This window comes from Solanum lycopersicum, chromosome 10, assembly GCF_036512215.1.
Source record: "Solanum lycopersicum chromosome 10, SLM_r2.1".
In the NCBI taxonomy this organism is placed as follows: domain Eukaryota; kingdom Viridiplantae; phylum Streptophyta; class Magnoliopsida; order Solanales; family Solanaceae; genus Solanum; species Solanum lycopersicum.
Window position 1 is genome coordinate 8,899,263 of NC_090809.1, and position 118,295 is coordinate 9,017,557.

A 118,295-nucleotide genomic window follows, 5' to 3' on the forward strand; every position below is an offset into this window, starting at 1 on the left:
CCACGGCTGCTAACTCAAGGTCACGAGTGGGATAGTTTCGCTCATGTAACTTAAGTTTCCTAGAAACATAGGCTATCACTTTCCCGTGTTGCATAAGAACACACCCCAAACCTACTCGGGATGCGTCATAATACACACAAAACCCTCAATAGCGGAAGTGACTATCTTTCAATAATTGAAAACTTTTCTCACATGCCTCCAACCACTCAAATTTCTTACTCTTTTGGGTCAAAGTAGTCAAGGGAGACGCAATGGACGCAAAACCATCCACGAATATCCGATAATAACCTGCTAGACCAAAGAAACTCCTAATATATGTCGGATTCAATGGTCTAGGCCAATTTTTTGCCGCCTCCGTTTTACTTGGGTCTACCTCAACTCCTTCACTTGAGATGATATGCCCAAGAAATGTCACCGACCTCAACCAAAACTCACACTTGCTATATTTGGTAAATGAAGACAATGACAAATGAGTCTAGGTAGTTTCTAAACACCCAATTCATTAGGTCCATAAACTCCGAAGCATTTGTGAGATCGAAAGACATTACCAAGAACTCATAGTGCCCATACCTAGATCGAAAGGCCGTCTTTGGTATGTCCTCACCTCTCACCCTAAGTTGGTGATTCCCCGATCTCAAGTCAATTTTTGGAAAGTATCTCTCCCCTTGGAGTTGATCAACAAGTCGTCAATCCGAGGGAGAGGGTACTTATTCTTAATAGTTACCTTGTTGAGTTGGCGGTAATCAATACACATTCTGAAGGAACCATCCTTCTTCTTCACAAAAAATATCAGAGCACCCCACGGAGAAATACTAGGCCTTATGAAACCCTTATCTAGTGAATCCTTGAATTGAGCCTTCAACTCCTTCAACTCGACCGGAGCCATCCGATAAAGAGAAATTGAAATGAGTTTGTATCCGGTAGCAAATCAATGCCACAATCAATTTCCCATTTGGGATGAATTTTGGGAAGGTCATTAGGAAAAGCCTCCGGAAATTCACTCACTACGGGGACTGACTCAATGGGAGAAATTTCGGAGTCTAAAACTTGGACTCTTAGTATGTGATATAGAAAACTCTTTGAGATCATTTTGCATTCTTTTGGACAAGAGATAATACGACCTCCAAGAATAGAATTTCCCCCCATCCACTCTACAACAGGTTCATTTGAATAGTTAAACTTCACCACCCTTGTTGTACAATCAATAGAGGCAAAACAGGCATGCAACCAATCCATACCAAATATAATATAAAAATCAAGCATATCTAGTTCTACTAGATCAACATAAGAAACTCTATTGGGCAACATTATTGGACAATTTCTATACACCCTTTTTGCAACAACCGACTCACCCACTGGAGTAGACACTATAAAAAGTTCATGCAAAATATCAGGTAAAATATCAAACTTTTTTGCTACTAGAGGAGTAAGAAATGATAAAGTAGCATCGGGATCAAGTAAGGCATATACATCGATAGAGAGGACTTTTAACATACCGGTCACGACATAGAGAGAAGTCTCTTGCTCACCCATAGAGCGGAGATCATAGAAGCGGTTCTTCTTTGGTGCCTCATTAGAACCACTTTCTTGAGCTTGACCACTACCCTTGTCTTTAATCTTCAAGTTTGGACAATCTCTCACCTTTATGACCAGTCTTGCCACAACTAAAGCAATTATTCGTCCCCTTAAGACAATCACCATAGTGCTTCTTGCCACACTTTCCACAACTTGGCTTTTCGGTTGGTGAATTAGTACCTTTTCCCTTATTGAATTTAGGGTTAGACACCCTATCACCACTATCTTTTGGGAACTTGGAAGGTACTTGAATTGAAACCCGCTTCTTAAATCTAAGCTTGTCTTGTATTTCAAGCCTATTCTTTGAAGAACGTCCATCAAATGATCTTGCTCTCTTATCATCTCTACTGTTTATCTTAGCCCTTACCTCCTAAACTCTTATTGAATGCATCATAAGATGGGAAATGTTCATGTTTTTATGTAGCATGGCCGATTGACACTCCTCTTGTAAGTCCTCTGACACCCTATCAGAAAATGACTCATTTGGTCTTTAGGATCGAAAACCAAGGAAGGAGCTTATTTGGACAATTTAATGAATTCCAAGGAGTATTCATGAACACTCCTTCCTCCTTGGTGAAGGTTGATGAACTCCACCACATTTTCCTCCCACATCTCCTTAGGAAAGAACCGATCTATAAAAGCCATCTTAAAGATATCCCAAGTCAACGGACCACCCCTTAATAGCCTATTATCCCTCCATTGCACATATCATGCTTATGCCATCAATGAATTCTTGAGGGTTTTTACATTTACTGCACATACATATACATAAGATAGAAAGATAGTCTCAAAGATTGTCTCATCTCATACCATCTAAACGATTATCACAATATGGGCATAGCCCTACATCAAAAGTAAAGAAACCACATATATGCTTATTCAAGTCGTACACAATGAAAGTGGAATGAACATAAACTTTTTGAAAGCAAAAGAACTTCGTAGGCAAGATATTGGCATCGCCCTAGGAAAGTGAGGACCTACCCACTTGGATGATAGAGAATATCCAAGCCTTCTTGAAGTCGTCCCGAATAAGCCTTCAATGATCGGATAATAAAATGTTCGGGAAAAAAGGATGAAAATGGGGTTAGTACTCCACAGTGTACTAAGTATGATATCATATGCATATATAATAACAAAACATGCTAAAAGGGAAATTTAGTCAAAACATGTCATTTTTACCCATTTAAAAGCCCAATGCAAAGTCAAGCAAGTAATATCAACCAACCAAACATTCTTACTAACTCAAACACGTAATATGCATTCCAACATATTTGAAACCATGATTTACTATAACCCTATCATTAAGGAATAACATCACAAGAATGAATAAGAGTCAATCCTATCATAATAAGCAAGACAACTACTCATAAATCCTAATCAAGTCAACAAATGCAATGACCAAGCAAAGCCTCATAACCTTACTCAATCTAGTAACCTCAATAAGAAATCATAACCAATGTACAACTTCACATAATATAACATTTAGACATATATTTCATCTTATGTTAACAATATAACCCAATGCATGCTCATAAGGGAACTAACCAACACATAGTATCAACAGTGCGCAAGTTCATCAAGTACATATCATATATCATCATAACATAAACTTATATAAGAACATTCTCCTAAGACTCCCTTCAAGTCTAACTAGTGCAATGCTTAGGTAAAATACCATATCCCTACCTAGACTAAGCTATACCTCTTAGGTTATTCAAGTTAGAGTTCAAATCCTTTAATTCATTTTAGCTTTTTGGGAGCATCTTTCCCTAACCGACATAGAACACATGAGCTAGTGTGGAATCCGGTGTCATAAAATCCTACACTGAAAGAAGGCGGACTAGTTGCCAAGGTAGTACCAAAACATGAAACATAGCAACTACGTGGATCCACTAGCTAGTATTCCTATGGGGCAACATAGTTCAAGAACTAAGAGATATAGTTTGGACCGTCTTTATTCTCCTGCATTATAGTCTCCAATCTCAAGAGTAATTTAGTGTTCCTACCTTCCCTATGTGGGAAGGGGCACTCCTCAATCTAGTTCACTTAATGTTAAGCTAGAGTCCCATTTTGAAATGTCTTTAAGCCTTTATTTATCAAACATAGCTTAGATTAGGTCATAGGGTCTACCCCTTGTATAATAATCATCATCAATAGGTCAATAAGAATTGCATGAGTATAGTCCTTTCATCACATTTCATATAAGTGAGGTTAACACATTACATAACATTTCATAATAAGGCACATTGCTATACGTTACCACAATTATAACTTTTACATCTTAACAACCTAACAAACATAATAAATACATTTTAATTCAACATCATACCACCATTTCAATCCTAATACAAGGCATACTCAAATATAACATCATGACTTAACCAGAATTAATCATAATTGGAAATAACGATAGAGATTCTAAGACTTACCAAGTATTCCTCATAGTTCATCATTTAGGTCTTACCCTAATACCTCAATTCAATCCAATTTAGATGTTCAACATCATAATTCAATAATCAACATGATAACAATACTAGAATAAACACTATAGCACAATTCGATACTAGATCATAACTTAAAATAAGATGCCTAGGTCAACTCACCTTCTAACCTTAATCATCTTCTCAAGGCTAGCATGAAAGACTAAAATTCACTCCAATTTGTTAATGATCATTTTAAATACATCATTTAATATTAATATAACCCATAATCAATGACAATTGAATCAATCACAACCCAATTTACATCAAGGTCAAACTTAGGGTTAAGGGTTAAAGATCACATTCTTCAATTTGAATCAAAACATTACAATTAATCATAATCAAGTTCATTACATGTTAATCCATTCATTATATCCTAAATAAACCATAAACAACTCAATTCACAACATCAATTTCGTAATTGGATGAAACCGACATGAAAACTCAATTTTTAAAATCCATTTTAAAGGAACTCTTTGAGGGAAGAGTATCCAAGGTGAATTATATCCCATACCTTAACGTTTGATGAAGATTTAATGGTGAATTTGTCCCTTTCCAGCCCCCGAAATCTCCCCCTAGCTTGTCTTCAATGGTGGTTTCCAACAGAAAGAGAAATGAGAGAGTAGGAAGAGAGTTTGTATTTGAGAGTTATAATTAGATTAATTGGGGTTGATGCCTTTATATAGGAGTTAAATTAGTTAATTAGTCTCCCCTTAATCCATAACTAACCACTAAACCACTTAATTTATTAAATAAACTTAATTATAAACGTGCAACAAACTCAAGACCCTCATAGACGAAACCCTACCAACGGGCCATCTGTGAGTCAACGGATTCCCCCCCCCCCTCCGTCCTACACTGCGTAGGTGAGTTCAGAGATTGTGCAGGTGAGGAAGACTCAAATTGTCTAAGTGTGGGACAACAGTGGCATCAACGCCCTGTCGATCCACACAAGGGTCGTCCCTTGTCCCGTCGATGCGCATTGCCTAGGCAGTGTTGCTTCAACCTGTAGGGATCCTCCTCAAGTGCCCTTGTTTGATCCTTGGGGAGTTGTACCCGGAAGTTTCGACCATGAAATGCCATAAACACCTACTAGCTACCCTTTCACCATTCTCATAAGATTTTTACTCCTAAAATCTAGTCAAATAGGCTAAGGCACGCTAGTACCCCTTTGGACCAACTTCCGAACGTCATGGTCGTTCCTGGACTTTTTGGTTCTTAAAATTCCTAAATTACATACATTCATCAAAATGGACAAACCTATGGGTGAAAGCATGCACTTTGTTCATCTTTGTAAGTGTGAGCGCTGAAATTGATTACAAACATTTAAAATTGTTAACCATTGTGTGTGAATATGGAATAATCATTTATGTGAGGGCATTTAAATACTTTTGTTGATATTGGACTTGCATTTGAAGCAAGTATAGTGATCTTGAAATTCTTTGATAATGGTTAGCCACAATTTGAATCTTTGAGTGCACAATTGATCCTTGCATGAGTAAGTGAGTATTATTGTGTGCATTCATGATTGAGTCATGTGTAGAACTATTTGAGACATTCTTTTTGAACTATTGCACTTGAGTTTTACTTGACTACAAGCAAATGTCTAAGTTTGAAGTGTTGATGAATCCACAATTTGGACTCATTTAAAGCTTTATTTTCATAGTTTAGTGTCCTAAAATGCATATTTTGAGCCAATCACTGTTATAAATCCTAGATTTTCATGGATTTGAATTAAGCAACAAAGCATGGACACTGATGAACAAAAAGGAACAAGGAAACTAAATGAATGGAGAAAAGAAGGCTTGAGGATCACCTAAACCATTAGGCGATCCGCCGAACAACCGTGGTCTCATCTTATGTTCCAGCGTATCAAGCCCTGAAGGATAAAACCAAGTTGGCGATCAAAAAAGCAATCTACGAGTCACCAAACGGTTCCGTGATGCAGTGTCATATCGCCCAAAATTACAGAACCTCAAGGATGCTGAAGGCAAAAGCAAAACAGCGATAGAAATGAGAAAGGGCAGATCGCTGAGTGGATCAACAATCCCGACTTATTACACCGACCTGTCCAACGCAACAAAATCATTGAAAACTATAAATATATTTTTAAATTTTAGTTTACCATCTATCTACTAAAGAATCATTCTAGCATTGAGTTAAACATTCTATTTAGCAGTGCGTCTAGTTTTCCATTGTTTTGGGAGCTTTGAAGATTTCCAACTTCAAGAAATTGGACTTAGGTATTGAAGATTCTTCATCCTAGAGATTTGTGAAGACATTATTGATCGTACCCAATTGATGGAGACACATTTCGGCATCAATTTTTTTTCTATGTCTAGATAAAACCCCAATTCTTGGGGTGTGATCATAGGTTGATTAACTGCGGGGTGTTGCTAACTGATAGATAATGTTTTTTAAAAGTGACTTCATTATGTAATTGTGGTTGAATTTAATGGGTTTTAGTTTCAAATGCAATCTTAACTTTGTATTTTTTTGCTTGATCGAGAGAGAGGGTTTTTAAAACAAAAATTGTTGAATTGATAGTTTGTGGATATTAGGTTGCCTTGGGTTCAGATCAAGAGAGTGAATCTTAACCCTTTTCCACACATTTAGCTCGATAGAGTGAATGGACTAAAGCAAAAGTTATTCTTAATTATTGCTTATTAGTGTTCGAGAGAAACCAATTTGGTTTGTGATAAAATGGTTCAGCGAGAGCTTATCCCCACTGTAGTCTAGCTTAATCACTAATTTACAACAGTTTACTATCAATTGCATCACATCCAAGAATTGTGTCTACATATTTTTATATGCTTATTGTTTACTGTTTTTAGTTGATAATTGTTTACAAACAGCCATTGATATTTGACACTTGTGTCACCCTTTAATTTAAAATGTTTTACTCGTAAATGTCTTTTAACAATAACTAACTTGAACTGATTTGTACTTGGATTCTTATTCTCGAAACAACTCCCTTAGGACTCAACCCCAACCCTTGGTTGGGTTATATTACTACTCGCTATCGTTGTCACTTTAACTGGAATAGTGTTTTAATAATCATGAAACATCACTTATCTATATTATTGATGGTGTTGTTAGCACAAAACAACAAACATGGTTATTGGGTGCAATGATAGTGGCATTTGCATAAAAAAGTTAAAATGCAATGAAGGAGATCTTGCATGTTACTACATATCAAACAAATGTTGTTGCAAACTTCCACATGAAACTAAACCTTTTAGGTGTAGAATGACTACAAATTCTACATAAAATTGAAATGTTTGAATGGAATACATGCATGTTTTGCAAGTATAGAAATTTATTATTGTAAACTTCCAAATAGTAAACCAAATTATAATGAAACTGTGAGTAAAAACAATTCTAATTACGTTGTTCTATTGAAATGTTTGAATCATACTGAAAATACCACATATTACTTGAGAACACATAAGTATTATTGCAAATCTCCTTCATGTCCACTAGTTGGAGCTCCACTTGTTACACCAACAAACAACTTGATGATTTGTAAGGGGTGATTTCTTAGATGGTCGCTTCATTTTTTATGTATAGTATTGAAAATTCAATGAATTGTTTTTTTGTTAAATAATGTACGTAATTTTGATGAAGTATCAATGAAAGGATCTAAGCTAATTTTTTGTTACAAGCTAAGTTTCATGATACAAGTTCATTCAATTTTGTTCAAGTGTATCATATAAGATGTCTCTTTTATTTCCCGATCCTTATGACTTTTTGTGATACACTGAAACTTACTATTTTAGAAAAATATAAGTTTTTATCACAAAATTTTTTTGGCAAATTTAACATTGAGTGACCATCTATGAAACTGACCCAGAGTTTGTGATGTGAATTGAATTCTGATTTCTCCCCATCATTAAGAATGATTAATAAAAAAAATTAATTATGTCATGTAGGACCCGTGTCTCTAGATATTATGTGGCAATTTGTGTTTTGCATGATGTTCTGTGAGTATTATGTCATGTAAGATGCATTTATCTACTTGTTCAATTTTATACAAGTTTAAGTTCTACTTTTGCATATTTGAAGTTAGAGGACATAAATGTCAGTCGAGGTCAAGTTAAAGGACATGTTTATGTATCCTAGGTAGGGGATGGGAGTTGCAGTATGGAGTCGGATCCCGGGTAGGGGTCGGATTAAATTTTGGATCGTAACTTGGGTCAACGTCAAAAGTTGGGTCCTAAGTCAAGATCAAGGTCAGGATTTAGTTATCCAGTCAGGGTCGAGTCAAAGTGAAGATCAAGGTCAAGAGATACATTCAAGATCGTGTTCAAATTCAATGTCGAGGTTCTAGATCAGGGTTGGGATTTTTCAAGGTGGGGTCAAGATTTTATGTTTCAAATCAAGGTCGGGGTTGGTACCTGGTTTAAGTTTTGGAGTAGGGTCTAGGGTTAAGGTGGGGGTCAGGAGTTAGGTCCTATGTTAGAAGTCAGGTCTGCGTCAAGAGTTGGGAAGTTAGGTCATTGGTCAGGTGTAGATTAAATTTGGGTCGTGGGTCGACAGTAACGATAAGGTCCGAGTCAGGATTGAGAGTCTAGTCTAAGTCGGGGTCAAGTGTTGGCTCCTATGTCGGGGTTGGGAGTCCGGTGATTCTGTCATATTAGAATTTTGTCTTTTTTGTTATTTGAACATTAAATGAAAATTTGGTGCATGTTTATTGTTTTCCATATATATATATATATATTGCTAAAATCAACATTTAAGTTAAAAAGGTATATTTAATTAGAGATATTTAGATTGCTTCTCAAATACCAAAGTAAAATTAACCCACTTTCCAAAACAATTCAATTTTTCTTTTTTTTTAAAAATGAAATCATTATTTGACCATAATAATGATTTTAGATTACTTTTATTGTGTAACCTTAGTATTTTATATATATATATATATATATATATATATATATTGCTAAAATCAACATTTAAGTTAGAAAGGTATATTTAATTAAAGATATTTAGATTGCTTCTCAAATACCAAAGTAAAATTAACCCACTTTCCAAAACAATTCAATTTTTCTTTTTTTTTAAAAATGAAATCATTATTTGACCATAATAATGATTTTAGATTACTTTTATTGTGTAACATTAGTATTTTATATATATATATATATATATATATATATATATATATTGCTAAAATCAACATTTAAGTTAGAAAGGTATATTTAATTAAAGATATTTAGATTGCTTCTCAAATACCAAAGTAAAATTAACCCACTTTCCAAAACAATTCAATTTTTCTTTTTTTAAAAAAATGAAATCATTATTTGACCATAATAATGATTTTAGATTACTTTTATTGTGTAACCTTAGTATTTTATTTGACTTCTTCAATTTATGGGAAGTACATTAAATTTCTTTATCTCAATTATTATTTCTCCATCAACTAAATGTCTTTGTTTGCCTATAAATATATTGTTAAGAATGACAATTAAAATCACTAATTACAATCACATAAATAGTTAATTACTCTTGTGTTACCACAAAACTTGGAAAAAGAAAATGGAGAAGGCAACATTCGTTAAGGTTTTCTTGATTCCCTTTTTGCTTATGTTGTTTGGTAAGCAGTTTTCTAATCAATTTATGTGTATAAGATTTAAGTTAAATATATCAATCAGTAAAGTAATAATTTGTTTACCATTACAAATGTTGATTATCTATTATAAAAAAATTGTGTATGTCACTAACTTATTTGACGATGTGAATATTGGTAGGAGAAGAAAGCCACGCGGAAATACGATGTACTAAGGATGCTGATTGTGCTAATCTGAGATGTGCAGAAACACAACCCAAATGTGACTTGGCAAAACATCGATGCATCTGTCCAACCCCACCAATTATGGAACAAAAAGGGCTCATAAGACTGACCAAAGATGATTTACAATGTTTGTTATTCATATGAAAAATTGAACTACACCTTATATATTTCCTTTTAATCATCATCATCATATATATGTATGTATGTATGGTTCAATAAATAAAGATCTCTTTTTTCATATTGATTAGGTTGGAAAACGGTCCGATTTGCTCCTTTTGACTTCTTATTATTGTTCAATGTATCTTATCTTTAATGTATTATGTTTAAGGGTATTAGGGAATATCAAATTTTGATGAATCCCTAAATGATCATAAGAAAAAGATTATCTATACGTGTTAAAATCAAAAGAGAGTGAACAGATCAAAATGATTATAGTTTTTTAAATAGTCAATCTCAACTAGCTTGCCAACAAGTTAAAGTTTTGTTGGAAAAATTGATGACTGTATTTTCGTATAACTTACAACAAGTTTAACTATATATTAATGCAAAAAATGATTACTTAAAAACTCAGTTTTTTATATAATTTCATGAATCGATATTAATCAATTTTGATGAAAACAAGAAGAAAAAAAAAACAAAAATAGTACAACAACTAAGAGGGAGGCCGAAAGTGCATCCTTTTTTTAAAAATTAAGAGATTTGATAACTTGTTAGAGGTCCACAGTTTGAATTTGTATGAAGCATCTTGTAGCTGCATTATTTTGTACTTGATCACATTGAGCTCAATTAGTCCTACACATCGAGCCGAGCCTAACCTATCTCAATAGTGGTTTTCTAAATTTTAACTGAGCCCCGGATGGGCCAGTTATTTTATATTAAATCAAAAATATAATTTAAGAAAGTTGATAATCATGATTATGATTAAACAAGCACCGTGAAAATGTTATTCATTATTTACATTATTAAGTTAAGAACATATAGATAATTTTAGTTGTCACCTGAGAATGAATATGTTATAATAACACTCATGTTAAATTGATTTTTCTATTTAAAAATGATTTAAGAAATTAAATGACTAATAGCCAAGCCCTCAAATACAATGAGGATTCACTAATCTTCATTTTCTTGATCTACAATGGTCCTAGCTACGAGGATGGAATCCAATATTTCCAAAGCCTAAACTTATATAAAATGTAGAAATATGGGTTTAGAACAAGATGTACTAAGTATGGAAGCCATGCACAAAACACTTAAAACATGCTTAAAACGGACATTAAGTTGAAACAATGTTTTATGAAACTTTTGAACATCTTCTTAAAAGAGTTGGAGCACACAAGTCATAAGCAACTCACGTGTAGTTCATTAAATCACAAGTATAGACACATCGTCATAAACATAAGCTGCAAGCATAGCCATAATGCACAAATCCATTACATAAGACGTAATACACATACCGTAGTCAATACGAAAAATCAAATGGCATTCATGTTTACGTCACGTATAAGTAAGGTTAATCGTAGCAACAAACCATAGCATGCATACATAAGTTCATGTTATAAGGAAACCACCCCACAACCATTGTGATAAGCCTACTTGTAATGCACATGTGAAGTCCCATACCCCCACATGTACCAAGTAAAACTTAGTAAAGAGTCATGGATATAGTTCATTTTCATATTCATAGTCATGGTATATAGTCATAATTTATATTCATGGTACACATTCACGTAAAGCATTCATTTAACTCATAAAGAATCATGTCATCATGTACATACCACAATCACTCTCAAGGCTTACTTGCGTAGGTGAAGTATCATACCCTCACCTATACTAGGTCCATACCTTAAGTGATCATAATGCATAACTCATGTCTTTAATCATGTTCATAAGATTGTTCTTGTTACTTATTCATGCCATGGCTCATGTTCATGTTACTTGTCATGTAGGAAAATAGAGCCTTAACCGAAATTGACCATGTGAGCTACATGGAATCCGGTGTTATGTAACCCCACACTGAAAGAAGGCGTCCTACTTGTCTAAAGTATAACTAACATTTTTAGCTTATAGGTGTATCCAATAGCTACGAACCTATGTGGGCACATAGTTAAGGGATAGGGAGATTGCTTCAAGAAACTCGTCCTATTGAATTATCGGGAGAGCTTTCATCTCATAAGTTTACTTAAGATGAACCATCATATTGCATTAACGAGAGTATCTTTAAACCATTTTTCATATCCACTCGATGCTAAGCCTAATTCCCTTGTAGTCTTTTTAAGCCTTTTACTTATATTCATGATCATGGAAGAGTGCATTGCACTCACACCATCATGGTGTCATGGTAGATCATGGATTTATTTGATATGAATAGTTTTCCAACCTTAGAATCATTATAATTTAGGTAACCGTTCATAACATGTTCGTGGTTTGTTCATGCGAATATCTTTTCAACGACATCACAAGTTTACCATAGCCGTATGTTCATAACCCATGCATAATCAGGTGAGTATGGTATATAGGAGAGGAACTTGAGTTATAATGAGTTGATGACTTAGTTTAGAGTCTTATTAGCTTATATAGGTCATTAATTAACTAATTAACCGACCTCCCTTACCCTTGTTTAAATAACTAACTAAACCTTAAACTAAGTAAAAAGTTGTCAAAAATAATGCCAACCCACGCCCACCATCTACGGACTGTGGACTGATCCACTGGTCGTGAATGGCTTCCGTGGTTAGGGACTGCAGCTCCTTTTTGGAGCTTTTCCAGGACATGACCTCCGCCCATGACCTACGGGGCACGATGTGGTCTACTGTTCATTGTTTTCCATCTGTAGGTCACCACTAGGTGACCAAATTATGGGTTCTAGGTAGAGGCGGAGCCAGGATTTTCAATAAGGGGGTTAAAAATCTGTAGAAATAGACACATGAAGTAGACGAATGGGGTTCGACATCTACTATATATACATATAAAATTATTTTGACTATGTATAAATAATATAATTTTCTGCTGAAGGGTATTCAGATGAAACCTCTTTGTTCAATGTGGCTCTGCCCCTGGTTCTAGGCGACCTTGGGGGTTAAGGCTTTAGGGTCTCCCTCAAGGACCCTTAGTTGGTATTTGAGAATTTGTACCCGTACTTTAACCCCTAAACATAATATTATAAGTATGGAAGTAACTTCTATGAGTTTCAACCCTAATAAAACACTTCAAACATCAACAAGGCTTTAGAACTCACTAAATCATTTTACTAGTTTCTAGGCGTCATAGTCGTTTCTTGACGTTTGACCTCTAAACTCCTGAACCTAAACTTGGATTACCATTTTTATAATTTATATAAAGTTTCAAACTCCAACCTCACATGTGAGGTTCTAGTTTTTCCTATTTAGATTTTGTTAGACTCTAGCTAGGTCTTACTATATTTTAGGGTCGTTACAACACCTCATCTAATTCTAGGTGTAGGTAATTGTTAACTATTATAAAACCCTATAAGAGTTGATGTTGAACCCATATGAAGTTGTATAAGTTTGATTTTCAATATGGTTATAGGAATAGAAATTATCGAAATCACTTAAATAAATTAGGAAGGTGACATCAATGTTAGGAGGGGGAATTTGAATTCAATCAACAATCACAACATGACGAATAAAAGGAGATATCAAACTATTTAAAGGTGCTTGGAGGAGTGATAAATTAACTTCCAATTACGTTAAATAGATGCTACTTAATTACTTAAGGTTACTAAATCTTCGTCGGTAGGCTGGACCAAAGATAAGATAGCTTTTTCTCAAACAACTACCTCGCTTCAAATGATTTCTCTCGAACCTCAACAGGCTAAAAAGGAAAACAAGCCCAGAGCCTCATTTCCTCTACTCTCTAGAGCTAGATAGGTAGAAAGGAGGTTAGTATTCTCTCTCTCGAGTTGAATCCACAACAGCCAAATCACTGCACATGCTTATTTAAAGCCTTAGTTTTACACCTCTCTCTCAAGCAAGCATAGAACACTAAGCAACACTGAAATAGACATTTAAATATATCAATTTAATAAAAACAATAAATCAGACCAACTTCAAATTAGTACTACAATTAATAATCTCTAACTCATCAGTTAATTAAGCGATTAATCACATGGTCAAACCCTCAAGAATGGGGTTTTAGCTAGTCATCATAAAATTTGAAAATCAATACCTATTACATGCTCCATAGTTGGGTATTGATTTCCAAATCCTTAAAATGAATCAACTTAGCTTCAATTCAAAAACCAATTTCGAAATCAACTTGAAAATAGTCACAAAACCAACAATAACAGTGTTTTCGTTCAAAGTTTTTGTTTCAACAATGTTGAAAATTGCCTTTTCTCTTTTCAAAGAATCAATTTATACTCTTTAAAAATTTGGCTTTTGAGGTGAATCGGCGAGTTGAATCGTGCCTCACCGAACGGTCGGGGGGTCGTCAATGGCTCCTATCCATCGCCTTCTTACTCGAGCTTTCATCCTTTTCACGTTGTAATTTTAGGTGGTCTATGTCAGAGTCGTCGATCAATTCCGGGATACACAATTTGCTTCTTTTAATCGTTATTTTACATGTGTAATAATTGATGGTCATGTAAACTTCTTACATGCTAGATTTAGTTGGGGCTTGTCCCAAAACTTCTACTCAAATTAGATTCCATTTTCAGACGTAGTTAAATTCAACTTAGTATTTGAGTTTGATATTTCTTTTGTATTAAACTCTCAGATTTCATATAGCCAATTTTAGTATATGGATATTCCCCATTATATTTACTTCATAGTATTAATCTTCTGCATCAGCTTATTTTTCTTAGTATGCTTATGTTATGCCAGCAGGATTAGGTTGGGGTCACTCGTGATCCTAAGTCCCGTGTTCGTGTATCAGGGGTAGCTCGGGGCATGACATTTGTGCTCGAGCCAATTGGTAAATGAAAAAAAATTGTCGAACACTACCTAGTAAGGTTACATACCAATTGGTGCTTTGAATGCAACTCGATACGCCCACAGAGCATCATCAGATTTGCGAGAGCAATCTGTCCGATTTGCATTCACCGTTTTTGCCAAAAATGTTTTAGTTTCCCGGTTTGAATCTCCACTTGACCTATTGTTTGTGGATGGTATGTTGTTGCTACTTTATGTTTTATCCCACATTTTCTTAACAACAAGTCAAACATCCCATTTCAAGAATGAGATCCCCCATCACTAATGATAGCTCGAGGAGTGCCAAATCGTACAAAAATGTATCTCTTTAAGAATTGCACCACACTCTTGCCCTCGTTGTTGGGCAAAGCTACAGATTTGACCCATTTGGATACGTAATCCACTTCTACCAAAATATTTTTAGGCCAAAGATCTCACAAATGGTCCCATGAAATCTATGCTCCACATATCAAACAACTCCACTTCTAAGATTGGATTTAAAGGTAGTTCATACTTTCTTTATACCCCACCTTGCTTTTGACACGGGATGCATTTTTTCACAAATTCATGCGCATCTCGATATAGATACATACAATAGTAACAACTTTGAATCACTTTTGTTGATGTTCGCACCCCACCATGATGTCCACCGACAAGTGATATGTGGAATACATTAAGGATTGCATTGACTTCTTCTTCCGCTACGCATCTACAAATGATTTGGTATGCACATTCTTGAAGCAAATATGGTTTAGCGCTAATAGGACTTCAGACCCTTCAACATGATTCCACATACCACATAGGTAACAAGATCAGCATACCAAAGATAGCTAATTTGGGTCAGCTTCATCACTGTTTCATATAGGAATTCAGACACAAGATCTCTTTCCTTTGTGTCAGACACACTAGTATCTAACGCTATAAATGGTCAGCCACCTGATTTTCACACCTCTTTGGATCTCTTACTTTAAAGTCAAATTCTTGCAACAACAAAACCCACCTAATCAATCTCCATTTTGCATCTTTGTTTTCCATTAAGTATTGTAATGTTGCATGATAGATATGGAATAACACCTTTGTTCCCAAGAAGTATGCCCTAAACTTCTCAAATGCATAAACTACATCCAAAAGCTCTTGTTTAGTACAGTGTAATTCAGTTGTGCTCCATTCAGCGTCTTACTGTGTAATAAATTGGATGAAAAGGCTTGTTGTGCGTTTGTCCTAATACTTCTCCTAGAGCAGTACCACTTGCATATCATATCGCCTCAAATGGCTTAGACCAATCGGGCTAATGATCATTAGGGTAGATTCTAGATTTTCCTTTAAACACTCAAAAACCTTTGAGGAAGCCTCATCATATAGAAACATTGCCTCTCTCTCCAAGAGCTTACACAAAGGTGTGCAATTATTGAAAAATCTTTAATAAATCTCCTATAGAACCCCGCATGCCCCAAGAAATTCCGAACAACTTTAACGGATATATTTGGTGGCAACTTCTCCTCAACTATTTCTTTGTAAACCTCTAGTCCTTTGTGTGACACTTTGTGACCTAGGACTATGACTTCTTTGACCATGAAATGACATTTTTTTCAACTGAAACCATTAGGTTGCCTAGAAGTTCATCGTACGTCATTTTCTACCGATCTCCATCTTCAAGAATGGCAGCTTTAGTTTCCCAAGCTTTGGGAAGACTTCTAACAAGTTTTCTAACTTGAAGTCCATTAGAGTACACCATTCCAAATGATTGGAGTATGCAGAAAATTTTACTGAATCTTGAAAACATGGCTTCTATGTTTTCATTTTGAAAAATTCATATTGATTTACTAGTGAACAAATTTGGGCTTCATTTACCTTGGTGGTTCCTTCATAAGTTACCTATCACATCTGCGAGCACCCCCTACAAGTAACATGATGTACTTAACCTCTCGAAGGTCTTACACTAGCCCATAGTTATCATTCATCGCATTGACATAGTAAATTTAGCAGAAAATTTAAAACTTTTCATAGCACATCATATGCTAGAAACTTTACTTCATATATATATATAATATAATGCATATTTAGACCTTGTGTCTCTTTGCCATCTTAGACTCAACAACATAGAGTACATTAGAGACACGTCCCTTAAAACATAAACATATGTACAACCTTATATACCTTACAGTAAAGACATAAGTAGGAGATCCTTGAACATAAGGATTCCTTTCATTGAGTTTGGGAGTCATCTATCAATATCTTCACCATTCAAGACATCCTTTAAGCATCCATAACCTACACTTTGTGTAAAAAGTAGAGAAGAATAGGATTAATACAAGAATGCACTAAGTATGACAACCATGCAAAAACATGCATTTAAAAGGGAACTTTTCTTGAAATCATATTCATGCCTTTTTGAGTAAATCTTCACAAAACCTTTAGAAAATAGCATTTATATCATTCACATACCTCATATAATCATATTCAAAGGCCAAACATCACATAAGATCACATATATAATTTATTACATTTTTAAGTCACATTACAGTAAACTAGTTTTCCCTTAACAGTAAGTATCTTCCCTTTTATTCATTAACCTCCCAAGTAACCCTTTAGTGATACTTGGTGCAATGCATAACCCTAAAGCCACGAGGAAACATACATATCATCTACACGAGACAACACATACCATCATAGGAGTATAATACAACTTAGACATATTTAAGCCAATACCATAGGACAATTGCAGTAAGATACATCTAACTTGCACACACAGTTTTTCTTCTTTCATATTCCTCATTATAAGACCATGTTCATGACCCGAATCTTTGTCTACTAGTGCAATTAACATATAGAGACCCATAAAACCATATGTTCTTAGTAAACCCTTCGTGAGACCACAAACCTAAATATTCAATTCATACCTCAATAAGTAAGTGAAAGCAACTTCATTCATGTCAATACAAGACCTTCATCATATAGTCACTTAGACCAACATAGTGCATGTAAGGATAAGAACACATCATATACATTCATACCATGCACATCTTCATAAGAAGTAGACCAAAATTACAAACTCATGCATATGGACATAAACATCATCATACATATTAGGTCACCTTCCTAGGACTTCCTAAGAAGTTACTTGTGCAATGTCTAGATGGGTTCATTACTTACACCTATCCTAAGCAACTTACCTTAAGTCCTCCTAGTTAGGATCCTATTCATTTATTTCCATTGTCCATTTTACTTTAGGAAAACTATACCCTTAACCGACACTAAGACCATGGGTGCTAAACATGGAATTTGGTGTTTTAGAGCCTTACACCAATGGAAGGTGTTCCTACGTAGACAAGGTAGAACATTAACACATGCTAGCATACTAAGTGATATCACATTGGTAGATCTTATATGGCAAGCATAGTTATGGAAAATAGAGGTACATGTGAAAACCCTCTTTATGCCAAGATGGGGCATTATGGTTATTCACTTATGGCAACCCTATTAATGCCTATTGAAGCATTGTGTTTATACACCTCATGAGATTTATGGTGACCTACCTTCCCACATTGGGAAGGGACACACACTCATATTCAAGTTCACTCGGTGCTAAGCTAAGTTCTCTTTATTGAAAAGCCTTCATTAACATTACTTTATAAAATATAGGCTTAGGTGATTCATCCCCTCATGTGCTTAGATCATAGATGAAAGTTCATCAACCTAAATCATGTGAGAAGATCCTTTCACATGGACATAGCATATATATATTAGCACTATCTAGTTAAGGATACACTTGAGCACACCTTTCAAGGCTCCTCTATTGACTAGATCATCATTCATGTGTGTATATACATATATGTGAGCAAACCTTTCACATAACACATTAAGTAACACATGTTCATACATTCATATTCATACATATAGAAACCAAAACTCGAACTATCCTATCAAGGTAATATATGCAATACATAGGCAAAGTCCCATACCATTGACCACATTAGCACACATATCAAGTCATCCTTGCTAAGGAAGCAGTTATCATAATTTTATAAAAATCATCTATTATGCATAGTAGTAGACACTAGTAAGTATGATTTACCTTTCATTTAGACACCATGACATATACTACTTGTAATATGCATGTCAAGTGAGTGCGTGTGTACATTTGTCAACATGACACATAATGGGTATCAACAACACATTAAGGAAGACACCCTCTTAAACCATAAAACTCTATCAAGCATAAACCACACAACACACAGTAGCATAGGAGACATGTCAACTTCATATTACACTTAAGACTCCTAACTTGTGTTATTCATGATTTCTCATAGGGGTACATAGGTAAGGGATTATTAATCATTTTAATTCACCAATGAAAGCACCTATACTTTACCCTAACATGGATATACACATGCTTATACAATAATCATACAACCTAAATCACAACTAGAATAGGAAAGTACACATAAGCTTCACATAATGTAATTATAATAACCACACACTCATATACTTATTAATTTGACTTCAAGGCCATGGTCAACACATATATATAATGACAATAAATTAAGCACCGCCACCAAAAGTGGATCATACCACACAATGATATACAAGGCTTCTTCAACATTACTATAAAGAAGTAGAGAAGTAGAAGAGTAGGGCAATTCTTACCAATCCTTTACACTTTGCTCATTATTGACCTCTTTCATCAATAATTCAAGTATATTACAGTAGCTAAAACATAATAATGATAGACGAAGTTATGCATAAGCTACTACAAGGCCATGCTACAAACTAGTACAACATATCATTAATATGCTAGAATGTAGAAGGACATAGACCATCATCCAATTTCACTTACATAGAATATAGATAATATTCTATCAATAATATCAATCGAAGGCAGTACCTAATCATACAGTTAGTCATAACGAAATCATACTTAAAGCACTTTAAGATCGGCATTAGGCTTATTAATTCACTAGAATATAGATGAATTAGCCAATACTATTGATTCTCTAAGGCCTTGATCATCAATCAAATTTTAACAATAGTGTACATGTTAGGAAGTATCTCAATAGATATTTACTAAGAAGAAATTATGCTTCATCTAACAACAATTCGAGATCACATCACCTAAGTAGTATTATCAATCGATAAATTAGAAGAACTAGATCAATCATGCCAATCATTCTTTACTTTAATCATATGAGATTCTTATCCATAATTCACTCATTATGTAACCTAAAATGGTGGCTACAAGTAACCTAACATAATCCAAGGTCTTACAACAATCTACATAAAGCCAACCTTATAATAAATACATAGATCATATACTAGTCATGTTGTATTCTTCATACGTTGATTCTCATGGATCCTTCATCATCAATTCGAAATCAATTAACGTAAATTGTTGTTGATGTAGACAATTCAACGTAAGAAGATCACAATTCAACCATTAACAAGTCATGATCACAAAGCCTATGCAGGGACTAAATCAATTTAAGGAAGGAACATGGGTTCATCATGCAACTAGACTAAAATTACGTTCAAACCAATATATTTAACATTAATTCATCATTATTTAACCATTTAAAACATTTTTAGAAAGAACCCATGGATAGATTGAAGAAGAAGAGGTTTGATAATGAAACTTTCTTTGAAAATATTGAGATTAACTCTCCAAGTGAAAAGATTACTTAGAATGAAGGATCTCCATAATTTTGTCTAGTTGGAAACCTCTAAAACATGATGATTCTTCCATGTAAATTCAAGCTCCAAGCTGTTCTTGAGGTTCACCAACAATGCTGATTTCTAGGAAAAATATTTTTGGAGGGAAAAGTTTAATTCGTGAGAAGGGATTGGGAATGGGATGTTCACGTGTTAGATGACTTATATACACCCAAAAGTATATAAATAAACCTACTAGAGTCAGGTTAGGACGTGGGGTGAATTTTCCATTCATCTCTTAAATAAAACAGTCACGATGCAGTAGCTATAGGCCACCAGCGACGGACCTATCGACTGGCCGTCCTTTGGCTTCCGTCGGTTGGTCCTTAGAAAAATTTTGGGTTTATACATTCCCAATATAAGTATCAATTGACTAGACTTCACCAAATGTCCGTTGGTAAACCAACTAGCTATCGTTTGGTCCGTCGATTGACACTGCCAAGGCAGTGTCTCGACCAGCCTTAGGTCCTTCTTGTGGGGCCTTTTGCAGGGATCTTTAGAAGTCGTACTGGACGTTTCCAACGTAAATATAACCCTTAACAAGTTTTATACCTCACACATGAATTTAATCCAAAACAAATACACATAACTCATCCAAACAGGTTAGGCCCCATCAAGACACACATTGACCGTCTGAAAGGCTATCTTTCGAACGCCTTGGACGTTCTTCGTCGTTTGAATTCCAAACTTCTCAAAACTCCATATACCACCTTTAAAAATAATTATAACTCATTTTAAGACTTAATAATATCATTAAATACAATATATAAACACGCATGGACACATGAGACACATAGGTGACCAGTCGTCGAACGTCTTGGTCGTCCCTTGATAATTAACTTCCAATTCACCTCAAACTTTACACACTGCCTCCAAACCATATTATAATTCATTTTATTACCTTATAACCTTATCACAAACATGTTAGTATCCAGACACCCTAACTCATTTTGGGGTCTTACAATATCCCCCACTTGGGAACATTCGTCCTCGAATCACACTTAGGGCTCTTTAATCATAACAAGGACTTCAATGCATCATAGAGCAGTTCATAAAATTTATAACATCTCAAATCATTTTAGAACTCAATTCACAAAAGCAAGCAAGACCATTACTCACTCACTCTCTAATGCATCATACACAGGCTCTTATCATGTTCATAGGAGGAACATCCTTCTCGTAATCATAACATGGTCATTACACTTCAATTCATAAATATCTCATGTTACAACTATTCTTTAAGTCACACTTAGGAAAATTTCAACAACACTCAAGAAGCAATTTATTCAATGCACATAGACTTGAGTTAATTGAATCAACAAAGATCTTCATTAGCTAGATCTAGTGCCATGAAGGTCATACTCAACCATACCATGCTTAGTGGCGCCCATGGAGGAATTCCCTTCTCCTTAGCACACATTCATGTATCATGAGTTCATACCTTATCAAAGTACAAGGTCAATTCCTTTTAAAAAGAGAAATTCTCAATTTTCAAACAAAGGCATGAGCATGTTTTCTTCCTAGTGAAGTATAAATGGTAAGTCACACCAAGTACATCACAACAATTTGGAAGTAATTTTAAAAAAGTTCAATTTCTAACATGGTACTCACCTTCACAGTAAGCATCATTTGAGAAGAATCACACAAATCATAGGCACACACGTGAGCACTTAGCTAAACATGCTTTCAATTTTCAAGAATGAGCCTACAATTATGCATTCCTAATCATAAGTCACATATTCAAGAGACTCAACATATTTTATTTTAAAGAGACTCAACATTTCATTATAAGTCTAAACATTTCACCTCACAAGTGACTATTACCATGTTTCTTATATTATCTCATGAAGTCAAATGAACAACTAGCATATCAAGATGCAATTAACATGAGAAAACATGGATTTTATCAAAAAATTTATTTCATGCACTTTGGAATCTTTACAATATCTTTAAGGTAATGTCAATCATTGCATACCAAACATATAAGGTCATGCAATTCATACTTTATGAAAAACTCTTATTCATGAACAAGCTTACTAAAAATTCAATAGATTTAAGTTCAAGTAAGAATAGAAGGACAAGCTAGACAAATTATACAACCTTACTACTCAATCACCATCCCCCACTTAGGGTAAACCCTATTTTAAGAGAAACTTAACCCAAGCTTAAGACGATCTTAACTAAACAACCTTCATTTTATCACTTAAAAGTGATTACAACTTTAAAAGGAATTTAGAGTAACTTAACATAGGCACACTAAGGTATTCTAAACCTATTATTTTTGGCGAATTATCCTCCAATTATCAAGTTAGGTCATACCATTTAACCACATGAGGTTTTTATACAATACAATGGATACCAAGGTCATACCTCATTAGGGTGAACAATATACGAGACTTAGCCTTAAGGAATCTTTCTTTTCTTTAAACATTAATGTAAGGTAACTTCGAGATCAAACAAACCCACATTGTCACCCTAAAAAGATAAGAGTACTACCCTCAATTCTAGGGAAACATCAATCCACAACATCAAGGGACTCACAACACAATAAGAAGTCAGAAAGAATTCTACAACTCATCATTCTATAAGACTCTCATTCTTCATTCCAAATAGCAATTCTGCTTTTTACATTCATTATTATGTTCATACGCACCAATTCTATACACATTTTGACAACTTCAAATTTAGTTGATTTCCCAAAAATATTACAGTAAGTGGACTAGCATTACAGTGAAAATGCTTCAACATTCCAAAAATGCAACTTTTAGGCAATTGATAGGAAAAGCATGACAATATGATATACAAAACTTTACCAAGACAAGTATACTATCATCACACCTAGGATCAGGTCTACATAACGGAATCCAATCTATACTAGGCAACTTATCAAGGACCACACGTATACAAAGGGAAACATTGAATACTTTTAAGCACATATTCTTAGGGTAGCATGCTTCCATAGGTAGTCACTAAGCATTTCAAGTTCAAATCATAGCATAAGGCTACCATCATGTAAAACCATATAGTAACACATTATTTCCAAAAGAAACTCATGTCAACCATAATAACTTCTAGCATGCTTTAACTATATCATGACATACATTTCTCAATATAACATGCTATTTCACATAAATTTTATATATAGCCACAAATGGCATTACATCATCAAAACATTGCAAAAATTCACCTTTACACATACTCATTCAAACCATAAAACCAAGATAAGCACTTAAACTCACCTTTACTCCCTCAATCATAGAGAACAATCTCATCCAATCAATCACATCTAAAAAGACCACTGGACAAGAAAACATAAGAGAGAGAGAGATCTTATAGAGTTAAGTTCTATGGCACGATATGAAAATTATGAAGAAGAAAAACTCTATCATCCTATAGCCTCTCGTACCATTTGATGTGTCGCGACTCACCACCAATGATACAAGACTCTACTAGATGGGGCAATATGAGACTTTTGGGACCCTAAACAACTTTAAAAAACCTAGCTCTGATACCACGTTTGTCACATCCGTGGTGCACCTCCTAGAAGTAACATGGCGTACTTAACCTCTCAGAGGTCTTATACAAGCCCATAGTTATCATTCATCGCATTGACATAGTAAATTTAGCAAAAAATTTAAAACTTTTCATAGCACATCATATGCTAGAAACTTTACTTCATATATATAAAATATAATAAACATTTATACCTTAAGTATCTTTGCCATCTTACACTCAATAACATAGAGTACATTAGGGACACGGCTCTTAAAACATAAATATAAATACAACCTTATATACTTTACAGTAAAGACATAAGTAGGAGATCCTTGAACTTAAGTATTCCTTTCATTGAGTTTGGGAGTCATCTATCAAGCTCTTCACCATTAAAGACATCCTTTAAGAATCAATAACCTACACTCTGTGTAAAAAGTAGAGAAGAATGGGATTAGTACAAGAATGCACTAAGTATTGCAGCCATGCAAAAACATGCTTTTAAAAAGGACATTTTCTTGAAATCATATTCATGCCTTTTTGAGTAAATCTTCCTAAAACCTTTAGAAAATAGCATTTATATAATTCACATACCTCATATAAACATATTCAAAGGCCAAACATCACATAAGATCATATATATAATTTATTACATTTTTAAGTCACATTACAGTAAACTAGTTTTCCCTTAACAGTGAGCCATCTTTCCTTTTATTCATTAACCTCCCAAGTAACCCTTTAGTGATATTTGGTGCAATGCATCACCTTAAAGCCACAAGGAAACATACATATCATCTACACGAAACAACACATACCATCATAGGAGTATAATATAACTTAGACATATTTAAGCCAATAACATAGGACAATTACAGTAAGATACATCTAACTTGCAAACACACTTTTTCTTCTTTCATATTCCTCATTATAAGACCTTGTTTGTGACCCCAATCTTTGTCTACTAGTGCAATGAACATAACTCGTAATAGGAAAAATATTCCATCCTACTAGACATTTCTCTATCTTCATATTCAAATCTGAAACCTCTTTTAACCTATTACATTTCTTTATACCATATTTTAGTGATGCATATTATATTAACCAAATTTATAAAATGCATAATTATTATGAAAAAAACATTAATTATCCAAAATATTTTTTATTTTCGAAATTCGAACCCAAACTCGAAACGATTACTCAAGAGAAAAGGACTTGATGGTCTAGCTAGATGTTTCTACACCAAGATTGAAATATTTTTTATTTCTTATATACCAAGTTTATTCCCTTTTATGATTCTTTTTAGATCCCTTTATTCTTTTAAATTTCCCATCCCGGATCTCTCTATGTTTATAACAAAACAAATCAACTCTCATTTAAATCCTCCTTCTTGGTCCCCTCATTTCTCTCATTATAGCCTTTGCATAATAATATTTAATTTAATTAACAATTATTTTTCTTCCATTCATGCCTCAACAAGTAAGTGAAAGCAACTTCATTCATGTCAATACAAGACCCTCATCATATAGTCACTTAGACCAACATGGTGCATATAAGGATAAGACCACATCATATACATTCATACCATGCACATCTTCATAAGAAGTAGACAAAAATTACAAACTCATGCATATGGACATAAACATCATCATACATATTAGGTCACCTTCCTAGGACTTCCTAAGGAGTTACTTGTGCAATGCCTAGATCGGTTCATTACTTACACCTATCCTAAGCAACTTACCTTAAGTCCTTCTAGTTAGGATCCTATTCATTTATTTCCATTGTCCATTTAACTTTAGGAAAACTATACCCTTAACTGACACTAAGACCATGGGTGCTAAACATGGAATTTGGTGTTTTAGAGCCTTACACCAATGGAAGGTGTTCCTACGTAGACAAGGTAGAACATTAACACATGCTAGCATACTCAGTGATATCACATTGCTAGATCTTATATGGCAAGCATAGTTATGGAAAATAGAGGTACATGTGAAAACCCTCTTTATGCCAAGATGGGGCATTATGGTTATTCACTTATGGAAACCCTATTAATGCCTATTGAAGCATTGTGTTTATACACCTCACGAGATTTATGGTGACCTACCTTCCCACATTGGGAAGGGACACACACTCATATTCAAGATCACTCGGTGCTAAGTTAAGTTCTCTTTATTGAAAAGCCTTCATTAACATTACTTTATAAAATATAGGCTTAGGTGATTCATCCCCTCATATGATTAGATCATAGATGAAAGTTCATCAACCTAAATCATGTGAGAAGATCCTTTCACATGGACATAGCATATATATATTAGCACTATCTAGGTTAGGATACACTTGAGCACACATTTCAAGTCTCCTCTATTGACTAGATCATCATTCATGTGTGTATATACATATATGTGAGCAAACCTTTCACATAACACATTAAGTAATACATGTTCATACATGCATATTCATTCACATAGAACCAAAACTAGAACTATCCTATCAAGGTAACATGTACAATGCATAGGTAAAGTATCATACCCTTGCCCACACTAGTACACCTATCAAGTCATCCTAGCTAAGGAAGCACATATCATACTTTCATAAACAACATCTATCATGCATAGTAGTAGACACTAGTGAATGTGAGAACTACCTTTCATTTAGACACCATGACCTATATTACTTGTGATATGCATGTAAAGTGAGTGTGTGTGTACATTGGTAAACATGATCACATAATGGCCATCAACAACACATAGAGGCAGACACCCTCTTAGACAATAATACCCAATCAAGCATAAACAACCCAACACACAATAGCATAGGAGACAACTCAACTTCATATTACACTTGTGACTCCTAACTTGTGCTATTCATGCATTCTCATAGGGGTACATAGGTAAGGGATAATTAACCATTTTAACTCTTCAATGTAAGAACCTGTAGTTTACCCTAACATGGATATACATATGCTTATACAATAGCCATACAACCTAAATCACAACTAGAATAGGAAAGTACGCATAATTTTCACATAGTGTAATCATCATAACCACACACTCATATACTTATCAATTTATATTCAAAGCCATGGTCAAAACATATTTATAACGACAATAAAGTAAACAACGCCGCCATAAGTTGACCATACCATACAATGCCATACATGGCTTCATCAACATTACTATAAAGAAGTAAAAAAGTAGAACAGTAGGGAAATTCTTACCAATCCTTTAGCCTTAGGTCGTTGTTGACCTCTTTCATCAATAATTAAAGTATAAGACAATAGCTAAAACATAATAATGATATACGAAGTCATGTATAAGCTACTACAAGGCCATGCTACAAACTAGTACAACATATCATTAACATGCTAGAATGTAGAAGGACATAGACCATCAACCAATTTCACTTAGATGGAATATTGATCATATTTCATCAATAATATCAATCGAAGGCAGTAGCTAATCATACACTTAGTCATAATGTAATCATACTTAAAGCACTTCAAGATCAAGCTTCTAACATAGGCATGAGGCTTATTAATTCACTAGAATATAGAGGAATTAGCCAATACCATTGATACTCTAAGGCCTTGATCATCAATAAAATTTTAACAATAATGTACATGTTAGGCAGTATCTCAATAGGTTTTTACTAAGAAGAAATCATACTTCATCTAACCACAATTCGAGATCACATCACCTACATAGTATTATTAATCGATAGATTAGAAGAACTAGATTAATTCATGCCAATCATTCTTTACTTTGATGATACGATATTCCTGTCCATAATTCACTCATTATGTGACCTAACAACGGCTACAAGTAACCTAACGTAATCCAAGGTCTTACAACAATTGACGTAAAGCCAACTTTTATACTGAATACATAGATCATATACTAGTCATGTTATATTCTTCATACTTTGATCCTAATGGATCCTTCATCATCAATTCACCATTAATTAACGTATATTAAAGTATATTTATACAATTCAACGTAAGAAGATCACAATTTAACCATTAACAAGCCTTGATCACAAAGACCATGAAGGGACTAAATCGATTTAAGGAAGGAGCATCGGTTCATCATGCAACTGGAGTAAAATCACGTTAAAACCAATATATGAACATCAATTCATCATGATTTAACTATTTAAAATGGTTTTAGAAATAACCCATAGATAGATTGAAGAAGAAGAGGTTTGATCATGAAACTTTCTTTGAAAACATTGAGATTAACTCTCCAAGTGAAAGGTTACTTGGATATTAAGGATCACCATACCTTTGTATAGTTTAAAAACTCTAAAAATTGATGATTCATCCATGGAAATACAAGTTCCAATCTGTTCTTGAGCTTCACCAACAATGCTGGTTTCTAGGGAGAATATTTTTAGAGGAAAAAGTTAAATTCGTGAGAAGGGATTGGGAATGGGATATTCACGTGTTAGATGAATTATATACACCCAAAAGTAGATTAATAAACCTATTATAGTCAGTTTATGATGTGGGGTGAATTTCCCATTCACCCCTTAAACAAAACAATCACAATGCAGTAGCTACAGGCCACTATTGATAGACCCATCGATTGGCCATTGGTCAATCGACTGGCCGTCCTTTGTCTTCCATAGATTGGTCCTTAGCCGAATTTTGGGTTGATACATGCCCAAGATAATTATAAATCGATGATACTTCACCAACGGGCCATTGGTCAACCAACTGGCCGTCGTTTGGTCCGTCGATTGACACTGCCAAGGCAATGTCTCGACCAGCCTTGGGGCCTTTCGCGGGGATTTTTAGAAGTCGTACCGTATGTTTCCAATGTAAATATAACCCTTAAAAAGTTTTAGACCTCCCAAATAAGTATCACACAAAACAAATACACGTAAATCATCCAAACAGGCTAGGCCCCATCAAGACACACATTGAGCGTCTTAAGGGCTATCTTTCGAACGCCTTGGACGTTCTTGGTCGTTTGGCCTCCAAAATTCTCGAAACACCATATACCATCTTTAAACATAATTATAGATCATTTTAATACTTCATAATCTCATTAAATACAATATATAAACACGCATGGACACATGAGACACATAGGTGACTAGTCGTCAAACGTCTTGGTCGTCCCTTGACGTTTAACTTCTAAATCACCTCAAACTTTACACACTGCTTCTAAAACATATTATAAATCATTTTAGGATCTTATAACATTAATACAAACATGTTAGGCTCTAGACACCCTAACTCATTTTGGGGTCTTACATTTCCTTTAGTTTGTCCCACATCTCTTTTGCCGTTTCACATGTAGAATCTTATCATATTTAGCTTCACTCGTTACACAATACAACAAACTTATAGTTGTAGCATTAATTTTAATTACCTCTTGTTGTTATTTTTTGATATCGAATGATTATGGATTTAATGGATTTCAGTGCCATCTTTTTTTGTCGGTTCAGGAATAGGCTTTGGGCCCTTCTTGATTACTATCTATTCTTCATGATCATTTGATGACAAAAATTATGAATTTGTATTTCCAGTGAGAGTAGTGTAGTCCATTGAAGTATGATGTTCGATTTGAGGAATGACCATCTTGAAGTAGAGCACCATGAATCTGATCATGTTTCATTGTATCTTTGTTCATATGTGGTTAAACACTTAAAGATGAGACCTGCTCTGATACCAATTGAAACTCAAGAAGGGTGAAATTAAATTTCTTCAGTCAATTTCCTGGGAGGAGTAGTCGACTCACTTGCAAGTTAGTTCCACGGTGTAAAATTATATAAGATGTTGAAAGTAAATTGACACAAGATGGTTTATACTGGTTCGGAACATCGATGTGGTGTGTAGTCCAGTCCCCTTGGGTTTCAAAGGTTTCCTTTAGATCTTCAGAATAAACCTTGTTAGTGTAGAGTCTGTAAATTTATCATGTCTGATATGCAAATCAGATGTTCTACCTTGAAACTTCCTCTACTTGTAAACCTAGACTCAAAATCTTTCTTTCTCTTTTCTTTTCAATTCTTTTCACTCAAGTGATTCAAAGCTTTACGAAAGATAAAATAGATTGAACTAAAATCTCAAGTGGAGTTGCGTGCTTCACACCTAAGACTAAAAGGTTTATATAGATGTCGATGGTGATGCTCTATTTCAGAAACCCAAGGGATTATTAAATCAAGGATCCTTATATTGATTCATTGATTTATTTTAATTAGTTTGTTGAATCATGTCCATACCAGATATGTGCATGATTAAATCAATTCCTTCCTTTGTTAGAGAATCTACTCGAATATTGGTTGATCTTCAATTCTTTTCTTGAATCATGGCTGATCTTTGACCTCTTCTATGAGTCTCGGCGGATTGACTTACAAATATCTTTTTTCCTTCTTTAATAGTTTGTCCAGGGTGAGTTTGAGATCTTTTCCCTTTCCTTCTTTGCATCACAACTTTGGCCTAGGATTCTAGTTGTATTGTTCTTCTCATTTGTGTTGTTTTCCATAGTTTTTTTATGAATTCCAGGCAACTCACATTATTTCTTGTTAATTCCTGCGAGTTGTAATTATTCAAGATATAAGAAGTTAACACTAGTCAGCTACTCCTTTGTTCACTGGGTCTAAATTCTCATAGAAGTATTGAAGTATCACATCACCTGGAATCTCATGAGTAGGACATGGTAAGAGAAGCTTTTGATATCTTATCCAAGTTTGATGAATTGGTTCTCCTTTTATCCGCTTGAAATTTTGGATGTTGTCACCTAATTTCACCATTTTAGAGGGTGGAAAGAACCTTGCATAGAATCTGTTAGTAAGCTCTTCCCATGATAAAATAGAGTACCTTTGTAGCCTTGCTAGCCCACTTGGTTGCACCTCCCATTAAGAGAATGTAAGCAACATGAGCCAAAATGATTCATGTGCCCTTGAGTGAGAACAGGTTGCACACTTCCACGAATTTACGAATATGCTCATGGTCGTTTTCATGATAAAGTCACCAAAATATACCCTTATCTTGTAGGATGTTCAGCATTGTGTTTGTCATATGAAATTCAGTATGATCCACCACCAGCGATAGGTGAATAACACCTAAGCCCTCCCCCCCCCCCCCCCCAATAGAGCTTCATTGTTGTGAAAGGACTTACAACCATCATCATGTTGACCACGTTGGTTCACGGTGCTTTAATTCGCACTCATCTTTTCACTTGATCACAAATAGCTTACTACAAACGGTAAGTTGATTTAACTACAGCACAAAGAAATTATAATTAAAATTCAATAATAGAATTCTAAAAAACACCACTCTTCAGATATGGCGTTATTTTTATTACCATCTCAAATACACCTCATCCGATTATAGGTGTAGACGATCATTAACTAGTATAACACCGAATGAGAAGTTGGGTTCGAACCCACTTAGAGCGTATAAGTTTGAGTTTAACTATATAGTAGTAAATGTGATTCAATTTATTGTAGGAATATAAATTTTCGGAATCACTTAAACAAATCAAGAAGATCACATCAATGTAAGGAAGGGGAATTTGAGTTCAATCAACAATCACAACAATGACGAATAACAGGAGATATCAAATGATTTAGAGTTACTTGGAGGAGTGACCGATTAACTGTCAATTACGCCAAATGGGTGCTAGTTAATTGCTTAGGGTTACTAAATCTTTGTGGGTAGGCTGGACCAAAGATGCGATAATTTTCTCTCAAACAACTAACTTGCTTCAAGTGAGTTCTCTCGAACCTCAACAAGATAAACAAGAAAACCATCCCACAACTTCATTCATCTACTCTCTCTCGCTAGATAGGTAGAAAGGATCTTAGAATTCACTCTCTCGAGTAGAATCCACAACAACCCAATCACTAAGAATGCTAATTTAAAGTCTTATTTTTACACCTTTATCTCAAGTAAGCATAAAACACACCACTGAAATATACATTTCAACACAACAATTTAACAGCAACAATAAATCAAACCCACTTAAAATTAGAAATACGATCAATAATCTCTAACACCCATACCCTAAATTAAGCAATTAATCACATAGTCAAACCCCAAGAATGGGGTTTTAGCTAGTCATCATAAAAAGTGAAAATTCAATACCTATTACATGCTCCATTGTTGGGTTTTGATTTCCAAATCCTTAAAATAAATCAATTTAGCTTCATTTACAAAACACATATCCAAATCTACATGAAAATAGTCTCGAAAACCAACAATACAGTGTTTTCGTTCAAAGTTACTTTTTCCACAATGTTGAAAATTTCCCTCTCTCTTTTTAAAGAATCAATTTATACAAAATTTGGCTTTTGAAGGTGAATCAGCGAGTAAAGTCGTGCCTCGTCAAAAGCTCGGCGAGTCGTCAATAGCTCTCACCCATCACCTTCTTACTCGAGCTTTCATACTTTTCAGGCTGTAACTTTAGATGGTGTATGTCTAGGTTGCTGATCAGTTTAACGATGTGCCTTCTTCTCTTTTTATCGTTATTGTACTTGCGTCCTAACTGATGGTCCTGTAAACTTTGGCAACTATCCCCTCATTGTCGATCCAACCAGCGAATAGCTTTTAGGGAATGTTGTTCGCCCAATTTCACTTTCTTAGAAATGGTGAGCTGTAACTTTAGGCAGGGTGAAGAGCCACTCGGCGATTAGCCGAGTGGTCTTGGCTATCTCGAGGATCTATTTTCTTTAATTCTTCAGCTTGTTTGTTCTTTTCTGTCTAGTAGTGTCATTGTCTTGCTCCTTAGACTTTAATGCTGCAAATCAACACCTTAATAACAGTTCAAAATATAAATTAGACATTTAAGGACATTTATACTATAAAAATAAATCCCTAAATGATTTAAAATCTCTTACTAATCAATCACTTCTTATGTTTTCATGCATTTACCCTTAGTTAGAACATTTCATGTACCAATGCATATTTGTGTCTACATTGTTTAATATTTAGGGTGCGACACTTCTCTTCCTCTTGTACGTGTCTAGTTGATTACTTGATCGTGAAGACTTGGTGAATCCTCATACTTCGAGACCATGTTACCTTTACTATATTTTCTTATGTCTTTACTTTTTAGATATTGTACTCGATGTATGAGTTACATCCCAACCACTTTTTGATGTATTAGATTGGTTTGTCAAGACTATGATTAGTCTTGTGCATTTATGTCAAACTCTTAATAATATGAGATTTATTACTTTAATTCTTGTATTTTCTATTGTATTGTGTTGTATATATGTCAAGAGATTTGTGTAGGTCCTCTCGGGGTCTTACACTCCATGTCATGTTTAGGATATACTTTGGATCGTGAAAGGCCAAGATCAAACTCCATGTGCTCACATGATGGTTTATGTCATTACACTATTAGATTCTCATAATGAGCCAAAATATGATAAAAAGAAAATATTCATACTGCAGTATATGAACGGCTTTATATCTTAACCTTTATATCCTACAATTATGACTATGTTAACTGCTTCTTTTGATTTGATATATATGTATTATTCCATATGTACTTACGTTCCTCTTGTCGGGGGCGCTGCATTTTTTTATTGATGCAAACTCAGGCACACAGTCATGTGATCAGGCTGCTCCCGAGGTTTCATATCTTCTCCTATTGGTGAGGTGTTTTATGTTTTTCGGGCTCAGTGTACATATATCTAGTACTTCATGTTTATGAATACAATGTATATTTGGGGGCATTGTATCGATAGACACTTCTCAATTATGCCAAAAGGCTTCATAGACATATAAATAGTCATGTTATGTTTGGACTTTTGCATCCTTTGACAATGATTTTAAATTTCTATGACTTGCGTTACTTAATTTGTGTTCTTACAAAAAGTCTCTCTTCAAATGCTTTCAAATGTACTCTTTCGCTTATGTTTGAACGTATGTTCATGTTCAATGCAATGTTATGGGTATGCTTAGATCAGCGCGATGGCATTGAGTGTCACTCACGTTCAATGTGTAGGCTTCGGGCGTGACACAACAATACAATTGTATTTATTAATTCATATCGTTATATTTGTGATACAATTATCGATGAGATATACAAATTAGTTGTACCTTTATCGCCTCTCTCCTCCTTCTAGTAGCTACTTTTATGCAAATGAATTGCATCAATTATTAGCCAAGATATAATTATCGCTTAGATATATAAATCAAGTGTATCTATCTCCTCTCTCTCCCAGAGCTCGCTCCCTCTCTCCTCCTTATTCCCAATATCACTCGCCCTCTCCTCTCGATCTTAATCTTGCTCGCCTCTCTCCTCCTATAACATGTAGCTATGAATTGTGATTAAATAAATTATAGTTATAGACATCAAATTAAACCCAAAATGTAGTCATTTTTAAAATTCTTCTATTTATTTCCTAATGATGACTTTTTTTTAGTGGGAAACATTTGTCCTACTTCAATTCAAAAAATATTAAGAAATACATATATATTTTATTTTATCAGAAAAGTTATCGTTATCGACCTATATTATTAGTTAAAAGGGTATACATAGCTACTATATAATAATTGATAAAATAAGATTATGAAGAAAAAAAGGAAATGGTTTGAAAATATCCGAAGTTTGACCGAAATTGTTGTAACAATCTCAAACTTTGGGCGGAACCTATTAACCTTCTGCACTATTTAATAGTGTATTTTAAAGATATATATGTTTGTCCACGTGGATATCATAAATATTGCATCATTATTACTAGTAACTTGTCCAGCTGGACACTTATATATCTTTAAAATACACTATTAAATAGTATAGGTGGGTAATAGGTCATGTCCAAAGTTTGGAATTGTTACAGTAATGGCGATCAAAATTTGGATATATTCCCAACTTTTTTCCCAAAAAAGAAAAATTATTTTCTATATATTTATTAGTTAGAATGATTTTAGGGGTTGGGGGATATAACATTAGGAATCTTTACTAACAATAAAATATAATTTTAAAAATATATATATTTATCAACAAAACAATTTTTAATATATTAAGTAATAATAGGGGCATTTTTGGATCATATTATTAACGATAGAGAACATTTTTAGATCAAATTATTAATTATTTTTATTCAATTTCGCATTGTTTATTTGCATTTTATTATAGTAATATTAAATCGACAAAATAAAAAGAGAAGGGAAAAAAGGTGGGAAAAATTAATATAAACGGAATGAAAGGAGGTGAAAAAATGCGGTGAACGTGGATCGAACACGTGACCTTCAGATCTTCAGTCTGACGCTCTCCCAACTGAGCTATCCCCGCTATTTGGTTTGTTCATAACTTGAAATATAATTTAATCAAATCACGAGTTATTTGAATGCTTGATTATTAAGGAAATCACTAACGCGAGGACTATCTTAACTAAAGGTTTAACATCGTAGTACTTGTTTTAATTATCACTTAATATAATTATATAAATCCTTTTTAAGACCTAAATTTTCATATACAGTACTATTATTAGTATTATTCAAGAAAATATTCTCTAAACAACATTTCTTGTATGACAAACATTAATTTAACCTTTATTCTACTGAATGGAAGTTCGAGGGAAAAGTCCTTATGTTTGGACCAAATTAAGTAATTTCACAATTTAAACGAGAAATTACATTAATTAATTAATTAATTAATTAATTAATTAATCAGGAACTAATGAAATATAATTTATTTTGAAACACCTCATGCATGTTCTAAAAGTCCTTAAAAATTGACTATATAGTAGGTATATTGTATATAAGCTAAAAAAATGTTACTTTAATGCACGCGTTTCGGCTTAAAATGCGAAATAAATTGTCAACTTGAATCTTTTCTGATTTTTAATTTTAATCCAGGACGCAAAGAACATTTTAAGTGGCTCTCAATTTATATATAACTTGTTAAAAATAATATAAACAAAAAAATTCTAGTTTTGATCTAATAATTAAATTTAAAAAAAGGTCACTATGATAGTCTAGAAAATAAAGATGTTTCTTCATAAATTTATGACCATTGTCATCCTGCAAAACATTTAAAAATTAGAACACATTTTATAGTCGCATTAAATCAATTTCGATAGCGTAGAGTGTATGTTGACCTCTTACCCTACACCTTTGGTGTGGCAGGTATAGAGGTTTCTGTTAGAAGCTACCAAATTGTCAATTGGAATAATCTTTCAAGAGTCTACGAGTGGCATTTGAGAGTAGACACTAAACGAGAGCCATACCGATGGCATTAGTCGCCTTTAACAAACTAGCCAATTTCTTTGCCTTCCATCGCTCAAACATACCGACTTTGCCTTGCACGTTATAAATCCCGGAAATCTCACGGATATAGTTGCATTATTGATAAAATATATCCAATTCACAACTGAATGTCAAAAGAGTATGATAAAATATATCCAATTCACAACTGAATGTCAAAAAAGAGTATGATACCCCCTCCCTTTTAGGATTGGTTAGCAAAGATCTCTTCAAAGAAATGGAGCAGATCACCTTTTTGAGCATCTAAAGCTAGCAACTTCTCCACTGCATCCTGCATCCAATTTGCAAATGGAGTAAAATTTATAGAACTAGTTATTGTTAAAATGATATTGTACCTTGTACTGCTGATCCTGAGCTACTATATCCTCACTGACAAGTCTCTCAACTTGGTTGTCATTCTTGAGAGTATCCAATATTAATGCTGCTCGGGTTAGAACTTCCTCAGGTAATCCTGCAGGAAAAAATGCACTTTGAATTATGATTAAGATAAGCAAATTATACAAGTAGGCGACACCAATGATGCAGGAAAAAATGCACTTTGTATTATGATTAAGATAAGCAAATTATACAAGTAGGCAACACCATTAAAAACGTTACAAATATATGCTGCTCTTATTCTTAGGCCAAAGAGTCATATTTACTGCCCTATCAACATGTGGAACTTTTCAAGCAATGTTTTAACTTACCAGCAAGCTGGGCACAATGCAACCCTGTAGAATAAAAGAGTCCTTTAGAAGTTTATAATTTGCATGTCCCTTCAAGGTACAAAAGTTGCACTTACCATAGCTAAGGAGTGCACGTCCAGGGACCAACCTGCCATGGCATAAAAGAGTAGGTGATAATATCTTTCTCGGAGAAGAAATAACTACAACAAAAAGTTAAAATCTAACAATCTAACATGTGTACATGATAAAAGTTGAAAGAAGATCATCAAACAATGTGTGTAGCCCTTAATTTACTAAAACGAATATTAGAACAGTCATTTGTAAATTAGGCAATGTCAGGAACCTAGAATCAGAAGTGTCACTAAGGTTGAATGTAAAATACCATAACAACAATAACATACCTTTGATCCTACACGTGGGGTCTCGGGAGGGTGGTGTGTGCGCAACCTTACCCCTACCCTATGAAGGTAGAGAGGTTGTTTTCAATAGAATGTAAATACTAACAGCGAAATTTTGGCCAATGACATCTAAGTTTATCCATCAGAAAGGTCACTTCTCCTCAAGTGGGTAAATACAAGTTGCATAAACCAAACTTGCTACATATGTAAGCTAGTTGGAGGACTGGTAATGAACTTGGTGAATATATTTGCAAACTAATCATTATTAAACTTGAAATGATGCTCCTGGGAGCATCATTTTCTAATTTTCACCAAGTGTTTAGTCTATTTCTGTGTTCTTATCTTCAAATGAATACAATATGAAGTGTATCTTGATTATTACACAAGTTTAATCCAACCAATCTCTAAACTCTGATTCTTTGAGTAGCTATTTGATTTATATGAGTTCATTATTAGGCACCACCACTACGGTAATTCAACTGCTGCACCAAATTTTACAATCACATTTTTCCTCTCTTCTAAGACATCAATATTATCTCTGAGTAGAACACTATCCAAAAATACATCATCCATCAGAAAGTAACTCTGCCGAATTTATGTTGTACAACTGAATAATCTATTCGTACATAATCCTTGTACCTTAAGCCTTTCAGTAGAGAGATTCCACATGAAGAATCCAAAAACTAACTTACAGTACTCAACTGGAAGGCAAATAGTTCAGAAGTACCAGTAAGATGCTTCAACTTGTCAACCAACCTCTTTGTTCTTTTGTAATTACTAAGAGCATCCCAAACCTAGTAAGAGCTTAATGAATGGATCCAGGAGAACATCATTACATGTACAATCTATCATCCCGTATCCTCAAGGAAGTCGAGAATATACGCATGTCGTGTACTGACAAAGGCAGATTAACATTGACCCAGCTCAATGGCTAGGAGACATCACAACTCATTAAGGTCCTTCATCTGAAAATATTTAAGTGTGTAAGGCCTGGTTCATTTTCATGGGACAAGCATGTGAAAATCTATTATATAATGGGTGACCGCGAGACTCGAACCCGAGACCTGTGCCTACTCTGATACCACTGAATTAAGACTCTAGCTGTTTTCCCCTTTTTGGTTTTCCAGTCTAGGAGACTAGAACCCTCTTTGGGGAGCAACTAATTCAGATTCGCGCCAAGAGTTCCCCACTTTGAGGGGTTAAACGCTTCCTAAAGAATTGCAGCAGAGAGAAATATGAAAGTTTTTGTGTCTTATTCATGATGTGCAAAGTATTCTGTTCTTATTAGTTTAATATTTGATATGTCGGCCATTGGTCCACATGATATTAACTCAATTTGAAACAAGAGATGGACCAACAACAACTCTGCATCAAGGTCATGTGATTAACACCCTGCATGATTCATTTGTCCATTGCCGTGGTCATCTATGACAATCAAGTCAGGAAAAAACACTATTGAATAGTTAGTTTGCACAACAAACAGACTAACTAGATACTTTTTCATCCTGTGATAGGTGGAGCCAGTAAAAGGGAAAGGATTGGCATTTGGCTTCTCCTTTTTGCACAATAAATAGTACAATGCTAGTCTTCCTATATGATCATGTTATACAGTACCCGAGGGGAGAACAGGTGCAAGACCTGATGAAATAGATCAACATAAATCTCGACTGTTGCAAAGTAAGCATACTTTAATTTTTTTTCTAAAGTAAATAATAAGAAGAAACAAGAAATGAGAGATAGTAATTATACTTCATTGGACCCAAATTAATGAATTAATTTTGAGCTTACACGGGTTAACTTGATCTTATCAATCTACTATCGGTCGGTAACTTTTAAAATTAGAGATATGTATGAATAGATTATATAAAAGTGTCACTGATAAGTAATTGTGGAATTGAAAAAGAAATAAAACAAACTTAAAGAAAACATAGTCAAAAAACAATTTGTTTCAAGTCTGTAGGATCAAATAAAAGGGAAACAAGGAAAAATGCGCATTGTCCCGCAGTAGTTGATTTTAACTTGGAATCAGGTAAAAGTGCAACATGAGCATACCTATAGAGAAATACAATGTCTTCAACATTGGCACAACCTTTATCTGGGCTTAGCACACTCATAGTGTAACACTTGATTCTGTCTGACTGAAATATATCAAAATACGGATCTTCTTGGTTCCAACAACTCAATAAACTTTAAAATGAATTCAAATAAGAAACATCAGGCAAAATCATTAACACATACCTCCAGTAAACAACCACTATCAAATATCTCCGTCAAATGAGTACAAACCAGGACCTGCAAAAGAAATCATTATGACCACAGATTTCCATTAATATAATAGTACACACATTCCAGACATGTAGTGAGGCACAACTTTTTCCAAGAAATTAGGTCATGTTTCCGAGAACCTTTTACGTGGCTACTAAAAATTGAGCTTGAAGCTCTCGAGAGTTGGTGGCTGTTGGTCATCACTACAATAAAAAATCTCATCATGTTGGTTTCTTTCTTCAGAGTTGTGATGTAAGCACTTTGGTTGAGTATCATTTGTAGTGGACATATCGGTTGGTGTTGAGGATGAACTTGTGGAGGTGCTGCTGGAAATTTACTGGGCGATGGCTTAAGCTAGAAATAGCAGTTTTGGAGTGCAAGACGAAGGAAAAAAAGGCATGCTTCATTTCAAGAGCAAGTGAAATTTGACATCTAGAATAGGACAGTGACAGTGTCAAAAGCAGTGTTTTAAAAGACTCTGTTGGGACTCGCCTCGAGGCTCATCCCCAGAGGGGCTCTAGCAAAACGTCCTGAGACTCAAGAGTGGGGCTTAGTTCTTTAAGGCCTACGCCTGACTATACGCCCTAAGCACGTCCAACGCCTAAAGCTCAAGGCTCGCCTAACAGATCTTACATGTGCTAAATTATTTAGTTAACATTGTTGACCCTCATAATTCTTGAATAAATAAATGATACTTAATAGTTTTTTAATTGAGAGTAACGCAAATAGCAAGTTGTAGTGTCACAGCATTACTATTCATAACACTGTGAGGGTGATGACATATTACATTACAGTTCTTTAAAAATAAATATTGCGAAATTTTACTTTTTCACTTTTCATTGGTCTTCATGTTTTTGTCATATGTCTCAAAATTATCATGTTTTATTTAGCTAAGTAATTTTATCTTTATTCATGATGGAGTGATACTTTTAGTATGATACAAGTAAGTTTTCTTTTAGGGGTAAATTATATAGTATGATAATAATAATATATTTTTAGAAATAATGATTCTTTTGTTATTAGAATGTTTAGATATTAAATTATCTAAACTTGTATAATCATGGTAGAAGTTTTATTTTCTATGAGTTTCCTTAATTATATTTGTATTTATTTCAAACTATTGATGTGTTTTTATAATTTTTATAATTTTATATTATTTTGTATATTAAAAATTTAAAGATTCATAGGACTTACACCCCACGTCTCGAGGCTTAGGCCTCGCCCTATAATAAGTAAAACACCCCGCCTCTCGCTCCCACCTTTAAAACACTAGTCAACAGGTTTGGGGTCGGGCAAATTATATTTTGTTGCTTTTCGGGAATTGAGCATTTGGTCCTAAGCATCCATAAAACAATCAGCCTCAAGAAAACCTCAAACAACGCTGACTGGTTTTCCCAGATGAAAAGAAGAAGTTTTGTCGTTAAAGGAAGCAGAAACACTGCTTCTCTTTAAAATCAGTCTGAAATCGTACTATTTGAAGACCAAAAGGGCCTGCCAACAGAGGGCTTAAACTTATTAGAAAAGGGATGCATAAGTGCGTTAACAATTTAATGATGACACAAGCAAACCATACAGTTTGCAAAAAGTAATAAACAACAAGGATGAGGTCCCTTCAGATCTCCAATACAATATCCATGCAGATGACGACTTCTCATATTATTTTGTTGAACCTAAATATGCTAACAATGTTCAACCATTACCATCACAATTCTTACGAGCATTTAGGAAAATCACTTACACTCATCCCTCCTATCTAAACAAAGGGAAGTAGCACCAGACCTTTGGAGGGTCATAGCATGATACAAAGTGATTTATGGTTCCACCAAGGAGACCGATACCATCTGAAAGGAATAAAAAAAATGACTGAGACAACCAACATAAATGGAAATACCTTTGTGCTAAAACGAACTCTACTACTTGATTTGGTTATTCAATCATTTTACAAGAAACAAAAACCTCAAGTCGGCATGCACTAGCACATGAAAAAGACAACTTAGATCACTATGTAATTGGTATTTAAATTTCTATAAAGATCAGTTTGAAACAGCTGGAGTTCAGCATGAACCAGCATATCAATTCAATCGCCGAACTTCGGGGCACAACTTACTTTAGCACTTAAACTACACGAGCGTTTAAATTACTCCCTTAACATCTTTGAAGTAAATTTTTTTCCAACCCTAATACTACAATACCAGTCTCACAGTGGCCAATGTATTACACACGCGCCATTTCATTGCCACATCAGCGCCACATTGAAAATTATTTAAATTTTGAGTTTTTTAATTCTTTTTTGTTTGTTTCTTTCTTATTTATACCATTTTAGAAAGGAAAGGTAAAAAATATAAAAAAATGAGAATTAATTTTAGATTATAAAAATAAAATCTCCAAAAAAGCTAATCAAACTCTACAGATCCTAGACTAGAAAACATTCAATTTTTAGAAGACAATATCAAAATAAATAAATAATAACAATTGAAAAAAGTTTTTTATTTAAGAAAAAATTTTAAAGTTCATCACAACCAACAAACCCTTCCATAGGTAAGATCTTGATGCAACAATAAGATGTTGGCTTTTTCATTTTTTTTCTTGTTCATCACTTGTAAGAAAAAGGAAGAATAATTTGAAATGAAGGACAGTGTGGGGGTGTTTCGAAGAAGAAGAAAGAAGGTGGCGGGGACGTGGGCAAGCATAAGAAGAAGAAAGGGGTGAGGCAGGTGCAGGTGGCAGTGGGGTTCGAAAAAGGAGAAAGAGGGTGCAGGTGGGGGATTGGAGAACAAGAAATAGAGTGGGGGTGGAGGATTTCAAAGAAGGAGAAAGAAGGTGGCGGGTTTGTCGAAGAAGGGAGAGTGGTGCAAGTCTGAGGGCGGCGGTGGTGATAGAGTGTGAGGAAGAAGAAAGGGTGGGGCTTTTGGTGGATAAAGGTGGTGATGGAGTGTGAGAAGAAGAAAGGGTGGGGGCTGTTGATGGATAAAGGTGGTGGGGTGTGAGGAAGATGAAACCTTATTGATTGGAAAGAAAAACAAGAGTCCTAATTGTTTTTTGAAAAAAGAAATTACTTTTTACTCTCTTTTAATTATTTTTTTGCCACATCAGCTGTTCGGGTGGATTTATTCACTTGAAATGAGATTAGGGGGATAAATACTTATTTGTAAAGTTAAAGTGCTAAAGTAAGTTTAGTGGACAAGTTCAGGGGTTTTTTTCATGTATTTACTCTATTATTATGTTTCAGAAGATTTCAACATTTCCATATCAAAGCACATTATAAATGAAAGATTTGGAATCAGAGACAGAAATGCCAAATACTTGAAAGACCAACCTTCTGTGAGGGTGCCTTTACCAAATTCATCCATTAAGCACAAGGACCGAGGACTTGCATGCCTGAAAATGATTTTCACGTGAAATTAGTTACGGATTGTTTATGTGTCTGCACATGTACATATCACATAAATGTGTGTCATTTTATATACTTATATTATACCATGCTGTCAGAAAACATATTGTTGATAATAAACATAGATACATAACTCAGCATTCTGAATTTCAGAATTACTGATCAACCATGGTCTATGTTCAGATGAAATCCTTCAATATGCAAAATTTCTGAAAGAATACCTTAACATGATTCCCACTTGATGAAGATCAATCATAAATGTTGACTGCTCTGCAGTCATAAATTTACTCCCCATGGCACAAAATATCCTGTTTGTCCAGTGTTACTATCACTCTGTCACATATTAGGCAACAACAAGCAGATGACCTAAAATATAACCAATGCAAAGTTGACACTCCTTGGAAATTGTGTCCTCGCGTTGAAGAATGCAGTTGAATATATGTTTTTTACAAGAAAATGGTGTTGTATCAAAAAAAAATTGAACTAAAACCAGTAGAAGAAGTGCAGAAACCTGTCAGTTAGACCCACTGTGGCAGCATCTGCTGGTACATAACTTCCAATGTGGGAAAGGAAAACTATCAAGGCAACCTAAGATATTTATTGAAATGAAAATGCTTAAGTGGATGCAAATATGGAAACTGTATTCATTACAATATAAGTATTTTTAAGATGAAGAAAATTGGTAAACACTGAGGATAAGTGACCTGTTTCATCGGTGTTTACATCATTACGAGTTCGTGAGTGTTCCTTGGTTTGAATCTCATAGCAACCAATTATTAAAAAAAGAATTTCCGGGGGAATTCTTCTCGGTCGGGCTGTGTATCGGTCGGTTCGGTTCGACTTTAAAGTTTATCGGGTTGGCTTATTGGTTATCAATTTGTAGTGATGCTAAACCATTATAGAACCACTAAGATATTAGCTTATCGATTATTGGTTTGTCGGGTTTTGATCGTCATCATTTCGGTTATTGGTTTAACTGTTAAGATTTGACCCAAAAGAAAAAATATTGAAAATCACTTAGAAACAAGGTGACAAATCAAATAAACCATGCACTTGAGTTCACAAGTTACATCTTGCTCAAAAGCAAACACTTTTACATCGCAGAATAATCAAGTATTTGAGACAACAAAAAATAAAAGTAGAAAATTAAACTCTAAGTCGAGGACTTTATATAGAAAATGGTATAAATATAAATATTTAATTTACTATCGGGTTATCGGTTAAACCGTTAAGAACCGATAACGCGATAACAAAAAAATCAAAACCGTTATCAAAACCACTTAACCAATAACCCAAACTATGAACCAATAACTTTTTTACCGGTTTCGGTTCGATTTTGAACAACCTTACTTCTCGGTCTGGAAAGAATACTTTTTTTGCTCTCAGGCACTTTTCCCAATAACATTTGAATTTCCCACTGCCAACCTCTCTCCACACCTCCGGTGGCCCTTCTGACCACCGGAAACGCAATCCGAGTTATCCGATAAAATATTAAGAAGTAGAAAGATGCTAAGAAAGCAGAGAAAGAATTCTGTTAAAGAATGAATGTAGTTATACTTGCAAATATACTTGGAGAGCGTAATTATAGGGATTGATATCAGATTTTTAGGATTTTCCTTTTAATAATTTCCATAGTTTGGATTTGGATTCTATATTGAGATTCAAAAGAAGAAATGTTTCTTCATAAAAATACATCCCATGAGAATGGGTAATAATACAATGATACCTAAGACTAGATAAGGAAAGACAATATTATACAATCAATTCCTAATCCGTTGCATCTTATACAATATCATTCTACTCCTATAGTTAAGCTAGAAAATCAATCAATCACTCAATATAGACGTATGTATACTTGTTACTTCACAGAATAAAAGATCAACTAATCTCCCATACCTTGTCTGTTACAAGTACCTTTTTCCAATTTATACGACTAGAGGAGATGTTCAGAGTTGCACGGACAATCATAGTATAAGATAAACCTTTTGGAGAAAATATGATTGAACATACACTTGGGGATATTACAACAATGACATGACTAGTTCATATTCATGTCATGGATCTACAACAGACACAAAAAATTTCTAAGAAGATTGGACAAAATTTAGAAGAGAAAGAAGGATCTCCAATTTATATTCACTGACCTAGAGAAAGAGTACAGTAAATAATCAAGAAAAGTTTTTTGGAGGGTAAAGAAAACAATTAACACCTAATATATAAATTTCCATATAAATGAAGAAGTGGTTATAAATGTGAGAACTAAGAAGTTACATAGAAGCTTCTAATAGCCATGGGTTTATAAGTCTGTCTTAAATTTGTACTTACTTATCCTAGTTATACAGGGCTAACCAAATAGTACAAAATACGAGTTTCAATTTGTGTTTTACGTGTAGATGATATTGAATTAATTGATGAAACTATAGCTAAGAAGTCGGACAAAAACTGGAACACTAGAGAAACATTCTAGTGAGTAAGTGTTCTAGGATAAGTAGAAATAAGACAGAATATACGCATTGCATGTTCAGCACCATAAGAAGAACAAAGTAAAGTGAAATCAGACAATCACGGTGTCTTAAAAGACATAAGATATGTACGCTCAGTCTTCCAGAGAAATTGGCATGATAGATGAAGATATTAAACGTAATTGAAAAAGGAATGGTTGAAATGGAAGAGTTTTACGAGAATGTCCAAGCGATGGATACCTAATAAAATGAAATCAAGTTTTATGGGATGGTTACCAAGATCAGGACTATCATATGGGAGGATGTTGAGCCTAATGCTTAACATACCCACAAGATGAAGGTTGTAGAAATGCTTCTTGTCTTGTAATAACCATACGGTATCTGGAATCCACTGGTCCAACTGCTCAAGTAATCCATTAAGGGGGAAGCACACCTTTGTGGGGTATAAAAATCCCGTCCATACTCCACCCAACCACACTCTTGGTGATAAAGTTGTAGCAATGTGAATGTTATAATGAATATTCAATCATATACGATTGAACATATATAGAAATAATAAAATTTGACAAATGATGCAAGTAGCTTAGAGGATAAATGAGTCATTTGTGATGATTTCGCCATATCTAATGTAAATCATCCAATTTTTTGGTTGATAAGTATGACTAGCTAGAGTGTAAACCAAAAAGTTGAACTATGGAAAACCCTATAGATTGAGGTTTAATTTTAGTTGAAATAAGATTGAATATATGTGGTGTAAGTTTTGCCAACACAAGAAAAGTGACACTGGACTAGATTGTGGTGCCTAAATACAAACAATTCACATACCTCAGGTTGGTGTTCCCATAAAATGGTACATAGACTCAAAAAGCATAGTTGAAATGAAGAAATACTAGTGGAGTATTATGCTATAGGAGGATACCTACCGAAGTAAAATACAAATTTTATAGAATGTCTGTAAACCGACAAAGATACATGGCAGTAAACATTGGACTTCAAAAGTCCATCATATCCATAAAGTGAATGTATTTAAAATGTATATGTTGAGATGGATTACAGTCATATAAGAACGGACAAAATTAGAAATGACCACATTCGGTAGAAAATACAAGCAGTAAACATAGAGGATAAAGTGAGAGAAGGTCGCTTAAGATGGTTTGCCCACGTCCTACGTCGACTTTCAGATGCACCGGGTTGTGTGTGTGAAACCATAATGACTGTAAGTGTTAAAGAAAGAGGCTAGATAGACCTAAAATCACAAAAAAGGAAGCTGTCTTGAGAGATCTACAGTCTCTTCAAAACCATGCAGATTTGGTGCAACGTAGGGCACACCAGAAGAAAATCATATATGAGATGGATGTTGTTAGAGATTTGTATGCCACTAAACATAGAGGATTTCTAGTGCCAAAGTACCTAAGCTTTAAAATATTGGACTGATGCAGTCTAAAATGGAGCGACACAGCTAGACATGATTCATAGACCTGATTCAATGAGTTTTGAATTGAGGTCGTAGTTGTTGTTGTTCATCGTCTTTAGCTCTAAGTAAAATCCATAATAAAAGGGCATAGGTGGTGAGAAATAGCATATGAAGAATGATTTACAACTATAGAGGTTGTTTGGTTGGGAACAAGTTATCCCACCGTGTATATGGGATAACTTATCCCATCATTCTGGTATAAATAATGGGATAAATAATCCAAGGACTACCTCATACCTCCAACCAAACGCAGGATAAAATAATCCTGCATTTTATCCCGGGATTGTTATACCTTATACCTCACACCAAACGACTCCTAACTGATAGGCAGGTTCTTATTCAGTTTTAGGTACACAAACATTCCAGAGCACCAAATTAACATTGTGTGAAGTGAGAGAAAGAGAGAGAGAGAGTTCTACCTGCTTGATATAGATACTTTTTCCCGAATAATTAGGGCCTGTGATGATATTAATTCTTCCTGGAAAATATATAATGTTCAGCCACAGGATATAGTGCTTGGCAAGAATCGGTGAGATCAAAATGGCTTCTTCAATGGACATTCCACTATACCTTCAAGAGTAATATTTGTGTCGTTGGGAATAAATGTGTCTACAGTCATCTCCTGCAAAACATGTCTGGAAAACGAATATATAAAACAGAACCCCTTAGCAGATGCCCTAATGGTAACCCTGCATTGTAATAAAAAGGATAGTCTCAGTTATTCTCATGTTTCTTACCTTCCACTCCTTATATCAAGCAAATCTTCTGCAGTCAAATTTGGCCTTACATAGTTATTTTGATGTGCAACCAAGGCTAATGCTAAAATGCTACACGGAAGCAGAAAATAAATGTTAAGAGGGAACAGTAGAGAACAAGGAAGAATTCTTTATATCAAAATGCTCACCAGTCAAGCTCAGCTGCAAAACTAACAGCCTTGTGCACATGCACTGAGAACTGAAGAATATGAGACACTAGGTCTCTTGTTATAGCTCTCTCCATATCTTCGAAAAAGTTGAAAAGAGTATCAAAGAAGGAGGAAAATAAAATAAAATACACTACGGATGAAACTCTAGTCAAACTGAATCTGAATATTCGTGCGATAAAAAAGTTTGTGTTTGGCAATGAAAATGTTTCATGGTTTTGGTTATCACACATGGTGATTGCAGGCAGCACTGTTACTTGTCTCCTCGTTACTATTGAACCTTGTTGGAATGAACCATATTCCATTTTGATTTTCTTTTTGGGAATAAGAAGTGCCAAGTCTTTGAGAAGTATAATTGTGAAAGCTAAGGACAAGAAAGAAGGAATACATACCCAGGATTTTATGATATATATCTCCAAGAAGGTTATCCATTTCTTTTGTCTTTGCAGTATGATAAAAGAACCTCCTATGTTCTCCCTCCTCATCAGCAAACTGGACATTTGAGAACCCATTATTAATATAGATCGAAAGACATCTAGTGATTCCATACACTGCTTTATAAATCATACAATGTCATACCGCAAACTCATAGTCCTGAAGAGTCTCTAGCATTTCTTCACCGAGTTTTTCATTGAAAATGCACATTAGGTAACCTGTAAGTGAAATTCACAGATATTGATCACAACAATAGATGCACAGTTTTATCATAGGTTTGATAGTTGTGACAAAGAAGATAGCAAGTAGAAACTCTCTGAAACTGACAGGACTAATGTCAACAGATGCGAGTAAACTTAGCACAGTGAGACAAGATGCATGACATCTCTCGGAACTGGAAAACAATACAGAACACTTTTCCATTTCAGCCAGTTTCTACTTTTTTCATCTTGCTCTGAATCTTTAGTAGGTTTACATATCTCATTACATTCAAGCAGTTTATATAGGTCTCAAATTGCACCAAGGGTGTGACCTAGTGGTCAATGATTTGCAGTTACAACGATGATGCTCCCCCTCCATGTTAGATCATTAAGAATACAAAAGTTATCAGGTCAAGAAACTTTTTTCAGGTTCAGCAGCAACAGCCAAGTATCAAAGATCATCGGGTACTGAATGAATATGTCCCTAATCAACAGTCAGCTATGTAGCTTGCTGTAAAGATGATATGCTAGCTTATACTATCATTTACCTATTCAGATAGATTAGGTATTCAAAATGAGATGCAAATTCTACATTTACTTCGATCACTCAAGTACGATTGCAAAAAGAAAAATAGATCTATTTTTGTACATGAAGTTGTTTAATGTCATTTTCAAGACGGCAAAGATGCCCGAAGAATGGAGAAAGGAGTAGAATGATTCCATTATACAAGAACAAAGGTGACATTCAGAATTATAACAACTATAGTAGTATCAAGCTGCTAAGTCACTAAGATGGTTTGATAGAGGGTGAGGAGGGGCCTGGCTGTTTCTGAGACCTAGTTCGGATTTATGGAGGGACGCTCAACTACAGAAGCAACTCATCTCGTAAGGAGACCAGTGCCAGTACATGGAGAGGAAGGACTTACATAAGGTGTTCATCAACCTGGAAAGCGTTGGAACAAAGTCCAAAGGTAAGTTCTCTAGAGATGATTGGAGGCTAGAGGTGTATATTAGGGTGATCAAGGACAGATGGATCGGAGCAAAGACTCAGGTAAGGATAGTGGGAGAAGACTTAGAGCACTTCACGGTTTTGATGGGGTTGCATAAGGATAAGCCTTTAGCCGTTTTTTATTTGCCTTGGTGTTGGATGGATTGATGCGGCATATGCAAGGTAACGTTTCATGGCATACCTTATTTGTATTTTGTGGATGACATAATTCTGATTGACAAGACTCACCACAGAGTTAACGCTACGCTGGAGTTTGGAGATAGACCCCAGAGTCTAAAGGGTTCAAGTTGATCAAGATCAAGTCAGAATACTTGAAGTACAAGTTTTGTGATTTAACAGTACGATTGGCGTTAAGTGCGGCTTGATACACGGTCATCCATAAAAGAGAGTTTCAAGCATCTTGAGTCTGTAAGATACAACGATTGGTAAGTTCAATTATCTCACAATGACTAGACTTGACATTTTAGTTCATGTGAGTATTGTAAGCCAGTTTATGGACTCTCCCAGTGATTTTCATTAGGATATCACTGTCCACATCCTTCAATACATAAAATCAGCCCCAAGCAAAGGACTACTCTTTGAGGATCTAGGCATATGAGCAAGTTATTGGATACATAGACACTAATAAGGCAGGATCACCTTATGATAGACATTCTATGTCCAGATATTGTGTTTTAGTAGGAGGTAATTTGGTGTCTTGGAGGAGAAAGAAACAGAATGTCGTTGCTCGATCTAGTGTATTAGCAGAATATTGAGAAATGGATGTGGGCAACTTGTATGCTAGTTTGGATCAAATCATTTCTAAAAGAGTTGAAATTTGGAAAAATCACTCAGATGGATATGTGATAATCAAGCAACCCTTCAAGTTCCATCAAATCTAGTGTTCCATGAAAGGAAAAAAGGTTTTGAGATAGACTCTCACTTCTCTAGAGAAATATTGTTATAAGAATGGTGAAGTCCAACAACTAGCTTGCAGATCTTTGCCAAGTACCTCAATTATCTAAGTATTAGTTACAATTCAAGCACGGTACATATGATTTATATGCACTAGCTTGACACATACACACACACACACATTCTATATATATATAGGGCTCAATGTAAGACAATAGTTAACATGCAACTCAATAATATTCTCCTATGCCTTCATTTTTCATAGCAATAGTATCTTCCATGTACCCTTCAGGGTGGCCCTATGGTTTGAACTAGGGACTTCCAATGTTGGAGGTCTCAAGTTCGAAACCTCTTGCTAGCAAAAGTAAGGGGTTTGCCTTCTGGGTCAAGCTCGTCGCACCAGGCTTGCCTAGTGCGGGCTACCTCTCCTATGTGGTTTGCGAGCTATTGCATAGGAGTGGGGGTTTTACCCTGTGTGCACCCAAAGGGTAGCGGTTGCGGGTTTCCTTGTCATCAAAAAAAAATAGAGTATCTTCCATGTTATATTAAACTGCCTAATCAAAAGCAAATAGCTGTCAACATTCTTAAGGTATGGCCAAGTTCCTAAAAAAGGGAAAAGGATTTAAAAGATAGATACAGTTTAATATACAAGTGAGAGTGATACCTGAAAAAGGAAGCACCCCAAGGATCTAATTGGGCATCAGCAGTTATCAGTTTAAAAGTTGAATCACCATAGTAGGTAAAAAGTTATTATAACTATGAAACATTAAAGGGTGAACAGACCTATCTGATGTAAGTAAATGATAGAAGGAAGCCCCTTGTCTTCATACATGCAAGGAAGTCGTGCAAGTTCCAACGCCAAAACCTGCAAAGAACTACTAATATCAAATTCAATAGCGAGCAGCCTTAACTTCAACAGCAAGTGGTTTAAGTTGAGAAAAATCAGAAGTTAGAGAACCTCTTCCAGAAATTCTGGCAATCCCTCATATATCTGCCTCAGTTCATCCAGCTAGACAAACAAGATTACACTCATAATGCCATAAAGAAAAAGATGATGCCAAAACCAATGCAGGGAAGATATTAAACCCACAAGTTACTGCAGCAGCATACCCTACCTCATCACAGAAACCCTCTTTTACTATTGTCTCATAACCCTTCTCTTTACTTCGATCAACATCAATGACACCAATTACCTGCACATTACAGGCACACACACATGTAAAAAAGCTCCTGATGGAGTGGTAATGGTACTATTACTACCCACAAGAAATTAGACATATCTTTATGAAAGAAAGGAGGAGTATGGGTGAAAATCAAAAATCATTTGGCTTGATCATAATTCAATATCCAATATAAAATGTCACTGATTGAAGAAGTTCTCACATCCCAGAATATGAGTCGCCAGATTTCCTTACCTAAAACCAGAAAATAAATGCATTCTTGGGCAGAGATGGAGGTCAAACTTATGGAAATTTTCTAGAAGAAAAGCAATGCTCATTTATCTTTTTGGCTTCTCCGTAGTATCAAGTTGCCAATTTTGGACGATAAAACAAAAGATTTTTCTACATAGATTTCAAACTTCTATTTGTGAAGCTATTCCTACCCAATCAAGTCACAGTGTAAGAGCCTTACATATTGTAACTAGTATTATACCAATACGATACTAACCAATTCACAGACATAGGCTAGATCAACTGAAATGAAAAATCCAGCCTGCATAAAGAGAAAGCTGAGTATGTAGATAAGGACGGTTGTAAAATATAGAAACCATAGTGGAATATATTAATTATGGTGAAGTTTAAACATTAATTAGATACCCTCTCAATAATATCCAGGTCCAAAGACGTCAACTCTTCTAGCAGAGATCCAGAAATGCCAACTTCAAATATTTTGCTTATATGCAGGAGAGCGCACACACTCTGCATGAAATTGAATTCTCAAATCTGGGTAAAGCATACTAATGGGGACTAATAAAGCAAGTAATAATCTAGATTTAGAAGCAAAAAGGTTATCCCCAAAGGGGACAAAGGAAACGACAATGACACTCCTATCTCATCTGATGTGCTAGTTTGAGGTCAAAGACTTAGAGCCCGTTTGGTTTAGTTTTTAAAAAAAAAAAAGAGTAACTTTTAAGTCAAAAAAATAAAAAGTTACACTTAAATGACTTTTGAGGCAAAAAAATAAAAAATAGGGAGAATCCTACTTTTGGTTTTTAACTTTTATTTGAGTCATTATAAACTTATTTTTAACATTGTCAATCACTCTCAAAAGCTAAATGTTACTTAAACATAGGTTTGACCAACTTTAAGTCAATCCAAACAAGCTATAAGTAGACCTTTGAATATGCAATTTGGGATAAAGATTTCAAATCAACGTTTGGACATGCAACTTGAAATTATGATTTCAAATCCCCAATTCTCCAAAAGAAAAAAACACGATTTGGGATTCCAAAAAGAATTTAATTGTAGAACTTGATATTTTGTAAAATAAGGACACATCCTTTTAAATTTTTCCAAAAGACTCGTGCTCGGCGTAAAGAGATTGTATGTACTATGTAAAGGAATTACATTAAAGAATAACTAGTTACTACTATTATTGACTAGCAGATCTTTATAAAATCATATATATATATATATACACACACACAAAAGAGAACCTTAGGCCCTCCTACGTGGCGCCATCACAAACAAGGATTCCGTTTTAGTTTATTAATTTCCAAAACTAGTCTTCCCCTTTCATGAATAGTTGTGACTTTTAAGAAAAGTTGTGACTTTTAAGAAAAGTTGTGACTTTTATGAAGAGTTGCGACTTTTATGAAAGATGGTGGTGACCAATCTAAAGGGTTGTGACTTTTCCAAAGAGTTGTGACCTTTCCGTAAGGCACAATAAGCATTTGTTCACACTACCCTTTGTTGTCTATAAATAAAGGGATTTCCTCTCATTTTGAAACAACAAAAATTATGAACTTTTTCTTCTTCTTCTGCACAATTAAATATTCATGTACTTTAATCTTGTTGAGTGGCTTCCTAACACCATTGTTTTTGTATCAATACGTTGGTGAATAAAATCATTTCATCCTGAGAGGATCTAATTTTTTGAACCCCAAGTATTAGAGGGGAGTAATTTTCTTAAGGGGACACTGTACATTCAGTGGACTCGATTTTTTCCTTTCTATTTCATTATATTTTTACACATCCTGGTAATTTTTTTACAGTCATTAATATGCTTATGATATTAATTGTTATTTCTGAGTACATATTTTAAACTCGGGTGTTTATGTTCCTTCGAAGTTATTGTGTCCAGTTATATCAAACATATACAAATTGTGCAGAAAATAATCATTGTACTCAATTCCAAGAATTCATTTTTTTATATTTTATATAAAATTCTATAACTTAAAATTAATACATATAAGCTTACATACTATAATCTTCATGATGGAGAATATATATCGAAAGAGATATGAGGACTTAGGCATGTCTAAAAAGAAGACTATTTTTTCATGGCTTTTTTGCCCATCATAGATGGAATAGTTTTTTGATTATCAGTTGAATGACAATTTCTTTTATTTTTCAATGATTATATTCTAGTTCCTAAATAGTAGTAAAAATGTCTGTTTAAATTCTATATTTTTCAGTTCTAAATAATAGTCTTTAATATATAGATAGATAGAAAGATGAAAAATACAAATCATAGTTAAACTTAATAAGAGAATTAACATTACCACTAATAATTATTGCTTTGAACTTGGAATCTAGTCTAGTTTGAATAAATAATTAAAAAGATGAAAAACACAAATCATTGTAATTAGTAATAAATGAGGCAATTACAAGTCATCTTAATAATTTATTGCTAATTCATTCATATATAATAACACACTTTTAATATCTTAGTAATAATAAATCAAATAAATAAAATCAGTGGCATTAATCAAATAAACGGGGGGTCACTCTTTTCATATGCCAGTAATTATTCTAGGATATACATGTACAATTAAAATATTCACATTCCAAACATTTAATTATTTGTTTATATTTTAATTAAGAATTAATTTAAGAAAATGCAAAAGTCATCTACATGTTTATTAAAATGATACAATTTAACATTTAAACTAAATAATTAAATGCTTTTATAACATTTTAATTTATAGTAAGGGTAAAATTGTAATTCAACTTTTAACTTTTTTGTTCTCTCTTATAATAATATATGATGATTAATAATTCTTTAAAAGTACAAATATATATATAAGAAAAATTTAATGAAATATGATTCTATTATGTTCTGTTTTTTGTTAAACTTTAAATCTAGATGAAGCTCATCTTTAAACTTTTCTTATTGCATCCAAAAGTTTTGGTGTTGTCTTTTCTAATTGCACCATAAAATTGTGAAGAGTTCTAATGCAAGTGTTTCTTTACATTTAACTAGTGCAAAAGGTATTGTATCATCATCAACTTTATCATCAACATTGTTTTTCCAATGATATCCACAGTTTGTTCTAAGCACTGTACATCTTAATATACATTATTTCCACCCATCCAATAGGGTTATTAACGTCCACTTTATTGCGGTAACCGAGATCATGAATCATGATTTCAAGTTCATGAATGACGTTTTCACAAGTGGATTCTTTCAAATTCTTTGAGATTTCGGTGTGGAAACACTCTTTAAATTAATAATATTAATTTATCGATTAAATAATATCTCTACAAAATAATAATATTTCATGATCCCGCTTATAGTTATTTAAAGAGGTTTTACTGTACATCTAATGACCAGTGATAAAATGCTTAGCGAGTATAATGCTCAAACTCAGGTAAATGATGAAGGGCAATAAACATGCAATGCTACTTTTCTAGTCTAAACAAAAAACTTGAATGAAACTTTAGACATGGCACTCCCATGACCCAACATACATCTATGTTTGTTCCTAAATATTGTACTGCTTTAGCTCAAATGGCATATAATTATAAACTTCAAATACTTTGAAGTAGAAATCTTGATGGATGAGAACATATCTACCTTCAGAAAAGCTGACCAGTCTGCACTTGTAGATATAGAACTTGGAGAGTTGAATTTCTGCAGAAGCAAGGAAAGGAGGAAAAAAATAAGAAACAAGATGAAAAGAGAATGAAAGCTAATAATAACACAATGCTTTCAAACTCTTTACAAAGAGAGTACAACTTGCATCAAACAGACAATCAGTTTCTATCAGGCTTGAGGCATGTACAGAAAAGCCCATCTTATATGCACACAAATTGAAGAAATAGATTGTGATTTAGTTTGATATACTTCTATGCATTTGGAATAAGAAAATAGTTCAAAATTTGAACAAACAGAAGGTTTCGTCCCACTATGAATTCCATCCTCTTACTTATTCTGAAAGACTGTTTCTTTGACTGACACTACAAGAAAACACAATGACAGAACTTGGAAAATAAGTACAAGGAAGAGAAAAAGACAAAGGAAACTGAACCTTGAGAATGCGGGGAATATCTTTTACAGACTTCAGTGTTTCACGTAAAGAGACCGAAACTTCTTCAGCGGACAGGAAGAAAGATATCTTCGAAAGTCATGGGGAAAAGAATCATTTTTATGTGTTTTATAATTTTAAAATCAATTTCACAGGAAGTCACAATGTTTCATGGTTATCGGTGTTTCAAGTTTTGAGAGTGCCCAACAAAAAATATAACCCTCTTCTATTCAGATCCTGAATTTGATGTAAGAAAAACTTTTCAGTTGCAGTACTGAAAATGGTTTCCATGTCAAAAAGTTTGGTAAGGATACAGTATCAAGACGCCGATTCAGGTTATCAAGATCCAATATAGGCCTCAGAAACCAGTTCCTGGTGAAAGATAACTATTAGACCAGAAGGAATCAAGTCCACATCACACTGTTTCAAACAAAACTAACCTCAAGAGACGTCTACCCATTGGGGTTACACACTGAGAAAAGTAAGCAAATATTAGTCCAATGTTATTTCACAGCATCTTAAGGGCCACCAAAGCAAATGGCTACAGATTTAAAACTGCCATCATCCTCAAACCTTATTCATCATCCCAAATACAGAGAACCTGCATAAGATTTTTGATTAGTCAAAACTTCCATGGTTGACTAAACATAGAGAGTGTGGTGCATCATTAACCCTTCTTTTGCTCTGCCTATTCCCATATGGCTCGGATGCTTGTCTATTTGGAATATTTGTAATGCTTCATGAGCAGCTGAATCAACTTTGAGAAATTTGTCACTTAATGTGATAGTCAAGGAACAACAACATTGCACAAATTTTATCCCAGATGCAAAACAGAGACATATGAATACGGAGAGAAATGAAATAAAAAAGGATAAGTAATTCCAGAAAACTTATAGCTTAGAAGATACAGAGAAATCTCGCAAATGCAGTCAATTGCAACTGATGCACTCCCACATTCATTTAGTTCAAGGGTGTCTATGATCCGCTCATTTTCCAGCACAGCTAACAGGCCCCCACTTGCACGAACTTGAACATCACTGCTGACGTCCATCATAGAACTTAGCTGCAATTTCGGAAAGAGACAAATCTTTAGACTACATTTGTTGAAACAGAGATGTAACCTACTAAGCGACCAAAAAATAAGATTGAAGTAAGCAATTGAACCATCATTCATTCTTTGCTAGAATATTTTATGCATAGCTAATTTGTTTTTGATAAAGGTTTACGCCTAACTAAAGTAAAAGATACTGCACCAGAAAAAACATATCCTAAACACTCGCAGACCTGAATAACCTAGATATCAGGCTTGAGTTGCCAATCACGAGATCGAGCAACTAAATTTGCAGTTAAAGAAGACAACAAAATGCTACTGAAGCAAAACTGGAAACAAGGATATCAGCCAAGTGTTAGATTCTTAACACTGTATATTGATAGTTTTGTACTTGAAAGCAATTATTGGGATAATATTGGAAAAGAAGGAGCTTCTATAGCAAGACGAAGGATATTGGTGAAGTCTACTTGCTATGGGCACAGAAATTTGCCAAGATAAACCCCATAGAGTTTAAGGTCCAAATGAAGTCAAGTGTTAGTTTTGATGCCACTGCAGTTCCTGATATTTCTTTTTCCAAAATATCAGTTCACCATATAATTAACTATTTCTAGTTAATGATTAGTTAAATTTCTAACTGCATTCAACATCTGTATAAAACATCCCTACAGTATACTATAAAATAAACTTTTATTTTTCAGAAATCGTTCAAGATAGTACAACGACGATGAAGATGTTACTCATAGGATTAAAGTTGGATTGTTGAAGTGGAGAAGTTCCACCGGAGTGTTATGTGATAGAACGACGCCTACCAGAGTGGAAGTTAAATTCTATAGAGCAGCTATAAGACAAGCAATGTTATATGATACTGAATGATGGGATGTTAAACTCCAACATATCCACAAGATGAGTGTTGCAGAGATGGAATGTTAAGATGGATGTCATACCAGATTACATAAGATTTAAAACGACCACATTCACCAGAAGTTAAAAGTAGCACGTATTGAGGGTAAAATGCAAGAAGATTGCCTGAGATGATTTGGACATGTTCTGCATCGGACCTACCGATGCACCAGTCTATAGGTGTGAAATTATGATTAGTGTGAAGGTGTTCAAAGGGGATAGGGTGGACCTAAAATCACATGGAAGGGAGTTGTCCTGAGAAACCTGCATATGTTTGGCATCAATATAGATGTAGCTAAAATAGGCACAATGGAAGAAAAATATCAATTTAGTGCTTGCTACTAGTTGAGGATTGGTTTTAGACTTTGTAGAGAACTTCTAACATTACTATTTTATTATTATTATTTAACTTATTTATCAGCTTTATTTATTTAGTATAAAGATGATGTAAATGAGCTTGAATGGAAGTGGGAATTCATATAGCCGACCCCAACTTGTTTAGGACTGAGGCGTTGTTGTTGTTATGTTGCATTTTATTGCATCAACAATCATAAAAAGAACTCATTGCACATGCATGAAAGTATTGAAGTAGTTAAGTATCAAAGCATCCAAAGTAGGCTGAGATAAAAGTATGTTGTAAGATAAGATTGTTGTAGACTTCTGGACTAAAAGTTGAGTATGTCACTTGTTCTTAATACTTCACAGAACCTTATCCACAATGCAGTTCATAATATTTTCTAATTGTATAATCCCCTCACATGGAGCCAACAACTCCAGGTTATGTTGTGAAGTTCTACAAGATCAGCAAAAACTAATTGGAAATACATCTAGTAATATTAGATTGATGAGAACAGATGAGTAAATTGGGAGCATATGTGTACCAAAGTTCTTATACGAGTGTAGATCAACAATTTGAAAAAATGAAAATATTTAAGATTTGACAGGTGATTCTAGCAATCCCAATAATCAACAGAATTTTCTAACGATTCAATGAACCTGGGTCATTTTAATCCAAGTATCGATGGCAACAATACAACTGTATTGTCAAAGAAGAGATGATTTCCTACAGTTTTTATCAGATAGCAGGGACACTAAAGCATGTGCTGAAGATAAAGATGCTTTCTGATAAGTATTGTCCAAGGGAGAATTCTTCCCTTGTCTTCAATGTTATTTGTATTTTGGCTAAGAACTTCTAACTTACACAAACGTTGTAATTGGTAAATGATGACATGGCTCTGGAAATCCATATGACCATCCTGCTTATATCCAAGTCATGTTTCCTCTAAGAGCTGCCTTCTCCTTTTGTTTCTCTTTCTGAGGCATGTTGGGCAATGACAACCAAGACAATGTTTCCAAACATCACGGACCAAGTCAGCAACAATAAAAGAAGGTAGGGATTACTATGTTTACTCATTCTTTCTCGCTCTTAATCATTCTAGTAATACCGTTCTTCTACAAATGCTCTTGTTAAATACGAATGTGTAAGTGTTAGTACGCACCTTTCTTTACAAGTGTAATGAGTTACTATGCACCTTACCACTCCCCTCGAATTGGAAGTATCAATCAAACCTATCCCCACTTTGCTAAAAGATATACTGGAGAATCCATATTGCATGATCATTCACTTGAAGAACCTATAATATTTATATGTATGTGGGTTCATAAGTACTATTCTTAGTTGTAATTGTTACAGATTGAACAGAAGATATTGTTGTCTCAGGAAGTTATCAAACCAAGGTGGTAACCATAGGACACCATATTTGGCAGAAACAACAATATAGCACCTAGTGTAACCACTCCACTCCTTGTGTCAACAAGAAGAAACACGTATTCAGAGAATATAAAGATGCATAGAATTGAGGCAGTAACCCGTTTGACTCACAAAAGCAGTTCTCTCTTTTATGTTCAAACCATCATCCATCCCTGTCACTTGAAGGTACATCAATCTGTGATCCAAAAACAGCCTCCATGATAAAATTCTCAAAAAAAACACTGAGAAACAGGTCAATCCATAAAATCACAATGCTAACCTATAAGTTGATGAAGCAAATTAGAAAAGATAAATATGGTGTGCATTGATTCCCTCTACCATGGTAATAATCTACCTATAGAACTCCATATGCAAGAGAAGAACATTTCAATCCTAAGGCTGACCTCCCCTATGAAAAAAGAAAGATAGAAATCCTACTTCTGAAATTATCCACTACCGAATATGTTCCTAAGGTACTTTACTGTCCAATGAACAACTGAAAGGACACTGAGATAGTTTGTGTCATGTAGTAGTTATATCAGCCCGTACAAACATTTATAGTGACATCTGAATCTCATATGATTTACCAGATAATTACTGCTTTTAATGCACCAACTTCCAATGCCAGAACTATATTCAACTTGGACGAGCAAACAAAAAGAATGGGAAATAAAGAAAATGAAATCTGTGGAAAAACTCTTCCACTGTTTCATACCTATGCCATGCTTGCTCATGGCTAAATAATGAACTTTTCACAAGCTTTACAGAAGGAGCATCACTTGTACCATCTGTGTCACATCAGAGTATATATAATGTTTCCACAAGTAGAAAGATCAACATGCCAATAATAATCTGAACACATACCACTTCTCTGTAAGGCTGCCAAAAATGATTCCTCACTTTTAGTACTGGTATAGATTGTTCCAGGTTTAGCCTGATATTTAACTGAAAAGAGTCCAACTTTCAGCGAACGTCATATAAAATGCATAAGATAAGAAATCAAGTTTACTTTATAGAAGTTTCTATCGAATATTCTCTGGGAGCTTTAATGCTTCCTCAAGAATGTAAAACAAGAGTTCATACCCATATCAACCAAGGAAAAATCATGACTTCCATCTTCATAGATTTCCAGCACATGGAGTTGGCGTGCACTGGCATCGTAATAGGAAACTCCAATCCTTGAAGAATAGTTTAATTATTAGTCAAATACTAATTCAACATTCAACTCTATTGCTAGCATCTCTTTTTTGTTTTCCCGTCCTACAGGCATTTTTTTCACAATCAAGCTCAAGAAAAAGATTTCCCTTTCCTTTTATTGACTGTTTCTCCCTCTTATTTTTACTACAATATCAATGATACAATCCAATTATCAGATTGAGTCTTGTTTTCAAAGATATATATAACATATGAAGATGGTGTATATCGTTATTATCATTGTTTCTCTCCCTTAAGTCCATTCATTCATGAAGGCCCCAAAGCAACTGCCGACATTTTAACAGAATCGTAAACGTCATCAATCACCTGTGTCCGTGCATAACACATGCCATATAAACCTGCATTACGAGCCACAATGGAAAAAATTAAATATGTTTGGTCACTTGTAATTGTATATCATTAGATTGAATGTAAGAAAGAGAACTGGGATTTTTCAAGTAAAGCTTCAAGAAGTGAAATAGCAAGCATGTTCTGCCTGTGAGTGTAGCAAGCATCAATATTGTTGTTCCAAAACATAATAAGCATAATTCTTGTGAACATCAAGTAAATCATTACCACCATGCAAAGACTTGAAAATGATAAACAGAAGACATTGAGTTTCAACTTTCCAAAGTGAGTGGTAAACAAAAAGTTACATCATATCTATTAAATTATCATCTAAAACAGACTTTTCAGTTATCAACAAACAGGCAATGGAAGTTAAACTTATCGTGCTATGTCCTGACAAGAACTTTCAAATGCTTTAGTTTATTTAGCAATGTAAAATTGGACGATCCACGGGCTAAAATTTCTCAGATATTAAATTAACATATAACATGAACTTATAATAAAGCCTCATTTGTTGATTCAAACAACATTTGATTATTTAACTTCTCTATAAACAGACACAATAACAATCTATAGTAATTAGGACTAATCCAATATCTGCTTTCTCAAGCAGATTTCTGTATCTACTCGCTGAACAGATGCTTACTTACATAATGCAATGTAGGATCAGTACATTAATGAGGTAGTTGACAACTAATTTTAAAATTGGCTTATCCATGTACCCTGTCCACAACACCAAACAGATGACAAATTTGTCTTAAACATGTATTAAACATAGATGCTCAAAAGTCAAATACATTCTTCTTTCTGCAAAGCAATTTTCACAGGTTATGAACTCCAAACAAGCTTGTTATGTACTTACCATGGACTCTTCCTCTTCTGCCAATTCAGGTATAGATGATCTTATCTGCGATTGCTCGTTACCATCTTCACACATGACAGTTCAAAAACACAAAAACAAATTGCATGAAATAAAACTTTAGCTATAGAATAATACATCAAAAATGCAGATAGATAATCGAACAAACTTAATTGTGAGTATGAAAGTGTAGCAAATGATTATTTGTTACCTCGATCATGTGCAAACGACGCCTCCATTTGTGGAATCTATAGTACGTAGGGTTAAGCAGGAAAGCGAGTAAATGCAGAAGCGAAATTTCAGTGAGAGCAAATGGTAGTGAGGGAGAGGAAATGGCGGGAATGCGTAAAATCGGAGGGGTTTGTGACTATCATGGACTTGGGATTTGAATTTATAGAGAAAAAGGGGAATATATATAATTGGTACTGACTATACCGGGTACACTGGCAGGCCGTTTATGGTTCAGTTTGGATGGTTTTGCACTAAAATCAAAATCAAATTAATTTTGTGGGTTTTTAATTATCAAAAAACAAATCATCAAACTATATAAATGGTATAATACATTCAGGACCCATTTGGTAGGCGGTATTAGGTAGAATAATCTATGGATTAAAATTTAATTCAGCTAATACATTGTTTGATTACTTCATCTAATTTAGTCCATGAATTGCTTATCCATCATATGTGGTATTATCTTATCCCTTAGAAATGGAGGGATAACTAATTCAAGGTTTGTTAAACATTGGATAAGATTCATAAATGACTAAACTAACCCTTTGTTCCTTTTTTTTAAAATTTCTTTTGTAATTTAATTTCCTTTTTATTTATATTATAGTGGTTATAAATGTTCTTTTTTAATTCTCCAAATTTGTTTGGTATGATTTAATGATTTTACTAATATTTTTTTCTTGATTTTTTTTATATTCAAGATAATTTGTCAATTACCCACTTGAACTATTGTTTTAAAAATAAAAATAAAAATAAGCTTTAGGTACTAACAATTTAAGTAGTCTTAAATCTATGTTAAGTTTAGGACATATACTTAACCCACAAAAAATTAGAAATACATTGTGTCATCACTGATCTTCTTAGTGGTACATCATACCTTAAAATTAATAACAATTTTATATATATGTATTTGATTTAACTAATTAAATGGAATAAATAATTCTTTTAAAAAATTATCCGGTCCGGTAGTTATCTACCTTGACCCAGTTTCATGAAATAAACACTCATAATAACACAAGAGTATAATAGGAAAGAATTTTTTTTGTAGAATTACAAATTAAACACAAAATTAAGTGAAAAGTAGTGAACCAAACACTTGACAAAAAATAATCACTGCACTATTAATCCATGTATTACTAATCCCTACATTACTAATTCATGTATTACTAATCCCTGCACTATCAATGTTTGTACCAAACGACCCCTCATTGTTTAGGGTTGGCAATGGGTGGTGCAGAGCGGGTTGAGATTCACCTCTGAAAGTTTTGATAGTTTCGCATAATAACTTTTCATTTTCAACCAGCACAATATAGATTTGTTCGTATAATTTTTTTAATATTTTCTTTTTTAGGTGAGTTGATATTAAAAATAAATTTATTTTTTCATTAATTTAATAGATAATGACTTAAAAAAAATTATTTTTTAAAGGTCAATTTGGAAATATGTAAGAACTTGTATTATTTTTTATTAAACTATTTTCATTTACTATCTTGAATTTTTTTAGTAATTGTAAAGAAATTATCTTAATAAATAATGTTATATTGCTCTTATAACATGTAAAACGTTCAAAATTAAGTTTGAACCCACATAAACTCACATATACCGGCTTCCCCCACATTAATTTCAAAAAACACCGCCCCACACAACCTTAAACTTCATCCGGCATAGCCTTAGACCCACCCTATCCTGCATCCGCCCCACCCATTGTCATCCCTACATGTGTTATTTAATTTAATTTCGGCTGTCATTTATGTCTTTCAATTTTAAGTGTGTACGAGTAGAAAGTTAATTTTATATAAAGTTGAATAAGCAAATACATGTATTTTATATGACACGATACACATAGGATGTCATGTAGGACACAAATGCTTAGGTAGGACATCACGTAGGATGTATCGTCTATTTTGTTCTATATACTAGTTTAAGTATCAATTTGTACACACCCAAAATTAAAGGGAATAGATGTTAAGAAGCTCCATTTCGAATTCAGTCAGGCTTTAATGTGAATATCAGATATCGAATGAAAGATTAAAAAAATAAAAACTCATGCATTATGCTATATATGTAAATTGATATCCACAAATTTTGGTTAGGTTTTTATGAAGCATAGTTATATTCCTCTATTTATATTTCCTACTGTTAAAAAAGATCTTTTCAACTTATAAATCGGTATTAACTTGAACTACTGTTCGAATTTATATGCATCTCATTTCAATTGAATAAACAAACCTTTCGAATTTTTTTGAGACATGATTATCAATTTTTAAAGATCAAAATATAATATTAATTGAAGAAGATAAAGATGAATGAGAAAAATATGAAGTGAATAAGAACACATATTTATTATTGAATAAGAGACATCCTTCAAGTAAAAAGTTAAGAAAAATAATAAAAAGAATTATAGCTCATTTATTTGTGGGCTTACTATCTTAATTAGAGTATTTAGAGTGTATTAGACTAAGTTAATCGTATGGGTTGACTGTTCGCACATTTATGGGTGAAAAATTCATTTTGATATGTATTTTTAGGAAAAGTTTCTTTTGATATGTAATCCAAAAAAATGTTCATTTTGAACCGGACGACCTTAACACTAGACAACTACACTTGAAAGATGCAAGATCTTTATAAATGATTTTGTATGAATGATATTGATGCAATAGATTTACTCTAGTATGTACTACTAGTCAATCAAATAAAATTATTTGACATCATGTTAAAAATCGAGCTATCATTTAGCCAGAGAACTTGTAAGATGTCGAAAAGTCAATGATAATAGACCTCAATCTAGTAATTAATTTTTTTCTAAATATTTGTGAAATATTTATGGCCTATAAATATTAAGGATAAATATAAATATTTTATTTGTAAATGTTTTTGTAAGCGTCTAAAGTTTCGTCCCTGAAAAACTGCAAACAGGAAAGGAAAAATAGTAAACAATAATATTTGTATTTGAATTAATGTGAAGGTTATAATCTTTATAAAATATCTCAAAAAGATATGTAATCCCCTGATTCTTCTCTTCACATATGTTCTTGATTTGGCGGAATACTTGCGGCTCAACACTTGGAGCGAAGACTTCTTTGTATGTTGAAGACTTGCAGATCACCACTGAAGAGCAACTATGTATTTTTGTATGTATATATTTTTTTCTGTCTTTTGGTCAGAAGAAGACCTCTTTATATAGGCTTGAGTTACGGTTTAGGAGTATTTTGGCCCGAGCAATTTTGACCCCTGGGCCTGAAAAACATGGGTTGGGCTCATCTTGTCAACTTAATGGACTGGGCCAAGTGATTTGGACTTGATTTAAGTCATACAATTTTGACTTAGATATTAATCCGACTTTATCAACCAGAAATTTGACATGGTCAACGTATGCTGATTTAAGATTTAATCCAAAATTAATATGAATTTATCTATAAAAATCACTGTCTACAAATGCCCCCTACTTCGAGGCTTGTTGGGGTGCTCAATTTGTCGAACTTGTAGAGACAAGCCTTGAAGTATTTGTGAAGGAAATATTTTTTTAATTGTAGTTTATCTTTCACGAGACATTTGAAGCTTCATGAGAAATGACCATGTCGATATGTTGAAGTCAACATTTACAAGAGTCTTCATGACAATTTTCTCTAATTTGTAAGAGGTCATTTGACTTTCAGTTGTTTATCAACTCATTTTTTAATCTAAGTGTTTCAAGCTCATGAAGACTTATCAAATGACATTTCTTCATAGTGTGGTAATTTTATTTGGATCATCAACTACGAAATGTTCACTAATTAAATGAGCAAGGATTGCATCCACAAGCTTGACTTGGTGATAGAGATCTTGTGGTTTCGACACAAATTTTAGCTTTCACTTGAATAGAACGTAAGGAATTCAAATTCTCATGAGGCGAGTCTATTCTAATTCGGGCACATTGTTTTCATGTATCTCCTGAGAAAACTTTACCATAATTTGATTTCTATGGAATTTCCATAATTTGATTCCCATGGAAAATTTCCATAATTTATTCTTATGAAGACTTACCATAATTTAATTTCTATGGGATCTCCATAATTTGACTCATGGAAAATTTTCATAATTTAATTCTTATGAAAATTTACCATAATTTTCATAATTTGTAGGAATAAACTTTCCATCTTCATAATTTTCCATTATTTGTAGAAAACACTTTATGTACTTTGATTTCTATAAAACACATGCTCTTATAAAGATTGATTTATCAATTTGAGGCATGCAGAACTCAATTTTTGTCACTTTTTTTCAGCACAACACGCCTATGGTAGAAAGGTCATAACTTGTTGTAGAAACATTCAAATCATGATCCGTTTGATGTTCCAGAAAGTAGGCTCAAAATGTCACGACATATTTGAAATTCAAAATCAAAACCTTTATGAATTGGCAGAAATTGATTTTTAAAGTTTGCTATCAAATCTGTCTTCCTGTTTTAATAGCTCTATGCAGTCCCACCAAAACGTCTCTTTCTTGATGTAGAAGATTTCAAGCGACAAGCAACTTGTTTCTATAGAAACTATACATCAAAGTCTACAACATATACAAAAAATCAAGGTAAAACTCTTCATGGATTGACGAGAATTAATTTTCGACGTTGCACTTCAATTCTGTCGTTATTGTTTTGCAGATTTGTGGAGTCTCACCAAAATGTTTGTATCTTGGCGTAGGAGAGCTCGAATAGAGAGATACTTGATTCTATAGAAAATAGACTCTTAAGTCTTCATTTGTTTACTTCTGTGCATCTTTATCGAAGAGTCGCATATTGATTTCCTTATTGATTGAGATTTTTTTTAATCATCTACATGGAGAGACAACATAAAACTCTTAAGCCAATGGGACCATATTCATCATGACAAGTGCGAGAGAATACGCCATAATTTTCATCATGTCAATTTGAATCTTCGTGCAATTGGCACCGTGAGACACATCATTCATCATGACGAGCGTGTGAGCATATACCATAATTTTCACCTTGCCGATTTGAAGCTTCGTGCAATTGGCATCGTGAGAGACAACATTCATCATGACGAGTGCGAGAACATATGTCATAATTTTCACCACGCCAATTCAAAACTTCGTGCAATTGGAACTGTGAGACACATCATTCATCATGACGAGCGCGAGAGCATATGTCATAATTTTTACCATGCCGATTTGAAGCTTCGTGCAATTGGCATCTTGAGATACATCATTTTTTTTAGGTTTACGATGGATTTCAAAAAGTATCAATATCATATCCAAAAAAAATGAAGTGTGGTCCATAATTGGCGGGGAACCACTGGATGCATCTTCTTTTGTAATTTCAACTTTGATGACGAACCACACTTTGTGCCTCTTCTTTTACAATTGCGGATTTAGCGGCGAATTATTCTTAGTACATCTTCTTCTACAATTGAGGCTTTGACGAAGAATCACACTTGATATCTCTTTTTTTTGTAGCTTCAACTTTGATGATGAACCACATTTGGTGCCTTTTCTTTTGGAACTGCGACTTTAGCGATGAGCGGCTTTGTCGACGAACCACACTCGATAGATCCTTCTACAATTGTAGCGTCTTATTTTAGAGTTGTGGCTTTGATGAAGTACCGCACATGAAGTATTTTTTTATTTGCAACTTCGACGACGAACCACACTTGACACTTCTTTTGTAGTTCAGCTTTGATGTCGAACCGCCCTTGGTGTCTCTTCTTTGGAAGATCATGTAGAGAATTTCTTCTAGTCGTACGCGAAGTATGATACTTTAAAATCATCAAAAATGACTAAAGAATCCCATGAAAATTCCCTCTCTGATGCGCAACACCGTCTCGATGGTACAAAGTTGACACATGAAAAGTTAGATGGATCCATGAAAAAACATCAAGCAACTCTAGCAGATGTGGAGCTAAATAATGTGATGTCTAACAATAAAGTTGAGAGATTATCCAAACTTGAAGAGGCGATCGAGAAAAGTCGCCAAGAAATCATAAGCCTCAGACTTTTTCTTTTTTTTGATTCACTCATTATGGTGTAGTGGTTTTTTTTTCTTATTCATTTTTGAAGCAATAAAATAGTAACTTATATTTCAATAAAAAACTCCTCGTCTTGAACTTTGAATTTTGATTGTTTCTTTCCACGAGCCCCCTTTATTATTGGAAAAAAAGACTCCATAAGCTAGCGTTCATATGAGGATTGCAACAAAATGTTACTTTTTCCAGCTTTCTTCAGCTTTGCGTACATATGGAAGAAAATTCATAGCGTGGAGTAGGAGCATCAGAATAATGAGATTCTTTTTTGGTTGGAAAGATAACTTGAAGATCTTTGATTTATGTAAAATTCACATCCATGGAATTTACGGTTTATTACAGATCTTTTTTCGAAGTTGGTTCAAAATCTGCATACTTGAATCTTCAGATTTCTTCAACTTTGCGCACATGTGGAAGAAAATTCACAACGTGGAGTAGGAGAGCCAGAATAATGAGCTTTCTTTTTGTTGGAAAAATAACTTCAAAATCTATAGTTCGTACAAAAATCGCATCCATATGATTTACGGATTAATGCAGATTTGAGTTACCTCAAAATTTGGGTGCTTAACTCTTCATTTGAACGAATCAACATGATGTTCACATGGCGACATTATATATTTTTTCTTCTTATGACTGAACGTAGAGTAGAAATACTCTAAGTTGCCTGCGTACCTTAGTGAAGAGGATCAAGTCATAACATAGTTCAGAAAGCGAGCTTTAATTATTTTTTTGTGTCCTAACTTTTGCCTAGGCCGCCTCTTTCGATATATTCAACCTAGCGGACATTTTTTTTGGGAGCCATACACTATTTATACTCTTGCGGGCCAGGAGTATGACGCCACTTCAAGGATAGTACTTCTTCAAGAATTTTCCATTGATGGGACCAATCCGCAAGCCGTCTGCATCCACAAGTTTGTAAGCTCCGCTTGAAAAGAATTCTCGGATGACGTATGGTCCATCCCAATTTGAGGTGAACTTGCTTTTCGATTTATGAGATATGATAATTGGCCTTCTAACTGCAAGAACTTGATCACTAACTTTGAAGGACCTTAGGCGAACTTTTTATTAAAAGCACGAGAGAGACGACCTTGATAGCATTCAAGACTTTGTTAAGCTTCCAACCTTTTCTCATCAAGAGCTTCCAACTCTTCAAGGCGCAGGCGAGCATTATCTTCTTCAGTAAGTCCCTCTTGGATGGCAAGCATCAATGACGGTATTTGTCGTTCAAGTGGAAGGACTGCTTCAGTTCCAAAAATAAGAGAACAAGGAGTTGCTTGAGTCGGCGTGCGATGAGTCGTCCGATATGCCCAAAGAGCTTATTCCATTGTATCATGCCAATCTCTTTTAGATTCGGAGATGACCTTCTTTAACAAGTTGCACACGGTCTTGTTAAATGCTTCAGCTAGACCATTTGCAGTAGTATAATACATTGAAGAATTACGTTGTTTGAAGCCAAAAAGGTCACAGATTTTATCCATTAATTTATTGGCAAATGGCTTTTCATTATCTGTTAGTATATAACTAGGAATGCCAAAACGATAGATTATATTCACCTTCACGAAATTTGCAATATATTCCTTCTTTACTTCTTTAAGGGCTACCACCTCAGCCCATTTAGAGAAATAATATGTTGCATCAAGGATGTATAAGTGGCCGCCAGAAGATTTCGGTAGTGGTCCAACTACGTCTATACCCCAAGCATCAAATGGCCAAGATGCAACAGTCGGATGTAATACACCAGGAGGTTGGTGCATAAAGTTTGCATGAAATTGGCATGCTTGACATCTTCGAGCATAATCCAAACCATGTTTTACTATTGTTGGCCAATAATAACCCATTATTTTTATATGAAAATGCAACATTAGCCCAGATTGATGCGATCCACAAACTCCAGAATGTGCTTTTTGCATAGCTTGATTTGCTTCTTATTCTCCCAAACAACGCAGAGAACCCCCTCGATTGATCGTTGATGTAGAGTATCTTTATAGTAAAGAAACACGACGACGGATTTCAGTCTTTCTCTTTGGATTTTCTGGAAGTCTATTGTAGCATAAGTAATCAATCAAGTCATGTCTCTAGTCGACTATCTGAACTTGTGAAACATCTATAAGTGTTCAAGCTTGCTTTCTTCATTTGCCTCTGGTGGTACTATCCATTTTTGGCAGATAGTGATTTGAGCTTCGTTGGGCAGAGTCAATGTTGAAGCCAAAGTAGCTAAGGCATCATCTTTCTTATTCTCATTTCTTGGAACATGTTGAAGAGTTACATCTCCAAGCCATCTAATCAATTTTTGTGCATAGTCATGATAGAGGCGCAATTCTGGCTTTTTGACTTCATAGCTACCCAACAATTGATTGATCACTACTTCAGAGTCTCCAAAAACTAGTAATTGCAATTGCTTCATATTGACCGTCATTTCAAGCCCAAGTATTAAGGCTTGATATTCTGCAATATTATTGGAGCAACATTGTGTTAAGGTGAAGAAATATGACAAGATCTCCTCTTGAGAAGTGACGAATATCACTCCAGTGCCGGCTCATTCACAATGTGAGGCCCCATCAAAATACATCTTCCAAGGCGGTTGAACTTCAACAACCGTTGCATCTTCATCAGGTAATTCATCACTGAGTTCCCAATCATCAGGTATTGGGTGGTTTTCCAAGAAGTCTGCCAATGCTTGCCCTTTCACAACCTTTTGAGGAACATACACAATTTCAAATTGCTGAAACTGGAGATACCATCTTGCTAGTCGATGATTGAGGAAGGTTTTCAACATCACAAATTTGATGGGATTTGCTTTAGAAATAAGACGGATGACGTGAGCTTGAAAGTAATGTTTCGTCTTCTGAATTAAGAAGACCAAGGCCAAAGATAGATTTTCGATTGGCGAGTACTTCAACTCATTTGGTGTCATCATCCTAATCAGGTACTCCCTCCGTCCATAATTATTTGTCATGTTGTGCTTTTCGAAAGTAAATTTTACTGATTCTCCAAGTTAAATTAGATCACATTAATTCGATATTTTAAACGAAAAATTAGACATTCTAAAACTATATGAAAAGTACTATAAATTGCAATATTTCACATATTAATGTGATGAAAAAATATAGTTTAAAATGATAGTAAAAGTTTTTATAGTTTGACTCTAAAAATAGAAACCATGACAAAGAATTCCAGACGGAGGGATTAGTAAAGGTAATTTTCTTTCTCTTTGCCATTCTCTTAAGCTAAGAGTGCTATTTTTTGAGCTGATATGTAAAGTATCAATGGCTTTCCAGGAACAGGAGCTGCTAAAACTCGAGGTTTGGTCAAGTAAGACTTAATGCTCTCAAAGGCATTACTACAAGGTTGGTCCCATTCAAAAGAAGTGCCCTTTTCATAAGACGACTGAATGGTTGGCACTTTCCTGCTAGATTCTAGAAGAATCTCCTAAGATATGCTACCTTCCCTCGCAGACTCTTCAATTCATGGATGTTTCTTGGCTTGATCATTTTCAGAATTGCATCTATTTTTCCTTGATCAATTTTGATTTCTCGATGTCGTACAATGAATCCAAGGAATTTTCCAAATGTAATTCCAAATGCACATTTCAAAGGATTCATTCTAAGTTGATACCTTCGTAGTAGATCAAACACCATCCTTAAGTCTTGCAAGTGATGACACTTTTTCCTTGATTTCACTACTAAGTCATCAACATAATATTTAACATTTTTGTGAAGAATGTTATCAAAGATGTTATTCATAGCTCTTTAGTATGTTGCTCCTGCATTCTTCAAACCAAAAGACATTACTTTGTAGCAATAAATGCCTTTTAAGAGTGCGAAATGCGGTCAACTCTGCATCCTTTGGTGACATGCGAATCTGGTTGTAGCCAGATGAACCATCCATAAAAGACATTGCCTCATAACCAGTAATGTCATCAATCATAAGCTCAGGTATAAGAAGTGTAAATTCATCTTTTGGACATGCATTATTGAGATCCCTAAAGTCGACGCAAACTCGAATTTTCCCATTCTTCTTCCTCACGGGGACAATACTTGAAACCCATGTGGGGTACTTAACTTCAAGGATAAATCCAGCCTCAATAATCTTGTTAACATCAATTTCTATCACAGGAACCAATTCATGCCAAAAACGCAGTTGAGCCTGCTTTATGGGACGTGCACCGCTTTTCACAGCAAGATGATGGACTTCTACCTTCGGGTCTAATCCAGGAATTTCTTTGTAACTCCAAGCAAATACATCTTTATACTCTTTGAGTAAGTCAACGTAGGCCCTTTCCTCATCACTTGCTAGTGAAGCATTCACATAAGTGGGTTTTGGATCTTTATTAGTTCCAAGGTTGATTTCTTTCAATGCATCAACGGTCACCTTTACTCCTTCTTCAAGTTCGGGTGGTGCATCTTTAGAATCTCCATCTTCTTGAGGTTCTCCATCATTGAAAGATATTTGGTAACACCATGAAACATTCTACGACTCTCCAATAATTTTAATTGGAGAAAAAGTAAGCATTACATCCTGTGAAGTGACATGATATGAAGAGCCAATAATTTCTTCATCTTCCTCATGTTGCTTAGTATAGACCACAACATGCGACTTTGCCTTTAGTACTTCTCCACAAAAGACGATAATGTTCGTATGTCGCCTCATTTTGGAAGGGATTAGACTTAGAAAGTCTTTCAGAGCATTTTGAGATTTGGGTAAAGCAGATGCTTGCATACCCTTGCTATTTCTTCAAACCTTGTTTTTCTTCCTCAATGGCCCTAACCTCTCAAATGCAGAATCCTCTGTGCTGATCTTCCAAGTCGATCGAAGACAGAAGCCTATTGTTAGAATTATCAAACTCATCTTCCGCAGTTATGTAGTTGTTGCTCACCCTTTTTATGGAGATGCGGACAGGTGGGGGCTTTTTGTAGCCCACCCTTTCACATTGTTGCCTCATAATGGGTTCGGACGGAAGCTTCCCCAATTTTGATGGTTCATTTGGATCGAATTCAACTTTTGCTAGCAGCCTGTAAGCATTACGATCAAAACCTTCTTCTGTACGCTTCGTTGGGAGTGCTTCATATTAGGGTGACTTAGGGGCCAAACATTTATCATGAAGTAATGACTCGGGAGCCATAAACTTCCCATATAATTTTGTTGATGACTTCATCATATCAATCCTCCTTACAGGAAGGGTCAAACCTTCCAATGCATTTTCTAGCAACTCGAGAAAGTGTCCCTTGTCCTCATTTGCCTTTGGTACATAACGAAGAATGGATGCGACCTTTTTACTTGAAAAAGCATCAATCATGTTAGAAATCTTATTTGGATTGCCAAGCTTTGGATCTTCCTTGTTTGCGACTTTTGCCTTACCGACCGCTACCTTAGCCAACTTGGTGAGGAGTCCTACATTTCCGAATGCAATGTCATTAACTTTTATGGAATATTTCTTCAAGTAAAACTTTGCATCAGCAAAGTGAGATTCATCTTCAGTGAATGGATTATCATCTACAATAATCCTTTTTGAAACTCCATTCTCATAATACTTCAAACATTGGTGGTAGGTAGATGGGACTACTTTGTTCTCATGTACCCACAACTACCAAGCAAAATGTTATATGAAGTATTTGCATCAATTACATGAACCACAACTTGATTGTAACTCTCCGATGGTGAGTCCTACTTTGACGGTCTTTATGGACCTTTGTCCTCCTTGATTGAATCCTTGTATCATCAAGCGACTATCACTAAGATCTGTTGTTGATATTCCAAGTTCTTCTATTATACGAATTCGAAGGGTGTTGATTCCAGATCCTCCATCCACTAGGATTCTATTCACTCTTTTCTCATGCGCAAAACCGACCATGAATAAAAGGTGATTATGAAATGTGTCACCAAACAGAAGATCATCGTCAAAGAATGTGATTTTGGCCATACATGCATTTTCGACTCCAGGAGATAGATGTGGAGCATCTTTTGGTGATGAGCATGATTGATTTTCAACTTTAGGAGGCGACTTTGGAGAATCTTTTGATGATTGATATGATGGAGTTGCATCTTTCGCTTCCTTTTCATCGACATTACAACATAGAGCTTTTGTGCCATCACATGTGAACATGGTGTAGAACCAATTTGGCAAATATTCTCCAAATGTAATTGGTCGAGACCGCTCTTGATAGTGATGCACCTTTATTTCCTTTTTATTTGAATGTAGACTCGAAATTTTGGTTTTGGGTCTTATTACCATCTTTTCCCTGACGTGTTGCTTTGTTCACTCTTTGTGCGAACTTATTTTTTCGGCGTCTACGGCGAGTCACAAGAGTCCAACCCATATCATCAAGATCATCGACTGGGTCTTCATCTTCTCTCGTCGATCCCTCTCCTATAGAAGCTGCATCACTTAGTATAGGAAGAGATAGTAAATTATTTACATCAATGGGCTCAAAGTCTCCAAACTTAATCATTCTTGTTTGATTTATGTTTGGGATGTCTTGCTTATTATTTCCTTCAATAAGATTGCAGGTCATGACCAGATTGGGAAATTCAAAAGTGATACTGACTTGGTTTGAACTCAATTTCTCATCTTCAAGTTCAATCTTCCCTTTGAGAGCATTTCTCGATAGGGTGGCCAACAAACTGGTGATATTTGCAGTATTTTGGATCAACACTCCTCCCTGCTTCATCTGGTCGTTTAATCTCTGGTAACTCAAAAAGTTTCATCTCTAGGAGTTCATTAAAGATTGCGGAAACATTTGAGTAAAGAAATGGGTAGTCCTTCCGCTGCATTTCCTTCAAGGTGAGCTGTTGATTCGTCCTTCCTTCGAAAGAATTCGCTTTTGCGCTCTATGCATTGCCCAGACTTGTGGTGAATTTCACATGAGAGATATTGACGTTTATGGATTCCTTGTTTTCAGTCTTAGGAAAATATTTCCCCACTTTCTTAAATTCTTGCCTTTCTTTGACTTTGCGGAGTTCTTGGACAGGTGGCGCTTCAGTTCCAACCGACGACATGCTCAACTCCATATCATGAGCGCGAGTGGCTAATTATTCAAAAGTTTTAGGATTTATACCTTGCAAAATATAGCAGAGACCCCAATGCATACCTTGAATGCACATCTCTATGCCTGCACATCTCTATGCCTGAAGCTTTACTAAGTCTATCTTTATAGTTCAGACTTGTATGCCTCCATCGGTTGATGAAGTCAAAGACCGGCTCTTCATTTCGCTGGCTTGTGTTTGTAAGTTCCACCATGCTTACAATACGTCTTGTGCTATAGAAGCGGTTGAGAAATTCTTGCTCCATTTGTTCTCAACTATCAATGGAACCAGACTCAAGGTATGTGTACCAATCGAAAGCATTTCCCTTAAGGGAGCGGACAAATTGTTTGACGAGGTAGTCGTTGTATGTCCCGGCATTGTTGCATGTTTCAATGAAGTGCGCCACATGTTGCTTTGGACTTCCCTTACCATCGAACTGCTGAATTTTGGAGGTTGATAACCGGCAGACATTTTCAAGCTATCAATCTTTATAGTGTATGGCCTTGCATATGTCAAGGAGGATTTGGTAGCAACCTCGTACTTGTCTTTAATGTTTCCCATGATGAACTCCTTGATTTGGTTGATTGGGATCGTTCCGTCAGAGAAAACATGGATCTCTTTAGCATGTTCCGATTGCTTTGAAGGGCGATCGACAATATCTTATACTTGTGGACGTTTTCCAGGCGCATGACTTGATTCTTCATTTATAATTCCTTCCACCCTATCAAACAATTCGAGCATCTTGATCTTGAATGTACTTGGTCAAGCCTTCAATAGCTTTTGTCAAGATCGCAAGTTGTTCTTCTATTGATGAAGTACCAGTCACCATCGCGTGCATTACCATAGTATGTGATGGAGAATGGTGTTGATTTTCCCAAACATGTTATATGGGGTAGATCCAGTGCTCAAGACATTATCGTCGACTAAAGCAGAGGGCTTTTCGTGTGTAGATAGGCTCAATTGGACAAGAACCCTCTCGACCATTTCGGCGATGTCTTCTTTTGCGGCTTTCACATGAGGCTTCACACATTTTGGGGACAAATAAAAAGCAGCAGCAGATTCTGATGACCCTCGTGAGGCTTGTTGTCCCAACAACTTGGCTTGCTTCCTTGTGATAGGTCCCATGTTTCCCGCAGTAATATCAAGGATGTTTTTCACATCGACGTAGAATCTGGATCCATCAATTTTTGCGGAAGCAGATACGAATCCAGACACAGATGCAAATTTTGATACAGATGTAGATTTCGATGCAGATGCAAATCTAGATTTGGATGCAGATGCAGATTTGGATGCAAATGCAGATATAGATGTAGATCCAAATTTGGATGCAAATGCAGATTTCAAGTTGATCTTCTCAGAAGCCATCTCAATGTTCTTGACCTTTTATTTTATAAGAGAAAAGATGAGAGCGAAAGATTGTCCCACTGAGCGTGCCAATTTATATGTGTCTAAAGTTTCGTCCCTGAAAAACAGCAAACAGGAATGAAAAAATAGCAAGCAAACAATAATATTTGTATTTGAATTAATGTGAAGGTTACAATATTTATAAAATATCTCAAAAAGATAAGTATTCCCCTGATTCTTTTCTACACAGATGTTCTTGATTTGGCGGAATACTTGCGGCTCAACACTTGGAGCGAAGACTTCTTTGTATGTTGAAGACTTGCAGATCACCATTGAAGAGAAACTATGTATTTCTGTATATATATATATATTTTTTTGTCTTTTGGTCACCTCTTTATATAGGCTTGAGTTAGGGCTTTAGGGGTATTTTGGTCCGACCAATTTTGACCCCTGGGCCTGAAGAACATGGGTTGGCTCATCTTGTCAACTTAATGGACTGGCCCAAGTGATTTGGATTTGATTTAAGTCATACAATTTTGACTTAGATATTAATCCGACTTTATATCCAAAAATTTGACTTGGTCAATGTATGGTGATTTAAGATTTAATCCAAGTTTAATATGGATTTATCAATAAAACTTCACTGTCTATAGTTTTTAATAAGTGTTACTTGGTAATCATGTTGTATCAAAAAGATTAAGACTTATTTGTGATATTGATGATAAATTGTGGTATAGAAAGTAAAATTGTAGATCATATATATTTTTGAGCTAATATCTCAAAAGGTCACTCAATTTTGATAATTTATTTTGTAAAGTAGAGCCGCCAATATGAGCTAGGCCCGTTGGGCCGGCCTGGCCTAACACGGGATTTAGTAGAGCTTGACTAAGATTTTTGGAGCCCATTTAAGAAAAAAGCTTTTTAGCCCGGCCTGAATAAACCTGTTGATTTAAGAGGCTTGAGAAATATCGGTAGGGCCGGCCCGTGGGCCAATAAAATTGAATTAAAAAATATAATAAAATTAAAGAGAATCTAAACTCAATTGGGAGAAAGGTTAATTGTATATGCATATTGGTTAGATAATTGTATATTATACATATGTAATTCTATATATGGCAAGAGAGATTGCGAGAGGAAGGAGAGAGGCAAGCGAGACTAGAAGAGAGGAGAGAGGCGAGCGAGATGGCGAGCGAGAGAGGGCAGAGAGTGGGAGACAGGTGAATTATACATGTATATAAACTAAAAAAATGTATATTATACATATTTATTTGTATATCCTGGCGAATTATACATATACAAACATGACTAATTATACAAATTCGAAGTCAGCCCACGTAATTAATGTATAATGTTAGTCGCGAGTGATAATTATAGAAAACTATAGCTGTGATGAGTAATTAAATAGTATAAGTTTGCTTATCCACGTAATTTTCCCTTTTTTAAAATGGTAACTTAACTTAATAAATATTTTATAAGGACAATTTTATTTGTGAATTTGATTAAAAAGTAATAACATTAACATCATGTGATATTATTTTGTCGATATTTATGATAATATTTTTAAATTATAATTTATAATTTAAATTAATAATTAAAAATACATATAATTTGGTGTTGTATATTTTCTCATAAACATAAAAATTACATAAGTTCTAAAACTATTAAAATAGCCTCAATTGTTTGTTTAATCGTATCAAATAAACAAAAATTATGAAATCGCATAAATAAATTATTAGAAAGTTATTTGTTCTCCACTTAAGTAATTGTTCCATCACTATATTTGAGTAAAACTGAAACACCTATCACGAGCTCTTCAAGATTTTACTACTCAACAATCGTAAAGTGTGAGTTAAAGTGACTAAATGTTTGAGATAATAATAAACTTTATGTCAGTGAGAATAATAAATTTTAAAAAGTAATGATTTTATTATAATTTTATTTACATGAGAAATAAATGATTAGTAGATATAAATGTGAGGTTGTTTTAACAAAATATAAACTTGTGAATCAATTTTTGCATTAAAATATCTCAAATCATGATATGACATTCCTATATGATTCCATATCATGATTTTTGGAGAATATGGAATTACATCTCATGATATGGAATCAGCGTAAAATCGCATGTCCAAACGCTAATTCCATCTCACAATACCATATCGTGATATGGTATCGCATGGCCAAATCTCTCGGTCGTGCGAGGCGGAGACTTAGAGTCTTACTATTGAGTTATGGGACACTTGAAAACTTACTCATGACTCTTTCACGCTCTTGTAAGCTCAAGTAAGCCTTTTAAAGCTAGATCGCTAAGAGAATGAAAACGAAAGACTGTGAAAGAACAAGAAAGCTTTTGAAGAAGGCTTTGTATTAGCTTAGGAAGATTGCTTGCAACTTTTGCTTGGTGCCTTTACAAATGAGGGACACCTATATTTATACTACCACTTATGGACTAAACTGTAATTTAAAATTACTTACAAGTCCCTAAGATACTTACACAATGATCCCTTTTCTAGAGACTTCTACCTTATCTAGAATATGCCAAGTCATTCTTGAAATATCTAAGACATTCTAGAGCCTTCCGTAGCCTTCTTGAAAAATCTAAAGGTTTCTAGAACTTTCCACAAGCCTCTCTAAAACTGTAGAATATTCCACGCCTATTTGTCTGTAAAATTAGACTCGAGTAGTGGCGGGACATGACATGATGATCATGTTCAATCGGTAGTTTGATATGTTAGATAAAGAGATAACCCTAAGTACATTAGTTGGTCATTCCCTCCGTCCGGATACATTAAGATCAACATGGATGGAACTTTTATGCAGAACTCAGGGGTTAGCAGAACTCAGGGGTTAGCCAGATACGGAGCCATTTTAAGAGACGATAAGGGTAGGTGGTTAGGAGGATTCGTGGGGCGAGTAGGTATGGTAACAACGTCGTGCCTCACGCTGAAACTATGGGTCATACAAGGTGGGCTGACCGTGGCGAAGAACTTCAACTTGAAGAATGACATCATCAAGACTGACTCTCGTGAAGCATTGATGCTCACGAGTAAGGGAGGCGTTGTCGACAATCACCCCGATGGTGCCGTGATAGAAGAGTGCCGATATTTTCTGTTCGAACTTGGGATCTCCGTGATGCATACTTTAAGGGAAGGAAATAGTTGTGCAAATCACTTGGCGAAACTAGGAAGAATGCAACTAGATGAAGACCTTGTAATACTACATCGTCCCCCACATTCCATACACCAACTTCTTCTCGCAGACATGACTCACGTTGCATACCTTACGTACCGAAAACATGTACAGTAGTTTTGTTATATATAGTACAACAGAAAAAATATGAAATTGTACGTAAATATTTGTTAATGTTACATGAAATATAATAAAATACATTTTTGTCAATTCATCGTACGATTTATATTTATGTTTGGTTGTGCATTCAAATGATGAGTAACCTAGGGAGGTTATCTACTTGGAATATGATTTCAAGTAACAAGAAGAGTTTTTTCACGGAGTGGTAAGAGTGTATGTTGTTTGGTTAATAGAATTAGGTGAGTTGTTCCAATTTTAAATATCTAATCTAAGTCCACAGCTAGAATTGGTAAGCGTAAAATTTATATACATTTTCTTGTCCCTAAATAAAATGGCTATAAAATTAGACTTGATTTTTGTTATAGTTTTCTTTGATCACAGATCGACAGGTGATCCGTCCTTTCTCCCCCTTTCGTCATAAGGCGTGGTCTGACTCTGAGAAAAGAAATTCCTGTGTTTAGGTCCCTACTAATTGGATTCACTCGTATATTTGACGGTCTCATCAAATTATTAAAATATTGTAATGTTATGACATTATGTATAGAATTATATGAACGAAAAACTTTAGTAAATAGTAAATGTTTAAAATAAAAATGGATATATAAAAATATGACGAAAAGATTGAATTTTTTTTTAATTTCAACGTTTAGGGATGTGTTCATTTTTGAAGCTCCAAATATCTAAATTATTGAATCCGGAAAAATTACTCTATTTATAAAATATTTTATGAATATGATCTACTTACATTAAAACATAATTAATTTAAAAATTTTCTTATAATTTATCCAAGCTAAAATAATATCATGCTTCATGACCCCAAACAAATTAAATTTTTTTAAAAAAACTGTAGCAAATAAAAAAAATTACTAATTTTTTAATTTTAAAAATTATATTTTTCATAATTTATTCAAGTCGAAATTTCTTCTTCATGACCTCATGAACAAGTGAAAAGAACCTCAATTTTTATTTTGTTTTTACAAAAATTATCTAATAGTTTTTTGTATTTATTGAATTCTTTTTATTTATTTTTATTTTTTAAGTTTGTTTTGGATTGATGAAAAAGGATATTGTTTTGAATTGGATAATTATTAGACAAAAAATTTAAAAGAGTTCCTTAAAAACCACGGTAGAATTATTTTGTATTTATCTAAGGGTTTTTTTAAAATAAATTTTGGGGTTCATGAAACAAGTATATTATTTTAAGTTGAATAAATTATGAAAAACAATCTTTAATTTTTTTTAAGTATCCAAAATATTTATGGAATATTTTATGGTTTTTTGCTGTGTACGTTAAAAAATTGTATAGTAAAGTTATTTCCATGTTTAGAAAAAGAAAAAAAGATAAAGAATTACTTGTGAAGCATTGATGAAGGAATATAAATCTCATTAAGTATAACTAGGTCAAGTAATATTTAATGACGTTATAAATTTATTTCATATTTACTATATAATAATTTATAATTGTAATTCATTTAAATTATGTACTATATTAATAAAAACAACAAGTTGACATTAACTAACAATAGTTTTATTCAACTTGTGATAGTATTTAACTTTATATTAACATTCTAAAAAATAAATATTTTCCAATTCCTCCCAACTTTACCTTTCGAAAATTAAAACATGTTTCGAAAATACGACAAAATTTAACTCAAAGAATTAGTTGAAAGCCAATTAGACAAATTGTGGTGTCATTGGTGGTCAACTATTTCATTATAACTCAAAGAGAAATTCTTCGAGTTAAAAATGTTAATAGTTAAATGAGTACACTAAAACAAAATAATGCAATATTTGGCCATAAATTATTATGAAATAGTTAAAAGTTTTGTTACTTTTAACGAATATATAATTTAAATAAATTTTAATAAATAAATTATTATATAGCACATATGATATTAATTTATAAGGTTATTGAATATAAATTGATCTAATTATACTTGATCGAATATTTATTTATTTTTAAAATATTGAATAAATTTATCGTAACATACTGAATAAACAACAAAAACATAATGCAGTTAGGAATATAATCTACATTTACATAAATAATTATAATATTATTTAAAAAGTTGCCATAGAAATGGCACCACGGCAAAGAATCATCACTAAAGCTCTAAATTTAAAATGAATTCATATTTAAACCAAACTTTCTTGGAATAGTTATTTCATATAGTTTGAAATTAGAATAATACTTACCAAAATTTGATACAAATAATCATGATATATATATATATATATATATATATATATATATATATATATATATATATATTATCATAAATATGTTATAGTAATCTGACACTAATTTTAGGAACTTGAACTTCTAATAACTACCAACAAAAATCAAATTTCTACTTCTACTAGGATTAGGCTTAAAAAAACCTATAAATAGATTAGTCTACCACTAGTTAATTTCTAATATGCAAAAACAAATTTATTACTTCTAACTACTTTTTTTTCTTTTCTTTCGTACAAGTGATGTCATGTGATATGGTATCTGATATGAAATCATGATACAGTATCATGAGATGAAATTAAAGTTTTTTTGGATATACGATATGAAATTTGGGTGTTGTATATTTTCTCATAAACATAAAAATTCATAAGTTCTAAAACTATTAAAATAGTCCCAATTATTATTCAATCTTATGAAATAAATAAAAATTGTAAAATCGCATAAATAAATTATTATAAAGCTATTTGTTCTTCATTTAAGTAATTGTTTAATATAACTTTCAACCTAATTTTCACTTCTCATCAATATATTTGAGTAAAAGTGAAACACCTGTCACAGGCTCTTCAAGATTTTATTACTCAACAATCGTGAAGTGATGAGTTAAAATAACTATATGTTGGTGAGAATGATAAATTTTATGTCGGTAAGAGTAAGAAATTTTTAAAAGTAATGATGTGATTATTCACATGTGAAATAAATGGTTAGTAGATATAAATGTGGGTTTGTTTTAACAAAATATAAACTTGTGGATCAATTTTTATATTAAAGTATCTCAAATCATGATATGGTATTCTTGTATGATTCCATGTCATGGTTTTTGGAGAATATGGAATCACATGATATGGAATCATGAAATGGAATCAGCGTAAATTGCATGTCCAAACGCTGATTCCATCTCACGATATGGCCAAACGCCTACTTGTTATTAGCTTTCAAAAAAATGGAAATATATGTCCCTACTGTCAATAATTTGCACTATACCTATTTTCCCGCTATTGGGTACGTTATCGATGTTTAATCATGTTCAACCCCCCATTATTGGATATGTTTCTTATCATCATGATCATGTTCAATCCGTAGTAAGATATGTTAGACAAAGAGATACACATGAAGATCTACACGGATGAAACTTTTATGCAGAACTCAGGGTTAGCCGGATAGGGAAGCATTTTAAAAGACGATAAGGGTAGGTGGTTAGGAGGATTTATGGGGCGATTAGGTGTGGTAACAACTTTGTGCTTCACAGCAAAACTGTGAGCCATACATGGCGGGCTGACCGTGGCGAAGAACTTCAATTTGAAAAATATCATCATCAAGACTGATTCTCGTGAAGCATTGATGCTCATGAGTAAGGGAGGCATTGTCAACAATCACTCCGATCATGACGTGATAGAAGAGGGCCGACGTCTTTTGTTTGAACTTGGGATCTCCATGATGCATATTTTAAGGGAAAGGAATAGTTGTGCAGATCGCTTGGCGAAATTGGGAAGAATACAACTAGATGAAGACCTTGTAATATTACATCGTCCGCCACATTCCATGCACCAACTTCTTCTTGCGGACATGGCTCACGTTGCATATTCTAGGTACCGAAAACATGTATGATAGTTTTGGTATATATAGCACAAAAGAAAAAAATATGAATCGTACGTAAACATTTGTTAATGTTACAAGGAATATAATAAAATACATTTTTGTCAATTCATTGTAGGATTTATATTTATGTTTGGTCGTGTATACAAATGATGAGTAACCTAGGGAGCTTATCTTCTTGGAATATGATTTCAAGTAATATGGGAAGTTTTTTTGGTGGAATTGTACGAGTGTAAGTTGTTTGGTTAAAAGAATTAGGTGAATTGTCTCAATTTTAGATATTGAAACTAAATTCATAGCTAGAATTGGTAAGCGTAAATTTTTTATATATTTTATCGTCCCTAAATAAAATGGCTAGAAGATTAGATTTGATTTTTGTTGGATTCACTAGTGTATTTGACGGTCTCATCAAATTATTAACATAATGTAACATTATATATAGAATTATATGAACGAAAAACTTTACGTAAATAAAGAATGTGTTAACATAAAAATATGAAGAAAAGATTGAAATAATTTTTTCTATTTCAACATTTAGGGAGATAAAGTTGTGTTCATCTTTTTAAGCTCCAAATATCTAAACTATTGAATCCGAAAAAATTACTCTATTTATAAAATATTTTACGAATATGATCCACTTACAATAAAACATAACTAACTTAAATTTTTTTTATAATTTATCGAAGCTAAAATAATATCATGCTTCATGACCCCAAACAGATTATATTATTTTAAAAATCTGTAACAAATACAAAAAAATTACTAGTTTTTTAATTTTAAAATTATATTCTTTTTATAATTTATTCAAGTCGGAATTTCTTCTACATGGCCCCAAATTAAATTATAAAAAGAAAATTGGTTGAAAATAACTAACTTTAACTAATTTGAATTGACATAAAAATTAGTCAAATCTATTTTTAAGCCATTTTTAACGGTTGAGAGTGTTTGACAAAGTTAAAAATAACTTAATATAAATTTAAAATAACTTTTTAAAAAAATTTAAAAACCAAAATTAGAACTCTTCCTACTTTTTTTATTTGAAAGTCATTTAAGTTTCATTTTTTTTTACTTAAAAATTACATTTTTAAAGCCAATCCAAATGGGTTCTTGAGCCGTTTGCTAGTTGGATAGAGTTATACATATATTAGTAATATGAGTATTAGTTATGCATGTTTTAGTTATTTGGATATTAATTATACAATTAGTATTAGCTATGTAGGGTTTAGTTAGTTTAATTTTGCATAAATTATTCCTTTGAATGTTGGTTTTTTATATTAAAAAATTAATAAAATTATATATCTTTTTTAAATTAAAGCATTTCTTTATAATTATACCATTTTCTTCTTTAACTTTGTATTTAAATTAAAATATTTATTTAATTTTTAGAAGAAGAAAGTGGTCAAGTGGGAGTAATAAAGGTAATATTATCATTTTAACTTTTATTCATATATTAGTTATACACTATTAATTATTTACCTTCTACTCAGTATAAATAATACATAAATTTTATCTTAATTTATTCATGTCTTAGTTATGCAAATTCTAAAATTGCTAATCAGATATTATATTAATTTTATACACGAATAATTTTTTCTTTATCGACCTACCTAATATTGTATATATTATATACGTTAACTTTTTTCATATCTATTTACCAAACATCATATTTATTATATATATAAATAATTTTTTTCTTATCCATCTATCCAATGTCGTTTGAATTTTACAGTGAAGTCAATTTTTTTATTTTTTCTTTGTTAAAAGAAAATTACATTTGGTAAAAGACTATACTATAATCTGTTTCATTTAATTAAATAATAGAAGTAGTAGAGTTATATAAAATGGGACATAGCTAGTACGGAAATATTATTTTTTGTTCCTTCTTTGAAGGAATGGGGTGGGATAAGAGGGATGACCACCGACAAAGGACAGAAGAATAAAAAGTTAATTCACATTATTTTAACGATTTAAGTTATTTATCCTGATCATCTAATTTTTTTAAAAAAAATTACTTTTGATATAATTTATTTTATACGATAAATTAGTCATTTACTACTTTTTATTAAGTTTATTAATTAATATTTATCATTTAATTTATCTGTAATTAATTTTAAATAATTTGATCATTTAAAGAAAAATTCACACTACTAATGCAACAACTATAATTTATTCGGTTAATAAAATCTTGATCTTGTATAGACTGTATACACATCTTACCACTATTTTGTGGAAGTAGAAAATTTTGTTGCGTAAGATTATTGGCTCAAATGGAGGAAATTTTCAAGTACAAAAAAGAAAAAAAAACAACGTAAAGATCACAACAATTAACAAAGGAAATAATACAAAGGTAACAAGAAAGGAACACAATCAATAAAATAGTATGATAATCGAAATATTATTTATAACATACCCTATTTTTTTAAAAAAAAATAATTTGTTTTTAAAAAAAAAAAGTTTACCATCTCCTCCCGAGCATTCTCCGCCTTTAATAAATATGGACTGAAATTTTCACCCCTAAATAATAGATATAAAAAAAAACTATAATAATACTGCTAATATAACAACAAATAAGCCAAAACCCTTGATTAAAAGCAAAACAACCATAAACTACCCAATAGCCAGGAGCGGCTCGATAAAATTATAAAGAAGGCAAGTCATGTCTCAAGCCTTCAGGAGTTTATTTAAGTTTTTTTTAGCAATAACAGATTAGAGGTTTATTTTTAGAAAAAAATATTGAATAAAGTATAGTTAAAATTATTTTTTTCTATAAAATGAAAGAATTATTATAAAAGTTTGGCATAATTAGAGTAAAGATTAATATTAATTTATTATATTACTAATCGAAAAAATAAAATATTAAAAAGAATCAATTATAATTTACTTTTTTTAAAAAAAATAATTATGCATAGCAAGATTCGTACGAAAAAATATTAATTTATTTTTTAAAATTTAAGGCGCCTCCATTTAATTTTTGTATTAGATCATTAATGTACTTGAGCCGCTCTTGAAGGCTTTGCTACTGACCTTCTACCCTAGTAAGCGGTCTCCATATCTTTCTATCCAAAGTCATATCCTCAATAAGTTGTGCTTCATTAGTTCTTCATAATACTTCTTCGAGCTACTTCTGCATCTCTTTATCCAACTATATTCATTCTCTCACACCTTCTTACTAAAACATCCGCATATCTTTTTACCAATAAAATATATAAATATAAAACACACAGATAAAAACAGTTCTAGTCAATATAGTATGGTTCCTCATGTGACTGATTAAATGATCACATGATACAGGAGGCAAGGGAGAGTGCTCAATCTGCCATTAATGTTAGTTGTTACTCTTTCATTATTTTTTGTATTTGTTAGATCTTGATTTCTTTATTTAAAACCAGTAAAATTATGAAATTGGAGTGATACTATTCTATGCTTATTAATAATATTCAAATCATATTCATTACCTTCCAAAAAAAAAATTCACATCAAGAAATGGGGAATCTTGGTATTATAATTGGGACCACTCATGTGTTACGTATCCCTTGCCGATATATATTGCATATTAAACTTTGTATATTGGTAATAGGACCTTAATCCATATTTTTTTTAAAAAAGGTCCATACTGATTATGAAAGAAGTAAATAAATTGAACATTGACCTAAGATCATTAATCAAAAGATAGGTTATAGATAACGACGAATCAGGATTAAAAATTCGGAGATATTAAACAAAATTGAAGTTTGAATTAAGGGTGGGGTTCGAAGTCACAACTCAAGCGTTTCACAATCACTTCTTTATTATTGAATCAGATTTACAAATTAATATATATATATATATATATATATATATATATAATTTTCTAGTAAAAAAACTCCATCTATGAAAAAATATTAAATTCGTCTTAACTCACGAATCCTCACTTATGATTATAGATATTTCATTAATAACAATATTTATTCAAATGAATATGATTTATTAAATGCTTTTAAAGGTAAAATATGTTAAGAGTAATAGTTTTTATGATTTTTTATTTTTTTACATCATATCAAATATGAAGAATTGAAAGAAAAATAAAAGGTTTATGGAGTTTGGAAGTGAAAATGAACATGTTAGTATTCTGAAAAATTGCAGTGGTCACACCATCATCCCAGTCCAATCGCACATGACTTCAATAATGCACTAATATTATAGTTATATGTGGTAAGTAATACGCTGAATCTATTCTGCCATCATTTGTCTATCCCCTTCACATTGGCATAATCTTTAATTTCTTCATGTACGTATTCTCATAATTACCAAAATTATTTTATTTCAATTTCCAAACTTAGGTAATTATTCCATTATCCTACCAACTTCAATTGTTTATAAATCCCCGTTTAACGCTATTAATCTACGAATTACGTTATCGACGATTTTTATCTTAAAAAGTCATTTTAATTTTATTTTGTAGCACGAAAATCACTCAACTATCATCATTTTATTTTTAAAATTACTCAACTATCATTATTTTACTTTTAAAATCATTCAACGATTGTCATTTCACCTATCACACGTAGATTCCCCCACCCTCCTCTTGTCATTGTACATGAGGGTGGGTCTGTATCCGTCGGTTCGCTTCGATTCAGAGAGGGTGTGGATCGCTCGGTTCGATTTGGATTTATGTATTATTTGTAAAATTTTTGTTTTTAAATACACGAACGTACCAATACCAAATTAACTAAGATATTCTTTTTCGATTTTCAGTTTATTGCTTTTTGGTCATTAACGGTTCGATTTTCGATTTACCCAATAAAAAAAGATTTCTCACTTCTCTAAAAGTTTGACGTGATACAGTGAGACAAGCAAATAAGTTTTAAATGCTTTAATATAGTGAAACAAGAAATATAATGAAAAACTTTACTTATAATCAAAACATAATATGAAATTTCTGATGTAAAAGTAGAAGTATATTGTGACGTGTGAAATGTGTAGACCATAGTGTAAAACACTAATATCATCGCTAGTTATGCTAAATTATTACTAATATTTACAATAATACATAGAAAGGGTATAGTAATAAATTACTATCATCAATATTTTTTCGATTCGATTTTTTCGCACTACAACCTTTGCAAATATTTAAGTGCACACTGAATATCAATCCCTCACTCATCAGCCCCTTACTTCACTCATATACTCTGAATAATTCCTAACTCAAATTTATCTCTCCATAGTCCATATCAAAGCTGTAAACCAACATTTTCTCGGTCTACTTTAGCATTAATCGGAAAATATGGATGTCTACGGACGGTTAACGCCAGAAGTGTTTCGAATTGATGATTTTCTTGATTTCTCAAACGAAGAAGACATCTTTTCCTCCTCTAAAACCGCCATCGATTTTGATCTCAATCACCATTATCAACCACCTCCTACCGACAGCATTGCTGATACCGGTTGTTACTACCATGCTCCTCCCAATTCCGTTGACTTCACCGACAAACTCTGCGTTCCGGTAAGTATATATACACATGAGTAATATCTCGATATCCAGTTAAACTATATCACATGAATAAGTTTGCTGGGATATGATGCATGGGACAGTCAAAAATGTTTTCTGATAGATAATTAAACACTTGTTAAAGATTCAATCGTATACTATTTTAGTACACGTTTGCAGTATTTTAGTGTTAAAAGTAAAATAATACTTACATGATGTTAATAGTTGAGATAATTATATTGTTACATACTAGAAAGTTTCATTTTATATGTTGACTTTCGGATTTCAAAAGTAAAATAAGTCTATTTTTAATCGTTAATTTTTTTAATAGATTTTATAAATATTTTGAATTATCAATTATTGTGACTCATAGTATTTTTTACATAGTTTACAAAATATATATATTTTACTTTAAAAAAAATTGAAAATTTTCAATCAAATTTATATTGTTTGACTCTCAAAATATAAAAAGTGTCATATAAAAGTTAGAACACTTTCCCGTTCTAAAAGTGAGGAAGTTATTTACCCACTTTAGTCAAAGTGTTTTATAATTATGGTGTAAAATAATTAGAAAAAAAGTGAAATCATTTATTTAGATTTATTACTAGTATAATATAAAATCATACTTCTTCTATCTTAATTTATGTAATAATATAGTTTGACTTGACATAATTTCCTTTTATGTATTTATAATAATCTACTATAAATCACAAATATTTATATGATAATTTATTTATTGTTATTTTTGTTATTTGTGAAGAGTGATGATGTAGCAGAATTGGAGTGGTTATCGAACTTCGTGGAAGATTCATCCAATAATTTCCCTTCAAACAACTTAACACAAACCATGTACCACCTCAATAATACCAATACAATATTGCACAGCAAATCAAGAAGTAAACGTTCACGTAATTCAAACAGTACTAGCTGGAATACTTCCTCACTCCAACGACACAAATCCGCAAACCAAAAAAACTCCAATCAAGACGAGAATTCGGGAGATTATAACAGTAACAAGCTTTCAAATAACTCAAAAATTATTACATCGCGAAAATGCACCCATTGTGCATCAGAGAAAACACCGCAGTGGCGAACAGGCCCATTGGGCCCAAAAACATTGTGTAATGCTTGTGGTGTAAGGTACAAATCGGGCCGATTGGTACCTGAATATCGACCCGCGGCAAGCCCGACCTTTGTGTTGACACAACATTCGAATTCTCACAGGAAAGTAATGGAACTCCGGCGACAGAAAGAGATTATTGATCAACAGCAGCAGCACGGAATGTATGGACATCACTATCCGGTATGCTGATGTCATTGTATGCCACGTGTTAAAGCCAACGTGGACTCTTTTTTTTTCTTTTTCTTCTAACTTTGTTGCTTATTTGAAGGTATTTGAGATTGTCACGTTCACGAATGTTTTTTTTTTAAAGATTTAGTGTTCCATGTCTTATGTATTAAAACTTATAGTTAATGCGGTGATGGCATAATAATATTTATGCAATAATCAAATTTTATTGTAAAATCGACTTAATATACATATATATAATTATAGTATTTATAGAGGCATACAAATGGTGACGAAATATCTAAAAAAAAAACAAAAGGGACTTACGTATGGTACTGTTGATTGACCTTGAAAAGGTATATGACAAAGTTTTAATGAAAGTCTTCTAGAGATGTCCGCAGGATGGTAGAAGTGTATTGATAACTTTTATTATATAATATATAAGTTGATAAAGAACATGGAACCAAAAAAATTCGTGTTAGGATAATGAAAGGAGACTCGAAAGACTTTCCAACTGATATGACGTTACACTACAGGTTAGCTCTTAGAGCGATTCTATCTATCTAGGTGATAGATGAATAAACGTGGTATATTAAAGATGAGGTGCATCAACGCATGTTATTTGCAAATGACATAATATTAATTAATGAGACATGCATAATTGTTATTGTTAGATTGAAGGTGCATGGAGACACTCTAGACTCTAAATGGTTCACTGATGAAAATCATGAGGCATGCATGGAATTGAAGTTTGACACACAATTTATCTCGAAGTAAGTTAGCTTCAAGTATGTTGATTTCATAATCCAAAAAAGTGGGTATATCAATAATAATATCACACATCATATTGGTTCGATGTGGATGGAGTGGAAGCTTGCCTCTAGAGTCTCCTGTGATAAAAAATATCATCACATTTCTGTAGAGTAGTGGTTAGACTGAATTTGTTGTACGAAACGATGAAAATGTTGGTTGTAAAAACTTTCACGTGCAAAATTAAAGAAACATGTTGTGTAATTGAGGATGTTGAGATGGAAGTGTGGACGTATTAAGATCGATAAATTAAAAATGAGAATACTTGAGATAAGTTATGAGTGACCTTCGTGGTGTTAAATGAGTGAAGCGAGATTGAGATGCTTTGACATGTTAAATAAAGATGCGCAAATACCTCGATGAGGAGGTGTGAGGGGTCGGATATAGTATCTAGAAGAGAGGTAAATGTAAGTCGAAAAATAATTAAACTTGTTTGTTTCATGTAAGCAAAATCATTTAACAATTTGATAAGACTCAGCAACACTATCATATGAAATCTTAGGATTCGGCTCCTGTTCAATAGACTTTGCATCCAGTTATCCAATACCGCTTTGATCTGCTGTTATGTGTCACATAATGATCTAAGGGTGAAATACTACTCAATCAAAACAACTCTTAAACCATTATTAAGCTACAATATATTTTTTAATTTCTTTTTATTCTGAATATAGAAAAGAAATCCGACAAGGTCTCTAAATTTTTTTCTACGAATTCCAAAATTAAAAATTTATTGAGGCAATTATCTTTTTCTGGAATTTTTTTCCCTTACCATGGATAATATATGTTCAAGAGAGAAAGATACAAGACTCAAAAACATAGAAGATTAAATCATTTACTAGTGGCATCAACAAATGATCAAAAAGAAGACGAAAAAATCAGTTGGTGAACATATTTTTACCCGACAAAAAGTGACAACAGAAAAGGAGGTTCGTTATTTATTGTTCTTACGCTTTTCCCGTAGTTGCAACTTAGAGTGAAAAAGTGTACGCAATATGGTCGATTAAAATGTCTAAGTTAGATCTTATGTGTATATTACGTTAAAAAAATTATGCCTAATGCATTTTCTTTCTATTCATTCCTTGAAATAAGTATCGGTTATTCCCAATATATGTTATGTACTGATCAATTATTCATATTGGTTCATAATCAATTTTCTTAAATTTAAGATTGCATTTCTCTTTAGCTTAAACATTATCGTATTTATACTCTTCGTATTTTAAATTTATATAGAATGGATCTAGTGAGTCTCAAAGTTGATGTAATTGTCCATTAAACTCAGAATGAGATTCAATTCGGATGAGCATGCATATGATTACTATAATGAATATGTTAGTGCAATTGATTTTAGCATAAAGAAATATTTTGAAAACAAAAACAAAACCCAAGGGTATGTGACTTCAAGAAAGTTTACATGTCATAAAGAAGGGTATAGAAACAAAATCAAACAAGATATGGTGGTTCAAAAATATAAGCAGGACATTAGAACGGGGCGCTTAGCTCATATTATTATTAATCGTCAATCAAATGAGTTGTTTCACGTCACTTTTTCTGAAGAAAAACATAATCATCCTCTTGTTTCTCCTTCTTTGACTCATTTGTTACCCTCACAGAGAAAGATAAAAGTTGCTCAAGCATATGAAATTGACGTATTAGATGATTCAAGAATACTTTCTAAAGATTCATTTGATTATGTTGCTCGTCAAGTTGGAGGAGAATCTTTTCTAGTAACATAAACAGAGATCAAAAGAATCATCTTCGGGATGAAAGAAAAGAAAGCTTGAAACATGGAGTAGCTCATAGTTTGATAGACAATTTTGAGAAAATAATACTTAAAGATCTTTCTTTTTTAATATTCTTTACAATTAGATGATGATTTGATAACTAATGTATTTTGGACCTACGGAAAGATGATAAGAGATTATAAGATTTATGGAGATACTGTTTCCTTTGATACAACATATAGAACAAATAAAGAGTATCTATCTTTGGCATTGCTTGTTGGTTTGAATAATCATAGGGAAATGATCATATTTGGTGCCACTCTTTTATATGAAGAATCAACCGAATCATTTGAATGACATTTAATATATTTTTTAGGATTATTTCTGCAGATGAACCACAAACATTTTTTACTGATCAAGATTCTGCTATATCTTCTGCTATCTCATTAGTGACACCACAGTTGTATCATCGTCTTTGTGTATGACACTTGAAGATGAATGCGTTTAAACATCTAATCGTATTTTTAGAGACAATGCATCATTTCCAAGATATTTTAGCAAATTGCTTTATGATTATGAGTATGAAGAGAATTTCTTAAGTGCATGGCAGGAAATGCTTGACAAATATGATCTTACAGATAACAGATGGATGAAAATCACATACGCTAGTAGAGAGAAATGGTCCATGACATTCGAGAGATATACATCCTCAGCAGGTATGCAAATTAAGTGAGAGTTTTAATGGATCTTTAAGAGGATATTTGAAATCATATTGGGATGTTGTTCAATTTTTAAGCATTTTCAAAGATCAGTCGATGATAAGCGCACCAATGAGAATAAGTCTAATTTTGACATGACTCAAAAAATACTTTTGAAGGTTAAACTTTATTGATTGATTCATGCTAGGGAAGTATACACCCCAACGATATTTGACATGTTCCAAAGTGAATGGGAAAAGTCATTACTAATTTCAGTAGATAACTCCTATAATGAAGGAGAGTTATGTACCTATAATGTTTAGCACTGATGTGAGACAAAAAATATATTTTATTAATTATTATTTATCTCAAATTTATTATTTATATTTGTTATTTTTGAACATTAATTTTATGGATCGTTCTAAATAGTATATTTTATTTGTAGGAGTAAATTGACATAAATTTAAAGAAATTTGAAGCTAAAACGAATTAAATATGAAATATTGAAAAAGAAAATCATGCAGACAACTTAATGAATTAAATTAAATATTATATTAATATTTATATATTGAAAAGACGGTCAAAATTCAAATTGAATTGTAATTCTTCTGCCATGTGGCAAATTACGAAGTGAGCAAAGAGTTTGACGGTGAATCAGAGTACGAAATTCTTATTTCGCTTGATTTTGAATTCCTAATTTGATTTGGACTCAATTATTTTATTTAGGATTAACTATATCTATAAATGGTCCATACAAATAATTATTGAAGATATTCAAATAAAGGGGAAAATACTTTGGAAGAGAAAGTTGTTAATACTTTTTAGGGTTCTTTTCTTTTTCTTGTTTTCTTAGAGATTAGTAGCTAAAATTCGTGTTTTGGGGATGTAGCTACGGATTGAATGTTGATTATTAATGGCATTTTGAATTAATTTTTGGTTGTCATTATAAGTTACTTATATATACTTGTTTAAGTATTTCGTGCCTGATCACCATGAGATAAATCTATTGTCTAATTTTAAAATTGAGAGAGGAGAGGTTAGATAGACGAGAGAATATTGAGGAGATTTGTTTTTAGGAGTGACGCCCGGACGAACAATTTGCTTGGTTACGAAATAGGATGAAATATAAATGCTCGCCAATTAGTTTTGCTTATCCACGCTCAATGATGTAGTTAGGTATCTGATTGGAGTAGGCGACGAGAGGTGTGTAACACAACTCATAAATTAACCCAATAAATCAGTAACTTGACAATTAAAATTAGTTGTAAGCCAAAAATATGATGCATAAAATCCAATATATGCTGCAGCCTTGGGATTTTCCAACTATTTTAAGTAATTTTATCATTTTGTTCTTGCATTCTTCTTTTTTGGATCTCTTCGGTAAATAATTAGACCATTATAATTTAGTAAAAATAATTAATTGACAAGTTTTTTGGGATTGATAATTTGATTCTTTTAAGAGCCACTATATTACCTGCGTGACCACGTACACTTACGTGTGCAATTCAGAGCAACAAGCACCCTGAAAGTGTTAAGGAGCATGTCGAGACTGTTAAGAGTTCAATAACTCAAGTTTCTTACCACTGTAAATTATTTGAATTTTTGGGCATACTATGTAGGAATGCTTTAAAGATCTTGGACACATTGAATATAAAAGATAGGAGTCCAATACAATATATACTAAATAGGTAGACACAAGATGATACAAATATAAAGCATATAGATGTCATTTTATAAGAAAAAGACATTGATCCAAAAGTTAAAGTTTCTGCAATGTATAGGCATTCATGCCATACTTTTGTCCTAATTTTAAGTGAAGCTTCAGAATCCAAGAAGGGTAAGAATTGATTGTAAAAGGTGCGAATGAGATGATTGTAAAGCTAAAAGATATAAGAAGAAAAATGAATCACTTGATAAAGCAATACAACTCAAAGTGAACCCACTGAAATAAGTATTTATTGACAATACAAATTTTACAAAGGTGGATGGATTAAAAATAAAGGAACCAACTCGTCGTTCTAATATTCGGCCAAAGAGTTTTGGGCAAAAATCCAAGAAGATACGTAGGACTTCATTGCGAGAATCTCTTCAATGTCAAACTGACCAGCAGTTAGATCACCTTTCACATTTTCAAGTCTCTTGTACACCTTTATTAGATACATCAAACAATATGGCATCTCACGATATCTTATTTACTTTTTGTTTATTATAATATTGTGAAAGTATGTGATGTTTTAAATTATAGTACGTGACAGAAGGAAGCTTTCGTCCATTGCGTCCTTCTCAGTTGTCTTAAGGATATTCATCTCTCTCTCTCTCTCTCTCTCTCTCTCTCTCTCTCTCTCTATATATATATATATATATATATATATATTAATTGCAGGATGTTTCATTTTCTGAATTAACAAGTATTTTCAACATCGATTGCAACACCTTCATCAGAGCAGAGGTTACATGCTGATGGTGATTTAAGTGATCATAATCATGACCTCAAAGTTGAGATGTATACTTCATTTACATTGTTATTTTCTTTCTTAGATATTATTCTAGTGCTCAATTAACTTCTGCATCTGTGAATTATTTATTTATTTTTTGAACAATCTAGTGACAGTTTATTGTCATTATATTGACAATTGATAATTTAATTGAGGTTTGGTTATTGTTCCTTGAGGCAATAACAGAGAGTTCTTTTGGTGTATTTGACTTGAAATTTTTAATTACAATCTACAATTTAATGCAACTTTGATGTGTTGCTTATTTGATTGTCAAAAGTGATTTTTTTGGTGCATATTGGACACCTATATAATGCCATATATAATATTATGAAGAAATAGAGTATTGATGAAATCTCCTCCTCTCTCTTAACCGTCTGATAGTGAGAAACAAGAACAATAATATGATTTACATGTAGAAATTTCTTCTGGCCATTGTAATGCACTTTAATTTTGTTGAGAAGTTGAATATATAGAGAAATTACATGCGCAAAAATCGAACCGATCAATAAAGTGAATCATAATTATGTGGGGTTAATGGGATTCTATAAAAAAGGTTTTATTAGGTTATCAGTTTGGTATCGATTTTTAGTAGGAAAAATTACGTGGTTAAGCAAACTTATACTACTCAATAATCATCATAGTTATATTTTATAATTACCACTCGTGACTAACATTAACCATAATTACATGAGCTGACTCCGAGTTTGTATAATTAGCTACATTTGTATAAATCGACACAATTGTATAATTCGCAACTAATAATTCTTCGTTTGATTTGTATTTGTATACGATGGTTTGTATTTGTATATGACGATGATTTCATTTGATTTTTTAATTTTATCACCATATACATTCAATCTTTTTTTGTATAACTTTTTAAAATTTGTATAACGTTTAGTTTTTAGATTTTGTATGGTATGATTTGTATAATTGTTTTAAAGTTCATATGTTTATGTTTAAATCAATTTGTTATTTTGAGTTTTATCATATTTTTATAATTTTAGACCTTGTATTACTCAATTATACAAAAATACGCAAATTATACGAATGTACCCACGAATTATACAAATGAGATGCGAATTATACAAATTATGTCATCTTTTTCTCGCCTCTCTCTTTCCTCTCCCAATCTTGCTTGCCAGATATAGAAATACATATGTATGTCAGTTATATATATACAATTATCTAACCGATAAATACTTATAATCTTAGGCATATTTATATGCCTAAGTTGTCAATAAATGTCCATAACGTGCTTGAATTGATGAATGCTCTTTAGTTTATTAGCTTGTTTATTATATTTGTGATGATTGTGCACTAAAACGTGTGATTAGAAGTTTTCAGGAACTATCAAGAAGATTGGAGTTGAAATGAAAGAAAGAGTTGCAAAAGAGTGCTGAAATTGGCTAAGTATGAAGGTACTTGGGCCTGGCGTACTGATTGGCGTATTGGTAGACGTGCCGTGTCAGCCTTAGAAGTTCTAAAGTTCCTGGCGCGCTGCTAGGTGCGTCACGTCAGTCGTAAAAGATCAGAGGGTACAATTTAGGCGCGACGCCCACAAGAGGCAGTTCTGCAAAGTTTATGTGGCGCTTTACAGGCGCGACGTGCCAAGTAATTACAAGCAGACGACTTGATGGCACGATGACAGACATGACACGCCACTCTTTTTTTGATTTAACTTGTAAACATTAAATATGATTCCTCATTTGTGTAGGAGTTGATCCCAACTTTCTCTACTATCATAATAGTTCCTTAGGCCTCCATTATTAGGGTTCTACGTTTTGTTTAGTGTGCAAGAGCAAGAATTCAATATTGTAATAAATTTTTATCCTTTAACTCTTCTATTTTCTAGAAATTGCATGAACTATCTTATTTTGTGGTTGGACAAAAAAGAGGATAACAAAAGAAAGGAACAGGCACGGATAGCGATCGATGAAGCTTGGGATACCATTCCTTTTGCACAAATAATAAGAGGTTACATGTTAATAACTCAATCAATTCTTCGAAAATATATTCTATTACCTGCATTGATAATAGCCAAAAATATCGGGCGTATGTTATTGTTCCAACTTCCTGAATGGTCTGAAGATTTGCAGTTTTGAAATAGAGAAATATAGATTAATTGTACTTATAATGGTGTTCAATTATCAGAAACAGAATTTTCCAAAAAATTGGTTAAGAGACGGGATTTTTGAATAACATGAGTAGCTAAATGCCCTAATTCTGGGACTGTAGCTATGAATTAAATATTGAATATTTGAGGCTTTTTGAATTACTTTTCAATTGTCAATACAGTTACTTCTATATTCTTGTTTTACTATTTCATTTTTGCTCATCATAAGATAAATCTAGTGTCTAATCTTATAATTGGGAGATGAGAGGTTAGATAGATCAAAGAATATAGAGAGCTCGATCGACCCATTTGATTGAGATGATTTGTGTTTAGGAGTTACGCCTGGATGAACAACTTTCTTTGTTACAAAACAGAATGAAATATAAATGCTCGCTACTTAGTCTATTTATTCCCGCCCAACGATATAGTTAGATAGATAACTGCAGTAGGCGACTTGAGGTGTATAACCCAACTCATACAATTAACCTTGTAAACCAATAACTTGAAAAATGAAATTAGTTCTAAGTCAATGATATGATACATGATATTCATTATATGTTGCAGCTCTGGAATTGTTTTTAAACTTGCTTGAAACTAGTTATATCAAAGTTGTTCGAAATTGTTTACTTTTATTTAGTAGTTAGTAGTAGTTACCAATAAGCCATTTATTCTAGAAAGGTCATAGTTTACTTTTAGTTGTAGAATTAAGTGAATATAAGTTTATCATAAGTCCCTTGGGAACGATTACTTGTTTCTAATGAATCTATACTACTTGAGTGACCACGTACACTTACGTGTCTGACGTCACTATCGGGGACTTAGAAATTGATTTATATTCATTCTTCTTAAATCTAGAATTAAACTATTCAGGTATTAATAACTTGATCTTACCTTGTTTATTGCAGGCAGTTGATTTTTAGGTCTAGCTCGGAAAGGAGATCTGGTCGAACCTTATAATGAACCTAGAAGAGTTCTACATCATCGCATAAAAATGAATCAACGGCGACATGGGGAATTAGGGTTAGGATTTCAAAGAAATCGTGGTAATGATAATCAAAACAATCCAGATTACCCAAAAAATGTGAATAACCAAAGGGTACCCCTGATGTTCCTGTCATGCAAGCAAGGCCAGTACGTGATGTGACAGTCCTACGCACTGCTGATTTGACGTCTGGTATTAGGAAACCTCCACTCGAAGATTTGAACTAAAACGAATGGTACAATTTTACATACTAATGGGAAATTCACAAGTCTCCCTAACGAGGATCCTTAAATACATCTTGAGAATTTCATAGACATTACCAATACATACATCCCAATTGGAGTGTCAATGGACTATGTGAGACTTACTTTGTTTCCATACTCATTGTTAGGAGATACAAGACGTTGGTTAGATTCTGAACCACCAAACTCCATTACCACTTGGGATGATCTATCAAAGAAATTCTTGAGTCAATTTTTTTCATCCAAGAAAACCGCGAAGCTGAGTGAAACACCCTGGATATCTAGTGACCTAAGCTAAAGCCTCATATTATGAATAATGACTTAAAATGGTTAAAATTATGTTTCTAGACCTAAACTAATATGATTAACTTGGTTTAAAAGTGTTAGTACCTAAATGTTAAGAAACGACCAGGACGTCCGGAAATAGTAAAATTGAACTAGTAGGTGTTCTAGGTATTGTGAAGGCTTGGGAGTTTCGTACAATGGTTAAATCTTGTAGAAATACTCTAAATAGGTAAAACGCTGTGTTTAGAATAAAAACGTCTGGGTACGACTCCCTAAGGATCACCCTAAGGGTCCTTGAAGAGGACCCAAACTTTGGGGCAGAAAGCTGCAATTCAACAGTCATCCACGAGACCCATCGACCGGCCCTGTCGATTGGTTGATGGGGTGTGGATGGATTCGTGAGTTGAGACTTGATCTCTTCAAGAAAAAATCCCCCCCCCCCCCACTCTGAATCAAACGAATATCTGCAGGACAGGGCGTCACACCATCTATGGTCTGTAGATGGTGTCCGTCAATAGTGCCACATAAGTCGGCTTTTACTTTTTAAGTCAAGGGTCTTACTTCGAGTTAGTTTATTTAATTAGGGGTTAAGGGGGGTTTGTTAGTGAGTGAATTACCGAACTAAACCTAACTATAAGACCCCAACCCCATTACCTCAAGTCATTCGAACTCAACACATAATCAAAACACAAACTCCATCCAAAATCTTTCAACTCAAGACTCCATTGAAGAGGAAGAGCAATCTTTCACTAGGGCTTCAAGAACTGACCTTTATTCCATAATTCTTTGAATATTAACAATGGTTGTTTTTCAATCTTGGGAATGCTTTCCCCAAGAGTTCCTTTTAAATTAAGTTTTCAAAAGTTTTCCAAAGCTAGGGTTTTATTCTATCATATGGTTTCCTTCTTAAACCAATTTTATGGATTAATTATAATTTATTATGATTAGATAGGTTGATTATGTGTATAATGATGAGAAATTTTTGTTGTTTACTTGATATTCCCTTATACCCAAGTTCTTTCCCAATTTTCCAAATCTTGGATTTGATATTGTGGATTGGTCGAAGATGATGAACATAACAATTGTTTATGTTGATATTAGTTATCTTATTATTTCATGAATTACCCTATATTATGTGCTTATTATGAAGTTGGGTTCTCCATGGAACTTTTATACGAAAGGTGAATTGCTTAGAAAGTAATGAAGCTATGTCTATTGTGTTGTTGTGATATTGATGAGAAAGTTTCCTCACCCTAAATCCTATACACTTGAACTAGCTATTGAGTATGTATGCATGCTATGGTAAGATCGTTATATGATGGAAAGGTAGTTCTCATTATTATAATGTAATGATTAGTGAAAGGTTTACTGACTTACTAGTGTTTCTATAGTGAAATGATCATTTTCACTTATAAACACATATGAGCTATTATGATAAGATATTGATATGGGTTTCAGTAAAGACTAATGTGAACTTATGTAATGACTAAAGATGACTACTAAAGGGAATAAATGTGTAGCACCGAGATGACATGAAAATGAGATGAGGGCTTTTACGTTTAGCAAGTCCAGCTTCCCACATGGGTTTCTTCTGTCCGGGTTCCCAAAGACATGTGTTGTCTCATGAGATGGAAGTCTTTTACGTTAGTAAGTCTGGGTTTCTAGTAGCAATTTCCTTGTCCCTTAATTATGTTCCCACATAGGATGATGACGTACAATTCAACTCTCTCCCACTCTCTGCCCTCTCTCCCTCACCCCTCTCCTCCTTCTCTCAATCTCTTTCGTCACTCTCCTCCCTATAACATGTAGCTACAAATCTTAATTTTCAAACTATAGCTATGGATCATAACTCAACTATTTTTGAGTGATTATATGTGAAAATTCCCCTTTGTAGTATTTTGTTATTAGGTAACTGATAACCCATTAAGACATTAGTAATTTATTACTGTACCCTTCATAAATATGAAAATTAATACCTTAACATAACTAGACACTATATATGTATTATACACTACGGTCTACACATTTCGCGCGTCACGGTGCTTCTACTTCACGCATTAGAAATTTCATGTTTTGTTTTGATTGTAACATGTAATTGTAGCCTTCGTACTACATCTGCTCTTATTGGTGCAATTTTCCATTATATTTTTTGTTTCACTATATCAAAGTATTTACAATTAATTTACTTGTCTCACTGTATCACGCCAAATTGTCAAAGAAATGAGAAATCATATATTTACTTTATGAGCATTTTCTTATTGGATAAATCAAAAATCAAATTGTTAATGAAAAAATCACTAAATGAAACAGAAAAAAAATCTTATTAATCATATATTTATATAAAAGAAAATCTTAGGGTCGCCTACGTGGCACCACCACGAACAAGGATTTCCTTTTAAAATTATTTATTTCCAAAATTAGTTGCGACTTTTATGAAAAAATGTAACTTTAATGAAGAGTTGCTACTTTTTATGATTGTGACTTTTATGAAAGGTTGTTACATTTTCGAACGATTGCAACTTTTTCAAAAGTTGTGCCCTTTTTGATAAGGCACAATAAATATTTATTTATATTGTCATTTGTTGTTTATAAATAGAGGGATTTTCTCTCATTTTACAACAATAAAAAAAAATTTGAACTTCTTTTTCTTCTTCTACCACTACGACTAAACAACTCAAATATTTATGTACTTTTCTCATTTTGATTAACTCACTGACACCATGGTTTATGTTACAGATATTGGTATGTATTTTCACAATTATTGATCAAAATTTCTGAATTTCTTCAAATCACATTTATGCCCTTCAACTTTAGGTGTGCACAAGTAGACACTTAAACTTGTATAAAACTAAACAAATAGACACACATGTCCTACATGTCATTTTTTGTCCTACATGGTGTCCTACATGTATTTTGCCATGCAGGACTAATGTGTTTATTTATTTAAAAGTTGGATAGTTAAAGTGTCTGTTTGTGCATTATGAAAGTTGGAGGTCAAAGTTAAAATTTGAAGCCAAGTTTAGGGTTCAATATATGTATTATGCCTATAAATATTTGTGTATTTTGCTCGTGTTGAGTGGTTCACTGACACCATGGATTATGTTACATATACTGGTATGTATTTTTACAATCATTGATTAATGTTTATGTTATTAAGGATAAATGGTAAATGTAATAATTTTTATTTTTATTTACATTATTAATGTTTGTCGCTATGATATTTTTTTTATTTTAGATAATATAGTTTTTATTTCTAAAGACAGATAGGATATAAGTATCATTTATAAATTATGTGATATTAAATTCCCGCGCGAGGAATCCTAGGCCCTCCTATGTGGCGCCACCACAAACCGTGATTCTCTTTTCATTTATTTATTTCAAAATTAGCCCTCCCTTCCATGAAAAGTTGCATTATAAATGAAAATGTGTGACTTTATGAAAAGTTGTGACTTTAATGAAGAGTTGCGACTTTTATGAAAAGTTGAGACTTTAATGAAGAGTTGCAACTTTTATGAAGAGTTGCAACTTTTATGAAGAGTTGCGACTTTTATGAAGAATGTTGTGACATTTAGGTTGCATCTTTTCCAAATAGTTGTAACTTTTTCGATAAGGCACAATAAATATTTATTCACACTACCCTTTGTCGTCTATAGATAGAAGGATTTCTACTCATTTAAAAATAACGAAAATTTTGAACTACTTCTTCTTTCTCACAATTAAATATGCGTATACTTTGCTCCTGTTGAGTGACTCACTGATACTGTTTCTTATGTTACAGATCCTGGTATGTATATTTATAGTCATTAATTTATGCTTATGTTATTAAGGATAACTGATTAAATGTTATACTTTTCATTTTAGTTTACAATATTAATGTCTTTTATTATATAATCTTGTATGTAAGATGATATACTGTTTTAGTTTTAATGACTGATATGTTTAAGTATTATTTTATAAATTTCATGATATTAAATTTTCGCATGAAGCGCAGATAATTTACTAATTTATTATATTTAAAAATAAAAAACTAAATTGAATCGATAATACATCAAACTGGAAAGGGTCAAAATTGCCTCTAAACTATGTGAAATAGACCACTTATTCCCTTCTTTACATTTTGAGATCAAAAATGCCCCTGCTATTATCTTAACAGACCACAAATGCCCTCAAGTTAACACCCCAAAATTTTATTGACGTGGCAAGCCACGTCGGACTAATCCTTTCACCTAAGCGTTGCCAACTAGGATTTGCCACAAAAGTCCCAAAAATTGTCACTAAAAATTTTTAACATTTAAATTCTAATTTTGTGTTTTTTTCTTCATTGTTTTAAAAAAAATAAAAATGATATCGATTAAGTAAGGATTTGAAGACATCGTATGCTTTATTTTATGTCATATATAAATTATAAAATGTACAATGATGTATTATATAAAGGATATCTGAATCGAAAAGTAATTTTGATGATTTTTTTCTAATAATATTGAATGTTTTGAGTTAATACCTCAGATGGTCACTCAACTATGCACTCTTCTCTCAGAAAGTCACTCAACTTTCAATTTTCACTCAAAAGTCACTCAACTATGCACTTCTTTCTCAGAAAGTCACTCCACTTTGAATTTTAACTCAAAAGTCACTCAACTATCCACTCTTTCCTCATAAAGTCACTCAATCTATTAAATTATTTTTTAATTAAAAATTATTGATATTAATTATTTATATAACAAACCAAAAATTTTAAAAAATAAATTAAATCATTTAGTGATCCACACACCTAACCCGACCCATTAAAAAATATGATGACCCATTTTATTTTGTCTTTAATCCTAAACTAATCCCTCTCTTTAAACCTTGAATTAGGATTAAAGACAAAATAAAATGGATCATCATATTTTTTAATGGGTCAGGTTAGGTGGGTGGATCACTAACTGATTTAATTTATTTTAAAAAATTTTTGGTTTGTTATATAAATAATTAATATCAATAATTTTTAATTAAAAAATAATTTAATAGATTGAGTGACTTTTTGAGGAAATAGTGGATAGTTGAGTGACTTTTGAGTTAAAATTCAAAGTGGAGTGACTTTCTGAGAAAGAAGTGCATAGTTGAGTGACTTTTGAGTGAAAATTGAAAGTTGAGTGACTTTCTGAGAGAAGAGTGCATAGTTGAGTGACCATCTGAGGTATTAACTCTGAATGTTTTTAATATTGATATTGCAAGTTTTTTATTTTAAAAAAAGGTTGCAATCAAAAATTAATTATCATATTTTTGTTGTTGAAAAAATAGGTTTTACTAGCGAATGGTTGTTGGAACCTCTAGACGCTACTAAAAATCACTCATAACCTTTAGTGACAATATTTTAAGATTTTGTGTCGACTTTTGTTGCCCTCTAAAGGTCAAGTTCTTTGGTAGTGAATCTTGATTGACAACACTTAGATGGAGAGATTAGTCCCATGTATTTTGCCACGTCACTAAAAATTGGAAAAATTACATGAATTAATACATTTTAAAAAATAATTACTGATTTTAGCAATATTTTTTGTTTATTACCATTTATAGCATTCTGTGACAAATTTGTAATATGTACTAAAAATGAATTATTTATGCTATATATTTAAATTATAATTATTTTTGAAATATATTGTGTTTGTTTGGTAAAAAATAGTCACATTGTATTATAAATGTATTAAAATGTGTGATAAATATTATCCATCATTAAAACTTGTATTGTATGTAAATAATAAATTATTTTTTTGTAATATGTATTAAACTTGTATTATGAATGAATTAAAAATGATCAAGTGAAAAAAATATTATTACTATAAATGGTAAATATTTTTTTTATTATATCATGTTTATGTAAGTTTTCCCTAAAAATTTGGAATGCTAACTATTGAGGGCATTTGTAATCTCTTAAAGGGCAACTTTCACATATAGCAAACAAAAAATTCATATTTGTATGCTATAACAAAATTTGCATAATTGCGTTCCATAGCAAACATAAAACTGTATAATTCGCTATGCATATACAATTGTATAATTTGCAGGCCTAAATTGTATAATTCGCTGCAATTATATAATTTGCTTTGCATACAGTTGAATCGAATTAAAATGTATGTATATTGCATAATTATAAGTGTATAGCAAGAAGATATATGTTTTTCTCGCTTTATACAAAAATGAAAACACAATATATACACTTCTGTTGTATAAAGTTAGAGAAAATTGTATTTCAGTGCAATTGTATAATTCGCAATTGTATAATTCGTTGGCCTTTTTCTCTGCAATATTTGAAGTAAAATGTTTGTAAATTGTATAATTAAGTGTATAACACGAAGATATATAGTGTATATACAATTTTCTCTCGCTTTATACAAAACAGAAACAAAATTATACACTTCTGTGTATAAAGCGAGAGAGGCGAGCGAGAATGGAGAGAGGCGAGCGAGAATGGAGAGTGGCGAGCGAGATTTTTGGGAGAGAAACGCTGGCAAATTTTAGCTAACGTTTGCTACAGAATACAATTAAATCGAGGAACAAAGCATTGCACAACCTATTAATTTCCCACGAAATAGCAAAGATAAAAAAACAGATTTCACAAAGACCACTTGTTTCTTCCAAAGAGCAAAAATGGCAACCTGCTTCTTCTCTCTTCCAAATTCCTTCCCTTCTAAACCCAAATCCCACAAAAGACCCATCCATTCTTCTTCCCTCACATCTCAATCCCAAAAAATCCATCTTCTCAACCTGATTTCTGACCAAGAACGTGGTCTAAAGACTCAATCTGACCCCCAAAAGCTCTCACAAATAATCCAAGCTATTGACGATTTGGGTTCCATTGGACGTGATACTGTCACCACTGGAAGTTCCCTTTCAGCCACTTGGCGTTTGCTTTGGACTACGGAGAAAGAACAGCTTTTTATTATTAAGAATGCTTCCTTTTTTGGTACTAAAGCTGGTGATGTTCTACAGGTTATTGATGTTGAGAAAAAAACTCTTAACAATGTTATCACTTTCCCACCTGATGGGGTTTTCTTTGTTCGGTCTACTATTGAAGTTGCATCTTCTCAGCGTGTAAATTTCAGGTAATTATCATTCTCTCTTTGATATATTTGTTGGAACAATAACAGGGATTTGATTGTATGCATATTTTATAGTACTTAGGATTCTTAGTAAAGAAGGAAACACTCTTAGATGCAAAGTTATAGAAAAGATACATGTTAAACTTTGAAGAACTCGTGCTTTGCTTGCGGAAGTGACTTGGTGAAGATGTCTGCTATTTGCTCATTTGTAACACAAGACATCGAATATAGTGATAGTGAATATCAACGTGCCAAATAGAAATGATTAATATTGAAGATTCATTTGAGGTTGGGGCATTATTGTTTGTTGTTGCATGCTAATAAACTTTTCTGGAACAGACTCTAGAAGTTAGGTGAGTCACTTAAAGTTGGTAAATTCACTTCTAGTTAGGGGTGAGAAATTTCTTGAAACATTAGAGAATATGATAATAGGACAGAGATAGGTTTTCCCTGTCTTGCAACTGTTGTTATAGTTTGTTCTTTATCATGGTCTATTGACAATTGCTGTTATCTTATAGATTCACAAGTGCAGTTCTGCGTGGAAAAAATTGGGAATTTCCTCTACCACCATTTGGACAAGGGTGGTAAGCGTTTGTTTTCTTTAATTTTCTCGATTAACACCATTTATAATCCACCAAGTGATATATGGTAGATGAGGAGTTCTCCATATATTTGATTGCAAGGTATAGTGCTTAGGAAGTTGAAATGCCTTTCAAAGTATTTTATCTCAATCATTTGCTTCGTTCCTTTCTTTTTTCTTTCTTTCCCACTTTTCCTCAATTTTTTTGCTCGAGTCAGGAAGTGTCTTATTGCTTGGGTCAATAATGATTTATATAACCTTTGAATAGGTTTGAGACTGTGTACCTTGATGATGATATTCGAGTAGTCAAAGATATCAGGCAAGATTACCTGATTGTCGAACGTGCTCCTTATACTTGGAAAGAATGATTGTCGAATTTGTCTTCTGCTGTCTCTGTACATAAATTTTACTGTAAGTTTCTTTCTTTGAACTCTCATCATCATGCTGATATAACTGGAGAGATTATGTTTCCTATAATTTTTATCCTTGTTCTGAATGTATAGGTGTTGTACCATCCTCTTTGTAACCATGATTTTGTAATGTTAAGAGGAGACATTTAATTTATTGTCATAAGACTTGAGTCACTAATGAGACAGAATTTGTACCTTCATTTATGTAAAATATGTAAATAAATTTATTCAGTGTTACCTCTATGTTGACAACGTATGACTTATCTTTTTAACTGATTTAATTATGTGTCCTTCTTAGTTTTGCACGATCAGTTTATCTCCATTACACATATGTCACTGGGTTTTCTGACGTTGCTAAATCAACTAAGTAGCTTGTCTGGTAAAAAAAGGGTAATCTTCTTCAAAATGTTTCTGTAAATATGTAATACATAAAGACGACTCAACCAGTTTTGTAAGTCCATCTAGGAATAAGTGTGAGAGTTAGAGGACCTTCGCAACCTCAAGAAGATTCCTTTAATTTCATGTTGAGAAATATTTTCATTTGCACTACAGTAATAATTTAGTTACCATTCTTAAGAGGAGGATTCCATTTTGTTTTGAGAAATAATTTTGTATGTGCTAAAGAAGAAACATACTTGGTACATTTTTTTTTATTTTAAGAAATTGTTTCACTCGCGCTAAAGCAGTAGCATACTTAATTTGTTTCCTTTTTCATTTTTAGAAATGTTTTCATTCACATTAAAACAGAAACATGCTTGATCTGTGTAGGCATGCTGGGCAGGTTGCAACAAGTCGCTCGTCAAAAGTTTTGACCAATACAATTCATTACTATCTTGCCTGTTTCTTATTGATGACTGGCTAGAAAACACCTAATTTTCTCTACATTTATATAGGGCTAATCTCGTACTTAGTATCACCTACCAAACATGGGAGAACGGTAACATAGTCTTGCTTTTAGTACCCCATTGACTTTCCAAGTTGATAATAGTTTTCTTTTCCTTATTGCCATACAAACTATCCGTTTTTTTTTTGGTCATGTAGTTGATTTTCCATTTGCTTCTCTAACCGTTGACAATTACGGAAGATTATTATATTACATTTATTCATCTGAACATGGAAACACCTTTACATACGTCAAGAATTTACTTGAGTTTTGTAATACAATCCTTTTTGGCTCGTTTGGTTTGAATTCATGTTATGATGAGATAAATTATGATGAGATAAATTATGATGAGATTATTTTTTATTGAGTGTTTGGTTGTTGTATTCAAAATAATAAATTTTAAGAACAAATTATTTGTTTACAAATATACCCTTGATGTAACAAAAGGATTGAAAGAGACATTTTTTATCATTTACTTATTTTATCCCGGGATAAGTTATCATGGGATTACTTTACCACCCAAGGGGAGGGATAACTTATCCCGGTACTAATTATTAATCCCGGGATAAATTATCCCGTACTTGCCAATCAAACAACAAATTAAGTGGTACTATAATTTAATCCTAAGACTATTTGGGATTATCCGTCACATCAAACGACCCCTTAAGGAATAGGAATAAAAGAACATAGCTATATTGTTCACATTGAAATGTGAAGATGACCATTTACAATAAGATCTTCATTTGTGCACTTTGTATTGTCATTGGTGATAGTAGCACGTTAAGTTGATTAGTGCAAGAACTTTTCCACCGTATGACCTAGTTCAATTGAATCTCTTACAATCATGACTATTATTTATTATTTTATTTTATAGTCTAAAATCTGAACTTGTGAAGGTAAATCAATTTGTTTTGATTGTATTCTTATGAGTTGTGATTGAGAAGTCATTTAAGTTGTGCCAAAGTTTGAATATTTTGGTTCCTATAGTTTTAGCATTATTAAATGTCCCTTGGTTATCCAAATATAGCAAACCTGTATTCTCACATTTCCCATTAAATGTAATGGAGAACGAGGCATTTCAAACAAAACTATCCACTTTACTAGTCCCATAGTTATCTCTCCTTTTCATCTAGTTGACATTTATTTGAGATTTCAAACGAAGTATAAAAAAGCGTACTTAAGTTGATGAATGGGAACTTTCTTTTTGCGTTGGTAGTCAAGGATATTCTGGTTAATATTAAAAGAAAAACAACTAAATCTAGAACAAAGTGGTGTAGGTTCAAGTGGGTGATGAATAATGCAAGTTTTGAAGGTGGAGGGTGGAGGATGCTGGTTAGATGTTGAACAAAATAAGCATCTCTAGGCTAGAGTCTAGACGGGAAACGGGATAGATGACTTGAACAAAGGGCTTTTGTGGACCTAGGAGCTGGTGTATGGGCAATGGTCTAAGTTGCTCAGACTCGGGTGCGGGCATCCGGAGTCGAATTCGGCAAAATTTAAATTTTAAAATTCGGGGGGTGCATATCCGAGTATGGATACGGGTGCTGGGATTCGGCTAACATGTCATATTACATTTGATAAGCTAAGTGAATATATCAACAGTCTAGGATGAGTTAACAAGTCATATTACATTGAATAAGCTATGTGAAATAGTTAAGGCTTAATGCATAAGATAAGTTCATTAGTAGTCACATTAGGAAAAAAGAAGAAAAAATGGACAAGGGTAATCTATTACATATAAGTCAGCAGTCTAGGAAGAGTTAACAAGTCATATTACTTTTAGATAAACTAAGTGAATAAATCTACAGTCTAGGAAGAGTTAACAAGTCATATTACACTATATAGAGTATAGACGAAGTGAAATAGTTAAGTATTAAAGCATAAGGTTAATTAGTTCTTCTCAAAAAAAAGCATAAGGTTAGTTAGTCAGTAGTCACATTAGAAAAAAAGAAGAAAAGAATGGACAAGGTCAGTCTATTAATGTAAGTCAGCCGCCATCCAGGAAGAGTTAACAAGTCATATTACATTAGAGAAGCTAAGTGAAATAGTAAAGTTAAGTCTTAATGCATAAGGTTGGTTAGTCAGTCACATTAGGGAAAAAAGAAAAGAAAATGAATTGTGGCAATCTATTACATATAATTAGCAGTCTACGAAGGGTTAACAAGTCATATTACAGTAGATAAGCTAAGTAAAATAGTTAAGTCTTAAAGCATAAGGTTAGTTAGTACTCATATTAGGAATAAAATGGAAAAATGGACAGTGGCAGCGCAGTGACTAGTTAGTTAGTACTCGCACTAGAAAAAAAAGAAGAAAAAATGGACAGTGGCAGTCTATTAAAGTTAATTATTCATATTACTTTACTAATTGTTAAGTATTAAGATTACGTGTTAAGATAAGTCAAACTTGTAAGAGTTAAAAAGTGAAATAGTTAAGTCTTAAAGCATATTCGAGTTAGTTATGATGCTTTTAAGTAACAGATAAGCTAAGGCTTAGCTATATAATCTAAGTGGATGAGGCCCTCAAGAACATCAACTATATAAGATCAACTGGCTGGGAACTTCAAGAATATCAACTTGTCTGCACCTACCTAACTTTACATGATATCAATAAGTAATAGGAACCCTAACAAGTAGACAAACAGACAATAAATAAACAAAACAAAAAGATAAAAAAATCAATAAATAAAGGAGACAAAAGAAGATCAGATATGACGGTAAACAAGCAAAAAGAACAATAGAAAAAGAGAAGAATTCCTTTTTTAAAATAAACAAGCAAAAAGAACAATAGAAAAAGATAAGAATTCCTTTTTTTAAATAAACGTGAAAAAACACCTAAAAATCACTATAAAATGCAGATTCTATGACCAAACATAAATACACAAGAAAACGACACTACATATGACGAGTGTTATCAACGGCGCGCTTAAGCCCTGAAGCGAGACTCAAAAACATGTTGAGCGCTTCACCTCGCTTTATGTGCGCTTCAGTGTCGTCATCAAGGTTCTAATACAAACTTTTCACTGCTAATGAGTCTCATATGAAGAAGTGACACTAAACAATAATATTTCACTTTTATCATAATTTCTTTTTTCAATTTCTTTGGTCATAAATGTATCATCCATGTTTATAATTTTTAGTCTTGGACTAAACATATATGCTTGTATTTTTTTTTCTCCCTTTGAGCCTTTTTTCATTAAAGCCCACGCTTTATTTGCGCTTTGCGCTTAAAGCTCCACAAACCTTAAGAGTTTTTTTGCGCTTTTTGCCTTTGATAACACTGGAAATGATAATATAAACCCAGGTTAGCTCGAGTGGCAAAAGATGGATGATTTGCTGCTTAGGTACATGTTCAAGCCCCACACCATGCAAAGCGAAACCCAATATTTACGCGGAGAAGGGTAGAGGGGCGGGCCCATTATCCACCGAGTTTAGAAGACTGTGATTGGTCCAAAGGGTGGGTCACATACATATTTCTTGGTTATTTAAAAGAGAGGCTACAACTTGGTGAAATGGCATACTCTTGCACTCAGTAGAAACCAAGGAGGCTTAGGATTAAAAAACCTAAGTCTCCATAATAGTTTTCTGCTCCAAAAATGGCTATGGAGATTTTGTACCGAACATAGAGCCTTATAGAGGAGATTTATAGCAGGAAAGTATGGTTTTCTTGACCAATAGACAACTGAAGATGTTATGGGCACATTTGGATGCAGTGTCTGGAAGACCAGAAGACTATGACCATTTTTTAGAAACGACATATGCATTAGTGTTGGGAATGGAATGAAGACAGAGTTCTGAAATGAAATATAGATAGGGGAGGATAATTTGAGAAAACTATCCCCTCACCTATATACTATGGGACAAGTATAAAGTCAACAGGGCTGGAATCTGTTTTTTAGAAGAGCATTTAATGATTAGGAAATTGAGGAGGTTGCTATGTTATTAAGGGTCCTTAGTAGTTTCCCAGGTACTTCTGAGAGGTCTGATAAGCCAATATGGAAGATATACAACAAAGGGGTTTATACAGTGAAATCATGCTATTGGAAGATGAACTATAATGTCTCAACTAATTGAAAGATGGCCCTGAAAACTACTTTGGAAGGTGATATGTCCATTGAAAGTTTCATGTTTTGTTTGGCTACTAATCAAGAAGGCATGTTCACTCATGAGGTCCCACATAAAAGAGACATGCAAATCTGTTCAAGGTTCTTTATGTGTGAACAGGAAGCTGAAGTAAACAATCATATACTCATACACTGTCAAATAACTGCCAGTTTGTGGAATATGTTTTTATGCATTTTGGGGATTAGTTGGGTGATGATGCCAAAGACTACTTTGGAGCTTCTGAACAGTTGGCCAGGAGTTGGAAGCAGAGGTAAAAAGGAAGAATGGTGGAAGCTCATCCCATCATGTATTTGGTGGTCCATATGGAAGGAAAGAAACACCAAGTGCTTTGAAGGACAGAAAATTGCTTGTCAAAGGATTAAAACCAACTGTATTAGTCATCTATTTTTTTTGGTGTAAACAAGATTTGGTTGGGGAAGTGGTAGAAGTAGTTGAGCTCTTAGGAAACTTGTAATTGATTAACTTTATGGGTGTGGGCCCATCACACTGAAATGTAAGTTTCCAATTCATCATTTCTTAGATGATAGAATTTTTTCTATGAATATAAAGTTACCCTTTTCTCAAAATAAATAAATATGAAGGAGAAAATAGTCAAATGTCCTCCAATTTATTATCGAATTTTCAACTGTATATTAAATTTTATGGGTCCTATCACCCTGTGAACTGTCTTAAAATAAAATGAATAAACTCTTAATGCTGAGTTGGCTAAGAAAGTGCAATGTTTATGTAACATAAATTATATTATAAAGGGTATAGAAATCATTAATTAAATAAATTTCTAACATTAATTAAATAAATTTCTAATTTTGGTATAGGGGTAAAATGATAATTTAAAATTTAAATTTTGAAGCATCCTAATTATATATATATATATATATATATATATATATATATATATATTCGCCATTTGAAGGATATTTTGTTCAACCAATATTTATAGTCATGCTTTAATAATAAAATAATACAGATGTATAGATATAATCAACAAATATTTTAAATATTACTATTCTAACTTTAATTAAATAAATTTTTAATTTGATATAGGTGTAAAATGATAATTTAACTTTTATATTTTAAAGCATACTTCTATGGTCTTAAAAAGATGTTTTATTTTTACTTTTATATTGACAATTCTTTAATTTCAACTTTATATATGACGTTTTAGATTACAAAATTAAAATATATTTTGATATATTCAACCTATTTTTAATTTAAAATCAAAAGATAAAAAATATCCCTATTTTAAAAATTTATGTGATATTCAGAATCAAACATTACAAATTATAATATCAAAAGTATTGACAAATAATTAAAGGGTTTTAAATTGTCTTCAAATTATGTAAAATAAAATAAAAATGTTGTTAGTCAATAATATGATCCAACTCTACTCTTGTTGGCAATAGATTGGTCAAAAAATGCCTTTACTAACAATTTAATACATAAATGCCCTTATTTTTACTTAATTAATGGATTAAAATGTCCTTTTCCTAATAAATATATTTAAAAATACATCTACTGACAATTTAATACATAAATGCTCTTATTATTACTTAATGAATCAAAATGTCCTTTTCCTAATAAATATATTTGTGCCTTTTTCCTTTTGAACATATTCTATTTTAATTGAAAATATTACTATTAAAGAATTGGATTCTTATTTTTTTTTATCTTCAAATCACTTTAACTAATAAATAAATAACCTTTGTTTTTTTTCTTAATCTTATTTTAACAATTAAAATAAAACAATGTACCTTTTTAACTGTTAATGTATGTCATATCATAATAGTTTTATCATTACTTTTCATTTAGATAACGATAATTTTTCTTTTTAATAAAACATAAATATTTTTGAATCAAATTATTGATAATAAAGATATTTTTAGATTAAATTATTAATACATTTATTTAATTTCATAAGGAATGGGAAAATAGTAACTTGGTTCTTTAAGTTATTGTCTTATTGCAATTTCGATCCTCGTGTTTTATGACTACCATGTTTAGCCTTCAATTAACTAAAATGTGTTATTTTAGTCCCTAAAGTTAACAAACTTGACAATTATTATCTTAAGCACCATGTTTATTTATTTACGGGTATCCTTTAATTCTATTGACACCCAATTGCTATCTTCTTTTAAAATGAATATCTAATTTATTGTTAAAATTATTTTTTTGGTCATTGACGAGGCTCCAACATACGTGCTTGTCCTATTTTTTTTGGTATATCTTATATTTTTATTGCAATAATATATTACTCCATTTCATGGTATTGATGCTTAAAAAAATTTATCATTTGCTTTATAATTGGTTGTGTATTTATCATTGTCTCATATTTCACCATCAAAAATAAAATAAAAAATAATTTACACAGATTTATTTAACAAATCACAATATAATATTACATTCTTTTGCCTCTACTACCTCTTTCCTTGCTTGGAGTCTGTTATATATGCTATGTTTTTAATTAACTTTTATCAAACATTAATTAATTTTAAATATTAAAATAATATATTTTAATTAATTGAAGGATGAGTTAATAACTTGAGAATCAAAATTAGAGTCAATTTCCTAAATGGACATCCAAGTTAAGAGAATTGCATTGAAATATCGTTTATGTTTTATTTAGGATCAAAATATTACTCAGCTATCACTATTTTCCTCCAAATATACTTGACACTTTAAAATCATCACTCTCTCCTAGTTGGCATGACATGTTATTAAAGTTTTTTTAATAACAGACTAATTTAATTCATTAAACCCATTTAAGTAAAATGAGGGTCATATTATATTTTATATTTTTTTATTAGTTTATTAAGAATAAATTTTCATACTTAAATTTTTTTATCATATAAATTTTTTATTCTTTTATGTTATGAAGAATACATTTTAAAAATGAACTACAATTTTATCAAGGTGGAATGATCTGGTGGACCCTTACATTTGTATCAGTTTGTACTGTGGATTCTTCTACTTAATACTTTGTCAACTGAATTCTTATGCTCAACATAACACAACATATTAAACCCCTCTGACAATTGACCATTCTTGTGTGACATTAATATAAATGAATTGGCAAGATAGTGTAGTCGCACGCCTGTAAAGGCAAGTGAACATGATATTTAAAATTTAAAATTTAATTTTTAAATTATTAAAAAAAGAAAGTAATAAATTTAAAAAGGAAAAAACTCCATCTTCTTACCCACACTAATTTTTTTTTCAGCCACCCCAACCCCAATCCCTTTTTTCTTTCTTATCCACACCCTATCGTTATCTTCTTTACTGAATTTGACATTGGAACTTTCATGACATCAAATTTCATGGTGATTATTAGTGGAGGGAGAATGCGGCGTTTATTTCATGGTGGTGCTCGCTCGAAAATTGGATATTTTTTATTTTGAAAATTACCTATTCTATGACAAAGGTGGAGATAGTGAGTAAGAGAGTATAGGTGGGCAGCGACAACTTTCTTTGCTGCAGATTAGGAAGAAAATTGTCGTTACTAAAATCTACACAGTTGCTTCAAGCAACCTTTTTTTGTTGGGCGGAGATTTATGTATTCTGATTTTAATAGTAAAGATTCTTGAATCTCTAAGTGATTTAAAGAAGGAAAATTCATGTATAGCTTTTCAAGAATTAGATAAAGAAAAGATTCCATATTTTTTAGAAACTTGCCAAACGAGAACACCTAATTTGCAAGATATAGCAGCAGGTGTATATTTATGCTTAAGATTGATGGGAAATGGTGGGAGGTGGTTTTGAATTTGGGAGTGGTGGGGCGCCAGAGGGATAGGAATTTGTGGGAGGTGGGTGGGGCGGCAGATGGATGAGAAAGGTGGGTTTGGATTTGGGGGTGATGGGCGGCAGACGGATGGAAAATGGTGGGAGGTGGGTGGGGCGACAAACGGATAGGAAATGGTGGGTGATGAGAATGGAAGAGTTGAGAAGAAGGTACAATAAAAACAAAAAAATAATATTTTAAAAAAAATATTATTTATTTTTAATATTTAATTTCTGATGTGGCATTAAAAAATGAGCTGGATTACACGTGTATTTGGTTGCATTACACGCACTCTGTTCAAATAAAATAAGGGTTTAAAATATTGTGTTTTGTTAAGTTTAAGTGTTCACTTGACAAAATCCTAAGTAGAAGGATCCACTTTACAATTCGATATAAGTATAAGGGTCTATCAGACTATTTCACCTTTTACCAATTTTGGATACTTATAGACACATACATTTAAAAAAATATTGATATACAAATCACTCATGAACGCTAATTTACATAAATTAATCATAAGTTATATAATAAATCAATAATATTAAAGGTCAATTAACTATCACAATAATATTAATTGTGTATTTTGCAATTCATTCTTCCGATATTATTTTTTTTTTGAAAAAAAAGAAAGTGAATAATATTATATTTTTTATACATTAGAAATACTAAATACCTCAAAAGTCTTCTTAAATTCTAGTTGATATGTTCTGTCATTAACTTAAAAAATAATAGACCTATTTAATTTATCAAACTTATGTCTCTACAAAATAAATATATAAATTAAATGAAAATTTATGAAGATTATAAGAAAAATAATTTAAAAAGTCTAGTAACTTTCTACATTGTCACCAAACAAAATTGAATGAAAATATCTCTGTGTACATTTATTACCCGATGATTCTAAAATTCCTAACTAAATTATTTAAAAATTTTAAGCAATTTATTTTATAAAAGTATTTAAATGAATTTGTAAGGTTGACAAAAAATTGTTAAGAAAGAAAAATTATTATTTAACTTTTTTATTTTTATTTTTATTCTTTTATTTTATATTATATTATATTATATTATAACTTTTCATACGAATAAACATCAATAAATAAGCTAATAATTAATTGAATTTCCTAACTTAATTTAATAAAATACATATTATATGAGATTAATATACTGATAAATAAAGATTAAAATTTCATTTTATATAAATATTATTCACTTGCTATTTTCTTTTTTTAAAAAGATATTGTAAGTATATATGGATTTAAAAGCACCAAAATAATTATTTTTTAATAATTAATCGACCTTCAATATTACTGATTCATTATACAATTTACGATTAATTAAAAAAATTAGCGTTCATGAGTGATTTGTACATCAATATTTTCTTGATTGTATGTGTTTATAAGTATTCAAAATTGAAGAGATTATAGTACGTTTTAAAAATGTATTCTGCATAACATAAAAAAATAAAAAAGTTTAATTATGATAGAAAAGTTTAAGTATGAAAATTTATTCATAATAAATAAATTAAAAAAATTAAAAATAATATGTTATTATTTTAGTTAAATGAGTTTATGAATTAAATTAGTATATTATTAAAAGGTGATTTTAGTGACATGTCATACCAATTAGGAGACAGTGATGCTTTTGAAGTGTTAAGTATATTTGGAGAAAAATAATGATAGTTGGATGATATTTTGATACTAAATGAAACATAAATGAT

The 118,295-nt window shown here is 32.9% G+C and overlaps 4 protein-coding genes and 1 non-coding gene across 14 annotated transcripts; 2 read left to right on the top strand and 3 right to left on the bottom strand.

Moving 5' to 3' along the window:
- Positions 1-35,148: 35,148 nt before the first annotated feature.
- Positions 35,149-35,221, bottom strand: TRNAF-GAA (transfer RNA phenylalanine (anticodon GAA)). Its single transcript has one exon. It is a non-coding gene; the product is annotated as a tRNA-Phe (tRNA).
- A 1,024-nt stretch (positions 35,222-36,245) lies between these two features.
- LOC101243646 (DNA mismatch repair protein MSH5) lies at positions 36,246-62,487 on the bottom strand. Of its 8 annotated transcripts, XM_004248506.5 has the most exons (35): positions 62,094-62,480; positions 61,886-61,950; positions 61,003-61,034; positions 60,565-60,659; positions 60,346-60,426; positions 60,197-60,269; positions 59,614-59,677; positions 56,689-56,843; positions 56,453-56,554; positions 56,354-56,381; positions 56,221-56,252; positions 56,095-56,152; positions 55,784-55,870; positions 55,330-55,386; positions 52,128-52,229; positions 51,979-52,023; positions 51,426-51,503; positions 51,269-51,319; positions 51,094-51,175; positions 48,352-48,425; positions 48,165-48,264; positions 47,755-47,851; positions 47,588-47,677; positions 47,421-47,485; positions 47,270-47,328; positions 43,426-43,502; positions 43,136-43,222; positions 42,840-42,901; positions 41,303-41,364; positions 39,497-39,550; positions 39,311-39,396; positions 36,977-37,008; positions 36,882-36,905; positions 36,531-36,646; positions 36,246-36,466 (listed from the first exon to the last, which is right to left on the bottom strand). In XM_004248506.5, the coding sequence occupies exons 1-35, from the start codon at positions 62,119-62,121 to the stop codon at positions 36,380-36,382; spliced, it is 2,487 nt and encodes an 828-aa protein (XP_004248554.1). In that variant the 5' UTR covers positions 62,122-62,480; the 3' UTR covers positions 36,246-36,379. The 8 variants fall into 8 exon arrangements, 6 of the variants coding, with proteins under 6 accessions (XP_004248554.1, XP_010327308.1, XP_069146246.1 ...); XM_010329006.4 differs by lacking the exon at positions 36,882-36,905 and having other exon boundaries at positions 62,094-62,483; XM_069290145.1 differs by lacking the exons at positions 51,979-52,023; positions 52,128-52,229 and having other exon boundaries at positions 62,094-62,482.
- Positions 62,488-70,660: 8,173 nt separating this feature from the next.
- On the bottom strand, positions 70,661-71,080 carry LOC138338693 (uncharacterized). Its single transcript, XM_069289773.1, has one exon. The coding sequence runs from the start codon at positions 71,078-71,080 to the stop codon at positions 70,661-70,663; it is 420 nt and encodes a 139-aa protein (XP_069145874.1).
- A 17,622-nt stretch (positions 71,081-88,702) lies between these two features.
- On the top strand, positions 88,703-90,621 carry LOC101268621 (GATA transcription factor 4-like). Its single transcript, XM_004248505.5, has 2 exons — positions 88,703-89,111; positions 89,857-90,621. Exons 1-2 carry the CDS (start codon positions 88,893-88,895, stop codon positions 90,406-90,408), a joined length of 771 nt encoding a protein of 256 aa, XP_004248553.1. The 5' UTR covers positions 88,703-88,892; the 3' UTR covers positions 90,409-90,621.
- Positions 90,622-106,298: 15,677 nt separating this feature from the next.
- On the top strand, positions 106,299-113,377 carry LOC101268326 (probable plastid-lipid-associated protein 11, chloroplastic). 3 transcript variants are annotated; one of them, XM_010329004.4, is made up of 4 exons: positions 106,299-106,812; positions 107,328-107,393; positions 107,658-107,800; positions 111,983-113,377. In XM_010329004.4, the coding sequence occupies exons 1-3, from the start codon at positions 106,358-106,360 to the stop codon at positions 107,755-107,757; spliced, it is 621 nt and encodes a 206-aa protein (XP_010327306.1). In that variant the 5' UTR covers positions 106,299-106,357; the 3' UTR covers positions 107,758-107,800; positions 111,983-113,377. The 3 variants fall into 3 exon arrangements, with proteins under 3 accessions (XP_010327306.1, XP_010327305.1, XP_004248552.1); XM_010329003.4 differs by lacking the exon at positions 111,983-113,377 and adding an exon at positions 108,568-109,045; XM_004248504.5 differs by lacking the exon at positions 111,983-113,377 and having other exon boundaries at positions 107,658-108,055.
- Positions 113,378-118,295: the final 4,918 nt, after the last annotated feature.

Coding starts and splice junctions, on each gene's coding strand:
- LOC101243646 (XM_004248506.5), bottom strand. CDS start 62,121: ATGGAGGCGTCGTTTGCACATGATCGAG. Junction 36,906..36,976: donor ACGTGCACTCCTTAGCTATG/GTAAGTGCAACT, acceptor TTTATTCTACAG/GGTTGCATTGTGCCCAGCTT. Junction 36,467..36,530: donor CTCAGGATCAGCAGTACAAG/GTACAATATCAT, acceptor AATTGGATGCAG/GATGCAGTGGAGAAGTTGCT.
- LOC138338693 (XM_069289773.1), bottom strand. CDS start 71,080: ATGACAAATAATTATGGACGGAGGGAGTACCTGATTAGGATGATGACA.
- LOC101268621 (XM_004248505.5), top strand. CDS start 88,893: ATGGATGTCTACGGACGGTTAACGCCAGAAGTGTTTCGAATTGATGAT. Junction 89,112..89,856: donor CCGACAAACTCTGCGTTCCG/GTAAGTATATAT, acceptor TTATTTGTGAAG/AGTGATGATGTAGCAGAATT.
- LOC101268326 (XM_010329004.4), top strand. CDS start 106,358: ATGGCAACCTGCTTCTTCTCTCTTCCAAATTCCTTCCCTTCTAAACCC. Junction 106,813..107,327: donor TCTCAGCGTGTAAATTTCAG/GTAATTATCATT, acceptor GTTATCTTATAG/ATTCACAAGTGCAGTTCTGC. Junction 107,394..107,657: donor CCACCATTTGGACAAGGGTG/GTAAGCGTTTGT, acceptor ACCTTTGAATAG/GTTTGAGACTGTGTACCTTG.